The sequence below is a fragment of the Pithys albifrons genome, chromosome 6 (genome assembly GCF_047495875.1).
Source record: "Pithys albifrons albifrons isolate INPA30051 chromosome 6, PitAlb_v1, whole genome shotgun sequence".
In the NCBI taxonomy this organism is placed as follows: domain Eukaryota; kingdom Metazoa; phylum Chordata; class Aves; order Passeriformes; family Thamnophilidae; genus Pithys; species Pithys albifrons.
Genome location: NC_092463.1, coordinates 26,581,010 through 26,725,188, shown reverse-complemented (window position 1 = coordinate 26,725,188; position 144,179 = coordinate 26,581,010). Strand labels below are relative to the sequence as shown.

The 144,179-nt window shown below is 40.2% G+C and overlaps 5 protein-coding genes across 10 annotated transcripts in view; all 5 read right to left on the bottom strand.

Moving 5' to 3' along the window:
* Positions 1 to 32,320: 32,320 nt before the first annotated feature.
* Positions 32,321 to 37,898, bottom strand: SPTSSA (serine palmitoyltransferase small subunit A). The gene is made up of 2 exons (XM_071557949.1): positions 37,703 to 37,898; positions 32,321 to 34,557 (listed from the first exon to the last, which is right to left on the bottom strand). The coding sequence occupies exons 1-2, from the start codon at positions 37,803 to 37,805 to the stop codon at positions 34,454 to 34,456; spliced, it is 207 nt and encodes a 68-aa protein (XP_071414050.1). The 5' UTR covers positions 37,806 to 37,898; the 3' UTR covers positions 32,321 to 34,453.
* Positions 37,899 to 39,691: 1,793 nt separating this feature from the next.
* On the bottom strand, positions 39,692 to 45,994 carry EAPP (E2F associated phosphoprotein). Its single transcript, XM_071557948.1, has 6 exons — positions 45,639 to 45,994; positions 44,967 to 45,148; positions 43,589 to 43,687; positions 43,108 to 43,231; positions 42,185 to 42,304; positions 39,692 to 40,695 (listed from the first exon to the last, which is right to left on the bottom strand). The coding sequence occupies exons 1-6, from the start codon at positions 45,710 to 45,712 to the stop codon at positions 40,431 to 40,433; spliced, it is 864 nt and encodes a 287-aa protein (XP_071414049.1). The 5' UTR covers positions 45,713 to 45,994; the 3' UTR covers positions 39,692 to 40,430.
* Positions 45,995 to 46,067: 73 nt separating this feature from the next.
* Positions 46,068 to 76,053, bottom strand: SNX6 (sorting nexin 6). Of its 2 annotated transcripts, none has more exons than XM_071557947.1 (14): positions 75,993 to 76,053; positions 75,791 to 75,838; positions 70,176 to 70,280; positions 68,283 to 68,393; positions 66,658 to 66,779; positions 64,421 to 64,544; positions 62,845 to 62,940; positions 61,462 to 61,567; positions 59,088 to 59,163; positions 57,812 to 57,851; positions 56,543 to 56,629; positions 55,443 to 55,602; positions 54,423 to 54,508; positions 46,068 to 47,892 (listed from the first exon to the last, which is right to left on the bottom strand). In XM_071557947.1, exons 1-14 carry the CDS (start codon positions 75,996 to 75,998, stop codon positions 47,839 to 47,841), a joined length of 1,221 nt encoding a protein of 406 aa, XP_071414048.1. In that variant the 5' UTR covers positions 75,999 to 76,053; the 3' UTR covers positions 46,068 to 47,838. The 2 variants fall into 2 exon arrangements, with proteins under 2 accessions (XP_071414048.1, XP_071414047.1); XM_071557946.1 differs by having other exon boundaries at positions 75,791 to 75,841; positions 75,993 to 76,021.
* Positions 76,054 to 97,311: 21,258 nt separating this feature from the next.
* On the bottom strand, positions 97,312 to 103,001 carry CFL2 (cofilin 2). Its single transcript, XM_071557945.1, has 4 exons — positions 102,874 to 103,001; positions 101,110 to 101,417; positions 100,934 to 101,010; positions 97,312 to 100,846 (listed from the first exon to the last, which is right to left on the bottom strand). Exons 1-4 carry the CDS (start codon positions 102,874 to 102,876, stop codon positions 100,734 to 100,736), a joined length of 501 nt encoding a protein of 166 aa, XP_071414046.1. The 5' UTR covers positions 102,877 to 103,001; the 3' UTR covers positions 97,312 to 100,733.
* An 11,524-nt stretch (positions 103,002 to 114,525) lies between these two features.
* BAZ1A (bromodomain adjacent to zinc finger domain 1A) overlaps positions 114,526 to 144,179 on the bottom strand; it is a 65,688-nt gene continuing 36,034 nt past the window's right edge. For 2 of the 5 annotated variants that reach the window (XM_071557940.1, XM_071557941.1), the window contains exons 10-28: positions 143,720 to 143,815; positions 141,682 to 141,820; positions 141,094 to 141,240; positions 138,673 to 138,768; positions 138,321 to 138,545; positions 137,514 to 137,679; positions 137,128 to 137,241; positions 135,916 to 136,040; positions 133,756 to 134,361; positions 131,059 to 131,222; positions 130,720 to 130,874; positions 128,784 to 128,932; positions 124,117 to 124,197; positions 121,371 to 121,618; positions 121,048 to 121,271; positions 119,341 to 119,810; positions 118,316 to 118,458; positions 116,080 to 116,167; positions 114,526 to 115,545 (exon numbers count right to left, since the gene is read on the bottom strand). In XM_071557940.1, the coding sequence (XP_071414041.1) occupies positions 115,355 to 115,545; positions 116,080 to 116,167; positions 118,316 to 118,458; positions 119,341 to 119,810; positions 121,048 to 121,271; positions 121,371 to 121,618; positions 124,117 to 124,197; positions 128,784 to 128,932; positions 130,720 to 130,874; positions 131,059 to 131,222; positions 133,756 to 134,361; positions 135,916 to 136,040; positions 137,128 to 137,241; positions 137,514 to 137,679; positions 138,321 to 138,545; positions 138,673 to 138,768; positions 141,094 to 141,240; positions 141,682 to 141,820; positions 143,720 to 143,815 (3,627 nt within the window). In that variant the 3' untranslated portion in view covers positions 114,526 to 115,354. The remainder of the gene's footprint in view (positions 115,546 to 116,079; positions 116,168 to 118,315; positions 118,459 to 119,340; positions 119,811 to 121,047; positions 121,272 to 121,370; positions 121,619 to 124,116; positions 124,198 to 128,783; positions 128,933 to 130,719; positions 130,875 to 131,058; positions 131,223 to 133,755; positions 134,362 to 135,915; positions 136,041 to 137,127; positions 137,242 to 137,513; positions 137,680 to 138,320; positions 138,546 to 138,672; positions 138,769 to 141,093; positions 141,241 to 141,681; positions 141,821 to 143,719; positions 143,816 to 144,179) is intronic. The other 3 variants (XM_071557942.1, XM_071557943.1, XM_071557944.1) reach the window with 3 other exon arrangements.

Genomic DNA, 144,179 nt, shown 5'->3' with positions numbered 1-144,179 from the left:
TACACAACAGTAGTCCATGTCTCCAAGTCATTCTTTCAGTGATTATGATGACTTTTTTTTCCCTCTAGGTAACTGAGAAGTTCTTCCTTCCCAGGATAAATTATATTGATCAAAGGACTGCAAAATGATTTACAGCCTGCTGAGCAACACAGCCCTCTGCCTAGGACTGTGCAGCCATTAGATATTGCCTAAAGATTGTGCCAAATGCCTGCTTCTCATATGTAGGTTCAAAAAGGTCTTAGCCCTGAGCTTCCCCCAAGCAGCTGTGGTATTCCCCCATTACTTCTAGGTGGCATTATAAGACATCTCAAATACTCCCATGACTGTAGATTATGGTTTAGATGGCAGCTGCCTACCTTTGCCTTGGCTTACACCTCTTCTCTTTGAATGTCTTCCCCAACTTCTACCTCAGGCATCCTCAGAAGGGGTCAATATCTGCTGCGTTCCCAGCTTCCCTCTCAACAGGGACTGAATTTGGTTCTAACCCAGGTCTGGAATCCCTGAGAAGCCAAGGGGACCAAGTCTTCCATGAGACTCCACTGAGGTACTCACATGTGGCTTTGGCCAAAGTCTCACCAAACTCCTCCCTTAATAGTTTCTTGACCCTAGATCACTTTCAGCCATCCAAGAACTTGTCTTTTTTTTTACCTCCTGCTGCTTTGCTGTAGGCTGGACACTCCCCATAGGAGGAAAATCGAAAGCAGAAAATGAGTAGAGGTGCTGCCATAGAGCTTGTGAGTTTCTCGGCATCAGGGAAGCAATGCCACGGGAATAGTCAAAGCACAGCCAGCAGCTGCCTGCGGACAGGGAGCAGAAACCAAAATGAGGGAAGGAAAGATGTAAATGTGGTGCAGAGCTTTTAGAAACACCCAGTCCTGTGAAAATCCCTGATAAGGCATCCTTTGAGTTCAGTGGAACTATAATTTCACTCCAATTGCCACTCTGGCACATGCATGCAAAAGATACTGCACTCCCTTCCTCTCCAGTGAAATCTCACCTATTATAACTACTCTGAAGTACTGCTCTATTAACCCTCCTGTGAGTGCTGTGCCTTATTTTGATCTCTGTTCTTTGCATGAAGAATACAGTACAGTAGAAATAAAGTCTGTGTAAAATCTAAGGTATTACAATAAAAGCAGAGCACACCTTAGGCATAAGAACCTGTTCTTAGCTGATGCAAACTAACAGGAACCAGGTAAACTTCAAGTGGTTTCCCCACAATCCTCCAACTCTCTTTTTCAGTCGCGTGAAGATATCAGAAAGGCTGATGAAATCTGATAATAGAATAAATCTATCTTTAAAAGAGGCTGAGTTCTGAGATCATCCCCATTTCATTTGGAAATCCCATGTGTTATTTCTGAACCTGCAGACACCATTATGTTTTTTTAATTTAATTAACTTCCAATAAAGCTGCTTATACTGGAAACAATAAAATTCTTTCTACCATGTCGCTCTTGCTTCTTTAAAACACATACAAAACATACAGAAGCCTCAAGAAAGCTCCAGGCACTCTAAGAAAAGAAATAACCAAAGACCACCAAATATTTAATTTTCTGTGCCGGAAATTAGAAACAGGTGTAATTAAAATAACACTTTTTAAATTAAGTGACCTCTCTTGACCAACCATCTGTGAATAATTCAGATTTTTTTTCCCATTATTACTGCAAAATTAAAACTAGGGCATATAAATGACAAGATACTCTTTAACTATCTTTAAGCACCAGCAATATATATTTTCCACCAGTTAAAATCCTTAATGATACCAAAAACCTCTCAAGCATAACTCCCCCAATTCATTTGCCTGAAACCATCAATATTTTATCATGCATTTGCAGTTGGCTTTAATTTAACAGTCCAGGTTACTAATCAAACAAAACACCCAAGTCATTAAAAGTTAGCGTGCCATTTAGAAAGTGCATTTCACGTTTATTAAAATATCTTTCATGGAGCCATTAGAAGGCTAAAGTTTTAATTACAATCAGATATTTAGTTCTACTTCAGTTATGCTTTTGGCACTCTCTTGCAACTGCCTTGATTAATCTTCCAGACAGAGCTCATCCATTACCTCCTGAAATTATTTTCCTCTTAACTTCTTCATAATTCATCTTTTTTTCTTCCCCCTTCCAAACATGTAAAATGCATTAAAAAGGTGTGCACAATACCTGCCTGAAAGATAAGTCATTAGAAAGATTCCATTTCAAATGTAATTTATTCTCAAAAGTACCAAATAGCCATAATTCAAACAGATGTATTGAAATTGAAATGTAGGTTTTCTTGTCTCTGTTGTCATTTTAACTATTTTCCTACAAATGAGAGACTAATCTGTGCTGCTCTTTCTCCTGTCTCAGGTTTTGAAATAACAGTTCAGCTGAATTTTGTCTGGGTAATTCTGAGGGTACCTCAAGCTAACACACCAACTCCATCACAGAAAATTTCCCATCTTTTTCCTCCTCTTTATTTTAATGGTCATATTGCAATACATTTTACCAAACTTCTCTGCTGAGATCATTTCAATGGCTCTTTTCCATCCATTTTAACTAACATTCTGTGAAACCTCGGTCATCAGTAATGAGAACATACTCTCACATTGACTGATGTTTTAGTGCTAAACAAACACCTACACTACATTTTGCAAAGATTGACCCTAAAATGAGGTAAGATTTCAAGAAAGACTGAAGAAGAAAATTTGGAGGCATGAATCTGGCTCAGAAATCCCTTGCATCTCCAGCTGAGCTTTCACATTTCCTCCAGATCTGGAGTAAAGACAGATTCAAGCCCTCTAAATTCTGCATTTGGGACCTGTATCTCATTCTGCCTGCTTGTTTGCTGGAGTTATAGACAGGTTTGGAATACACATAAAACCTTGAAGAACCCCAAATGGACAGCTGAAGATGAGGCTTCTCATCCACAGGTAACATACCACATTCTTAGGCACATTGGATATTTCAGCCTCTTCTTCAAGGCTCAACCATCTCCTCAGATTGAATGAGATCAGAAAATTGTCTTCTCTGTCTCCATCATGCATCATCATCCTTTTATTTTATCCATAACTCCAGTAAGTCTATTGAAATATAGACTGGAGAAATCCTGCCAGACCTCAGACAGCCTTTCCTCCCCCACAGCTGCCCACTTCTTACTTTCAGGTGTCTCCTGGAGATCAGTCTGCCCCATGCCCCATCTCCACAGCCAGACCAGGAGTCAGCCAACAGTGAGAGGTCCAGCCATGCTCCCAGCAAAAGGCTCACAACAGCACCAGTAAGACCTTCATCTGCCCCTCCTCCTTCATCAGCTGGATCCAGGGCCGCATCCACCTGCATGAGGAAAGCCTCTATGCTCATGTTGGTCTGAGCCAAACACGAGTCAACATCTCTCCTACAACAGTATCTCACTACAACACCGAAGCCTGATGTTTCAAACCAGTAGAAATCACATGGCAGGAGGCAGGCAACAGAAGGGTTCCAAATAAAAGCCTTAACCCTCATTGAGGCGGTCATCAGAATTGGCTCCAAGCAGGCTCAGGAACAGAACTGCAGAAGTATTTCAAGACAAATCTAAAGCAAAATGAAAGACGCTTGAAAAGTCTCTTTACAAAACCCTGCCTGTATTGTCTTCTGTGGTGGAGAATATTGATTTCTTGCCTTTGAATCTATCCAATCCATTTTTTTAATTGAAAAATACAGCAAATTGCTTTAAACAGATCTCTTTAAAGCAGGTACAAAGTGGTTTTTCATCATATGCTTAAACAACATTTGAAAAAGTAAGTTACAAAATTAGAGCATGTAAGGAGTAGGGGGAGAGAGATGGGGAATTACAGGAACAGGTTACAGAGATATATGGGATATTGTGGTTACCAGTAACCCCAAGCCTCTGATGCATGTCACACACGCCATGTGGACCAAGGAAACACAGGAACAGCAGCGCCATTTGTAAAAGAAAGGGAAACAAGCAGATTGGGCTGAACAATGTCCAGGTTTGGAACAGACCCTGCACGGACAAAATTTCATGTTCAGGATTAGAAAAAGGTCTTTTACTGTACCCACGTTTCATTGTGGGATGTTGTTCTTGTGGAGAGAGCAAGAGGCTGAAAGCGCTGGAGTTTTCTGAAGCGAAGCCCAGTGCCATAGCCCCATCTAGTGCCAGCTATGGAAAGCACAGAGGAGACACACATTGCCCAAGCGGCCCCGAGAGCTGTGCTCTCTTAAGCCAGACACTGCTGAAGAGTGAGCCTTTAGACCGTTTTAAACATGGGAGTTCACGACAGCCAGATGGGCCAAGGAAAATTCTGGCTGAGGAAGTGGAGAATGGGGCTGCAGCGAGAGGAACGAAAGAAAATGTAGGGCTCTTTATAGCTCCTTACAAAAGTGAAGGGTAGAAGTTTTTGTTCTGACATTGGTGACACTGTATGAAACTTGTCTCACAAAAAGGACTTGTATCACTGAGCACTGTAGACATTCCATTTTTTAAAGGAAAACTTTTTTTTTCCTTTAATTTTTCAAAGATGGAGCTCTGATCATCTTGGAAGTTTGGGACCTTGTCATTGTATAAATTGGTTGTTAATTTCCAGCAGAACACTGAGCAATAATAAAACAAAATTATGTGTAAGATCCTCTCCACATAGGACATTAAAGAAAAGTTCTGCAGGTGGAATAATTTAAGAGAAGGCAGGGACATGCCCTCACCAGTACATGTCCTGAAATCCTGCCCTCATTGGACTACATTGAGTGTTACTGCTGATTCAATGGGACTATGATTTCTTTCAATCCTTCTACATCTCATCATGGCAAGTGCCAGATGCCAATGTAAGTTACCTGAAGCTTCCATCATATGTACTGCACTTTACTAAATTCACAGGTGTGCCAAATAATGCAATCTACTAGAGCTATAGGCAGCGTTAGAGAACAGAACATGAGAAGAAAATTGGCTGTCTTTCATACAGGGCTTCAGTATTGACAGACCTTGGGCCCCACAATAGTAAAAAAAATACCATTAATTAATCAATGTTAATTTAAAAAACAACCTCAAATATAATAATAACCAGCAACCAGGAAAAATGCAAGTTGCTCTTTTTCCATAGGTGAGATAAATTAACAGGAGTGAAAAGCATCAGTTCTCTTTACTGCTTATCTTTGGTGTCAAGAGTAAAGAAATATAACACAAAAACAAGGGAAAAATGTAATGTGGAACTAATGCAAAATTTACCCCTTATCATCTGATTATTGTCCTTACATGATATTTCAATTTCTCTAATCTTTAATCTTCTTGTATGTAGATTGAAAGACCTTCAGGGCAAGACTCTTTCTACATATCTGTGTAGCATCTAACACAGTGAAAACCTGATCCTCCCTCTGGACTGCAGAAATTATACAAGTGATAAGGATCTCCCAGCTTGACTAGCCAAAGAATTTAGGCAATACATTACTTAGTTTTTCAGCACTCCTGGCTACTTTGCTAGCTTGCAGAATGGAGAGCCCTAAATCAGGTGCCCAGGTTCTGCTGACCTGGGCAGGAGCAATTGCAGCATGGATGATGGACCAGTGCTACCATACAACCAGGAATATGTTAGTCAGGCACTGGATGATCTTGAAGGTATCTTCCAATTCTGATTCTGTGAAGCCTAAAACGTGACCCTGCAGATCTCCTCACCTCCCTGGCAAATCTGCAGCTACTTTCGGTGTTGGACAACAGACTCCACAGAGCCGTGAGCATGAATGTTACTCCAATACATGCGTGATCACAGATTTGCCCTGTGGTTTATGTTGGGTCAAAGAGTTCTGTCACTAAATGTCGAATTGTGTCTAAAAAGGAGGTGCTGAGACTAGGTGGTGCCCAAGTGGAGTAGTGCTGTTCCACAGCCCTGCAACCTCTGCCTTGTTCAGGGCACAGACCAGCAAGTGGGTGTCTTGAGGGGGGAAATGCAAAAGAGAATTGCATGGGTTAAACCAGAGAGACCCTCCATAAGAAGCACTCCTCCTCTCTGGTCTGGATGCCCAGCCTTCAACTGTTCCGAGTTAAGGAGCTTAACCAAGCCCTTTCTTGGGTCCATGGCCACTATTCTCACCTACCACAGGAGAGATTTTGGTACAGCTTGCCTCACATCCCTTGAGAATTCAAACTGATGCCTCACATCACAGGTGTGCGGCGTATAGGGCAAGGATGGTGTAGATACCACCAAATTGAAGCTGTTCTATTTTTCAAGGAATACTTAAATATTCCTTGGAGCACAAGAAGGAAGGAAACTCCAGCTATATCCTTAAAGCTTCAACTCAAGAGAGAGGAACAAATCCTTCTTCTAATGAATACTTAGATATTTGATTGTAGGGGTTCACTAATCTAAATTGTTTTTTTTAAAGCCAGCTACAAGATCTTAAAAGCCTTTCTGAATATTGTTTCCTCCCATAAGTAAAAAGCTACTGACATGAAAATGTTGGTAGCCATCAAAAGGATAGATGAGCTGAGGAAATACAGACACAAGATCTCCACAAAATAATTAGTCTTCTCAAACAGTTTATGTTCCAGGAAAATTCCAGAAATTGATTAGAAAATTATTAAATACTCAGTTGGTGCAAGATGTTCTCCACATGCATTGTAGAGACAGAGTTTAAGCCATGTTCAAACCAGACATAGGAGCACAGCTTTCTTTTTAAGTTTCTAGAATATCTTGCACTTCTTTGAGGGCACCATATTGCCGCTGCTGTGTCTTATGAGTATAGCTGCATATCACTTTCATGCAGGAATTGAAATTTGTTTTTTTCATCCATTCGTATGTGGTTGCAAGAAGACATCCAATAGAGCAGAGCACTGTAATGAAAAAGTAATAATTAAAAAAAACCAACAAAACTGGCAACAATGCAGTGAGGTGATTTCTGCTACTCGGTCAGTTACAAAAACTGTAGAAGACAGAAAGGTGTGAACATCACCTGTGGAGGACTCCTACCTACTGTGTTCCCATCAGTTCTACAGTGGAGAATGAAACCCTGCAAGCCCACAGCAAGTAAGTTGGCAAAAGAAAAAGTGGACTCCAGATTAAGAAGGTATCAGCCAAATAAATCAATGCACAGCTCCAGTGTTCCTGACTGCCTAGTAGTCCTTCATGACAGCTACACAAACTCATTCCAGTAGGGCAGGACAACTCATTACTCAGGACAGGCTTTTACACTAGCATCATAATTTAAATATAGTGCAATGATCTTACTAGATTTGCAATAAAAGGTTTGGATACATGTCTTAACTGCTTCCATCTTATAGCAAGAATCAATCATTGCTTCTAAAACCCAGGTAACCCACAGAAAGGAAGGTATCACCGGACACTGAAAACTCCACAAGATAGGGATCAAGGCAGCACATTGCTGTGACAAACCCCATTTCAGCTGCACATGAGGAAGATAAATGCTTTCCCACATCGTATTTTTTTGATTCCACAAAGATCTCTCAGAACCAGTTCATGCTGAACAGTTACTTAAATACCTCAGGAGCATTTGCAGCATTCAGGCTAAACATAGCAAAAATGTATGTTTGAAGAAGCAGAGCAACAGTTACCAGCAGGTGGTCCAGCAAATTGGATAATTTAAACTCAGGAACCATCTACTCCAGACTGACAGCTCTCGTTCCTTGGTGCTTCTGAGCAGTGGGGAACACCAGCTGAAGGACTCTGTTGAACTGAGACAGTGCAAGATGTTGACTAAATGTCAAAAAAGATGTTATTTTAGAGGTCACAGTCCACTTCAGAAACTCCCAAGGAAGCTACACCAGTAACAAAGATAATGAAATTGAAAAAAAATTGGATTTTCCTTGAAGAGCAGTCAGTAAGAGGTTGTGCAGAAGAGCTGACGGCAGAAAGGAATTCACAGCGAAAGATGGTCAGGAATACTAAGGCTGGTAGGAAGGCAAAGCATAAGGAAACAGCATGATAACATTAAATTAGTCTGGAAGGTGCTTGGACTTTTTAAAAGAAAGAAAATATAAACTGAAGTATATGGACATACCAGCAACAACATTTTAACTGGATTATAAATCATTACTCATAGTTTGCTAATGTCAAGAAACAAAACTAGTAATAGTACTAGACTGGATAATCAAAGTCAATAGTTAGTTAAGGTAATATTAATTATATTTGACTGATGAGAAGGGGCGGGAGAGTGAATAGCTGGCAGAGGGAAAATGTAAAATTTGATGCCTGCTAAATGAAGCATGATGAGTAATGGTTTTTCCTGTCAAAACCTCTGCTAGATTCCCCGCGAGCTGCGAGCGGATATTCAGGAACACGTGTCTGGTTTTAACCAGTGGTCTGATCCACCTCCTAATAAAAGCGAGAAAAATTATGATAACTGATGCAAAAAATAGGAGCTGAAAAAGACCAAGATAATGTCCTACAGCCACAAGCTGAAATTCTGTCTAATTTTACAAAACATACATCGAAAGCAAGTTAAAAACAATCCAGGGTGGATACCTATTATCTTGCATGAACAGACAGCAGTTGTTGACAGGAGTTAATAGCATTTCCTATGGAACCGGGCATAATCTGTTTTTTGTTGAAACCTATTTCTTTTCATGTATTTATTAACAATAAGTAGAATTTCTGACAAGATACTCTCTAAACAAAGCATTAAAAGTGGGTCTCAGCTAAATGAAATAATACAACAGAAATATAAGACATTCAGATCTTAGGATAAGGTTAGTCAGAGAGTTAATATCACTGTTTTGTGTTTATCTTACTTGCTACATCTTTCCAGAAATTGCTCAGCTGTTAGCCTGCTCTATTTATGTAAGCAGTTGTTCTGTTGCAATGTGCATGAGGCGGAATTGCACTTTTTTGTGGAGGAAAGCAGTAAAAATTACATCTGTTTGGTGCAGTCTGATATAGTCTAAAACTGCTCTCAGTTCTTGTTTAATTGTAGAGAATCAGGACATTTCCTTTTATCATTATAATAAAACGAAATTGTGGTAGAGCAACTAATAAGTAATTATTCTCTTTAGTTTTCTTGTTATGCAGAAGACAATACTGTCCAATTATTGGGACAAGAGCCCCAGGGATTGTGCACATAGACACCTACTCCACACAACAAACCAATAAAGATGCTGAAAGTCATATGCACAATAGATATGCACAATAAAAGAAACAATGCCTGAGATTCATTCCCTCTAAACTACCTTTCAGATATTTTTTTCTGTATTGTTTCTGAAGCAAGCTGATGCTAGATGTTTAACAGCAAGCTGCAGAAATAATTTAGGCACAAAACAAGCAAGTATGTCCTGGGGAAGGGACTGCTGAGTGACCAGAGCCACAGTTCCATCAAGGTCCCACTGAATTCAATGGAGAAAGCACTGAGCAGAAAGGGCTGGGTAGTAATAATTGTGTAGGGAAGCTAGGTGGTTTCCACATCCAAACTTCTTAAAAAAAGGTCAAAAAGGGTCTTAGCCAGTCACTCCATTGCATAGTTTCTTGTATCTTGTCCAAAGCATCTATTACTGGCCACATTGAAGGACTGTGAAACAAACAGAGGCAGTCATTGCATGACTGCTGTGTGCCAGGCACACGAAAGGAAGATCAGTTTTGAAAGATACAGAATTAAGACTCCCAGCCCAGTAAATCATGGGACTGGAAATGAGAGCACATCACCAGAGTTCAGGCCTAAATTCAATCTTGCCCCAAATTTAGAAGGACTAAAAACCCAAGTACTAATTTAGGTCCATCTTTGGCTGGAGTTAAGATTAACTCACAAACTCAAGGGTCTGCAAAGCCTCTTTATGAACCATTCTAGTGACAAGTGTACATTGCCACTGAGATCAGTGAGGAGGCCTGAAGACCTTACAAAGCCCTTCCAACCCTTGCAGGCAAGACACACAAGTAGAGGTCAGGCTGGAAGGCAGAAGGGACTTAAGGGCATAGCAGGACTTAAATCCAGCATCCACCTGTAATGTAAAATTGAAGGTGCCACCAATCATATGTAAGTACTAAATAACTGATGCCAGGGAACCTTAAGTTTGACAGCTTACCCTTTACTGTCTTTGCAGCTCTGTAGGCATCCACATCTTTCTAGTTCAAGAGCTCTGCTACACTACTGGAGTACTCAGGGCATTGCCTCTGCCAGGTTCTTCTCACTGCAGAGGGGGCTCCAAGCTGCCTCTGCAAGGGTTTTGTGACCACAGCTCCCTTCTCAGACACAAACATGTCTTTGTGACACACACCTACAGCCACAAGCACTATCTAAACACTTGATCTTCTCCCTCCCTCAGACACAGCCTCATAGCACCTACAGAGATGCTCCAGCATTTACCCCACTACTAGGAAAAGCAGCACCAGCGGTTTGCAGGTGACCTATACTGGAAGAGGTGGCCGATGGAGCTCTAGCCTGGGTGTGTGCCAGAGGAGGAGTCTGGCTTTCTGTGCAGTGCTTGACCCACAGAACAGGCAGAAGCATGCATGAGCCTCAAGCACTCGTGCAGGCTGCTGCTCAGACCACAATGTCATGCATCATTCAGAGAGAAGACACTACATGCTATTACAGCCTTCAACACAACATGATGAGAAAAGTACAACATGATGAGGAAAGTACATACTTATTACATAGGTAGTAATTAATTCGAGGATTTGATATCCCCTTTAATTGAGGTTTTTGTGTTGTGACAGTATTTTTGTTTAATTGTAGTGCTCGTGAAAGTAAAAATACTGGCTCTGGAGTGACAAAAAAGAACTCCACTTAAATGTGTAAGCAGATTCCTACAAATACTTCTTCAGCCCAGCCTGAAATACCCCTGCTGATCCTATGCAAAACCTGCCAGTTTCCACAACTGCCTGCTGTTGATGTGACCTTTCAAAGATGTCAAGTTGAAGTGAATTACAGAAGAGCTCAGTATGCCTCAAATAGGCACTGGGATGAAAGTACAGTTGTGTGTGTTGTTCAGGAAAGAGGAAAGCACTATTATGTATGTGCCTGGCTGGAAACCAGCCCTTCATTTCACTCTAACAACAGAGTCTCCCATTCTGTGCTGTTCTGCAAGGAGTGGACATTGGTTGGTTTAATAACATGATTGTAAGCAACAAATAAACCAAGAGAACTTTCATTCCTTTTTGATTTTGCCCTCTCCCCCAGCCTGGCATTTATGAGATTTGTTGTTTCCCCCTCTATCACTTTAAATTGATTTTAGCAATATGCCTCTTATACAAAGAGTTGCTGAGGCTGATGGAGACCCTTTGCAGGTCATCTAGTCCACCCCCTGCTCTTCTGCAGATTTCTGATCTCTGTATTACAATCACACAAAAGCAGAACATGGGCAGAAGGTATTCATCCATGTACTTTTCAAAGGACTCAAAAGCCTTCTAGCCTACTAATTTATCCATACATCATACTCTTTTATTTTTTCCACCAGATTAAAAAAAGCTGTCCTCATATGGCACCATGAGAAACAAGGAATGGGCCGTTGCAGCAAATTCCCATAAACAGTGGGGTTTGCCCCTCGACAGTGAACATGCAGAGGCAAATGAAGCCTTTGTAAATCCAGGTATCAGCACAGTCTCTTGTCAATGGCAAAGCTATTGAGAAGGTCATACTTCCATTAGGTGTCATCTGCCAGAAACTTCAACAATTTAAGTAACTTTACCTGTATATGGAAATACACCATTTGTAGCTCCAACTCTTTCCCCTGAGAGGTGTTTTGATAGAGACTGTAAAAACAGTCCCCATGAAAGAGATGTCCTTTACCTGTGCTCACACAGGCATGGGCTGAGGCTCTCCTTGTGAAGGTTCCTGGTGAGGTGAAGCCAGGGCAATGCTTATCTGTGAAATTTTGGAAAGAACTGATGGAGTTTGTTTGTTTTCAAGCCAAGCAAATAATTTTGTAGCATTGAGCTTATATGCAAACACTATATACCAGCCTGAGGTAAAGACAGAAAAGTAGGTGGACAACATCAGTACAAATTTTGTCTGAAAATGGGGCTCATGCAGATTGACTGAGGTCAGGCTGTGATGCTTCCCACTTGCTCACAGCAGAGGGCTGTGTTGGGCTGAACAGAGCACAGAATGACAGCCAGAAAACTTATTCAGTTGCATTAAAAACACAAGTCTTAAGTAGAAGCAAATCCCCAGGTCATTCGCTGTAGGATGGGGAAGAATCAGGAAGAACCAGTATAACCTCCCTCCTCAGAACACTGGAGAACCTGCCACAACCTCTGCTCCAGCCCAGTAACTTGCAGTACAATGTGAACTTTGGGCCATGCAACCCATCCTCACCTGAAATAAGCTTACTTCTCATAATTTCAATTCCAAACATTAATTTGTTACGCACATTTATTCCAGGAGTAAGTGGCTCCTTTGTTGCCATTGTATAAAATGATTGTTCATTCTTTGCCAGAGAAGCACATGGTTCTGCTCACTGCATTACAAAAGGGATATGTCACACTGGGAGTATTTCTGGGACAAATGTTATGGATTATTAGAAACACAGGAAGTATACAGCAAGTGCAAGGAAATGGAGCTATTATCTAAGAAAGGAGATGAGTGCTGGAATTTATCCTTTAAAACACCAAAGATACTGTGTATAAGATAGGATGCAAAATATTTTATTTCAGTGATATAAGGTGGGATATCCTGAGATACACAGTACTCACTGTTGCAATAACATGCCAGGAGTGCTACCCTCATAGCATTAAAACCACAGATATTTGCAATGGAGCTTGTTTCATAAGCAGAGAAGCCTAGAAGGCTGTAATAAGTAGAAGCCTAAGGTCAGATCAAATACTTTTACTTTCAGGGAAGGAGGGGGAAATAAAGAACTGCAGGATCTGAACTACAGAAAAATAGCATTAGATGACTGCAATGACCACTCAGCCTAAGCAAATTCCTATCACCAGTGCTGTTTAACCATAACAGGTTCAGTTATGCTGTAACAACAAAAAGTGGTCCGTGTCAACACAAGGAAGAGCTCTGTTTCACCTCTCGTGTGACTACGCATCTAAGACCAACCTCCTGACTAAGAGTGCTCATGCAAGAACAAGCTCTTCTTCTCCTGGCATATCTTTGGAAGGATGAGTTGTTCTCATTTTGCTCACTGTGATGTGTCAATACTCTGGAGAAATGACAAGTATTGCAGTCTAGACAAATCTATTGGCAGGCATTTGCCTCTCATGTATTTTTGAGAAGTAATAGTTTTGGTGTCTCCTGGAGTTTTATCAAGGGAGCTCTTTCCTATCAATAACATGAGACAGAACATCAGCAGAGTCTTTATGGCACTTACTGTTGAGCAGGCTTGGTACCCCATTGCTATTTTCATTGTTTGAGTCACCACAGCACCAAGGTACTTCTCACAGGAACAATTTGTATAAGAAGTATTTTGAGGAGAAAAAGATTCACTCTCAGAGTGATTGCACATCAGGCAACTCAGCCTGTTTTCAAAGAAATTACAAGAATCTCCTCATCAGGGTAAGTGGCAAGACACACTGGCCATGAGTCAGAGCTCATCCTCCATTTTAAAAGGTCTGAATCCTTATGAACTGTCAGTGAGACTGAGACAGAAGCACGATGATGCTTGAAATACTGGAATTAAGCATTTCCACCATCATTGACATGGGTCTGTCCTGCAGCACTATTTCAGGTGACTGAATTAGCACCTGGACCAGCAAGGAGACAATTTATATAAATAGGAAAGAGCAGAACTGTCAGAAACTTGGCATCTCACCTAGGCAATATATTTCAAATCTCAGGTGTTACATGAGATAAATCCATTTAAAGGTTGCGGCTTAGTGGCTCCCTTTTAGTTTTCCAGTACATCCAGTACAACCTAGAGACAGGAATTAGTCTGAATATAAACAATCTTATCAAAATAAAAATTAGGCAGTGAGCACCATGTGAGAAATTGCCAAGAAGGTTATACATATTTTTCAACCACCTTGAAAAAACGGTGAGTCTCATTCAAGAGGTACAAATCAACAACCAAAGATAAATTCAGGAAAATGCTGCTTGTTTTTCAGACAAAACTGTTCCGTTCATGTCTAATAAACTCAGTGATGTACTAATGCAAACAACTAATCCCTCTGTCACATAGTTTGCAGTTTTTAATCATTTGCAGCTAAATTCATTGTTACTTTACAATAAAGCTTAATTGGTTGCAGACTATTGCATTGTATTTTATACACCTGGCTTTGTTGCAATTTCAATTAACATTGCTGACATTGTAACCCATTATTGTTATTATGCTGACAAGGTACAACTCTGCAGATGTTGCCTATCTGCCTCCAGAATATAAGCTTCATGACACAGAATCATAGGATCATCATTACTGAGCTACACTGTCCCTCAATATTAAGTTCAGAGAGCAGTAAACATCTAAAATCATGGGCCAGTGAAAAGTCAACCTCCTCTTTGCAGATAAGAGCTAACTGCGTATGGTGAATGCTGGGAGCACCACCATCAGGCCACCTGCATCTAACCCTAATCCATCCCTGGGCACTGCAGGATGCACCTACAAGAGGAAGCACTGCCCAGGCACAGCACTACCCATATCTGCTTCCCTTCTCCATGTCCATCACAAAATCCAAGAGGAGGTCCCAGTGGAATCACTAAGGTTATTCACTAATAACTGTAAATTTAACATATGCACATTCCCCTAAGCAGCAGGAGAGACTGGACAGAGATCTCAGGAGTTAACCTGCACTGGTAATCTCTCAGGTTAGACAAGCATCAGTCTAACTCATAAAAGCTGCTCATGATGATGCTGCTGACCTGCACAGTTGGACCTGCACTTGGGTGGGACATTAGCAAAGCAATGTCCAGCATAATACTTTCAGTGGATCTCAGATTTTGCTACCCCAGCATTGCCTTGACTCTTTTGTTCCTTTGTCTATTCATCAAAACAAACACCTTATTGACTTAAAAACCCACAAAGAAATGAGGGTTGTCTTCCCCTTACACCAGACTAACTGGTTTTGACCATCAGTAAGCTGATCTTTACACTGTGTGAAGAAATAAGGGGACTGCACCAGCCAGTCTGCTCAAAGTTCACCTCATCGCCGAAAGTGCCCACCACAGGGTGGAAAAGTAGCACATACCGGTCCCATCTGCAATAAATAACGTGGATGTATTGCCCAAGAGCAGCTGAAACACTTAAGATCAAACAGTCAGGTAAAATACCTTCCAGATTAGACATAAATCCACAGTGCAATTAGAGGTGTGGTAGGAGCACACTCAAGCCAGACCTGCACTGCTGGAGTGAGCTCAGGGAAAAGAAAGAGAACAGACACAGCACAGCCTTACCTGGGTGCTGCCATCACCATACTAGGCATACCAGCTAGGACAGCAAAAGCTGAACCTACAAGAGACCTCCCACATGGAACAGGATGTGTCTCAGCTGTACAAGTCATTTGCTCTTTGTATTTTAAAGAGGAGCACTGTTGGTGGCCAGCAAATGCATCTGACACAGTAAAACCAAACACTTCTGCCAAGTTTCGCAATGGAGCTAAGATTTATATGGTCTTTTGAAAACTACAAAAGCAAGTATTTGTTCCTTTCCCACACCAAACACTCCTGATAAAAATAGTCATTAACCTGGTGGTACAAGCCTTCCCTGACAATGAGGGGAAACCTCTACTAATATCCAAAAGCTCTGGGCTGTGGTAGGCAGTAAGTACTAATCAGGAGTAATTTTATGGCAGACCAAGCCAGAACAACATATGGACTCTGGCTCACCAGCAGAGCTCCTAGATAATCCGTAACTAGCACTCCACACTTCTTTCCCAACCAAAATATTTACAGCTACTGTATGAAAACAACTTCAGCAAATAAATAGAAGGTAAGTATAAATCTAGACACTGAGAAAGCTAAAAGAGTCCTGGGTAAGCAGATATCTATAGGATATGCTAAAAATCCGACCAAATAAAATCAGAACAGTAGGGTAATAAATATGGAGAGGATATTATCCATAACCTGAAGTATGAATGTCCTTGCCTCAATAGCCTTAAAACAAGGAAAAGGAGAACCAACTAAAGACTCAGGAAATGGGATGAACCAGGAAATAGACTTTCAGGACAATCAAAATATCATTAAAGTAAAAACAAAACAACAACCCAAAAAAACCCTGCATGATTTCAAGACTGAAAGGACTTTTCACCCCTCCTTTGTCTTTTTTTTTTTAATAAAGAATGTGCTTAACCTCATTTTGTTTATTAAGGATTTTCACTGTGTACAGAGCCTGCACTTGGGTGTGCCTTGTTTGGCACTGATTTGCAATATAAACAAATTCCAGCTGTGATGCATGAAAAGCCTGGGAGCAGCAGAGAGCTTAATGTCTCTAATTATTGTCTCTTTGGACCTAAAATGAGGCCTTGGAGACTCCAGACAAACTTTGGCATGTAATAGATTTCAAAGAGGAATTAGAAACTGGATAAATAAGAGTTTGTCACTGCTGTGCTCTAGATATATTTGCAAAATGGAGATGGTGATGAGATCAGAGTATTTTCCTTTGTGCCCAGCCATAGCCATCCTCATGTCTCCCTTTTACTGCATGGCAGGTCAAGAGGAGAGAGATGTGAAATACCATGTTTAACGTACCTTCAGATCTATCCTTTAAGCACTGCATCTATGGCCAGACTTGAAATATAAATCACTGTATGGGTTCGTGCCTCTCTAACATAGATTTTTCAATGCAGATACTCTTTTCCAACCAAAAATGACTGAAAGTCAGCTGTAAGTGGGGATAAACAAGACTGGGTTTATCAAAGCTTTTACTAAAACCACAAGCCATAAAATAATCATAACCTTTCTGCTCTCTGTGCATCACAGGAAGAAAACACACAGGGAGTATGCTCCTGCAACTGCTCAAAAGCTGAGTGCACTTGTGGGCACAAGCCATCCCCACTCAGCCTGACCATCCTCAGAGCACAGAGCTTCACCTGGCTCCATATTCTCCTGCTGAGGTTTCACTGGCTGCGATAAAAGCACAATTAAAGACAGTGTACAAACACCATATGCCTGAACTCATAGGCCAGAAGCCAAGATATTTACTCTTCACCTTGGTATTCCTCCTTACCAGGCAATGTTATGAACTTCCATGCTGTTGTATCATTACTTAGGCTCTCATTAGTGCCTAGTTGCCCAGGCTAGACCACAAATACTTAGCTCCTTAATAAAAAGACACCTAACTCGTCTGTTCTGTTATGCAGCACACCTCCCACCCTTCACAAGTCTCAGGAAAAAAGGCCACCAGTTTGGAGCTGCAGTGCTGGCACAGACACCAATCATCCCACTCTTTCCAGCCAGCTCCAGCCAACAAAACAGGAGCTGAGGCTGGCTAGGGACAGCAAGGTGGTGGTGGTGGCTAACTAAGAATTAAGGTCCTATAAAAAAAGGATTGTTTCAGTTTCTTGTGCATAAGAAGAGACCTAAGACATCTAGAATGTGGCAGTAAATGTGAGTATGATAAGATATATCATAGAAATAGTATGCTTACAGAGTACAAAAATTAATTACAGTAAAAAACAGAAAGAAAAGAGACACAGATCCTGGGATAAGTCAATATAGAACAGAAAGTCAGTTCCCTCTGTTCACAAAGCAAATCATAATACTGTGGACATTCATAAACCCTCTAGCACAAACTGCCCAGCACAGGACTGACTCTCAGCACCCAGCTAACTGATTTCCTCGGCTGCCCATTTTCCAGCCAGGTCAGGGCCTTCAGAAGGAGCTTCTAGCAAACAGGAGTCAGAAACGCCTTGTGGAAGGATTAATCTCCCTTCAGAAACACTTCATGAACAGGAACTTTCTTTAATCCAGTTTCCTGTTGCCTTCAGGCACAGATGATCATTGCAATTATCAATCTAGTTGCTCATAATGAAAACATTAATTAATAATCAAAATTTTGAAACGGTGATTTCTAGTGTTACTGTCGCAATTATGAGCTTCCGCTGAGGAAGACGTAAGCATTCAGTACCACACAATCCCCTCTTTCAGGTTATCACCAGTTTTTCAATATTGTATCATATAAAACGGCCCATACTTAAAGTCAGGATTGAATCATCCTATCATCCTACCAAAAGAAGGGAAAATCAAGATGTATAGATGTTTACCAACAACAACTACTCACCAACTATAATTCTGAAAATTTTGCTTCTGTCTTGAAGGCGTCAGGAACATGCATTTCTGTTTTTAAGAAATTCTTGGGGTTTTATAGGCTAGTAAAAAAAAAAGCTAAGAAGTCCATATGAAAGATATGTTATCACAAAGTATCAAAAGTTTAATCCATCATTTAGCCTTTGCTTATTTGAGGAAAGTTTTGAATACTTCTCAGCTCAAAGTCCTACTTTAACCACAGCTGGAACCAGATAATAATAGCAGAATGAAAAAAAATATATGACACTAACTTGATCGAATTACCCAATTTTTGGCCCGTGTTTATGCCAAAAGAGAATGTGTTTAGCACTGCTATAGGTCTGCAGGAATTTAAAATCTGATCTCTCTCCTTCTCAGTTATCTCTGGTTACCTTCCACTTCATCAGTTGTTGCTACTCTCTATGCTAAAACTAGTGGAAATCAATCTGCAGAAGATGAGCAGTGGGAAACTTTGGCCCTAATTTTCTCTCTGGTCTCACCCATCATGTTTGCGTGAGATCATGTTCATTGAGAGATTGCAAATGGTATCATAAAGCCTATGGAAGTAAGTCCTACTTGAACATCTCATGAGGGAAGGCAAAAAGCCTTTTCTATCCAACTCCCTAAGCACACTCTAAAGCGCAATTTAAATTGTGAGAAGATTTTTAGGCAGTTTGCCAGAGATATGCTTGTTATTAAGTACAGCAAATGGACTTTGATCAGAAAACATATTCTAATTTTATTCTTCACTCAAGTTCAATGTACCTAACTGCTCTAAATATGAAGAAAAGCAAAAACATTTCATGAAGCTGCTCTGTGCTGTGACAGACTGAACTATATCCCATACTGTAGTCAGCTCAGGCTATTGGCAGTTCCCAGCCCAGTGCAGAGCTGAACTGTTCAGCCAAGGATTTTGCATCAAAGTTCCGTGTTGATTTGCCCTGAGGATAGAGATCTCCAGCTTCAAAGGGGCACACTTCATCAGCGCTACATTCACTTTACAGAAGCATTTACACTAGGTGCAAGGAAAATACAAGTGTTTATGCTTTGAGAACAGACTTTCACTTATTTTTCACAAACATTCCATCTTCAATGGATTTTGTTGGCTTAAGGTTTGAATTTTAAGTAACAACTTACAGAGGGAGAACAAATAAATACACTGTACTCAGCACACAATACAGCAAGGTAGCATGATCTCTCCAAACAACTCAGACACACTGAGTTGAAATCCAGGCACTTGGCACATCAGTGACACCAATCCCACTGATTTGAATAGGTCTGGGACACCTCAGCATTTTGACCAAGCTAATGACTAATCTAACAGCAAAGTTACCTAATCCCTGCTCTATCTGAAGACAACTACGAAACTGAGCACCAAAAGAAACAAGAGGCTCAAGACAACCAGAGGCCTGTCCTCTACTTGCATCTTGTTGTTGTGCCATCACCATTAAGTTATGGGACTGACAGAGGCCCAAAGTACAGGGCCCCACCACAGCACAGCTGAGCCTGCAGCCAAGGCACCACACCTGCCACACCTGCATACCAAGCAGGGAGACAAATGTGCCAAGGGGAAGCAATGGGCTCCATCCTTTCTCAGAAGCACCCAAAGTGATAGGCTGTACCCCTACTGGCTTCAGCAAAGTTTCAAAACAAGCCAGGACACATTTTCCTCAGAAAGAATATAAACAAAATCTAATGAAAAAGAAGTGTCACAAAATTATTGTTTGCTGATATGATCTGTATATCCTACACTACTGTTTCTCTGTCCCTACTAAGTTTGCTGTAAGTCACCAAGAGGGAGATTTTTACCAGTGAGCATCAGAAAAATCACTCCAGGTCTCTGGAATTTGTTGGCTTTTCAAGTTCTGATGACGATCTGACAATTTTCCCACCCTCAGTATGCAAAGCTCTGCTTTCCCCTTCAGAGACCAGCCCTATCAACATTCTGTGCCCCTCATCTCTCTTCAGCTTCATGACCTCTGTCATGTAGCCTTGGATAGATATGCTTGCATTAAGTAACTGCCTCATTATCTCATGTTGAGATTAGTGCTAGAGAGAATGTGCTTCAGGATTTCTCACCAGCACTCACCTCTCACCTGCTTCCCCCACTGCAGCCAGACCACCTTTATATTCCTGCCACCACTTTGCATCTTCAGTTTTCCTCTGCTCCACAAAGAACACATCCAGCCTCTGAAGATCTCAGACTTGGCTCACCCACTGGCTTCCCCAGCTCAAGTTAATATTGCACATTTCTTAATGGCTGCCAGAAGGACAACATTTGGGGGGGGTGGGTTGTATGTTCGTTTTCTCTTCTCAAACATACTTCATAGTTACTGAAATGTCCATTTTGAAAAGTGCTGGCTTAATTCAGGGGTCCTTTCATTCTTTCTTTCATGACTGCCATGTTGCATCTCCCATTTAAAGGAAAGTGAAGTGGCACAGGAAGCATCATACCTCTGAAGATCTCCCTTTCTGTAACAATGCAGGCAGTTTAGCAGCTCTGGATGCAATTTGCAAAATTTTTTAAAGTTACATTATTTTTCTTCAGAATTGAATACAAGGTGTTTGCTAAGATGCTTAAGCAGCATCTCATGGTGGGGAAAAGGATGCTAGTCAATATTTCACACCTCAGTGGCTGCAGTGCTGAGAGCCAGAAATGATCAAGCTTTGTAATTGATTAGGTCACATGATGTAGTTGCTACATATTCAGCAGTCCTGCAACACACATCCTCTCCTTATAACAGATATGCATCTCTTCCCCATTTAGCACTCCTCCCATCATCTGGTATGGACCAACATTGCTTGCAAGAGCTTTACATGGGTCCACAGGAGCATGGAATGGACTGCATGGCATTTAGAGAGAGGTACTGGTCCATAGCCCATATGGGTTGCTCTATCACATATACATGAACAAGCAGTTTCTTCTGCAAGGACAGGTAAGGTAAAAAGAAAAGTTTCTGTCTTTTATTTTGAGACTGCTGTGAGGCCTGGACCACATCAGGTGTCAAATCTGCCCCATGTTGACAGTTGCAACTGAAGAGGAAAAGAGACGTGAATATGTCATAGCAAGGACTGATGAAGGGGACATGGACAAGGCTTCCCATTAACACCCTTTACTCAGCAATGTCACACAGAATGCAGCAGCAGCAGGGAACTACCACCCCAGGCTGCTTTTGGGAGGGAAGCACAGCAAGACATAGCCCTGTGGATGGTGATAACAAGAATTCTTTCTGGCACAGAAGGTACAGCAACATGAGGAAGTCTTGCTAGATTTGGTACTAAATGTAAGGAGGGATCAGCTCCGAAAGCAAAGGTGACAGCAACCAAGAAATGATAGACTGAGTGATCCTTTGGAAAACTGAGTAAAAGCAATTAAGAATATTACCTTCAATACAAGGTAAATTGACAAAAAAAAATACCTGTTATGAACCCTTATCCTGTATTAAGGAAAAGAAAAAAATTAAAGGAGGAATTAGGTTGCTAGTTCCTTGAAGAAATTACACAAAAGCTCTTTATGGACCTTAGATAAAAACAGGGAAGTATCCAGAAAAAATCTAGGTCTAACTAATGAGTGTAAAAGAATAGCAAGAGTGCCCAGGGACAAAATCAGCAATGGCAAGACTGAGATGCAAGCAAGGAACATTAACACAAATACTTCAGCAGCCAGAACAACAGGAATTCAGAAAAGAAGAAAAATATAAAAAAATGGATCAAGTCCACAACATTTAATGTCAAAAACAAAAACAAACCTGCAAACAAATAAACAAATCATTGAATAAATCATACCTTCTTGTAAACCCACAAAAGGCACCAAAGCAGATGAATGGCAGGTAACAAAGCATAGCAAACCAAAATAATTTCCTTCCACAACAGACTAACAGGCCTTGTGGGCAGGGAAGAACAACTCAATGTCAAAATTGAATTTTAGTAAAGGCCTTTGACGTTACCCAATATGACAATCTTATAAGCAAGCTGCAGAAGCAAACATTAGATCAAACCACTATAGGATGGCTGCAAAGTCATCAGACACTATTCCTAACGGGCAATTATCCATGGTACCCTCTCAAAAAAGGAAGATGCATTGAGGTGGGTATTTCATGGCTATGTTCACCACTTCCAGCCTCATTCAGTGCTTTCACTAATAATTTGGACAACTGAATAAACAACCTTATAAAATCTGCACATGAAAAGTAGGGAGAACTGCAATTATACTGGATGGCAGACAGAATTCAAAATTAACAAAATGAAAAGCAGTCAGGAAAAGAACAAAGGAGGCAAACCAAGAAGGAACTTATGTCAAGCACTGCATTTTCATAATAACATCCAAATTAATGAATTTAGGGCAGGAAATGGCTGGCAAGATAACCACTCTTAAGAGGATGGGAAGGCAACAGATACTAAGCAAAAGCCAAGTCAACATAACACCACTGTGAAAAGGGAAACATCAGACAGGGATGTATGAAAAGGATTATTTTATGTGTCTTTCAGGATACAATTTTTCTACTGTAGTTGGCACTGATAAGGCCTCAGAAGAAGTAACATTCAGTTTCAGAAAATACTTGAGGCAATTTGTTAATTCCCTGCCTTGTCGAAGTGGGGAGGGAGGGAGGGAGGGAGGGAGGGAGCAGATCGGGGGGTGCGAGAGGGACTGGGGTGTGTCAGGGTCTGAGGGTACACAGGGATCTGGCTCCCGGGGTTGCTGGGGGATCTCTGGGATGTGTTTGGGGGTCCCTGGGGTGTGTGCGGGGGTCCTGGGGTGTCTATGAGGGTCCCTGGAGTGAAGTGGAGAGTCCCTTGAGCCTGAGCAGGGTCTCTGAGGTGTGTTTGGGGGTCCCTAGGCCCAGCGGGTGGTCCCTGGGGATGTGTTTGGGGGTGTATATATAGTTTTATATAATTTATAGGTTTTACTATTTTTTTATTCTTATTCTTGTTTTATTTTTAATTTGGTTTTATTGCATTTTTATGCTATAGTTTAGATATAAAATTAAAATTATACAAAAGTATATAAAGCTATTATTTTCTTATGTCTGAGTGGGACGTGGTTCAGCACAGCGGGTGTGGCCTGTCAATACTGGGGGCAGGTGGGCATGGGCCCGTGCAGTGGGCATGGAATGTATAGATACCTGGATTGGGAGCTGGGGGTGCTGGGGAGATACTGGAGTCTCAGGGCCTTTTATAAATATATACACACATATATATGGCTTATATATATATATGTATATTGTTGCAAAGGAACAATCACTCATCTTTGCACATGGCCAACAGGACACGTATTAATAGGCTTAGATGGAAGTAGATTATGGTTAGAAATAAGGAAAATCTTTATAATTGCAAGGGTAGCAGTCCCACCCCACAACAGATTACCCAATTTGTTCCTTTTATTTGTACAAGCATACGATCCATATAGAAAGTATGCTGAAAAGACACGTAAGGCAAGAACAACTGGACCCCATTCTGGTTCCCAAAACTGCTGATCATGAAAATAGACTCCCTTCTCTTCAAAACCATGCACTGGTTTTTGCTGTACTAGCTGCCCCCAAAATTAATCTCTAATTGGAACAGAGCTCTGTAAAAGCACGCAGCTGGGAACAGCTGAAGGATCAGCCACTTGCAGACAGTAAGAGCCATTTCCTCTTCACTAGTGTAAACTCCCTTGCTCACTGACAGCACCCTTACTAAAGGGCAATTCTTGGGGCATTGTCGATTGCTGTTGGCTTTCAGAGAAGGTTGGTTTGACCAGAAACCTTAAACTTACAGCTCATTTAGAAGCACAGCAGTTGTTTGATGATTGTAATCCACTTGACACCTGGCTTGTTATACCAGTACATCGAGCTGGTATGACAAACAGGCTAATTAAATGGAGAGCAGGGACTATTTTCATAAGCTTCACTCACACCCTAGGGGTGAGCTCTTAACTCCTTGAGTGCTGTCATTCAAAACAAGTCACTGTATTTCAGGTTGTTTCCAGGGGAATTGCAGGGATCAGGTCTAGGTTCCCTGACATTATCTATCCCATTCCCAGAGTGAAATCTTCAATTAGGTGTAAAGAAAATCTGAAAGTTAATGTACTTGAGGCCAAACACACAGTGTGGTTGAGGGATACCTAGACTGGCCACATGCTAAGAAGGATGTTACAGTCTCTCTGATACTCTCCTAAATTTATTTGGATGTGAAAACAAGGACTGGAAGCTGGGTTCTCCTGAGGTGAGTGACCACACTACTGCTTTTCAGGTACATAAGTAAAGCTGGCATGAACTTCAGCTAGAAAGGGTAACTACATCTCATACCCATTAAACAGGACATAGTGACAAGAGGAATTCAAGTTACATGGATCCTTGGTTTTGCCAAGATCTCAGAGACCTACAGTCCAAATCGACTCTAGCAAGAGAAGTTCCCTCCCTTTTCAACTACTGCAAAAAAGATACAAAATAAACATTTAGTCTTTGACTGCAGGCACCTCAGTGGCATTTAAGTGCTTTGACCTCTACAAAAAGAAAAAAAAGTTCTTTACAAAGTGCTTTTTTTTCTTCTTGATGAAGATCCAGTGCCTTTTGAACAATTCTAATCAACCATGTATCATTCAGGAATTCATAACATCAACAGCAATTCTATAATAACCAAAAGAAAAGAAAAAATTACTCCATAAATAGAGACTGCAAAAACAGGCTTGTCTTCTCTGGTTTATAGTTTTGAGCCTTTCACGAAAAGAACCAGCTCCCATAAATAAGCTGTTCCACAGGGAACAGCCTCAAACTGAATTAGTGGAAATTAGATTCTTCTTTTTGTTTTCTTCCAGAAACAACAGAAAATTGAGAGGAGATATTTTGATTTCTTAACAGCAGAGTCATTCAAGGCTATGACATGTTAAGTCCCAAGTACTAAAGTTCCCACATGTGAATAAGTATGAATCAATGTTAAAGTCCAGAAGACAATTCAAGACGTATTCCAAGCAAAAAACAACAACAAAGTACAGGGCAAGTCTATGAGACACCTACTCTGAAGACAGAGCTTATGAGACGGTAAATAATTTTGCTCAGCTTGCAGGCTGTTCAGTTTTATGGGAAACATACTTGCAAATTATTGCAGCAGATGCCTCTCTATTCCTTCTCTCATTTCAAGCTCAGAAAATAATGCTTTATGTTCTGTTGATTTTGGTCTTATTAACGATAATGTTTAATTGACTAACAATAGCATTGAGGAAAATACAATGTTGCTGTAAAGATTATCTTGAGACCATGTCACCACTGTCAAATGACCACCTTCTCTGTACTGTCAATCTGTCACCCTGTGCATTTCTAATACTTTGGATTCTGTGTAATTCTCCTAAAACCTACTGCTTCAGTTGCTGTCATGATCCATGTAAATTTTTTATCATTCCTTCACCCAACTTCTTCCTTAGCCCTTAAAGAACAACAAAAGCTGGTTCAAAGGTGCTTCCAGAGATCACCTAGTCCAACCTCTCACTGAAAGCAGGACTAAGTCAGCATTAGTTCCAATTCGGTTAGTGATAGCTTTGTCCGGAGGAGTCTTGAAAATCTTCAAGGACAGAGGTTTCATAACCACCCCAGGAAATGTTTTCCTAACTCCCAACCATCTTTATAGCCTCTTCTCAATACTTTCTCACCATCCTTCTGGAACCAATTTGCCCAAAACCAGACACAGTATTGCAGCAGCTGCCTCAGCAGAGGATGAGGATAATAATTTCCCTCAATTTGGGGCCACATTCTCCCACTGTAGCCTCGCATGTAGGCTGCCATATTGATGTTGTGAACTCACAGTTGGCTCATGTTCAGCACACATCATTAATTCCCCGGATCTCTCTCAGCAAAGATTGCTTCTTGCAGCAGGTAAAGACATCCATGACACTGGTATATCATGGGATGTATAAATGTTGGCTTTAAAAGGAATGAATACTACCATCATCTATCAAATTAGAGATTACCAATCAGTGTAGTGTCCATTTACCAGATTGCAGTCACCAGCCAAAGCAGGAACAAAGGACTTGAACTACTCTTGCTATTCACCTGAACAAGCCTTGATTTTTCAAAAGGCACAAGACAATATTTGTGCTTACATGTGCACATGACATTGAGCAGAAGCAGTACTTAAATCCAAGATGTCATGCAGATATCTAGAGGCTGTCGGGCTTCCACCACACAGCACAAAGCAGAGACCAGAGCCAATGTCCCTGTGTGCTCTATTTCAACTTGGTCAGGATTCCTCACAAACACTTGCAATCTTTTCAATGTATGCATGGCTTAATATAACTCTTTGCCCAATGAAATGCAGAGAAGTGGCACAAGTCCTTCTGCAGGGTACTTCTGATCTCAGCATCAGGAACCATCACATTGTGCAGGCAGACCCTGCAGCTGTGTCCTGACCCACAAAGTCTCACATTCGCAGTTGTCACCTTGTTCTCTGGGTACAGAGGAGCCCCTTGATCTCTTTCCAGTGGAGTCCAGCTTTCCATTTGATCAGACACCACGAGTTCAGCAGTCCCTGTTTGTGGTCTAAAACAAACAGACTGTACATTTTATCCACAGTCCCGCTGAGTTGAGCACTACATTTTTGTCCAGCCTAGTGAAACACTCTAAAACAACACAGAAGGGGTTTTGAAAATGTTTTTTAAAACAAGACTAACAACAAAGCATATCCCAGTTCATATAATCACCCACAAATTCAATCCTAGGGTCATTAAATGCCACCGACACCCAAACCAGTCTGATCTCAGAAGCTGAGCAGGGTCAGCCCAGGTTACTACTTGGGAGACCTCCTGGGAATTCCAGGTGCTGTAGGTTCTAGTCCCGAGGACTTCACTGTCACCGTCCAAGCTCGCTCGGCCGCGGCAGATGAACCTCAGGAGTCAAAGGGTGGGTCCAGTTCTGCACATGCTGTGCCTCACCTAAAAAGTCACTGCACAGGCTGGAAGGGCACACCCACGTGGGGAGAGCCCTTCCTAATTCTGTTTGGGAAGCCGAGCCATGATGATGATGATGATGATGAATTTCAGTCCTATCTGCTAATTCTGATTAAAATTCAAAGTAGTACCAAAGCATAAACTTCCCAGGGCCTCAGATGCAGCACTGGAGGCTTTCTCTCAAAAATGTTTGTTTTGAGCTGGTAATAAACCATAAGCAAAATAATAAGCTGTCAATAGTATAGCACATGTAACTAGATACTCAAAGGCAGACCATGATTCTGTAACCATGTGAATATTAGCAAAGTGTTGATCACCTATTATTTTCAACTCTGAAATAGATCAAGGAGCTTGTACAGGATCCTTCACGCTTAGGAAGTCATATCCAAGAACTATCAGTTTGTGGTAATTTTGGCCTTAGTTTTAGCTAGGCCTAGATTAGGCCTTAATTTTAGTAGGCACAGATAGTATTACATCAGTTAGAGGGGACAAGCATCACCTGACTTAAGCAACCAAAAAGATATTTCGTTCCTGACATCAAAGCAAGTAGAAAAACAGGTATAGGAGGTGCCTGGGGCAGTCTCCTTCATGGCTGAGAGGACATGCTATCACCATGCTGGGAGCATTAGGCCTTGCCATCACTTCACAGCTGTTTGGTTTGGGAAGTAAACATTTTTTTACTGTTGTTTTTTCCTCCTCTTTTCGGATGTCTCTTGGGAGGTGTCTTTTGGGGCGTTTTGTGGCTGGGGTGGTGCAATCTGTATTACTGAGTGGGCGACTTGGGATGGAGTTATTGTTGTTTTCTTTTTACATCTGTATATATATATGTGTTGGATTTTGTTTTTAATTTACCTTCTTCTATGTAAATATAAAAAGCCTTGCCATTTTTAGTTTTTCAGGTTTTTTCCCTCCTTCCCTTTCCCTTGGGGCTGCTCTGACTCTGTGTTGGGTACTTGGCATGTTGCCAGCTCAGCAAAAACAGTTAATGACAAAGCAACCAGCTACAACTATAAATTGAAACTTGGGCTTCTTCCTGAAACATCTCATTATCTGGATAACCTCTTTAACAGGTAAAAGAAATACTATGGTTTTTGTTTGGTTGGGGGTTTTTTTGGTGGGATGATAGGAGTGAACAGTTTATTAATTATGTGCTTCATTTCCAAACCTCAAGCAGTAAAGAATAAGAGACACCTACAAAATCAGTCAACTTCTCACCATTAAAACACGCTCAACACAATCCAGGCTAGTGCCAAGATTGATTCTGTATACAGGACACACCCTTCAAGTCTAAGAAAGAGCAACAGAAGACCAACAAAAGAGTCTTCTGTTAACCTATAAAAGCACATTTCAGTCAGAGTGACAGAAAATCACCACCATGATCACCAACACAGAGGGTGGTTGTTCCCTGCATAGATACACTAGCCTATTCCACAATTTTTAATGTTTGGTTTGTAGCTGGAAATGGCACATCCTGTATCCAATTTAGTGATTACTGCTCCATGATTATGTCTGCAACTGGCATGTCCTATATCCAATTTAGTGATTACTGCTCCACAATTATCTGTCTAGCTTGTGACAGGTGTTCAGGCTGCAGGTTTCTCCATTAATTTATTTAATCAAAACTTCTGTTATGTAACACAAGATCTAACAGTAAAACCACCACTACTTCAAACCTTTCACTAAATAAATCACAGTCACATCCTACTGGTGCTGGCAAGTGCCTTTATGACATGAAGGATCTCTAACCCAGGTGAATGGATAGGTCCTACACATTCCAACCACAGTCTAAACATGTGGTACTATCACTCTTAAACTAACTCTTCTGTAATGTAAGGTAGCTCCTAGCTTGGTAACTGCTATATTTACATAAAATATTTACTATCTGTCTAGTAGTTTGGGGGTTTAGCACAGGTCAGATTTGAAAATAAGGCTACACTGTCTATTTAGGGAAATAACTCCTACATTTTTCAAGACATCAGGAAAAAAATATTTCACATAGGTTTAAGTTGCACAAAACCCAGAGGTTTTGTAAAAGAATTTCATCCCTCAGTTCGTCCTGTCACTGTTAAAGACACAATTTTAATTTTCAGTCTCTCTTATTCCGTATCAATATTCCCTTTGATTTCACATTGCGAATCAATTTTAGATTAGAATCATTGTAACTCGTGAAAATTCCTCCAGAATTAAGAATGCCATTAACCAAGGGTCTTCTCCACACAGGAAAGTAGAATCTCTTTAACAGACTCCAAAATGTCAAGGAGTTACATACTGCTGGGGCCATAAACCTCTGCAAGAGCAAAACACAGGGAACTGTTCTAAGTGTAAATCCAGAGTTTCTGTTATTTGGTAGGGCTCTTTCCAAGATTTAAGCATGATTCTGTAAATTCATATTGTAAAATTAACTATTTCATTCACAAACAGATGCAGCTTATAAATCGTACATACACAGTGTCATCTTTTTTCTCTAATAAGCAGTACTACCAACTAAATAAAGTCCAAGACAGTGTCTTAGTGTCCTGGGTTGAGCTGGTAAAACACCAACTGTCCAGGACAGAATGAAAGGGTTCCTCCTCCCCCCAACCAGCCAAGGGAAAAAGAAGAGGGAGAGGGAAAAGAAAAACCCTCGAAACTAGGTATATGCTGAAACTAACTACATGTATTTGTACAGAGAAGAGAATATTAAGAGGAAACTACCATATAACACACACTTACACAAGTTACATATATATAACAAGGAATAAGTCCCAACTCCCCAATTAATACAAAGCTCATTACTCTAAATTCATAAGCACTCTAAAAGACACTCAGCAAGAAAGTATAACAACAAAATATTTCTACTCCCCTGAATGCAAACAAAATGCAAGCACAGGCAACAGGAGCAGGGCCTAGCATAGTAGAGGAGCTGCTAGATGTCTTCCTCTTAGTGCAGCCATGATGGAACTAACCAAGCCACTTCCACACACTGGATTTTACACCCTTTGAGATGATGTAGTATGGTATGGAATACAATATTATTGGCTGGAAGAAGTCAGCTGTTAGCTAGCTCAGCCCAGCTTAAATCAGCTGACAATCCTAGGCCTAGCTGAACTTTAAAACCTAAGTTTAGGCCCACCTGGCCAAACCCATAACACTTAGTTTGTTTTGGGAGTTGATTTTTCTGATTTTTTTGTTTTTAATGAGAAGCCCACTCATGAATAATACATTCTGTTATGCATATGTGTTGGATAGCTCAGAGCACTGCAAGAGGTGCAGCAGCAGCACAGTCTGACTTTCAGCCAAGGCCACCTCCCAGCTTCTGAACATGGTGTTACACATTTAGTGATAAGGTATTGCATAACACAATTCTCCATTTTACTTAACTGCAAGTACTTGTAACATTTGAGACAGACACCAGCTGCCAACGCAAAACTATTGTCAAGAAAAAGCTCAGCTTTACTGAAGAAATTGTATCAGTGTTTGAATCAGGTTTACATCAAGGTCTATTCAACTCTTACCCAGCTAAACTCTCTCAGGGAGAGTGGATATTCATAACTTCTTAGTATTCCATCATGTAATGATAGTTAAGACAGACTGAGGATCTTGTGGTGATGTACTGAAGGTTTCTGCCAAAACCTTCAAGTTCCTGCCAAAATCACACACTGGGGTCTAGATAAGACCTAGAGTTTCATCTTTCCCCATTACAAGGAGAGGAGGGTGGCTCCTGCTCTGGACTACTAAGCCAGATTTCCTTCTTAAACCATCACTACACAAACAAAAGGTAGAAAAGACAGCAGCCATTGTGCTCAGCAACGACTGTTTAGGGCGGACCTGGCAGATCAGAGAAACAACACATGAAATTTTCAGTTTGCTTCTGTCTGTTAAAAAAAAAAAAAAGACAAAAGCACTGCACCAGTATCAGGATAGCATGTATAGCATGTCAACAAGAGGGGAAGAAACTGTTTTCCTACAATAGTAGTTGTAGAAAACATGGGCAAATAAGCAGGTGAAAGGAACTTCTGACAGTACAAACCTTTACTGGAGTCCCAATTCCAGAGCATGCTGCTCTGTATTTTAGAGGATGGCTGCTCTCTTCACAGCACTGTGTACAGCACACTGATACCTTAGTACCCAATCTCTTCAAGTTGTGTCTCCTCGCCTCAATATACCCTTTATTTGTTGTTAGCCAACAGCAGGTACCTTCTTCAGCTTTTATAATGTACACTTCATTACTACACCTGAATGGAACTGGGCAACACTTCACAACATACCAATTGCACCAATTTGCTGTAATGTAATGCCCACCCTATCACACAAGATTCACCTTTACAGCACTGTGCTCCTTTCAGATCTATTTAATATTGATGGATATACAAATGGAATTCTTGCTAAATTTTGTCAAGAAAGTCTCACTTTAGTCTTCTCTAGTGTTTTCCTTCACAGAGTAAAGAAAACAGGAATCTGACAGCCTCTGACTCCAATCTAATTGCTATGCAATAATTTTTACAAGAAATAAGTTATATATATATATAACCAGTGTGTGCGCATATATGTATAGAAAAAGATATAACTGATTCAAACCATATACACACATATCCTGGATCTGTTTTGGGCTCCAGCCTGACTTCCTGCACTACTATGCCCATTTAGGTTACGGCAGCTCCTTCTGCGAAGGTTTTTCATGAGTAATTCTTGTGCTGGAGGCAGCCGAGGAGCCTCTGCAGAGCCGGCCCTGGGAGCCCCCGGGGCGCAGAGCGAGTCACCCTGTGCGGGCAGGCAGCGTGCCCGGCTCTGAGCCTGCCTGCCCCGGGCAGGGCTGGCCCATGGAGCTGCAATCACCAGTCCTGATACGGCAGTTAAGCTTATTCCTAATGACTCCATCTAAATCCTGAGAGCTGTTACTATTAAAAGACTAACATAAAGCCACTTGCAGGTTTCTCAGGTGATTTTTTTTCTTATTTCTCACAATTGGTTTTTTCCAACTTTATCTACATTACTAATGGCTCAATTGTTATCAACATGTTTAAACAAAAGCAGAATTGATCAGCTGCCTCCAAATGGTATTTAAACTGCCTTCAACCTCCAGCTTGCACAGAAAAAGCTCATGGTTCTACCACATTAGATTCCCCAGCTAATATGACAATAAAGCAGCCTGCAGTGGGAAAACAACTTGTTAGTTTTATGATTCCTTCATTATTCAAATGTAATGATTAATTATATCCCTACCAATATCCCTTACTCTAAAAAAGAAAATTTACTCTGCTTCATAATTATCATCATTTGAACTATATCTTCACTAGATCAACCTTAAGAAAAGGACACAGTGCAGAAACTTTCTCTTAGAAATTCAAACTCTAGTAACACATAATATTTTATTTATTAAATTATTCCATTAACAAAGTATCTGGAATCTAAAAAGAACATTCCAGGACTATGACATTCTTGATTTATACTAAAAGAAATTATGAAAAAGACTGTACTCTAATTAGCAAATTGCATTAATGTACGATATCGCTCAAACCAACATAATGCAAATTATTGGAAATTAATGATTACTTTTTTTCTCAAGAAAAAGCAGACAGCTAATAAAAGTCAGTATATCAAAGCCCTTTTACAAACTCCCTAACAATTAAAAATCATGCTTAATATTCCTAATTCCACCACACAAATGGGCTTTTTCTCCATCACACAAATAACACATCTAATGCTGAGAAAGGGGCTATCAATCATGGTAGTAGTTTGCAAAGAAACATCACAGAATCAATTTAATCCATGGAGAGCTCAGATTTATGCTGTTACTTAAAAAACAGTACGTTAACTTATCGTTAACTTCATATATGATTAAAATGCTCACATACAACTCTGGATACACTTAAATAAAACCACAAAAAAGCACCACAAACAATAACAAAGTCACCCCAAAAACCAACGCAAGTTTTGATAGCCAGCTATTAATAACCAAAAGCACTAATTTAGAGGGAGACTCCTATCAACTTCAGTAAAGCTCAGGTGCACCTAGTAAGTTTAAGGCTGTTTATATCTTCCAAAACAACAGGATTTTTAATCAAATAAACATGAAGTTTTGAAATACAGAGGGAAAAAACACTCTTTTCTCATAAGAAAAATGTTGAGAAAATTAAATAAACCTAAAAGGCAGTATTTCGATAGACACTGTACATCTATAATTTCTGATTCCAACAGAAGTTGCATAACAGATGTAACAGTACATATTACTACTGGGCCATTAAAATCACAGTTCTTTGGTCAAGTACCACTGTTCAGCTTTTGGAAAGTTCTCAGAAAAGCAAACAGTATTCAGAAACATACTAACTTCTCCAAGAAAGTTTTGCATCAAAGCTTTGCTTTTAAACTTTTATTTTTTAAACAACAGCAAAAAAATTGTCCACTTAGGAAAGTTGTGACCATCTTACATTTTAGAATACAAAACTGAAAAAAAATCCCTATTAAAAAAACCAGGACTTCAGCCAAGTATTCAGCTACTTATTGCTGTAGTTGTAACTCAAGTCCATTGAAACCCCTATGTTTTGGTCGTTTGTAGCGAAAACACGTTTGGAACAGTAGCAGCAATAGAAAACCCCTTTAAAACCTAGACATAGTAACACTGGAGTGAAAATTGGCAGAAACCATAAACATTGGAACATAAGAAAGCTTCCTGTAAAATTACAATTGAACTGGTAGCTAGAAAAGCAGGGTTGATTTAAAATGCTATCCCAAAGCCTTATGTGGGCCTATCCCAGTAAAGAAAAGTCCACTTCCTCCCACCAGATAAAGCCCAAAACTACAGCACTACTTCAAATATAATGAATGCAGTCTTCACTCCACTTCAATGCCTCATCTCCCCCAACCTCCTTCAACAGGTAGAATACAGAAAACTGAAAGAATTGCTAATTCCAAATGTAGGTGATATGCACAAATATACTGTTGAACAAAGTTTGGACAGCAAACAGTACACCTGAGTTCAGTCATACTAACAGAATTTGTAAATAGCATTAGACGAATATATCTATGTCTCTAATATGAATCTAGATGTATTTTCTTACAAAACGCATTAATAGAAATATCCAGGCAAATACATACCATACAATAGCAAAAGCTTTAAGCCCCATTTAATAAGATGACTTTCAGATTAAAAATAGAAGGCAATTAAGATTTACTCAAAATTACAAATAAGAAAAGCTTTCACAGTGCAATATTGAAACTATCACAAAGTTAAGAAAATACTGATATCAAAGTACAATCACAATGTTAAAGTAGACAAAACTACTATACAAGGGCTTGTAAAACTAAAAGGAATGAACACAACATAGGGGACATCTCACATCTGCTCTATATATCTCGTTCCCTAGTCTTCAGAGTCATAATTGTGTCTTTTGGACATTGGTAGAAATCTTGTCAAAACTAAAAGGTTCATTCTTCTTTGTAGACCAGATTTCAAAGCCCAGTTACTTCTTGAAGCACTTCTTCATCACTGCACAATTTCGAAGTAGTGCAATATTGCCATGATGTGCTGAGGCATGAACACATAGCCTGTGTACAGTGCCATTCCAACAATGGAAACTAGCATGGAATCTGAATTACAGTTGAGGAAAAAAGCATTAGAAATGAAAAGTGCACGAGACATCACAAATTGTAGCACTGAAACTTTACCGATTACCTCTTATAACATTATGGTTTTAAATTAGACAAGGTCAACTGTATTCAGCAATTACAGCTACAGGAAGAACCTACTGAAGGCCAGCAACCAGAACACCAGTGGAAACAATTAGCTGAACTGCAAAGGATGCCCTGCAAGTCACCTGTTGCCTTGTCACACACACAAGACAGGTGAGACCATGGGAAGTGTGATGGAGAACAGAAAATGGGCACTGAGAAAACACACGTTTTTACATGCATCTTCCTAGGTGTTGAGCAACTCCTGCAGAAGCCAACCCCACTCAGTGAAGCAGAAAAAAGTCAACCATCACAAAAATCCAAACCAAAACCAAACCAAAATAATATGAGCAGCTGTACTGAATAAGAATACTATTGTTCTTACTTGTGGATGACCTCATTTTTAAGGAGACAGCATCAGACACTGATTTCAACTTCTTGGAATAGAATTACCTAAGAAATTCAATTTACGATGCACAAAACACATCTGGTGTGAAAGTTGTACTGTTAGCATAATACTCAGGAAACCTCACATCCATTTCAAGCTGCAGATGTCCTATAGGCTCTAAGTCACTGCAATATTTGATTTGTCTCTCCATCTGCATGTCATGCTCCAAATTTTTGCTCCTAGGCAAGAGGCTTAATTTATGTATTGTTTGACAGCACTTAGGAAAAATAAACTGCAGGGGAAGTGCAAAGTATGAGTAAGATTGGGACACGCACCTTTCTGTTTCACTCACAAAGCCTCAGAGTATCAGCACAGCCTCGAGTGGTGTACTTAAATAAACATACACTCATTAGTACTTTACTATAGCAGATCACACTGCAAAACAAACTTCATCTGAAGCTATCAGCTAAAAAAATCTTAAGATGACCACTTTATTAGCTGAACACCTAACAGGGAACTTTTGTAAAACTTATATAGAGAAGTGAGATAATAGCTTATAAAATATATGTACAACTGGACTTTCGTCAAGCTCTAGGGCTCTTGAAGCTTCATCTAAAGAAACTGTGGCATTAGATTACTGAAACATTGTCTAATTGAAAACATAAGGTTTCAGAAATTCAGAAGTACTGGAAATTAATAAAAATCTGTTGACTTCATTCAACTACCTGCAGAGATTCAGTAAACTTAGACTGAAACACTATAAAACACAATGGAGATTAACAAGCATGATAACAGCAGACAGCAGTACTCGGTTTCCGCAGGTGAAACCGAGGAGCTGTGCACGCTCTGCATCTTCTAATCAGCACAGCACAAGCGTAACAAACGTTCTGTGACTGTCCCACGGCAGAGCAGAGGAACTAGCTGTGCTTATTAGAGCATAGTAGCTGCTTTGTGTATTTATAGTCCCAGAAGACTATACAGTAAGAGATACTAAAATGAAGGTCAACACATAAATCCCCATTTCCATATCAGCGCTCTCCTCTGATGCTGGGGCACAGCAGCAGCATGACACGCAGCACAGCCACACACCATTAGCTCCCAAGGCCGCTGTGTGTGTGCTGCACCCACACAGCACCTGCAGACACAGCCCACCTACGGGCAAAATGTTTGATTTGAGGACAAAAAACATCTTCTCTGATCTGAGATCACAGGCGATACTTGTGCAACTCATTACATTTGCAAGCTATGCAGCACTTACAGTATAAGCATTTTATGAAAGCAAACATTCACACACTTTCATTTACTTAAATATTTTGCACAGGTTAAAAAGGAAAAAAATACTCATTATTAATATAATTGCAGGGAAAACAAACATTAAGTTTCCTCAGTGATACAGACGTGGCATAGAGGAGGAAAGTATGTTAGCAAGAAACACATTTTGAAGGTAAGAACCACTACCTATAGAACTGTGCATGGTTAAGTCTATAAAAACTTATTACTTCTCTTTTCTAGTAATCTCCATTTATACTGACTTCATACAGGAAAAAAGAAGTCTGATCACACCACTGTAACTTGGGCAAGTACTTTTACATCAAAAATGCGAGTTTCTTTACAAAACTGAGCAGTATGTCAGTAAAAGCACCTTCTTGCTACAACTTACACCCTTCTCTTTGTTAATGTTTTGATTAATTTCTCTCTTTGCCTCTCAGCATTAACTGGAGGTGGTTCATGGTCATTCATACTGAGATACAATTTTAAGATCAAAAGAGCCACACTTCAGAGAAAATACTTGTGATGTCATAACAATACTTGAGAAAATATACTGCTGCTATGAAAGGGCTGGGTAAAGAAGAAAACCTGTCAATAGTGTAAATAATCTTTACACAGATGCCTTTACATAAGCATCTATCAAGTTCTTCCACCTGAAAAGAGGCAGGCAAACTCATCAGCTCGAGGATTAAATACCTATGTAATAAAAGCCATGTGACAAAGCACCATGAAGACCTAGGATTACGAGGTTATGCAGTGTGCACATTTACTTTTTTCTAGGCAAAAATACAAAAAAGAACATTAAAGACACCCATCCCAAACAGAAGGTGAAGGGATTTCCGTATAAATGGCAGAACCGCTGTAACTCCAGAAATATAAACTTGTGCTGAAGGAGAAACGGACTAGATTTCCAGACGCCCGAACAACAGGATGCGAAACGGCGGAATGCGCATTATTCCCAGCTCGGGCAGCATGTTAGTTTGGGAGGGTGAGGAGCTGAGCCCCTGCCTGCGAGGAGGGGACAAGCCCCGGGCGCGGGCGGACGTTGCCGCTCCTCTGCCCACCGCGGGCTCCGGCCGCGCTCGGCGCCTCAGGCCGCGGGCCCCCTGCACGGCCCGGCCCGGCGCCGCTGCCCTCCCGCCCCGGCCCGACTCTCCTCCGCCCCAGCGAGCCCCGGCGGCGGCAGCGCCCTCAGCATGACCACGGCCCAGGCGCTGCCCCTGTACCGCGCCCGACGGGGAGGGGCGGCAGGGCCGGTGGGGCCGCCACACCCGCCCCGCGGCCTCGGGGCAGCGCCGGAGCTGCTGCCGGGCAGAGCTCGGCAGGGACGGGGGCAGCCCCGGGCGCCGCACACACACACCGCCCCACACACCCCCGCCCCGCCAAGCCCGGTCGCCAGAAGGATACTGAAGACGGTGCGCTCCCAGGGCTCCAGCATGTAGAGCGCGGTGACCAGCAGGTACTGGTAGTACAGCCACGACATCTGCTTCAGCGCCGACACCAGCGCCATGGCGCTCCCGCCCGGCAGCGCCGCCGCGCCGGGCCCAGGCCAAGCGCAGTCGGGGAACTGCAGCCGGGCCGGGCCCGCCCTTCCCTGGGCCCGCCCCCCCGCCCCCGGGCCCGCCCCGTCGCCCCCCCCGGAACGCGGCGCTCCCGGCGCTCCCTCAGCCCGGCCGGGCGGTGGCACCTCCGGGGCACCCACTGAACACCGACATCGCGCCCGAGCTCATTTCATTACACCCCGGACCTCGTGGCCTGCCGGCCCGAGGCACACCGCGGGCATGGTGCTGCAGCCTGCTTTCTCGTCCTATTTATATTTAATCTGGCAATCACGGAAAACCCGAAGCCTCTGCTCGGCTACGTGCACCGGGAGGCACGTTAAAAATTGCCTCTACAAGCCTTCAGCTGCGTTGTCAGAGGGTAAAGCCCACCCAAACGACGTGAGTCAGGTGAAGGCCACCTTAAGATCGGCCAACTCTAACGAGATTAATCCATATGAATAGAAAAAGAGGTGACCGTTTACTGTGACTCACTTTGCACTCCGGCACTTTGAGCCAGAAAGCAAAGGGTGTGGGACACCCCTGCCCTGACTGCTAATTGGCCTAAGAGAAAAAGAAATTCCCAGAGACTGTTGTGGGACTGTGTGATTGTAAAGGCCCCTGGCAGTTTATACGGGCACTCCAGTTGAAAGCTGGAAAGGGATGTCCACCAGGCACCTTAACCAAGCAGAGCATGCATTTGGAAGCACCAGGTCCAGGTCAGCAGCCATGACCTCACTTTCCAGGCAGGCACACAGCAGGTTAGAACTGGAACTGACCCACTATTCTCAATCTGCTTAGTAAATGAATTTGTGATTATGTCACTGAGCAGTGTCATTCTGTTCTTGCAGCTACCCCACCCCTACCCTCACCTGTGCTATTTGTACAATGAAAAACAAGGAAATACAACCACAGGAGGATGCACATATGAGTTATTTATATAACTGTAAAATACAACAGGACCAGGAGATAACTATGAAAAAGAAAAGCCAGCTGGCAAACAGAGCTTGACTGTACTATTTCATGTGGCAGTAACCTGAGGAGGGATTTAATTCACCCCAAAGACATTTAGACATACTTTATCTATGCAGATTTATTGAAACACAAGTAGAAATGAGAGCACTTGTACAGTTAATACCCTCACACAACTGCCTACAGGAGCTCTTGCCCCTACTGTTGCTTGTTGCAATTGCTGCTGGAGTCCTGTGCTGATGTTGCTGCTTGAAAACAGTGGTAATCATGAAATGTGCCTTTCTGTATGTCTGAAGTTCAAGGACAAGTGGGGTATTCAGTGCAAGTAAAGCATTCAAAGTTCCAAGAGCATTATCAACGTGGAGCAAACAAATCCCAGTCCTGTCTGCTCCTATGATTCCCAACAAGCTCTGCAATTCAAGTGGTAAGGCAAGCGAAATGCAGCACCAAGAAAGGACCTGGGATGAGAGGAAAAGTAATGTCCAGAGGCATGTAATCTTCAAAATCCCCCACTACATCTGCCCTACTTTATCAACCTGGCCACGCAGTTGTGCTTCACTTACTTTCTCTCTCCCTCTCCTATCATCACCATATATGATGACATATATATAATATCATATTATCATATAATATTTTGGTTCAGTTATTAAATCGTTCTTATCTCAACACGAGGCTTACCTTTTTTTTTTGCAAATGCTCCTCCCCACTGCGGGAGGGTGTGGGAGTGAGCAAGCAGTTGCTTGGCTTAGTTGCCAGCTGGGGTTGGACCACAACACAAACCTACCTGTGTGTAAATCTGCCCAGAACTCCAGCCTAAGGACATCCAACATCCTGACTGAGAGTTGTTTATCCCATGCCATAAACATGACCAATAAAGCTGTGGAGAGCCAATTACTATACAGTATTTATTCCATGTTGTTACAGTAAAATCAAAAGTGAGCAATTCAGTTCCATAGAAAAACCCTGTGAGACTGAACTATCAGCCAGAGGCAGCAAGGAGCTCAGCTGCTGTTGGCTGATAGGGAGGAGGTTACTCCCCAAGAATTCACATAGTAGGAATTCACAGGACTCTGCAGGGACACGAAAACAGCCAGGATGAAATAATATAAACATGGGACTTGTGAGAGATAGGCTTTAACCAATTGAAGTATCTGGCGTGGTGGTGTGTTAACTCTTTTAGCCAATAAGCTGCAGTCCTAACCCTATATAAACTGTGTGGTTGGTGTAATAAATGGTCTTCACTATAAACTTCATAAGCTTGTTGGTGAAGTCCAGTTCCTCCGCCGTTTATAAATTGTTTACTGTAATTCCACAGAGCAGTTCTAACACATACTGAGATAATGGATAGTATATTTACAGGGAATTGTAATAATATACAGACCTTACATGGTATTTACAACATTTTAAATACCCAATGATGCAATCGCCTAACAGTGGAAAAGAATATTGCTCTCAAATGCACACAATTAACTGTATTTCTGTCAAAGAAGTCCCACCATTATAAAGTTCTCTGATGAAAATTTACATTTACAAATCCATATTTTAAAAAGGCTAACATGCCTGCAGTTCTGACACTTCCCACACTCTTAAAACAGTGAGGTATTTTTTTCCACTGCATTTGCACATTAGGAGTGGCTGGCTAGAACATTGAAGAAGTGAAAAACTTCGTCTTTATCCATTACTGCCACTTCAGTTTCACATTCAGTACATAATACTGGATGATATACTTCCTCCTCTTCTTGATTTGATTGTAGAGAGCTAGTTTCTTCACTGTGCTTCATTTTCTTGCTTTTTCTCTTTACCTTCTTTTTGTATTTCAGTATTTCCTCTTTGTTAACAACGCAGTTCATCACAAACATTGCTCTGTACTGTGTTTTGTAAGATTCATGTCTGTAGAGAAGGAGAGAAAATGGAAGTCATACCATTTATACAACTCTGCTTCCAAGAAATCTGTTACCATCTCTGAAAATGAGATTAAAAATATGAAGTCCTATGCTAAAGGGCTGAAAGCCAAGTGAAATATGAAGTTTTATAAACAGAAGTCACAACTACAAAAATAAGAAAATCACAGAATTGCAGTCATCTGTTACATTTTTAGGCATTAAAAAAATGCTGGCTGTTGCTGAAATAACCACCCTGGAGCACAATGGTATTGGCACTGCAGAATTATGCATTGCTACATATAGCCAGTGACAGGCAAAGATCAGAAGTGCAAATGACTCAGCTGGTGGCAGTGACATCCTAAAATGTCTTGCAAGCCTGAAACTCCTTATTTATAAATACCAAGCATTAACACATCCCACTGGAAAAGGCATGTCTATAGTAAAACATAAAATGTATTTTCAGCTGTCATCAGTCTTAACAATTGTATACATGGAGTATGTAGCGAAATTAAGGGCTTTTGTTCAATTTAACACGATGTCCCTTGGCTGCAGTTTTACAGCAGCCTAGACCAATGTAACAGTGGCTGCAGAAGTCCAATCTTGACTTCTGCTAGCTTTACTGCTTGTATAATGCTGTGCTGAGCTATTTCAGTTGAATAAACTCAGGAAAGACCCATCTGGCAATAAAACTGGAGAGTTTTCTGTCAACTTAGCAAACTGAAATACCTCTGTATAGAACAGGGTCAAGCAGTACCAGCACCAGCAAAGCAAAGACAGGGAAAAACAATACCCAGTACACTGAGATGACTTCAGACTGCTGTGGAGTTTCACCCTCAATCAATAAAAATAGTCAATAAATGACATGTAGTTTATTCCTCATTTCACAAAATTTCTTTCTCCTTTTACTCCCAGTTCAAGAGTCCTCTCCCTAGTACAGGTTAGCAGCACTAACTAGATCTGCAATGCAGTCAGATACTGGAAAGCAGCACACACACTGTGGATTCTCAACTAAATACCTTCCTGGTACTTTTAAATGTAACTACACTCAAACCCAAAATTGCTAAGACTCAAACCAAGTAAGAATACACTGCCCTGAATATGCTTAATCCTTCTTTAACAAGGCACTTTACACAAAAATAACCTGGAATAGTTGTACGCCTCTAAACATCAAGCCAAAAAAAAATACAACTATATATCTAAAAAACTCAATCTGCCTGAACTACTTGTTTAGTCTCCAAGATTATTATTTTTTTGAAACATTTATCTTCTCCACTGTGGTAAAGTTCTACATCTCCATGTTGCAGGTTAAACTGATCATCATTCTTACAAACCAGCATCCAACGCTAAACCTGACTCACACCTACCTGCCTTCTCTTTATTTGCACCCCCTTGCAAGACAGAATTGATAAAATCAATTGATCAAACTGAATACACCAAAAAATACCACTGACTGAAAAAAGACATTACAGAAGGATCCCCTATTGCTTCCTAGTTACCTCTGGCAGTCCAGGCATAATGTTGTCATGCAAGCAGGGCAATTCAAAACAGCATCGCTGTTTGGGACAGCTGCAGGTTTTGCCTGCTGCTGCTGTGGTGCTCTTCTCTGGTTACGGTACCTGTCAACCCAAGAAACAAGGAAGGAGAGACAACAAGTGAATTACATGCCCTTACCCTTGGTCATATCAATTCAACTGGCAAACCTTTTTTATATTAACAATACACAAATTAATATTTGGCTCCTTCTGGACACCTTTTTCAAGAACGTAAATAAATAAGGCACACACCAGTATCTTTTCATTTACTTTGTACAGAGAATTTTCATTGGGTGAGACAAATACATCTGCCATGACAATTTGTACCTAATAACCCTCTGCTCTGATAAGGGAGGTATCTCAAGTGCAATCTCTGCAGGCAACATCCATTAATATTATCTTATTCAACAGATATACATTGAGAATTTTATTCAGCTGCAACAAAAACCCCTCAGTAAAGCAGCCAACCGTGTGCTGTTCCTGTTTTATCTGAACATTTTGTGGCTTGCTAAATCCACAGTTTTCCATAACTAGAAATACAGTATTTAGAAGGAACAGATATTAATTAACAATCAAATTATCTTGCAACTTTTCATTCACAGCATGGTTCTTCAGATGAGATTTACAGACAAAACTGGCTGACAGAAATCAGAAACAGTGATTTTAAAAATTCCAAGTTTTGTGTAGTTCTGAAGACTAAACTTTCATTCTGTACAGATAAAACATCTCACAGGCTTTTAAGTTTCATATGCTATAAGTTATAAATAAAAAACTGTTTCACTATATGGACTTGACAGCACTGGCTTTTTCTCTACATTCACCATTTTCATTTAGAATTCTCAGTTGATTTTAAACATCCTACACTTAAAGTATTTATAGTCTCTTACCCTCTTCTCTGTGAGTCTACCCACTCTTGGTCCCTACTGTCTTCTTCTGGGTCATACAGCAGTTCATCATTGGAAGGAATCCGACGCTGTTGATGTTTCCTGTTTTTCTGGACATCCCGCGTATCTGGAAAGATTTGTGCAAATGTATTGCATCCATCAAGCATATCATGATTCTCTACTTAAAGTATCAAAATATCAAGTTTTCAATTTTCCTTTTCCTTCCTTGCAATAAATCTAAACTGAAACTTAAGGGTCTAGCTTTTCTCTCCTCAAAATGCATGACCTCAAAGCATCAACACACCTCACATAACATTAGGATACATCATAGAAGTTGTAGGAACTACACTATGATGATACAGGCTGGTAATTCCTCCCAAAAGGCTGTCTTGCAGAACAGCCTCTCGAACCTGCAGAAGGATTCTGGAGGATCTGAAAGTGAGCAGTGCCGTAAAGATGCCCTCCTCTCTCCTCTGTCATTTACCTATTTTATCTTCATCCTCTGAATCAGAATCAAAGTAAATATCATCATAGTATTTTGAAGTGGTGGCAGGTCCAGTCTGCCCAGTACTTGAGGAAGTACCTGTGGGTGAAATGAGAGAAGTGGTAGAAACCTCCCAACAAAATGACAGTAAATACACAGCCCAGAAGAAACATTCCCTTTCAAGTTACTCTACCCAGAGTGCTCTGTTTTATCTGGGCGTGTTAAGTAATAGCTGTCCCAAATTATTCCCACATCCTGATTATTCACATCACTTGTGTTACTTAATTCACAGTTGTTATCTCTGAGCAAAGCTGCTCCCTCTCTCTGCAATGAACCTCAGGAAGGTTGAAAGGAAAATTTCTTCCAAGGTACACTCTCTTTGGGCACAGAGGGCACCACATCAAATACGTCTGTCTCTGCCCTATGCAATACACACAAGACACACCACAGATCTTTATTCGTGTGAAAGAAATACGGGTGAAGCACATTGTTTCACAAACTTTGATTACAATAAAATTCACTAAAAAGTCTCCCAAAATTTCAGGGCCACAGAAGTTCAAAACAGACCTAGATGAACTGCCAAACACATGCATCACAGCCAGTCTGAACCAAAATTCCTATTCAGTGCTGTATGGATGTGGCAGTGTAAATATTGCGACATATTCTTAACTGCACAACCAAAACCAAAAGAACAGATTTGGCCACTAATATAGATAAAATAATAAACCTGTTGAATGCAGAGTGAAGTCCCTAGACTGAAGTGAATACTACACTGACTCACCAGGACATCAAGAACACTTCACTTGGTGTTCTGCAATAAATAAAAAGAACACATGCTACTTAAATGCCAAAGCACCCATCTCTTGCATCCATAGTGTACAAATTCCAAAACACAGGTATCTTCCATACAGGTTTACAATTAGGAGTAGGTAAAGGAGGAAGCAATATTTTTTCTGACTTTGTCCCCTGACCAATTCATATACCATATGCTATTGCTTTCTTCAAGAAAGGATTCCAACACTTGATAGCCACCCAGACCCACTAGACAAGAGTTCAACCTGCTCAACAGACTTTTAAACACATGTGAAAGAACTTAAAAAATATTGAAAAAAGGGGCCTGATCCAACAAACAAAAATAACATTAAAGCAGGTTATCAGAAGTTCCAAAACTGAATTCATAAAAACAAATTAAACAACGCATTCACTGAAATAGCACCCTGGGACCATTTCTGCAGGCACAATCAGCCATTTTAGGATTTTTCGTTTGGCTTCATAAATAAAACTCAACTATCACTGCACACACAGCCACGAGAACACTACATTAACTTCACACCATTTAACTCATGACTTCATATGCAAGCAGGTAAGTGTGATTTACCCATTTCTGGTGATTTCCATTTGCCTTCCATAGTTTTCATGGTGGTATTCAGTTCTGCTTCCATCTCCTTTTGGAACTCATCGTCACTGGAAGACTCGCTCTCCCCAGTCAGGCACTCCCGTATCAGCTTCCGCTTCTGGTCAGGAGTGCCGTGCAGGAGCACATCCACCTCATCTTCTGAGCTACACACACAGCAGCGGCACACAACCAATTATTACAACCAGCTTAAAACACGGACGTAATAAGTTGGAGATCGAACATCTGAATTATGTGGGTGCACTAGGAAGCCCTTATTCATATCCTTATGGGAAACATACTTATTAAAACACTTTATTAGCTTGATAACATTAAAACTGTAGTTTAAAAGCAAAGGAGCTCCAGCCGACGTGAGCAGCTGTCCGCAGGGCTCTGCCGCTCCCGCTCCGCGCCGGGGCTGTAACACACCGGCACTGCTACGGTCACACCGGCACACGCCGCTGCCAGGGACGGGAAGAGCCGCGGCTGACGCGGGGCCGATGCTGCTGCACCCGCGGGCGGCCAAGGGCCAGGAAGGAGCCCCGGCGCGGGGGCCTCCCCTCACCCCCGGGCCTGGAGACACCGGCGCGAGCGGGGCCCGCCGACCCGAGCCCACCCCGTCGCCCGCAGCTCCAGACGCCCCGCGCTCGTCCGCACCTGGTTAGCGCTCCCTCCTCGTCGCTGGGCTCCTCCACCACGTACGGATCGTCCTCCTCCCGCAGGCGGCTCATGGCGCTGCCGCAGCCAGGCCCGACCCGGCCCCTTCCGGCGGCCCCGCGGCTTCCGGCGCCGAGCCCCGCCCGCGCCTGTCCCGGCCCGGCCTGCCCCGGCCCGGTCCGTCCGGGAGCCGCACCCTCGGCACGGCCTCGGCACGACTCGGCTCGGCCCGGCCTGGCACAGCATGGCCCGGCCGGAGAGCGGCGGCCCCGCCCTGGCACGGCCCCGGCGGCTCTCGGGCAGCGCCGTGGAGACAACGCGAATCTTTTCCCTGTGCTCCTTGGAGTTGCCACTCCTCGGGTCACGTTTTAAGCACGTTGCTCCGGATTTTCCGAGCCAGGATTAGCGTTTTAAGAGACACACCCAATACCAAGAGGATTGAAAAAAATTTAATGAGCTAGTAACACTGAACAGCGAGAAGACTAATCTAAAAACTGTTCCCACATCCTACTTAAAATATTTACAATTCTGTTAACTGTATATACATTGTCATCTTTGTCCCTTATAGTCTATTTATAGATGAGTTCCTTAGGAATTATACCTGTTGTATTTGGAAGATGAACAGCACAGTACTGGTGGTGTAGGCATTGCTGGGAATACTCTGTACTAGGTGAGTTGCCAAGAGCCATTGGGCACTGGCCATCGAAGCCTGAGGTGATGCATACAAGAATCAATGCACAATGCAAATTTCTCTGCAGTGTTCTGATGTGCAAGGCAGCAGGGTAAGGATACTACACTGTGCAACTCACCCTATTTGAAAAAAAAAAAAACCACACCAAAAAACCCACAGCAACAAATTTCACACCTCTGTGTGACAGTATTGGACATCTGTAATCAGAGGCATTGACTTACACTGATCTGCACTTCCAAACATACCATTCACCCAAAATTCTGCTGCTCCACTGAAGGTCTACAAACCCAAATAAAGCAGCAATCCCCACTGTGAAGAGCAATTCACCAAGTGAAGCCTAATTCTACTACCTCCTGAAATTACACAACAGAACAGCACCTCTTGGAAAAGATTTGTGGTTCAAGGAAGAGACACAAATCAATAAACTATTAAAACTGCATTCATAATTCTAAGTCCAGTTAACAGAGTGAGACCCTTCTCACACATTCCTTCATAGGGGATAGCTTTACGTTTTTATCTGAAGCAAAACTCTGGGGGCAGTATTACCATTCAGAGATATTTTATGGACTTCATGAACTCTCTTTCACTACTTTATTTCCCCTTTCTGGAAAGAAATCCCCAAGAAGTTCTCTGCAAAGCATTTCTGCCAAAGAAATTGCAGAGTCAGCCACCAAGCTCAAAACCATTTAAGTGCACGGGGTAGGAAAGTCACAGACAGAGAAAACCTGAGAATGCAAGTGAAAAAGTACCGGGTGAGTAGTGTCAGACCAATCCAATACTTAGTCAATGGTTTTCACATGATGAGCAAAGGAAAAAAAAGCTAATTTACTAGAAAATATTAAGCTTACAGATTATACAATGTCTGCATAATTTTAGAAAAATCATTGATTTCATGGTTTATTTTACAATAATTGGATTAGTCTACAAGTTAAGGCAAACATACTAATGCATCTGCTTTTCCTTTTAAATCATAGTTATAAAGGTTACACAAAGTTCTCCAAAATTTCTAAGAAATGTTCACAATTGAAAAAAAGATAAGTTTTTTGATAATCGGTACATGGAAAAAAACTAAGACAGTGTATACAATGTCATTATAGTAACAATATTCAAATATCTAATGGTAATATTTAGGCCATTTGAACAATGGGCTTCAAATGGTGAACTTCAGAAATTACTTACAAAGGTAAATAAGGTTGCAGCCGTATCATAGTATTCATAACATGAATATGATTATATTGGCTATTTTCACAAAACCCGAGCACTTGTTTTCTGAACAATGAAAGCATATAATGATTAAATAAAAATGAATATGTATGTGGAACAAGTATGCTGTTCATATAGTCTGGAGCTACTTTCAGGTTTTTGTTCTAATATTCTTTCAAAAGAAGAAGCTTGCTTATGTGCACTTTGTCAAATATTTTCTCCAGGGAACTGTAAATGCCTATTTAAAGTCATGAAAACAAAATCCAGAGGAGGGCAGCCCTTGTTAGTGGGAGGACGGAGCGTAGCTTATGTGTCACCATTTAACACTGCCAGGCAGCTCTGCAGAAGCTGTAAGTTACCCTGTGAAAATAAAGAAAAACATCACCACATTTCTCTTCTTTCTTTTACGCTTGTGACAGATGTTTTTTAAATAGCAATATCCCCACAAAAGCAGAACAGACAGGTTTTAATCATATGGAAAAATACTTGTGTAAGTAACTTTTATCTTAAAAGAGTTTTTTGAATGTAGGAATATTATGTTTCTTCCTAAAGACCTAGTCTAGTCACTAAAACTATTCACTTCAGAACACTCTCTCAGCAGCAATGAGGTTCACAGTTGCAAAGTTTTAAATTTTTTATATAGCAGTACCATTACTCTGTGACTGGAATACAACTCCTACTGAATTTATCAACAAATATTGAACACTTCATAGCACTCAAAATCTCATCACTTGTAGCAACCATTCAACCTCAGAGCTCTGTTCAAGAACAAGCCTTGGCTGAAAGACAGCAGTCTGATTTACATGCCTAGCCAGGTGATTTAAACATCAAAGCTGAGTTTAGCCATTACAGCTGGAGCTACAGAACTGATTATAAGAACATTAACTCAGCTTAACTCTAAACCAACCTCTCCCCTTCTTTCCAAACACAGTTTTTAATCTTATTTAAAGCATTCTGACTCTACCATGAACTGACTGACTTTCAGGTATCTGAATGAAATTACCTTTGTGAATTGAAGCAAATGTGACTGACAAGCCAGGATTTACTTTGCAAAAAAACCCCCACCAACACAACCCAGTACACATTGTTTTGTGCATTCATTTACGCTTAGATAATTTTAAACTACTAGATATTCATTATGAAATAGCTGGGCTAGATTTGTTCCCAAATCTGAAATCTCTGTGTAAGAAAAAATGTTAGGCTGTTGCCAATATTAAAGAGTAATTTCTATCAAGTTCAGATAAAGTGCAGAAAACAAAGGAGTCTGAATGCCAGGAACATGGAGAAAAATTGCATACTTCTAAAAAACTACTTGGATCCACAAGCAAACATGTAAAAAAACTTCAAACAGACAAACACATGTAAATAGCTGTGATTTGCATGCCCTTCATAAGCAGTTCAAAGAAATATTCAAGAATTTGTAATTCCTTTTTCAGTTAAAAGCATCTCTGGTGACCTATGGTAGATAAGCAGGACACAGCACTCAGCCCAAAATGGTAAGATATCATAATTCTATCCCGCATTAAGGTTCTTATAATCCAGATTAAGCAATTAACTGATCTAAAGCCTTCAAAGCAGAAGATTCCCAGTTATGCCTACTGAATCCTTCTCAGTCTTATCCAGAAGGCAGCAATTTCAGTTACAGCTTCAACAGTTGTCTTTTTACGCCTATATAAGCAGAGGACAGTCACAGACTATTTTTTAGAAGCCTTGTAATTCCAAGATATGAACAAGTTCTCTATAAGAGAGAAACGTGGAGACTTGGCCTATCTTTGTGGTGTACAAGATTCATAAATCTAAGGTCTCTGTTACTGAAAAGCTGATTATTGACTGTAATGAATTAATGAATGAAAAGGAATACTTCAGTCTGAGGTCTTCAGTACTGAGATGGAATACTTCAGGCTGAAGTAACTTGTGAACCGCACACATCACCTGTAACAGAAGTGTGACAGGAGTCCTTTGGCCATGTTCTTACAGCAGTGTGAAGGGTATTTGCAATTTACAGGCAATTATGTAGCACTCTAAATAGACAGTACCAAGACATCTGTGCTGGTTTGGGCTGGAGTAGAGTTCATTTTCTTCCCAGTGGCCAATATGGGGATGTGTTTTGGATGTGTGTAAGAGTCTAAAAACTGACGACTTGTGCAGAAAACAGTGTTGATAATATTGAGATGATGATGTTACTGCCACACAGCTTTTTCTGCTTCTCGTACTGCCATGTGGAAAGGTGGCTGGGGGTGCATGGGAGCTGGGAGGGGACACAGTCAGGACAGCTGACCCCAAGTGATCACAGGACATCACGCTGAGCAGATAAAGGGGGAAAGAAGGAGGAAGAGGGAGGCATTCAGAATGCTGTTTTTTCAAGTATATGTAATGGGACCCTGCTCTCCTGGAGATGGCTGAACATCTACCTGCCTATGGAAATCAGTGAATTAATTCCTTGTTTTGCTTTGCTTGTGTGTGCAGCTTTTGCTTTCCCTATAAAACTGTCTTTATCTGAACTCACAAGTTTTCTCACCTTTACTCTTCTGATTTTTAGTTGCCAGCAGGGGTTAAACCTTGAAAACATCTTTTACACATCAGTCATTTCCAGACTCAGCCAGCCAGAATATGAAAATTTTCCAAATAGGCACATCATTCATTTTCAGTTTATCAAATTCACAAAGTTCACAAGAACTATGTGATTTAAATTATAATAGACCAAGGCCAATAGAGGCTTTGAGCCATTACCCTTTCTGACTGAAATATCTGACACAGTTGACTCATAAGAGCACAGTTCAAGAAACTGCTACATATTCAGAGTCAGAAAAGTGTTTCTTGCCAGCTCAGACTCCTAAGCTGTAGATATTAAAATTACTGGCAGAACCACAGTGACAGAAACATCCTTTTCAGGAAAGAAGGAATTACTGACAAAACATTTCATCAAATCTCTTAGCACTGCATTTTGCTTACTTCCTTCTTCTGTCAGTTCCAAACAGACATCTGTTGCTAGTAACACAAGAAATTCTTTTTTCAAAAAACCCATAGAGACAAGAGCATATACATTAATACTGGTGGGGAAAATATGTTTCTGGGTTTTTATTTGTTTTAATTTGAAGGAAGTTACTATCTTAGTTAAGAATTCATATGCTAAAAGACTCTAAAAGTACAACCAAGACTACAAATGCTCTAAGTATTTGATTATAACCTTAGAAGTTTCATCAGCTATTAAACCTCCCTTCTTAAACATGCAGCCCAACATAGGAACACCTCAAGATCCAACGGTTTGCAATACTGAATAGTACACCAAATACAGCTTTTGCATTAAAATGGCCAAACACTTTGTCAGGTCTATTAGCTCCAGCTGCATGAAGTCATGAAGGAACACAGTGCTAGCAAAACAGAAGCACTACTGAGGGGGATAATCGGTCAGAACAGCAGTACAAAAAGAAACATCAATCTGTTTAGTATAGGTCAGAGACCAAGGAGAATCTAAAGCTGCAGTTTGACAGCTATTCTAGGTAAGTCTGGGGTACATGCTGCTAACAAGAAGGCAGCACTCTTTTATTGCCAGACCCTCCCAGCCAAACCTGTCTGTACAGGTATGCTGTGAAAACAAGACTGGAAGTAAAGCTTAGAAAAACCCAGAGCAACTTTATACTCCTCCTTACTATGCAGCTGCACACATAACTGAGCCAACATACGGAAAAGGAACAGTCATGCATCATCATACTTCCTGGCAGGACTTTGCACTGTCATCAACTTAAAGCAATCTCAACACACAGTCTGATTTTTAGCTTTTTCAGAAATCTTGACATGCAATCTGGAAAGATAAGGATATCTGCAGATCAAAACAAGTATTTTATAGGGAAGTAGTATAAACGTCACTGGGCTGAGAGGATTTACTTACTATTTGTATATAGTGTCCTTGATACTAAAAGTGTATTTCCCTATCACCCTCCAGTCTTCCAGAGCTACACAGCCAGATACAGCTCACAAAATGCGAGCTGTGCTTCAGAACCTTCTCCTGACACTGTGGTGATCTTTCTGACATCTTCAGCAGCGACCTCTGTGTTGGGATTTGTGTTTTTCTTTTCACACAGAGCAAATAACTTTTAACAGTAAGTTGTGCAGGAGCCTTCACTGTGGCTGAATTTCTCTCTAAGACAGCCTGTCGGGTGAGTTCCAGCACCCAGTGCTACATTGTCCTTCACCTACATGTCTTCTGTGCCAGGCAGCACCAAGTTCAGAAGCCACATGGCTGGATGGATCCAGAGACAAACACATCTGCATGGCATCTAGTCTGGAGGCACTCGTTACAGAAAAAGAAAACCCACAACAGAAGATGTCGAGCAAAAGCTTGCAGCAGCGGTATCTGTTTGTCCAAGACCTTGTCCCCACTTCGCATTTTTACTGGAAAAAACACTTTAACCAGGATAACAGGTCATGGTGCAAAGTTTGCAAGTGCTGTGCTCCACACACTGTCGACAAGCAACAGCCATTTTGTTGCTGCCAAAACGTCACTTGCCTGCCTCTAGTAGGTGCAGAAGAAGACAGGGACTGCTACAGCATCAGGCAAGGATTTTGTCCAGAACTTAAAAGCAGGGGCTTTTGATCTGACTTAAGTTACTGCCTACATTAAAAAAGTAGCTTTCTTTTTTGCTTCTACTAGTCCTCTTTTGGCTGTACTGCAAGAGGAATTAGGTGTACAGAGACAGCCCAGCTTAACCCAGCCAAAACCAGGGCTGTCCAGCCTTCCTGAAATGAGCGCACTGCTCGTGATTTACACTGTGTTCATATTCCCCTAACACACATCAGGGTACAGTGCTACCTCAGAAAATAAACAAACAAACAAGCAGACACACAAAAATCCCCAACAACAAAAAACAAAACAAACAAAAACCCCCACCACAACAAGAAGTCTTTTAATATCTTCTTTCTTCCTTTTGTGGATCTAACTCAGAGTCCACTAAACCATTTCATCCTTCCATACTCTGTACAAACTAATAAAAACTATCCATAAGACTATCCTCAAATATGCTGGTTATAGCATCAATAAGAACATTTCCCATTATATATAACACTGGAAAATATGGTCTATTGCACTTATAAATTCTGTAATAATCTAACTCAGAATCCACAGAAAGAAAAACACAGCAACCAGACTGATCCATCTGTAGTAGCTTAGCTTGTTTTAAATATTAAACATTGGCTTGAAAAAAGAGAGCTTTCAAACCTTGTGAGAAATGAAATACCCTTTCAACAGGTCACAATATTTGTTAATATTTCAAGAATAGTCACCCTTAGTCACAATGACCTTTTATGCTATAAAGCTTTAAATACTCAAAATGTCTAGTGAATGTTGTGTTTCATGACAAAGTAGGTGAAAAGGGTCAGCAATAATTCACCTTCAGAAACAGAACTAAAATTCAAAGCTTCTATTACAGCTTTATATACTCCTTGTTAGCAAATTCCTTAAGACAAGGTAAGTCACAGACTATCTGAAGAACTGTCCTAAACACAAGCTGTGGTGACAACAGCTAAAAAACTTCAATCTCTTCCAGGTAAACTGAGGACACCAAGCATGTACCAAGTAAGTTGTAAGCTACAGAAATCAAGCACCTTCCCACTGCCTTCCACAGTTATTAGCTGTCAAAACTCAAGAGAATATTGCTATAAGACTGTAACTTGCATAGTTAATAGAAATTATTCTTTAAGGATACTTTAGATAATTGAGACATTGTTTAAGAATTCTAATCAAGCCATGTGGGGACTTCAGCAAGAGTCAGTTACAAGAGATGGTGAAGAGTCAATGACTGAGGCAGAACAAAAGCACTGTGGATTCATTCTCTTATTAAAGCACAATGTTACAAATCAATAAAAACTATTGCAAGTAAGACTGTTAAGACTATTTAAAGCACAGTTAATCTGAAAAAGAAGCCAAGTGTTCCATAGCTTATTGATTGTTTTACTAGCTAAATATCCCATTCAGCTAAACTTATACCTACAAAGATTTAAAAAAAAGTCTCCCAAACACCCCTTTTCACACTAATTAGTTTTACAAACAAAGGGTGTAGCAGAATGAACAATGACACCATCAACACTACTGGAAAGAGTGTAAAGCAGAAATACACCTCCTAACTAGTCCTTTCAACAGATATGTTCTGAGTTAATTCACAGCTTCATAACCAATGCAGTTTCAAATCTGTGATGAGAATGAGAAATGCCAAAGAGCTGATTTAAAAAGAAAGCTGCCTCCTTTCAGTATAGGACTGTTCAAGTAAGAGACTGTTGTACTTGTCTGTGAAATCAGAGCAGCTAACCTGTTTGAAACAAAAAAATTATTTTCAGATGGATTAAAAGAATCAAATACATTGTGAAATTTAAGGACAGTACAAGGCCCCTGAAGTTTTTTCCTGCAAAAATTTATTTTCCTGAAACAGCTATCTGCAACATTCCACTTTTGTTAAAAAAGGTTCAAAAAGCATAGTAATCATACTGATCTGACTTCAGACAGGCCTTGTGATCTCATGCTTAATAGTTAACCTATCCTATACATCAAGTCCCAACATCTGGGTAACAGAAAAAACCACTTCCTGTTCTGTAGTAAAATAGTGAGATGTGGTTTTAAAAATAGGCAGGTTTTCAAGCTCTGCAGCGATAGAAACATAAAACTGAAGCCCAAATTGTCTTCCAGGAGATGAGTTTTCCAAACGCACCTCAACAATACCAATTTCTCACAGATACTTCACCTGTATTTTTTTGTTTTCTCTATTATTAAATAAAATTCACCTTGCTGGATGATGCTTAAATTCAAACTCCCCTTCCTGAATGTGAAGTACATTTGGTTATAATCAAGCATATAATACTCAAAATCAGTTGAAATCTAGGCCAAAAGAGATCACAATTACCTTAGCGTGCTTTAATTCCAGTTCTGCTAGTTCCACCAGATTTTTTCTGAATGCTGCAACTCTTCTTGTCTTAAAGTCTATCAATTCTATAGAAAAAAAAAGTGGACTCATTAACAATATCCTTGCTAGTGGCCTTAGTTGTTAACAGACTTCCCCTTCAGGATGGAAGGGGTAAAGGGGAAGGTAAGGCAAAAAGAAAAAACTCAAGTTTGATCTCAGTACATGCCAGGCTCAAAAACAGTGCTATGCAGTGGAAGAAAGCAAATCACCACTGCAGTTCCTGACCTCCAGGTAACCTTTTGTGTGTGGACACAAAGCTCTTTTGAAAACAGACTGCAATGTCGGTGCTTTTAACATTTAATTCTCTTATTCCATCTGTACTGTTCTTTCAAGGCTGATATGTGAAAGTCTTTGGGGAATATAATAAGCTACAACTAGAATGAACTACAGTGTGCTTTCTGCATATACCTTCGTGGCTAACGGGATCCCTTATTCTCCACTGCCTCATTTATAGGGATCGTTAACCAGACTGACTGGTTCAAACAACCCTCAAATGATAAAAACTGAAGAATATGTGTTGAACCTTGAGCAAATCTGCCCCAAATGATGAGTCAGATGACTACTGACTCACAAAAGTATTGACATAAAAAAGACAGTAAGTTTCAGTGAAATCTCATTTCCTTGTTCCTCCCTTCTCCAATGTAGTATTGTATCTGTGACAGAATAATGCATAAAACCAAAAGGGGAATTTCAACAACACTTTCAAAGATTTGTCACCATTACTAGTTACCATTTGTTTCCTAGCTTATGCATATGAAAAAAAAGGTTAAATAACTTGCACCTGGACTTCACTGTGCCTAATGGAGCTATGAGGAGACACAGAAAAGTGTAATTTGAAGTTTCTAAAATAAATACTCATTAAAAAAATAATAGCCCTGCTTAGGAAAGAGTATGAAAATGTATTCTCATTAACAGCATAAATTTTAAGTAGTAACATAGGATCAAGGACCACCTAAATACCTTGTTTTGCTGATTCAGAAATTTTCTCAAATTTCTGACAGCATATTTGTTGAGTAGTTTCAGCTTGCAGCACATCTTTGTTTTTTGCTCTTGCTTTATCCAATGCCTTATTAGCATTTTCATAATCCACTAGTGACCTAGATCTTCTATAGAGGAGATCCTATAAAAAAAAACATAGAGGTTGTTTAGTTTCTAAGACTCTACCCAAGACTTTTATTATATACGAATTAATTAAAAACAAATCAAATTAATTTTAGTCCTTCTGGCTGTATTTCCATTCCTACTAAATTGTTTGCATTCACTTAGTTCATCCTGCATGTCAAAGGGATGTCCATACTAGATCAGACCCACAACTTAATACTGTTTGGTCTCCATCTTGTTTGACAGAGGCTCGTAACAGATGGCTTAGATTAAACTCCAAAAAGCCTAAGAAGGCAAATCAAGGGAAATTTCACAGCTTCTTGGATTAGAAACAAACTACATTTAGATTATGTATTTTAAATACACAGAGGGGCCAAGAAACAGCAGTAAATTTTTTGTGCAAGTTATTGCTGTGATCATCTAACTGCAGACATTTTTTGTGAAATGCTTCCTCATTATGTGACGTTATTTCATCATCTTACATCTAACAACAATAAGAATTAAACTTTATGTAGCCACACAATATCAAATTTGGGCCACGTGGTTTTGTATCAGCACTAGTAGATCATATAGAGTTTTAATATTTACAAATTTTAGTATTTACAAGAAGGTAGAATTGCTTGCTGTTACAAGCATCAAACACACTGCAAACACACAAACAATTCACCAACAGCTCTTCCATTGTTTTTCATTATATTACATGATTTGGACTCCACAAGTGACTCACACAGTTCTCCAAACAGTCAGTCCCACAGTCAGCAATTGCATTGTTATTCCTTATATACAAGAGATACAGGTTTTACAGTTAAGGGAAAAATTGTAAGCTAGAGGTGGCAGCATTTTAACCTCTCTTTATTGTGTGTATCTCACAATGATCCCTTATCACCTTCTCACTCTCTTTTTTTTTTTTTTAATGTCAAAGAAACACAATTTCACTGAACAAAAACCCATAAATTCACCTTAGCAGCTTGAGATTCCCTAAGGTAGTACTTCAGAAGATCAGAAAGTTTAAGATCTTCATCAGCAGATACCCGAGCCTCTATTTTCTGGAAAAAAAAAACAAACCAAAACAAACCACCACCACAAACAAAAACACGGTAAGTAAAAGCATCAATTTAAAAACATCCAGACTTTGGGCATTCACTTATATGATACAAATTCAATGTAAAACATACAGTACATGACAAATTGATTTCTTCAAAACTTAAGATCAGGCATTAATGGCAGAAAACCTAAAGATGCAAAATGAGAAGCAGTATGAGAGTTTTGTATGAAAATGTAAGCAATAACCTACTGTGCAAGCAGTAATTGACAATTAGCTATTTTAGACACTGCTTTTTTTTCCCCAAGATCAACTCTATACATATATATCATCTTCTAGAAAAAATGCAGAGAAACAAAACTTGTATTAAGAGTTGCATGAGAAGTTTTATGTTGATGTTGAGATGAAAGGAAAACAGATTTTTAAGGCACCTTTGCAGACTAGTTGTGTAACTGCTTGTACTAAAAATGTCTAAAAAGACCAATAAATTAATTTGCTTGTATTTGAAACAGATATTTCTGTGAACTCAGAAACAGAATCTGCAGGTGCATTTTTAAACCCTGATTTTAAAAAAAGTAATTTCTAAAATACAACATCTTGAGTCAAAGCAAGTACTTCTGTTAATTTTCTTTAAAGTACATATTTACACAGGTACAATTGCCTGTTAGGAAATGTACACGTTTCTCATTTGAAAGTTTTCCTGATAATGGCATCCATCTTCTTGCTACCAAGCCAAACAAATAAGGCAAAAGAGAGAAGATATTTGAAAATCTGTTTAGAAGAATCAGCAATAGTATTTCTGAGTCAAGTTATTGCATAAACAGATCTTGGCTCCAAAAGAAAGCAGCATGACCCCCCTTTTTTTGGATTAAGGACTACATTTCTTCGTTTCTTTTATCTGTAACAAGTTCTGTGATACCCAACAACAATTATGGAATATTTCTATGTATTTTAGAGGAACAGAAGCTTTACTAATGTATTACAGGAAGACTGCCTAGAACTGTTTAGTAAAGACTGAAAGCTCCTAAGGTTCATTTTACAAAATCATTTTACAAAACAGATGAATGAACTCTTATGCTTTCTCACTCTGTACCACACATTGCATAAAAGCTTCATTACAGAAGCACCCATAAAACATCCACCCATTAATGTCAAGTTAACACAACATTCATTTCTTAATACATACCCTTGTTTTGTCAAATAACTCTGACACCTTCAGAAAAAACCTGTACAAAGGAAACAGCTTATATTACAACATTAATTTGAACAGTCTTTCTAGACTTCTTAGAACTCACAATACAGTCTGCATCTGGCAGTAAAGACTGCAAAGGCACTACCTAGAATTGTATTTCACAGAACTCAGAAAATACACTAGTTTTAAATTGCAGAACTTCAGACCTCTGTGAACTGTGCAACCAGGAAAAGGCACAGGACAAACCATAATGGATGGTTTTCAGTAATGAATAATTGCACAGCTCCTCAAGGATTCTTTATGCTTCTGTGAATTTAACCCCAAACACCAGCACCCTGGTAAACAGTCTTACACTATTATCAAGTGTCTTTACTTAAATTTGAATGTGTTTTTCTTCACACAGTAAACATGTGGCCCGTCTTCATCAGAGGAGACAATACAAGGCTCTAACCTAACAGCAGACTAAATTACAGTCAAATTATACTATTGTGACAGAAGACAGATGCAATTTCTGACAGACTGTAACAGACTACAACAAAGATAAATACTATTACCAAAGTACTTGATATGTAAGCTATCACCACATTTGGAAGTATATAACTGTAATTCAAGTAAATTAATAAAAGTAAGTTAACTTTCACATTCATCTCCTTCCTGTGTCACACTGACAGCAACATCACCCTAGTGAACTATGTATCTGTGTTCACAGGCGTTAACACCTTTAAGCTGTTTTACTTTCAGACACACCAAACTTCACCTTCAAGCAAATCGCTAAAAGATTAAAGGACAAACATCTGTGCATAAAGACCCCCTTCTATTATCAAAGTTCTGGAGATCTCTGTAGATTCCTTCATTTTCCTCAATGTGCCAGAACAGCCAAACTATTTTTCAAGATGGTGGTACAGGGAACACTCAAAAAAATCTGTATACTCCAACTGAGACCTGTGCTTGCTGCGCATGTCAAAGCACTTACAACGTTAAAAAAACTGGTCAACAAATTGGGTGTTTTTATTAGCCTATCAGGACTTTTCCATCTCAACTCTGTAATTTTCTAGAAACTGCAGAAACCTGCATTTTTTTCAGACAATTAGTAAAGCAAAATTATTAAGAGCGCCCTGTTACAGAAACGAAATACTAGAGAAAAAACATCTTCATGTGATATAGCTGAAATGATTCTGGTTTTCTCCTAACAAGAGCTACCAATCTCAGCAGGTCACCATTAAGACTGCTACTCAGCAAGTTACCCCACAAGTTATTAACAATATCTTACTTGCATATATCTGTGGAGTCCTGCGTTCCTAGTGCATATAAGGAAGACCCAATTCTATTGTAGTCATCTGCCACATCTAGAAAAACAAACAAGCACTTGTTTTACTATCTTATTCGGCTTCTTTCTGAAATTTTGGAGTTCCTCTCTTTCTTCAAGAGTGTTTTTCTAAAAGAATGTGGTTTAACACAAAAGCAGAAATAAAATTGCAATCACATCACTTATTATAGAACTTCACACAATAAAAATGGTGCTCTCACCAAATTTCACAGCCTGTAATTCATCTACAGTATTTTATACAATTAGAACCTGCTGGATAAATTGATTGTGCAACTTAGTTAGGTTTTATTTTGGTGGAAGATGTACGAAGTCTGAATTTAAATCTGAGTTTAAAGCTATTTGAAAAAAATAATTATCACAGTTTAATGACAACAGAAAGTCTGTGCTTGAGAGCAGTAAATTGACTACAAACACCAAACTACCAAAAATACAGTGTTATATGCACAACACATTTCCTAGCACATGCCTGATTTCCAGGAAACCCTTACCTCATCAACAAGCAGTCACTGGTTAAAATAGCAGTAGTGTTAAAGCATTTTAAACAATTAAATTAGAAGCAGTATTTGTAAGAAGGCTGCATAATTTAATTAGTCAGATACTGGTATATAGTAATCGTAAAAGTCAAATCTCTGCACGCATGACTTTCTTATGGAGCTTTTAGTATAAGCTCAGTGGATGATGAAAATATCCATATCACTGCATATCCAAGCAATGAACAGGAAAATATACTTGCTTGGTTTTTTTGAAGCCTTTAAGCAGACTTTTGTTTCTTTAAATAACACAACCTTGTTTTAACATAATGAGTGCATCAACTTCTACCCAATTCATTACTCCATAAACCACCAGTGCTGTTGGTTACAATGAAGAATATATAACCTCCCATTTCAATATAAAAATAGACTTTCTGCTGGAAATAGCAAGTCAGTGTCTTTGCAAGCCTTGCAGGTCTCTGTCAATTATAAGTTATCCATAAACTACAGATTACTCATTTCCAAAAAAGGCTTCCCAGGTCATTCCTCTAGTCCTCTAGCCAGAATTTCAAAAGGTGCCATTTGTCCCTATTTGCAGTTTGATAAAAGTTGTCAATAAACATTATATGTGATCTGAATCTGAAAACCAGTGAAGCTTTGTCATGAGTTTAATTGATCCTTTCCTGTCAGATCCTCTACAAACACATTTCAAGTTATTTTCCTGGTTCTACAACCAACAGAAATGGCCTTATGTAAATAAATCTTGGCACTTACCTACTATGAATGAAGTACAGTTTTTATTTTAAGAAAGCAAGCAAAACCACCAGAAACCACTTCAGGTGGGAACTGAATGCAGACACAGGGCCCCTTAGTAGTTCATTAAGCCATGACTCACTCTCTCCATGTCCTAACAGAGACACTTAAAGCTACAAGACTCAGCGTTCATACAATAAGTATCTAAAGAACTCAGTAAATTCTTGGTTTAATGCCTCATTCAATATCCACTTTAAAGATCTTATCAATGGAGATTCATAAATGGTTTGTGACCTGCTTTTGTGTGAACTGTATTACTGTAGACAGCAAAGACAGGATCTCTAAATCAAACACAAACTTCAAGAAAGTAGACAGGACCTGGATGATCAATTTAAAATCAAGGGCAACTTAGGTCAATTTTTTCCAAGCTTCTCAAAACACAGTAATCCTAAACCAAACACAATATTCCTAACCCAAAGACTTTTCATTTTCGCAGATAAATGCACTGCATTTGAGAAGACTGTCTAGAGCTTCCATAAATCAGATTAGCCAGGACTCAGCTCAGGAACAGAAATCAACAGCCAAATTGAAAATCTTGTCTCAGTAAAAAAAAAGGAGTCCTGCAAACCAGGATGACCCAAATAGGAGTTTGCTACCAGCAAAGGTAACTTTGCTAGCAAGGTAATGCAATGTCTCATGTGCCAAGAAATCACATTCTGATGAAATCAAAGTCATCCAAGCAAGAACAGCTTCACTAGGTGTAAAATCACGTGGACTGCTGTATTACCCACATCTACACCATAATGACTAAGAATCATACTACAAAAAATATTAGTACATAACATGTACTTCTCTTCAAGCAGACAGCATGAAGAATCAAGGTATCTTCAGTGTCACACCAGGCTGTTCTTACTCCATCTAGCCTAATATAGCAAAGCCTAAACTTTGAAAGTCAGATTTAGACTATCTGAAGGCTACTCTTGGAAAAATAAACTCACTTTTCACATGTAAAAAGAAAACTAAAAATTACTTCTCCTAACGAACAACTAGTACATTCCAACTAGTACTGTTTTCACCCTGGAAAAAAAACTCACTTTTATGTGATCTTGTCATTTTATCAGATTTGATAGATGCATCTTTGACTCGGTTGTGATATTCTACAAGGAATGTTCGTTCATGTTCAAAGAAGTCATCCACATCCTATTAAAAAAAAAAGAGAACAATTAAAACTCCAATATTTCACTTACTTTCTATAGAGCAATTGCAGAGTAAATTGGCAATTTCACTGTTGCTGTGACGGGAAATGCAACCTACTGTCTAAAACATCATTTATGCAAACTGACTTCTCCACTTGTATCATGAGCTGAAGTTCTACAAAGAATTTAATAAGAATTAAGAATTTCTAACAAGCATCTTAAAGGTCTGGATGACTAAACACAAAGGATGTAATTTCACTACTAACTACCAAAGAGTCACCAAAGGGTGACAGAAAAATAGAATACACGTCAAGTAGTTAATAAAAGGACATCTACCTAGAAAAGAGGGAGAGGAGATGAAAGTCACCCAGTTGCACAGATGAGGTGGTTACAGCAGAGATGATATGAACTCCTAGCTCAGAACACTGATCTTAATAACAGACTTTTAATCTGGCAAATGCAGGTAAATTTTAATATTTTCTGTATTACAATTTGAGATAATTGGTTTATATTTAAAGATGCTCAGTACCGTAGAATAGGGTACAACATGGGCTTTGAACAACGTTCTTATGAAAACTGGTGGTTATTTGGACTTTTTATTTTTCACCAAGTCATAAGTAATCCACAGTTATATCCACTTTCCAGCAACTTCAAAACTTAAGATCTTAAAACTAGGAATTTAACTCCTGTATATTGCTAGCAAATGGAAAGTTACCACTAGAAAGAAAGGAGATCAAAAATCATCCTCTGCAGAATTTATGCCTGTTGTAAAATCAACATTGTAGCTTTTGGAAAAGTCCAAATGAAATTGATTTTTTCCTCAGTTACATTCTTGCAACTAGTGGGAAACATTGTATCACCTCTCCTGCTGCTCTTAGCTTTGAAACAGAAAAAAGATTCTACAAGGCTGGTAAATTCATGCTGCTTACTAACTGCTGAACTGAAGCAGTAGTCAAACCTAGTTCTCCTTCCCACTATGTAATATAGCAGGCCAGAACAAAAAAAACCACAAAAAAACCAGATTATCAATTATCTAGGATTAAAAAAAAATATTAATTCCACAAAACGGGAAAGAGCACTGAAACACCTCTTTCACACACACAAGCTCTTGGTTATCTTCCATCTAGGCCACAAATTCTTTCCCATAGTCTGCCACTAACTCTTAAGTTAGATATCACTATAAAAATCACATTTTTGTACCTATGTAAAAATCGGCTTCATTAAAAAAGGCAATAACAATGTCAATACATTTTAAATTTTGATATATGAAGCAATAATCACCTTTACTCCTGAAACAATGACACCATCTGCTGATTTAACCATATTTTTGAAGAAGTCTTCAAGTTTCTCTTTCTTATTTTTCCCACGAACACTCAACTGAAAGACAAATTCAATTATCAAGTTCATTCCTTTTCTGAAGGCAATTATCATCATGTCCAGGCTTCACGAACACAGATTTGGGCAGGGCTTTCCCCATGTGGGTATGCGCAGAACTGGCCCCACCATTTAACTCCTGAGGTTCATCTGCCATGGCCGAGCTAGCTTGGACAGTGACAGTGAAATCCTCAGGACTAGAACCTACAGCCCTCGGTATTCCCAGGAGGTCTCCCATCCAAGTACTAACTGGGGCTGACCCTGCTCGGCTTCCGAGATCTGACGGGATCCAGATGTCAGAGTGGCATGGCCATCGTTGGACGCAATAAAAGCTTTAAAAAAATTAAACAGAACTGCATACTGTAACTTGCTACACCATATACCTAAACCAGTTTTCCTGTTCTCTGCCTAGTTTGATACTCTGCACTAATGGGGACAGGGCCCCATGCATTCAGAATGACAGACTACCTTATTTACTAGATTGTTCTTGATCACCTAAAATACTGTTCCAGGAAGTAAAAAAACATTCTAGAACCTGCAGATAATACCAAATGTACACGGTGTACATTTCATTTATCAATAACACAGTATTTATCATGCACAGAGCTGCTGAGTTAATATAACCACATTTCACTCTTAAGTGTAGAATGACAGATCTTTGACCTCCAGAGGATAGTGCTGATTTCAGCCTCCTCACACTCCTCCTGTCCATCTAAGTTTGCCCATTTAGGTAACTGAGTTCCTGAACCAGAAAGCATTTCTACATCAAGCAGCAAACGAACCTCTGTAACATATTTTGCATTAAGTATGTATGCAGTTGAGCCAGTCTTTGTAATGGTTTCTTTAACATTCGGGGTTGATTCCTGAAAACTAAAAACTGTTTGCAGAGTATCAGGAAGCACTGACTCCAACACCAAAGAGTTAGGAATCCAAAAAGTCCTCTCCATTATCTCAACTCAGCATGTAACATGATAGCCACGCTAGACCAACAGTTAGAAAAAAACTAACCAAATTTTCAGTTACATCACTAATAAAAATGCTTCACTTATCACAAACATTTCATTAGAAATTTTCTCTAGTTTTGTTAGCAACAGAGTTTATACCACAGTTCCAGATCCTAAAAATTATTGTTCTGTCTTTACTCTATCATTCTTCCACACAACAACAAAAAAATTTCAGAGTGGAAAAGTGTAATGTCATGTGAAATCACCCAAAAGCTCATCTTTTTAATCCACAATGTACTGGATTTGCATTAATGTTTTTGATGCTAAGTTTACAACACAGCGTATTTCGTTCCCCAGATGGCAGAAAATTAACTCCTACAGACTAAATGGATTTCTAACTTTTACAATACAAGTATGTCTGGTATGAAGGAACTGATATAATTTGCTCCAGGAGGTAATGCCCTCTTAATCAATTTTCCATCCTACCATAAAAGTACATCTTGATTTCTCTTGCCAGCAATTCAGTTTTCAATACTCACATCCTGATTATACTCCAAGAATACATGGAAATTTAAATCCTTTCTCAAAATAGGATGTGCTGCCACGCGACACAAAAACACTTCATGCATTGCAACTGTCTTCTTGAATATTGCCAAATATTCACTGAAAACAAGAAATAAGACAGACATAAGAATTTCATATGAAGCAATTAAGTTTGACCCAGAGATTAGCTCAGTTGGTTAAAACTTGGTTGCAATAATGCCAAGGTTGTGGGTTCAATCCCCTGTGTGGGCCACTGACTTAAGAGTTGGACTCGATGATCCTTGTGGGTCCCTTCCAACTCAGAATAGTCTGTGATTATATCACAGATAGTCTATTGGATAAATCTAGTGAGCAGCTTTAAGAGATCCTCAGTAAGGGTACAAAGTTATAAGCAGATGTAATAGAGTTTATCACTCAAATATTTGATATAGACATAAATAGTACAATGATAATACTAGTGAGAAATTTGAAGCCTGAACACATTACAGAGAGACTTTTGAAGAAGAGTCAACGAATACACTCTAATTTTTAAGGTTAGCTAACACACACTGGTTTGCTGAAAGTGTTACCTTATTTCATTGTCCTCTCCCCTGCACACGAAGAATCAAGAAACTGAAGTACAGACTACAGTCACCAGGCACTATGTATTGATGTGCAAATTCCTTCCTCCCCATCTCCATCCCCATGCCTACTTGCACCCTCCTTACTTATTTAAAATAAATGTTTTGTTAGCTGTTTAGATAGCCTCTTATTTCAAGTTAGAGCACCTTGCCTTTTTGAGCTGACGCTTACGTTAATACCTTGCTTCATAGTGGTTCTAAAAGTGACATTAAATGGTAGGTACAACCAAAAAAATCACATTTAACCATAACAATCACATAGTTGCCCAGTTCAGCCAACTCAACTTCAAAGCGATTACTCACTTGCGATTTACTTAAGAGGAAGGCATTATTACCAGTACAAGTTTGCTAGAATTCATTCTGCTTTGCAAATTCAATTAATAAGATGTAACTCATTTAAATGAGGAAGGGTTCTTTTCTCCATTCTGAGGTCAAACAGTGAAATTATAATCAACACTTTTCCTTCCACTATGCGCAAGGAGGTTAAGATTTACATACCAGCAAACCAGCAGGGCCAGTGTTGGGAGATGTTTGATCTCAGTGAGAGTAGTAGTCATTCAGTGAAGACAAAAAAGGAGGATGCAGAGGATGGAGGTGGCAGTAGAAGAAACCCAAAGTTTTCTGTGTTATCCAACCCCTAACCAGACCACAAGAGAATCATGATCAGGGCCGCTGGAAAACCAGATTTTTTAAAATCTATAGTGTTGTGATAATTTCCAGTTTTCTGCATATGAAGTGTATATCTACTCTGCTATCAATTATGCTGTACATGTCACTAATACAGAGCTTTTTTTAAGACATTTGCTCACAGCAGCTGAAGTTCGGAGAGAAAGCAGCGGTTCTAAGAGTTCTATGTACTTTTCTTGCCAATTCACAGCTCTTGATAGAAGCAGTCTAGAAGCAGCGTAAATATACACTTGAAAACTGAAACCAATGACAGGAAAAAGATCAAAGAAGAGAATGCATGATAAGGAAAATGGACGAAGCAAGGAGAAACTTCACTGTGTAACTCAATATGGAACAAGAAGCCTCAGAGCAGATATTTCAATATAAATTTAGTTCACCGTTAAGGGAAAACACTATTTTCAGGAAGTATAGTCTCCTTGTGCAAAAAAAAACAAAAAAAAAAGTGTCAAAATATTTTCTAGTAATTTTTGTATTTCTTGGGGAACAGAAGGTTGGCATGTACATTTCACAGCACCAACCACATGCAAAACTCTCTACTTCAATCCCTACATGTATAACCTTAAAGTCTTATTACACTTATAAAATGTGCAACACCTGAACTGAGATAGAGGTTATCTCCTCCTTTTGCAGATGTTCTGTGAAGAAAACAATCTAACTCGTTTCTTTCTTATAAAAGAATATCCAAGAACAAGCTGATTTATTTTTTCTGTTTCAGAAGATCTTCCATGAAATTATTTCTACAATTTTCCTAATGGCACTGATCATGATCACTAAGATGAACCCTGGTTATGTAGCAACTGGATTCTCAAGCCTGTATCTCACAGAGAACCATTACAGTGAAATCAGAAAGGTGGGACAGCAAACAGCTTTAAAAGTTTAGGGATATAAATAAATTAAGATATAAAGAGGTAATCAAGTCTACATACGCCTCCAGTTCTTGTTTCATCTTGGTGAATTCTTCTTTAGTCATCGATCCTTCCCCTTCTCCAAGTTTCTGCAATTTCTCCCTGGAGGCATCAAAGTCAGGCCTGGGCGGTGCCGGTGGAATCTGGAATTGAATCCAATTTTTTTTAATCTCTCATCTGCTCAATCAAACACCACCAATTCAGTACAGGAACAGTAGATTGCCTGCAGCTTTTTAACATGCAGCTCTCTCTTTCATCATTCATTACAGCATTTCTGGATAAAGTCTCTCATTCACGAGTTACACGTGCTGCATTACTATTCCAATTTTGGTTAAGAGTCCTTGAAGATTACTAAGGTATTAACTAATGGCTTCAGTTTAATTACAACAGAAACCAAATAATAACTAGTTTTCCCATGACGATGAATTAAAACTTGAGATCATTATTTTCTAATTAGTTTTGGTTTAGCTTATTTCATATTACACAACTGTTTGCACACCATGCATTTGTAACTCCCCAAAACTTTAAACCAAGAAAACCATTCCCTATTCTTTGCAGACTCTTTCTTGCGGCACTGTTGACATTAAAGATGCATCTGTTGAAATAACAAAGCACACAGTAAACAAGACTCTAGGTTAATCTTACAATACAGTATGTTAACACTGAAAGAGAAACCATCACAGTCAAACTAATCCTGAATTGCTGTCAGGAAAGGGACACTAAACAATGGTAAATTATGCTTTAATTTTAGTTTACTGATATTGGCCCAGTACATTAACAGATTACAAAAAAGAAAAATCCAGCATTTGACAATAACTACCTGAAACTAGTTGTTAACACTCTGAAGGTCTATTCACTTCAGATAGCTTTGCTGACTAAGAAAAGACTAGCTCAAGAAGGGTTTGACACATCACAGATTATACTCATTATAATGTACTCACTAATGAATTTGAAATACCTGTGTCTTCTGAATCAGCAGACACCCCCCAAACACAAAATGAATACTTAACTTTCACACTAAGATGACAAATATTCCTATTTGCAATTAATGCATGAACAGGAGCACCCATTCTTAATATGCAGTATCATAAGGTGACTATTTTGAGACCTCTGGCCCCTGGAGGTTTGAAATAAACTTCAAACCGTAAGTCATTGTGTATTGAGGCTCTGTGGAGTTCTACATGATATTTGGATTGGGTTTTTCCCCTCTGATCTATGGCAAAATGATTCTGATCTCTATAATGAAAACTGGAAAAGTCTAATTACTTTGACATTCCAGCTGAAACAAAGGCAACAGAAAACCCCTAAGTTTTTAAACATCAGCTTGCAAAAACAATAGCATCAAGTTACACAGCTTAACTATCACCCACACTTTTAACACAGTAGCCTAAAATACACTTGGAGACAGATTAAACTACTCATTCCTTAGAAGAGAAAGGGAAGAAAGTATGACAACCACTGCAACTTTCCTCCAAGCTTGCTTCAACCACTGAATTTCTGTAATTGCAGAAGTGTTAGAGAGGTTGATCTGATTTCAGAGGAATGAACACCTGCTGTTTCTACTACTGCACTTAAAAGCAGTCTCAAGTACTTTTGATACAGCCCACAGAAAATGGATTATAAACCAAAAGAACACCTGTACTTACAATATAACCAGCATAGTCCTCGTTTTCAACAAAAGAATCGTGAAGCCAAATAAACTCTTCGTGTTGCCGGACGACAGAAAATTCATTTTGTTTGAAATTTGGTAAGGAACTCTAGAGGGGGAAAAGGAGGTAGAATTATAAGGGGGGCGGGGGTAAGGGGGGAACACAACAAAAAATTCATCACATTTTTCACTACTACATGAGAAACATTTCGAAGGAACAACAGAAATGTCTCTGTAAAAATAACTGAATCATCCAAGTCAAGTTAAAAAGTTCATTATTCAGCAGTAATTACCCTTATCTTAATTACTGCAGTAATCAACTGGAATAGGTGGCCCAAAAAGGTTGTGTGGAGTCTCTGCCCTTAGATATATGCTGAATATCTTTATCCATTTAATCTGTTTAGTATCTTCACTGATGATCTGGATGAGGGGATCGAGTGTATCCTCATCAGTTTGCAGATGACACCAAGCTGGGTGGAGACGTTGACGTGCTGACGGGCAGGAAGGCTCTGCAGAGAGACCTGGACCAGCTGGATCCATGGACTGGGGCCAATTGTATGAGGTTCAACAAGGTAAAGGACTGAGTCCTGCCCTTGGGTCACAAGAGCCCCAGCCAGTGCTACAGCCTGGAAAGCTGTCTGGAGGAAAAGGTCCTGGGGGTGCTGGTCAACAGCTGGCTGAATATAACCCAGCAGTTTGTCCAAACGGCCAAGAAGGCAATGGCATCCTGACCTGTAGCAGAAATAGTGTGACCAGCAGGACTAGGGCAGTGATTGTCGCTCTGTACTTGGCACTGGCGAGGCCACACCTTGAGTGCTGTGTCCAGTTCTGGGCCCCTCATGACAAGACAGACACTGGAGTTACTGGAGTGTGTCCAGAGAAGGGCAATCAAATTGGTGAATTGTCAGGAGCACAACTCCTGTGAAGAGCTGGGGTTGAGAAGCCTGGAGAAAAGGAGGCATGGGGGGGACCATATCACTCTCTGCAACTACTTGGAAGAAGGTTGTAATGAGGTGGGAGTCAGTCTCTTCTCCCAGGTAGCAAGTGATGCAATTAGAGGAAATGGCATCAAGGTGCACTAGGGGAGATTTGGATTGGATATTAGAAAAAATCTCTGCACCACAAGAGTTGTCAAGATTTAGAATGGGCTCCCCAGGAAAGTGGTGGAGTCACCATCCCTGGAGGTATTTAAAAGACACGTAGATATGGTATTTAGGGACATGGTTTAATGGTGGACTCAGCAGTTATGGGTTAATGGTTGGGCTTAATGATCTAGGAGGTCTTTTCCAACCCAAATGATTATACAATTCTGTATTCAAAACCCAAATGGACAAGTCCTGAGTAATGTGCTCTGGTTCACCCTAATTTAATGGTGAGAGTGAGGGAGAAGATGGGATTAATGATCTCCAGAGATTTTATTCAACTAATTATTCTGTCACTCTGCAATCAATAAACATTCAAATCCAAAAAAAAGCAGAGCCATAAACAACAGTAACTAAAAACATTCCCTGAATGTAATGCCATTACAAAATATGTTTTTAGAATCTGAAACCATAATAAAAACGAATCCAATAAAAAAACTATCCTGAAGAATATTCATGTATATTAAAGATTCTACCTGCAAATAGGATCATTAATAAGCATGGGAATGGCATGACAACACATCGTTACAAAAAAATGCACATAACTTTCTTTGAAACAGCTTTTTAACCTGAACTCTTCAGTCATCTATTTCTTAAGCACTGCAGTTACACAGTCTTTTAAACATGACATAATTCAACTTTCTAACTTCCTCTGGATCGTGTTACACTTTGTTTCAATAAACAGTTTAAGCAAACTTTCTTTTTGATATAATTCAGAAAGTGTTGAGCGTACAAACCCAAGTTTTTACCTTTGTATGGACAGTGAATTTCACTTTATCCCTCTCACTGAGTGCATCTGAGATATCCACTTGCAGAGCAGCATCAGTCTGGAGATCTACATTTATTGCTCTAAGCTAAACAAAGAAAAATCTATTTAGTTTAATTTTAAAAAGTTAATTATATTTCCCTTATTCTTCCTTTGAGAGGAACATTGATCCTGCAAGGCCAAAGACAGATTACAAAATCCCTCATTTCCAGCAGAAAAAGAAATTCCAGTGGCACTCCTTATGGCACAAATGACCATACAACTAACAATCTCCTTTACAGTACTCCTTGTTACTGCACTATTTTTATTTCTGTATATTGTTACCTTGCTAGTGATTGAGATGGTCAAAACAAAGTACATTTACAGACAGCAGCAAGTTTTGTAGGTTTTTCTCCTCATTTTTCTCTTCATTCCCCCCACTTCTCTCAACTGACACCCTGCTCCAAGTAAATGTACTTGTGGAGGGAATTATAAAGATATTAACAGTTGGAAATGTATTTTTAAGGAGAAAAGTGGTCCTATATTTCAAAGAAGCAAGAGCTGTTACAGATCTGGTTCACTCACATTTTCTTACACTATTCATCTGTTTAACATTTCTCACAGTATACTGAAAAAGCTTAAAAAGAATATCCTGAACCTTATAGAGCTAAGTCTTCTTGGAAATATTTTTCTGAAAAACCCCAGAACAAAAAACCCAAACCCATGATTATAATCTCTTCAAAATGAACACAACAAATGGCAAAAGTGCAAGAATACACATAATTTTTTCTACAAACCGAACTCTTTCACAAAATAATTCCAAAGTCACATGGAAAAAAAATGAGACAATTGAATACAGAAAAACTGGAATATTACCTGAGCAACACAGTGTTTGGCAGTAACCAGCTTCAACAGTACTTGGTTCAACTACCCTCATCTAGACCCCAGCTGGAAATTCAAGTTCCCTCACCCCTGCACCCTCATTGGTCTAGAAGAATTTGTCCTGTGACAATTTCATCATCACGACCAACAGACATTCAGAATGTTTTTACAAGTATTAAGGCTAACTCTGAAATCTTCTCCAATCACGTTCCCAAAAAACCATTTCGACATCATGCTCATGTGGCATACTTTTTACTGGGACACTGTGTCTTCTTTAAGGCTGCATTTTTTCTACAAATATCCCGTTCTACAGTATAAAAATGTTTGGCCTTACAAAGACATAGACTTCCTCCACACAAAGCTTTTCAGGATTGCATTTTGAAGTCCATACTTAACTACAAAAATGCTTTAAGTATCAACAACACACAGGACAAAGGTTACATGTGACCAGATTTTGAAGGTAATGCTCTGAGGCAGTGGAACAGCTTAAGTAGAGAAGCATCAACTGCCACATCTTGCTTTCCATCAGTTATCTCAATCTTTATCTTAAATGGCAATGGTCAGATTCCACTCTAGTTAACCTCAATGCATGGACAACTCTTGCCTAAGCAGGAGCAACCAGACTAATGTATCTTAGAATTAGCATATAAAAGTAAACCAAAATCATGCAGTCCAGCATATTCTGCCAGGCTTAGCAAAATTGAACAGTTCAATAGCTATTACACAAGCAGTAATAGCTCTTCCTTACAGCAAAGTTGGAAATCATTAAAACAACCACACAGTAACCTATTTACACACGTGATTAAGGCACTGCCTTTTGTCTTGTTTTCCCAAGGTTTAGGGGGTCACTACCTCGTACGAACGCATTACCATCACACAACAGTCCCCTGCAGGTCATTTCTCAGAGGCAGAATCTCCCAGCTCCTACTGAGTTTACAATGTGCTTAACATCTAATCTGGAAAGAAAAATATAATGACATACCAATGTCTCCCTTATGTCACGACACCACATTTTTGGTGTGTAAAAGAGGTTTTTGTGGTTACATTGTCTGGGGTACTGTTTGTTTTTCTCCAGTCCCCCAGAATACATTAACAGACAGAGTAATCTCAGCAAATAATCTGGATTATCTAAATGGTATTTTTGTAGTCCTTCACAAGTCACAAATATTTCTACCAAAATACTTTTTCACCTCCCTTTTTTTTTATAAAGTGATACTACAGAAAATTCAAAGACTCAGTATAACAGCTGACCAAGTCTGCCACCAGAGCATATGCTGTCTCTAGTGCAGCACACCCTGCTCATATGGACTACTCACAACTTTAGATACAAAATTCTTACCTGTGTTGAGACAACCAAGAACTAAACAGGACAATTTCACTAATACCATACTACTGTAAAGGACTATTTAACTTGTACTCAGCTGAGTTTGTAACAGTTTTGAAGAGTTCAATCATATGTTAAATTATGCTGTGTAACTTGACTGCCAACAAGGAACGTTTTCACCTGCAATGGTAGTAATGAAGCATTTATGAAAGGTGTCAAAGACAATCAGGAACTTGAAGGACTTGAAATGTATTCATGTGACACAAAGTTCACATTGCATTACTGGAAATTGAATTCACAGACATCATCATTGCACAAAAAACTTAAGCAAACTCTTCAAGACTACAAAAGAAAACCACCACCAATAGATGGGTTTCTAGTCACAAAGGAGAATTGAAAATGAAAACTAAAAGTTTGCTTATGGATTAAAACTGAAGTGGAAGTACCTTAAAGTATGGAAAAAACAGAGGTAAGATACAGTCCCTTTTCATCTCACCCTCCTCCAAGTCTAATACACACAAATCACACAATCATTTTAGGCTTAGATACATACTCTACATCCATGCTGAACAACTTGCAAAACAAAACCTAATTTGATTTAGCTACTTTACAGTTTCCTATGCTACACCAAGAAAGTTCCTGTTTTATTCAAAGAATCCAGAAAATACCAGAAGCCAAAACTCAGGCTAAGCAAAATTACAGTTCTAAAAGAGACTACAATGCAAGGAGAGATTCAGCATCTAAACTCTTGCTTAAGGATCAACTATCCTTCAAATGATAATGGCAGGAAGCTGATAGAGGCAAGGGAAACAACCAAGCCTTACATTCCTAGGCAATGTCATCCATTAGCAGCAACTTTCATGCTCTAAGCTCTTTCAAAAATGTTAAGAGAAAAAGAACCCTTTCTTCTTCAGCGAGTTCTTTCCGGGCAGATAAATACACAAAGCAAGGGGACAAACAATACCTTCGCTACAAAAGCTTACGGAGTGTCTTCATAGCATTAAGTTTCCAGTAGACCTGTTCTAAGGGATAGCTCATTTCCCCTGAATGAGTAGACAAGTGTTAGCCAAGTCAGCTAAAGTTTATACAGACATAAAATACACAAGATAGTACTAGCAGAGCAACATTATACCACTTTTCAAAGCACTTATTGTTTACATTACAGAGAGCACAAAAATCCCAACAGGAACTGTGTTACTCCAAACGAACTCAACAGCATCTTCCTAAGTGAAATTTAGAAAAGCAATTCCCACAAGTTCATTTAATGCAGAGCATTTACAATAAGCACCTTCTACAGGCCACCCACTGCTACTTCCTCAAAGATGATTTTCAGTGCTCTGTTTTACAGTTCTCCAGAAAAGGCTCCATATGGTTTAACACAACTGAGAATTACAGTTCGATGTCGCATCAGCACAAACTCCAGCCCTCTTTTCATCCCATCACCCCAAGGTTAAACTTAACTCTAGCTGACAAACATGATCCTACAGCATTAAAAGTGCAGTTGTCATAGCAATATCTGAATTCTACAGAGGCAAGAGTACTGATTTTCAAAACTAAAAGCTCAATTAGTCCAACCAGAAGTTACCATCCATGCTTTGAAATAAAGGCTTGACCTACTCGTTTTTAAATTGCAAACAGAGGAAAGCAACACAGCAGAACAGAGAATCACTTTATGAAAAGATGTTTATTTTTACTACTTCTACTAAGAAAAAAATCAAAGATCTCAAAAACTATTTTAAAAAGGATCAAAGCATAGCAAACCCATTCATGAACAGACTGCCATATTGCTTTTGATTAATTTCCTGTATCACAATCAAATCATGCAGATAACAACCTATGTTTCAGCCCCAGGGATTTACACAGCAGTGAAAAAACTAAACCCCCAGAGTGACTGATGATTGAAAAAAGAAGTCTAAAACAATTAAGGAAATGAGAAGGACACTGTTTTGGTTTAATTCCTCAGTGCTGGATGAAGACCGGGGGAGGGAAAAAAAAGAGACTGCACTTGGTCAACTGAGATGATGTAAGTTGTACAACAGTACAAACAAGACTGCTGAGAGATTTCTTAAGACTTTCAAATTACTTTGTGAACTCTGACAACCTGTAGCCTTTAGAAGGAAAACTAATAACCAAACAAACAAGTTACGCATGAGAGCACATCTCCATTGTTATGTTCTACCTGCACCTTCAGATAAAGACAATTTAACTGTGCACACCAAGGTCCGTTCCTAAGTACCAAAATCAGCATATGTAAAATACAATTCCACAATTAACAAGCTCTTTGGTCCTTCTTCTGAAGACACTCAAAGGACAACAACAATTTCCACCTTCTTCTTTTTTATCCAGTATTCTTACTAAAGTAGCTGGATAATTAAAGGCAAAAGCTCTACAGCAGGCAGAAATGGCCTGATACAATATTAGAATACCTTTTTTCATTTCTAGTCATAAACTGGAACATAAAATACTGAATTTCTACCATATGCATATAGTCAAAAAATCTTTTGGTACTTAACGTTGTATTTGACACCTGAGTATAGTATGCCTGATAAAAGTTTATATCAATACCGTGTTTCTCAGATTTTTGTATTTTTTAGTAATATACTGTATGCAGTCACTTCAATAACCACAACACCCAAGGCATTTCTAAGCAATCTTGAAGGTGCTTTCCTATCTTGCTCAGAGTCAGTCTTTTTTAGGATAGTAAGTGAGCGGGGTGATAAGCCTAAATGAATTATACTATATTAGCTGATTTGCTGCTTAAGTAAGGCAGGCAAGTTAAAGAAAGATGGATGCAGCAGTCAAAAGAGAAACGAAGGCAAGAAATAGAAGGACAGAGAGAAAGGTTTTCTCTGTAAGAAACGTAACTGTGGCATCCTGTCCCAATAACAGTTCTTTTCAATAAAGAGTTTATTACGGAGCATGTGCCTGCAATGTAAATGTCCCATTGTTATCTATGGGAAGCCTCTAGGGCCTGAAGGGAGAAGAGAGGGCAGAGTTGCATCCCGCGGCCCTGGCTCAGGGCTGGGGATGGAACTTGGTGCTCCCCAGGGCGGGTCAGCCTGGGCAGGACCGGCCTGGCCGGGCGTGTGCGGCGGGAGGGGCCGCACGGAGGGAACATCGATCCCCACGCACACACACAACCCCCTCCCGAGCTTCTCCAACGACAGCATGAAAGAACTGTCCTTCCAAAACTTGTGTGACAGAACAACGAGCACCGCAAGGCTGCACACACGCACAAGCCGCCGAATCCGGTGGGAGGCTGTGTCCGGCGCGATCCCTGCGGGCGGACAGGCGGCCCGGACCCCCGTCCGGCGTCCGCCTCCGTACCGACACCCACGCGGCGGCTCGGCCGGCAGCGCCGACCCTGCCCTGCCCTGCCCTCCCCGCCCAGCCCCGGGCGCCGCGGCACTTACACCTCGGTCCTCCTCCGAGAGGAAATCTGGGCCGTCGTCCGAGCCTTCCTGCTTGGGGAAGAGACGGAGGCGGTGACGCGGGCGGGGGGCGCCGAGGGGCACGCCGGCGGCGGGGAGGGTGTGGGGAGACAAAGCGCACAGGTTAGTCACGGCCCGCGCCGCCCGCCCGCCCCGGCCCGGCCCCGCGGCCGCCTGGACCCACCATCATGGCTGCTCGCGGCGCTCTGCGCCCGCCGGAGCCGCGGCCGGGCGGGGCTGCGGCGCGCGGGGCGGCGCGGGGCGGGGCGGTGGCGCCTCTCGCGAGGGAGCGGCCGCGAAGATGAGGGGAGGGCCCCGGGCACGGCGACGAAGGGCGGCGGAGGGGAGCGCAGGGGGCCGGGTACGGGCACGGCGGCGGAGGGGAACGCAGTGGGGTCGGCCCTGGGCACGGCGCGGCCGCGGAGGTACCGCCTCGCTTTTCTTCTGCGCTGCCGGACCTTGGGCTGGGGCCAGCGAGCCCCACGCGGTGCGGAGGGCGCAGGGCGTGCGGGAGCAGCTTTGTTCCCTGGGCCGCACGGCGGGCAGAGCTGCTGCTGCGGGGCCCGAGTTCCCCTCGCAGCCGAGGGGCCCCCGCACTGCTCCCCGGCCCTCGGGTGAGAGGTGGGCTGGGCAGCGCCCACCCCTCACACTCCACACGTTGGTACCGGTATGTGTGTGTGAAACTGTGCTATGGCACAGCACGAGAAATCAAGTGGTTTATACTCTGGGTTTGATTTACAGGCAGTTACGTGACCAAGATTGACAACTGCCTACTTCAGACTTTGGAATGGAGCGTTTATATGTCCCTGTGTCTAACGGTGGTGGAAAAGGTCGGCATTCACAGACTAAACCGAATGTAAGTGGAGGACATGGAGTCCATGCCTAAGACTGCATTTTCGTGTGAATCGGAGCTGGAACGGCCAGGAAACAATCTCAGGGTGGAGCTTCACGATCAGCCTAATCCAATCTCAGCACTGCCGAGCGATGCGGGCAGATGGACATCAGTAACTCCAACGGGCTTTCAGGCAAGACAGTGAAGGGCACCAGTCCACCTGCAGATTATTCCTGCAATAAATTCATGGTTTCCATCCTAGTTGGTTCCACAGCCAAGCCCATAGTTAGTCACACAAACAGTGGGACAGCACCACTGCTTACCACAATAGCACCACGGATTCCGATGGAATTAAGCCGATCAGGAAACTACACTTTGAGAAATAGTGCCTATGTAGCCTCAAGATAAGTGGAGATAAAGCTCTCTGAGCCCTGTGTTGCTTAGAAGTGTGCTTTGGAATTCAGAAATTGTCTCTTAGAAATGATTCTTAGTATGGCTGTGGAAACAGGTATTTGAATTTACATTTTGAAAATAATTATAAAACCTGTTCTTAAAACAATTTTCACATATGCAGTCTATTTCTGTCTCGATAATTACTGAAAGTACTTAGGTTTAGGGAGGGAAGTTGAAAAACTTCTCAAAAAAAAGTGCATGAAGAATAGTTCCTCACTGTCTTAGTTCAGACGACAACTAACATATTTATATGGATCAGAGAAAGGCTTCCCCAAAAAAATCATCACAGCTTTGAAATTTAGGAGTTTTAGTCAGAAAAATGCATGTGAACGAAGGATAACAGTTCTTAACTACAAATATATATATATGTATATATAAAACCAAAACTAGGACAAAACAAACAACTACCCTGTACCCCCAATGGAAAAAAAAAGGAACAAACCCCTTTAAATGAAACAATTTTTTGTCTGTTCCCTTTTGGTGCAAATACATTTACAGACAGCAGGGGTCGCTGCCGCGCCTCGGCTGGCAGCGAAGTGACTCAGTTTGTCTGGTAAGACAAAGACAAAAGGTGATCCATGAATCACTGACTTCTCTGAATGACTCACGTGGAGGGATGGAGGCCACAGAAGAGAATGGGCTGGAACCCTCTGGCAGACAATGCAGAGTCTTCTCTTTTGTTTTCTGATCAGGGACGAGAGACTAGGGACGGGCTGGCGGTGGTGCTGCTCACTCCTCTGCAGGCAGAAAGCTGGCTCAGGAAAAGGGAACTGTAGCAAGGATCCAGGACCATGGCCATGGCTCTCCTCTGTCTCTCCCTCCAACAAGCAGCACAGACCACCAGAGCTGAGCTGGGCTCGGGGGTGGCCAAAACCAGGCAACTTGGCTCCCTCCAAACACCTTCACAAGTCCCATGAACGGTGGGGTTTTTCACTCACCACTGCTGGCTAAGAAGAAAGCGATGTCCTCTCCTCTCAAGCAAATGGTCCATTATTAGCACTTGATCAGAAAATGATATAGAGGGTGTAGAATACACAGTTTTGGTTATAAAAATATATGGTTATATATTTGGTATATATATGGTGATAAACTGGTCCCAGCTGCTGTAATTAGGGCACTGATAAACTGGATGGATGGCCCAAAGGTGGATGCAGGACCTTGAGGCCAAAAGAAAGGAAAATCTTGGTGCTTTCATATAACTTATCTAGAATTTTTTCATTTACAACATTTAACTTTTGCTCCAGGACACACTTTGAGTCATTTAGCTACCCATTTGGGGTCTAATTTTAGCTCCTTTTCCCCCTCATTTTTTCTATTCAGATACCATGTTTTCTCTAGTCTTATTTTCAGCTACTAAACTCTTGAAACAAGGATCAGCGTTATCCTGAGTCTACAGAGCCATAAGTAGAAAGAGGAACTGAGTTTGTGCCAGTGAAGGGAACGCTGCTGAACTATTGTAACCCACAGGTCTTCTGCTTTTCTAAAAACATCCACCTGCAAAGACCCATTATGTCAGTAGATGGCGCTATGTGGACATTTTTGGAATTCGTTTGGCCAAGCATTAACAACCAATAACATTTCCTTTGTGTTTGACTTGATATCCCTGAAAAACTAGAAGCCACATAATTTAAGAAATATTTGGCTTTTATCAGAGAATCACTGTAGCGATCTAAAGGCTTTCCACTCCATGGCATCATGTCATATAGTACTACCTGTACTTTATGTCTCATCATGGAGTGATTCAATAGACGCAAGCATTTAATATGTACCAGAGCAGTGGCTCTGATATTTTATTAGCTGATATGTATTTTCTTAAAAGTGTGAGGAACTATTCTTCATGCACGTTTTTCTTTTTGAGAAGTTTTTCAACTTCCCTGTCTAAACCTAATTACTTTCAGTTTCCTTCAAACAACCTCATGTATTGTTCATGTGAAGCTTAAATACAGTGTCTTGCAGACAAACTGTGGTCATCAGGACCAGCTTTCCTGTATCTCAGTGACAGATTGTTTCTTCCTTTTTTTGTGTGTCTTTTAGATGAAAATACTTTATTTCCTTACATACTTCATTTAAATATTTTCTACTGCTGCTAACTGAAACAATATTAAGGATCATTACATTTACCATGTTTTGCTCTGTAAATCTAGAACCTTTAAGTGTAATGTTTTCAGAAGAATGAATGAGAAAAAAGCTTCAAAACCTTTTAATAAAACCTGTCTAAAAAGCTGTTAGCAATACAGCCTTTTTATCTGTTATGGAGATAGATCACTTTACAGCAAATGATGACTATCAAACTGATCATATTTATTTAGAAACACAAAGAGGATGTGAGCTGTACGCTTAAAAGAACAGAGGGGGGAAAATATATATTATTATAGAAAAGAGAGAGAAACATAACTTAGTTCAATATGCGCCTAGTAACTTCTAGATACTCTGAAGAACAGTAATTTCCATTAGAAAAGAAAAAAAATCTGTTTCTCAGTGTGGAATAGACTTCTGTGAATTCCAAAGCGTAATGGGGCCATATGCAAATAATAAGGATGTGTGGATTTCTATTCAGACTGCAGGGACCCTGAAAGGGGTCACTCTGAAGTTTTAAAAATCCTGGCCTCCTTGTGCCAGATGCTGACTATATGTATGCATATATATTGTAATGCAGTTCATCACACTTCTTCCCTAGGAAAGAATCAAATTCATTCTTTTTAAAATGCATTTACATGGCATTACAGACACTGTCTTTGTTCACCATGAATGACTTAATGTCCATATACAGCCAGACTGATGCAGAAAGTAGAACTATCTAAAGCCTCGTTTTTCAGCAATGCCATGAACTACTGCCAAGAAGCTGTAAGGGAAAGAATATAATATACAGGGCACACATGTAAAATTCACTTATTCTGAGCTCTGAAGCTTTTGAAAGTTTTTTTCTTCTTTGGATTGCATACAGTTATGAACCTAATCATCATATTTCTATGACAGATTTTAGGCATCACTGTTCTCCACAAATTCTTCTTTACAAAAGGATGCAAAAGGAAATGCATTTCCTATAGTTCCTATAGGATTGTTGAGGAAAGAGTCTATGAAGAAGTTGTCTCCTTCCCTGGTTCACAGGCATGCATAGAAATGTTTATAAATAAGTGACCTAGTTACAGCAGCTGGGACCAGCTTATCATAGTGTGGGTGTAACCAAAACTGTGTATTCTACACCCTCTGAGTCATTTCTGATGAAATGTTAATAATGGATCGTTTGCAGCAGCTGCCCAGGGAACACCTGCATGCTACAAGCTGGGTTAAAGAACCCTGTGAGAGAGGAGGGTATTCCTGTCTTCACACCAGTGACTCAGCTGTGATAACTCGCCCCTGCGGACACATTAGCACTTTCACACCCAGCCTGAGTGCTCATGTCTGCTAATGGGCCATCAAAGACTCCAAAAATATGCCATGACTCACAGAGTTAAATCACCCATTGTGAAACTCCTCACCGTGGGGAAGGTACTGAGCATTCCCACCTGAACCTGAGCATATGTAATCTTGGAGTCTGGGGACTTCTGGTACCACTTGTCAGATCCAGAGGAGGACCAGAACCTCAACAGGACTGCAACTGCCACTCTCAACCAGATTGCAACCATCATCCTCACCAACAGGTTTTCCTTTCCTTTTACTTTACACTCAGGGGGACCACAGGGAGCTCAGCACAGGAGCTAATGAACACCATTCGGTTCATGTCCCAGGGCGCCAGGTTATACATCTGTTCTTTTGTGGGTTCAAACTAGGGGGTTTTTGTATCATTTTATTTATTGCAATCTTTTTAGTAAATTGTAACTCTGACTTGTAATCTCTTTTGAGTTGATTTAATTTCTCCTGCCAATTTACCTTTAAACTACCACAGTAAGTCACAGATTGATCAGCACTTCAACTGCCTACCCTGGATTTAAATCAATTGAACTCATCTCTTTTCCTAAACTTCAGTCCTATCTTCTTCATAAACTATCTGAAACATGGAATGCTTCAGAGAATATTCTGATAGAATCCTTTTTTATAATTCTTTCCAATTCTTAATATGTCTTTTTTAAGAGAAAGATACAATTTCCTGCTTCACCTTTGCTCCAAACTAAGGATTTTACTTGCATCAAATACTGCCATGAAGTTCTTTATTGTAACATAATTCACTATTATATACATAGTATATGTATAATCTATATACATTTTTTGCTATAAAATATATATATTATAACAGAAAAAGAAAAACCATTTTGGTGACATCATAGCTGAAACCAGAGAGATTCTTTTCCCATGTTGCTTCTCAGGTTTTTAATTTTAATGCTGCCTGGTTTAATCTGTGGTTGTGGAGGGTGATAGGAATGCTTTGGGATATCAGCCACACAGTAGTCTTAATTCCATCAATCACTAACTACATTGGTAATAGCATTATGACAGACTTCTCCAAAACAATTTTATTACTCTTTTCACATCAGATATTGACAAGTCTGGGGTAAAAATACCAGAAGACCATTGACAGTAGTGCTTTCATCACTGATGATTCTTGTCAGGGCTAGGGAATAGTGAAATAGAAAAAATTCTCAGTATAAATAAGGTCTTGTTGATGAAAGTGTGACCAAGGATAAAATGCAGATTTGCTAACACTGACCTCATACACATCATTCCTCAAAGGCCAGCTCTGCTCCAGCAGGGCAGCACCAGGCAAGGAACACAAAGCAGCTCTTGTCATGTCTTGTCACTGGTAAAATAATGGGTATCAGGAAGGACTGCACAGTGCTGCTTATTTTGTCAGAACAGACTGAATGACACTTTCAGCCTAATTCAGTAGATACCTATTGTTGGGGACTATTAGTCATTATTCTTTGTCTTTTGTTCACTGCTATCTTATTTCTTTTTCTCCTAGTACCTTTTTTCTTTTCAATTATTTTCCCTTCTTTTAAATATTTAGCATTTTTCCTTCCTAATATCACATTTTCCTTCCAATTTGTCTCTTCCTTTTTTTTTTGTTGGACCTCCCATTCCATGCCCCAGTTTCTTTTGGTCTTGACTGAGGCCAACTGTCTGTTCTTTGCAGCTCACTGCAATATGACTACTCTCCACTGACTCCCAGACCTTTAGGTCCTCTCTGTACTGTAATCAGTCCCATCTCGTTCCATTTTTGTGTCTTCTTACTCTCAGTCTAAGATTCAGTCTTCTGTTCTCCCATTCTGCTCCTCACTGCCTTCTTGGTTCCTTGAATTTCACTGTTGCCCTCTTTCATGACTGGTATATAACCACAGCCTTCTGAGTTCTCCTCTGGAAACCTCCTAGCACCTCCTAAGACTGCCAATAGTAGTAGAGCATCACTTGCAGCTTGAGAGAATGTGATGACCACTAACATGCTCTGCTGGAGGCAACATTCAACAGAATTGCCTTCCTACCCACATCAGGCAAACCATACCAACCAGCATCCTAAAGACTTTCTGGCAAAAGTGGTTTTATTCAAAATAATCAAAGATAAGTCAAGAAAAAAACCCAAACACTTTATTTCTGACATTTGTTTACTGAAGAAAAAGGTGAGTTTAACGGATGCCATCAATCAGCTGAGGTATTTCTTAAAGGCCAGGAGCAGCTCTTCAAACATGATGGCTGACTCAAAACCAAGCTGCTTCTATCTCCAGGTAAATATGTTGTGACATTTATATTACAGCACAGCTACATGGGAGCAGCCTAAGACACATTCTATGTTTCATTTACAATCTCAATGCCTGCTTGCTCAGAGGTCCAGCCAAAAAAAAAATCCATGCTGCATCTAAATGTGTTCCTTTCTAAGTAGTATCTTCAGAGGCAGAGGTGTTAGGACTGGCTTGATAGATAGTCAGAAATAAAAAAATCAGGCCAAGCATATCATCTCCTTGGTTCTGTTTTCCTGGCTTAACACCTATAGAGATGCAGGTGTTTGTAAATTTTAAATTTTGTTGGAGAGCCTGTTGCAATAAGAGGCATGGTTTAAACTGGAGCCACAGAAAGCCCTTACTGTTAGGCTTCGCTGCAGTTTTACATCCAGCTGTTTACTTTTGAGTTACCATCTCCTGAGGCAGCTTGACTTGACTGATGGTGCTCACTGCAAACAGCCAAGATGTGCAGGTTGGTCATAACAGCTGTACTGAATAACTGAGTCCCACAGTGGGACTGCCAGTAATTGAGCTGCAGCCCATGCTTCCAGACAGGCCAGTTCTGCCTGGTTCACCACACCATCTCTCTGGATCTGGAGATGCTGAACGTGAAACAACCTCAGGGTGCAGTTTGGATTAAAGCTCATTGTCATCACTGAACTCCAGTTGGCAACTAAGTACCACACAGCTACCACTCACTACCCACTCCCCACCCCAGTGGGATCAGGAGGAAAATAGGAAAAAGGTAAAACCACAGAGCTGAGATAAGAGCTGTTTAATAATAGAAATAAAGTAAAATATCATAATTGTAATAAAAAAGAGTATAATAAAAAGAGAGAAATAAAACTCAAAGGAAAAAAAAAAAAGTGATGCACAATCTAGTTGCTTACCGCCTACTGACCAATGTTCAATCTCTCCCTGAACAGCACTTGGTGCCCTTCCAGGTAACTCAACCAGTTTATATACTAGGCATGACATTCTATGGTATGGAACATTCCTCTGGCCATTTCAGTCAGTTGCCCTGGCCACACTCCCTCCCAGCTTTTTGTGCTCACTGACAGAGCATGAAACACTGAAAAGTCCTTGACTTAGGGTAAGCACCACTTAGCAACTTCTAAAACATCAGTGTGTTATCAGTATTATTCTCATACTGAATCCAAAACACAGCACTGCATGAGCTACTAGGAAGAAGACTAACTCTATCCCAGCTGAAACCAGGACATCCATGAAAGGTTATGGTGCTGCTGAAGGGGAAGTCATGTCTCTCCCTGACATGTCCCTACCCTCTCTGCTGTCCCAGTGCTCCCTTGGTGCAGCCCCGGGAGCATAGAGATGAGGGAGCTGACGCAATTTCCCTGCTTTTCCTGCAGGATCGGTTTCCAGGAAGCTCATTTGAGCCAGCATGATGGGAACATAGGGAAAGTATAACGGTAGCACACTGCTTTTCAGCAGCAGTGCAGTTTTAGACTGGCTCAGACCAATAAGGAAACCTTTTGTAGCATTACTAATGGATTATTTCAACCTGCACTTCAGGTACATTACAATAAAGCACCCTGCTGTGAAAATCCAGTGGGCATATCAGGAAAAAATCACGATTCCTGCTGTGATGTTTCAGAGTAGGGCAGTGGTTTTCACTGATGGACAAGAATGTGCCATCAGGCAAACACACTGTGCCCACTTCAGCACAAATTCAGCTGGGATAGCTTGCATGACACGGGAGGTCTGCACAAAGCATGCATGGCTTTGTGCACTTGCCCATCAGCCTCTAGCCAGTACAACTTTATTGTCCAGGCCAGGCTATAATCTAAAATTAAAGTTAATAAAATAACATTTGGGTCTTCGTTAGCCCTTTATTGAGTTGCAATAGCCCCGCAGTCAAGGCAAAGATAATATGATACTCTGAGATATTCTATATTTGTAGGCAGAAATCAGAACTGTAATTCTGTATTTAAACACAAACAAGCTTGTGTTGCTATGTGGGGAACTGAAGTGTTTAGTATTTGAGACAGTGACCTGTATTGCATGTGGTCAGAAAGAGAGATACTTGTAATGTTCCTGAACAGGTCCAGGACCAGCTCTTCAGAGAAGACCTGAGCACCTGGGACAGGATCGGGTCTTCAGAGAAAAACCAAGCAGCATTACAGGTGCATTTTGTCTCAGCTGGTCAACGTGTGGTGGAGGGAAGGAAGGAAAGCACTGACAGTTTAGACTTTCTTTTGTTATTTTTCCACATTCATGCCATTTGAGTTATAGAGTTTTGCATCTGAGTGGGTGGACCTGATGGTGAACAGGTGAGACAGCCTCAACCAAGAATTCCACACATGGCCAAAGGCAATGCTTGGCCACATGAGTGGCTCTGCAAACAGAAGCTGAACCAGCCTAGGAAATGCTTTCAGTCCATCCACTGGGATGAAGGTCTGTCTTTGCTGAGGTACAAAAACAAATCCAGAACAGTTTGGGTTTGGGAAGGTCAGCTGCATTAGCCTAACTACTATGTTCAGATCTGTCCACAATTATCACAGCAACATGTAGGGCCAAATCTTGCTGCTGTATCAGCAAGACACCAAAAATTCTTCTATCAGGGCAACGCTGAACTCCATGCAAAAAGCAGGAAGTTCAGTATCCTGTTCACTGCTGCTGAGTTCTCAGGCCCCCACGTTACTCTTCTGTCCAGTGGTAGATGCTGTACAAGTGCACAAAGCAATACATAACAGGGAGCTCTGCCTGAGGCATCCTCATCTATGCCAGGAAAAAAAAAGGGAATAAATTCAGACCCTCCTTTGGAATATGTTCTTTGCACTTTATGTACTAGGACTGTTAAAGACAGCTTTGGCACTGAAAGCGTAAGGACCTGCAGAATGGAGCTACGAAAGAAACATAGACCCTTAATCTCTCTCCTGTAATTATTTCAGGAATATTACCCACATGCACAAGACAGTAATGCCCCTCCTTCCACTCAACTATTCTGCTAGTGCAAATCAATGTTTTTTCATTAAAGTCAATGAAGCTTTGCTGATTACATGAAGTAAAAATCATTATGTACAATGTATTTGCTCTAGTCATTTGATGATACTCTGCCATGGGAAATCTTTTACCTCTACTTCTTTTATAAAGCACAAAGGACCCATACACTCTGAGGTGATTATATTTTGTTCTAGTCCCACCTTCTCAAAAAAATATCCTTTTGTTATCTCTCATTTGAGGGGGCAGCTATGACTAAGCGGCTGAACAAAACTTTGATTTACCAAACCTGCAATGCAGCTTCTTTCCCAGCATTTAAGGCAATGCTATTCTTGGAATTCGCACTTTGAAATTACCACATGGAGAGAATCGGTGCTTAGGAGAAAGGTAAACACCAGTGACACCCCAATTGCAAATGCACCAAATCACAGTTGTAGGTTAAATTTTGTCTTTCACTACTCACAGAAAAAGAGTTTCTTTGCTGTATTTCTTATTTTACATCTCCATATAATCATCCAACTATAGCACTGAAGACTGAGGAGTTCCAGTCATATGTCTTGGCAGTGAATCCTCCCTCCTCTCTGGGCTGATCTTTCTGAACTCTGGACTTCATGTAATCCTGTGTCCCAGGCATACAGTCACAAAATCAGCTTTGAGCCACCAACAGCTCCAACTTTTGCTTAATCATAACTACTGTCTTAGTTTGAGGGAAACCAAAATGTTTACCAAAACCAGAGGAGAGGATTCCTCCTCAATAACCACATCACCCCTTATTAAATTTTAAAGAAAAAAAGGAACTTTAATTAGAAAATGGATATAAGAAGGATAACTGTTCTTAACTACTATATATATCTACCTAGATATAGATACAACTATAAACAGACCAGAGCAAACTACTCCTCCAACACCAAAAAGAACAACGCCCAAAAACTGTAGGTTCCTCCTGGTGCAGTTATATTTATGGACAGTGTCAGTGTCACACCTTGGCTGGCTGCGAGGTGAATTCTCAGTCTTTTCCCAGTGAGGCAGAGACAGGGGGTGTACAACTCACATGGTGCAGGATGGAGTCTTTTTCATGGGGGAAGAGCAGACTCTCTCTCTCTCTCTCCCCTTGTCCTTTGTTCAAAAAGAAGGAAAAACTGGGAGTTGAGAAGTGGTGGTAATTCCCAGAAATCTTGCAGTTGAGGTTGGTCCCCAGGAAGAAAAGGTTTGCGGTGTGTTCCGAAGCAGCTGTGACTCACTTCTCTCTGAAGCTCAGGGTGCCCAGGCATGGAGGGCCAGGAGCAGAGCCAGCAGGATCTCTCACCAGCTTAGCAAAGCAGTGGCTCTCTCCCAGCAGCTGCCCAAAATGAAGTGAAGCCAGCACACAAGAAAAGCCTCTCCCCCTCCCAGGTGCATTGAGTCTGTTTTCTCACCTCTGCCCCACCATTCAGTTGGCATCTGGGGTCATCAGCCACTCCTTTGTTCTCAGTCCAACACTTCAACTCCCAAAACCTTTGTGTTGGTAGGGTGAGAAAAATTCTCTGAAGGACTGCTCCCAACACCACCTTCCTTTGTTTGAACCTTTAACAACTACTTTATCTTAGCATGTACATTAATTTCTGCTCCATAAAACACCTCAGTGTCCTGCAGTGGTACAATACTGAATCAAATCTGCAAACACGACAGAACTGAGTTACACCAAGTTGGTATGTGTTTGACAAGTTTATGGGAAAGGACAGCAAAAACTGTCATACTGGTGATTCATTTGGTGACACTCTTCCCTCTCCAATGACTGGACCAATGCCCTAAGGTACATGGGTTTCTAATGTCCACATGAATCATAAAAAAGTTTGGGCTGCTTTTGAGGTCTGATTGTGTGTGTGATGTGCAATCTTTGTGATGTGCTAAATCAAATAACAAGAGCAAGTAAAGTTCAATCAGTTTCAGTAAGGCTTTTTGTTAAACCTACACGTTTTCAGCTTAAGTCCCATCCTGACATTCTACCAGTTCTTCTAACTCCCACTTCTTTGGGTCAGCGGCAGTTCACATCTGGTTCTGAATCTAAACCACATCAATGCTGAAATTTTTATTTTAAGGAAGTGCAACATCACAGCTGAGTCTGATTGATTCATATTGGGCAACAAGACTATCATGTAGAGTCTGCAGTGAGATAACAGCTCCATAACTGGAAATTGGCTAAATGACATTTATGGAATTTGTGAATGCCACCTACAATAACATTTATTTCTCTGTTTTCATATTTTCCCTTTTTGTACATTTCTGAGACTTTCAATAATTAATACAATATTTGAAAATAATTTGTTTTAATTCTTAGCATTTTAATTTTGAATGAAGTACCAAATATTTGAGGCTTAATTTATTAACAGTAAAAGTGAGATACCAGTCTCTTAATAATAATTTTTAGATATAATCAAGAAAGGGAATAAATGAATGAGGCAGCTGCCAAAGCATAGATCTCTGAGCAGAATAATGATCAGGATTTTATGACACATTGGAAAGGGAAACATAATAAAAGATAAAGAGGGGTTGGAAGTGGGGTAAAAGAACCCACTTACCAAAGATAAGTTATTTTAGACTTGTTTGATACATTCATGTGACAAAGTTACTGCAGGTTCTTTACAGAGAGAGACACTAAACCTAATCTTGCTGTACTCCAGAATGTATTTTGTATAACACTAATTAAGATGAAAATCAAGACTAACATATGAACTGTAAAGCATATAAGAAACTGACTGAAGAGGAGTCTTCTATCAGGAGAAAGGGGAATTATTAATGGAGTTTCCTAGATTCACTCTGGGAACAATCTTATTTAATTTTCTCATTAATGACCTTGGCACAAAAAGTAAGAAGTAAATGAGCAAGTGAAATCTGCAGAGAACACAAAACTGGAAGGTACTACTGATGCAGAAGAGGACTGGAGTATCACATAGGAAGACATTCATGACCTTGAGGACTGCAGCACCAGAAAATAGGATGGAATTTTGTAGTGAATAATCCAAATTGATGATATTAGGGACAAAAAGAAATTTCTGTAAGAGCAGAGGAGAAGAAGGAATCAGATGTATCAGTCACATGATATAATCAGACTTCTGCAGAAAAAGACATAGGATCCAGCAATTCTGAGAAAGCAATGCATTAGTATCTTCATAACCTGTAATGATAAGGCCTGGTCAAGTGTGTGCAGAAAAGAGAGATTCAAACCAGACCAAGTACCCAGAAGTGCTGCTAGGACAGTGAAGGGAATGAAGAAAGCTCTCTTACTGGAAACATCTTGGTGTGAACATATAAAAGAAGAGAGTGTAAGATCAGGGGATAAAAAAAAAGGGAAAGAGAAGGCTATTTAAAGTTAAGAACAATACAAGTACAAAATAAAATGCCCAAGAATAGATTTAGCCTAGCATTAAAAGAAGACTTATCAACACAAGATTCTGGAACATCCTCTCCATCATAGCAGTAGAAAAAAACCACCTAATTTTAAGTTGCACTTGTTAAATTTGGGGACAAAAAAGGGGCGAGGCCATATGGCTTGATAACAGACAATAGCCAGTTGTTGGAATGGAAGTCCCATTGGGTGGCATCATTCCCTGTCAGCCAGATTTGCAGAGAAAAATTTTATGCAAACTTTGACATGCAGAGCATGGAGTCCTGACCTGTACCACACCCACTTACTGCAGGGTTGGAGCACCGCAATCAGACTTGCAGTCATTTTGGGTGCTGTGGAACATCATACATATATCTGAAATATGCATAACACTGGTAAAATATTTAGTTTTATCTACTGTTCACCCAGAGAATTTCGCTGCTGCCATTAGCATCACACCATATTGTTCTAATAATTGCAGACACTAATGAACTTGTAATAAGCATTTCTAACTTCTGCTGATTTTAATGGAGCTACCCTTCGTTATGCCTGGATTACATCAATCCTGACAAAAAAACCCAAACCAGCTTCATATATACTTAGCACATACACACAGTGATTGAATTCCAAACACACATCAGGTAAGCTATTTTTTTAATTATTTTTGTTTTCTATCGAGTCTATAGTAAACTTATAATTTACTTTTGCTCTTAAAACACCACTAGATACAATTCACCTGGAATGTTAACAGAAAACTGAAGCTGAGCAAACAAAGTTTTTCTCACTAATTAAATGAAAAAGCAAAACTCAAACTTTCTAGAAGTGCTGGCCCTTAGATATTCAAAGTTCAGTGACTGTGCTGTACATGAAGCATGTTTGCCTACACTCTTCGGAATACTATGGCAGGATTCCCAGTCTCTGAAAGGTTGTAGTCAGGACTTCAGACTCTGAGGAATTCGATTAATTCTTATCACAGATCCTCATGGGGGAGGGGTGGTCAGAACACTGTTAAAAGGAGTGAAGGGAAGAAGTAAGAGCTGGAGTCAGGCATGCACATCTGATGTAGTGTAACTCCAGATTTCACATAAGTTAAACACTATAATCCTTGACAAGTCTTGTGTGCCATGGTCAGCAACTGAGATTTGAGGGACCAAATTTCACCACTGCTGTACAGCAGTCAGAGTACTGAAGAATACACAGTTTAAAGTATGTGCATTAACAAGAAGCTGAGATGCAAGTGATCATTGGCCTTTCTAGATTTTTGCCTGAGGTTTGCCAGCAAAGTCACATATGACTATGTCAGAATCAATCACTACCTACCAGAGACCCAAACATCCTCTGCTTCTGATCTTTGCTAAATACACTGTGAGTGTACACATCCGCTGTGTAATATATGGACAGAGAATGTCTAATTCTTCCTGGAAGAGCTGAACTTACTCTACCAGATGCATGTAATACAATAGCCCAGCGTCACCTGGAAATGCAGTGAGCAACATGCAGGGGCATGTTGGGTTTCATGAATCATAAAATTGTTTAGGTTGGAAAACACCTTTAGAATCATTGAGTCCAGCCATCCACCCATCTCTGCCAAGTCCACCACTAAACCATATCCCCAAGTGCCACATCTACACGTCTTTCAAATACCTCCAGGGATGGTGACTCCACCCCTTCCCTGGGCAGCCAATTCCAAAGCTTGACAACTTTCTTGGTGAAGAAATTTTTCATAATATCCAATCTAAACATCCCCTCATCCAACCTGAGGCCATTTCCTCTCATTCTCTCACTTATTACCTGGGAGAAGAAAGCAACCCCCACCTCATTACAACTTCCTTTCAGGGAGTTGTAGAGAGTGATGAGGTCCCGACTGTGCCTTCTCTTCTCCAGGGTAAACAACTGGAGCTCCCTCAGCTGCTCCTCATAAGACTTGTGCTCCTGATTCTTCCCCAGCTTCATTGCCTTTCTCTGGACATGCTCCAATACCTTAATGAACACGAAGTGTAGCTTTTCCACAGACATCCTGCATACCAGATGCTGATCAAGGCAATTTTCAGAAACATCTGAAATATTTCAAGCATAGTGCCTCCCTAAACAAGAAAAAAAAATTCCAATACGAGTGAGAAGTGTAGATTCCTAAATTCACTGCCTGGTCAGGCAGGTATAAGCACCAGTAGAGAGAGGGGGGAGCATTCAGCCCAACTTCTGCAGGAATCCCCCTCTCATCCCACATGTGCTGTTAGATTGCCTTCACTATGTTGTCGAACAGCACCCTCAGATGGCCCTATTTCATATATCTCCTCATCAGACATTGGGGTTTTTTATTATTAAGATCAGGAAAAAGAAATTAATCCTCACTGCAATGCTGTCAGTTTCTAGGGCTTCTGACTGCAGGGAAAAGCTCAAGGAGATGAATAAGCATAATGCAAGGTTTCAGGAAAGGAAGAAGATGAAAACTCTTAAAAATGCTATATTAATATAACCTCTGATTATAGAAAAGATTACTTCAAAATTTTTGAACCTTTTCTTCTTTTTTAAATATGTAAGGTTGTGATATGGCTTTATTCCTTGTAGCAGTTTTCTATACATTTTATAATACTGATATTTTCTTGATTTTACTATGAAGCACTGCATTTGACAATGAACCCATGAGCTGTGCAATTAACTTTCAGGCTTCTATGTTGATACACAGTTTATTTCACACCATTTCTACAGCTTCAGTTTTCCATATACCATAAGTTCATGCATCCATAGCATCTCCCCATGCTGTAAGTGCTTAACCACTTCTGTGGAAATCAGCTGAAATCAGATGCTTTAATGATTGCAAAAAAAAGGACAGTTCAGGCTTCTGGCACTGAGGAGAGCAGGAAATAACCCAAATACGACAATTCTGCATCTAAATTGTGGAGTCTGTATTTCTGAGTTAAATCCTGTGGACAGAATGGAACTCTTCAAACATCTTGAGAGATTATTTCAAACTGTTTGCCACTTTGGTAAACTGTAGCCAAGTTTACTCCTTGGATAATTTCTTCATAAGTTTCATATTTTTAACAAGAGAAACCAGTAAATGGACCAAAAGTGGGGTTTGTTCTTTTTTCTCGTTTGCTCTATGTTTATGACAAAGACTAAAGTCAAAGGCAGGCGAAAGGCTTGGGTTTGTCATTGACCTCCTTAAGAAAACAAAGACACAGCAGGACACTTACACCTGTTCAAAGGTAACTAAATGTCACTGTCTATGAAAATGACAAATTCTGATCTGAGAATATTTTTTATTCCATTTGCATACAGCATGACTTGTAACTTCACTACCATTAAATGCATTTTATGTCAGTGATGACAGATACTACAGCACCACAACACCCTTTCTGTTCACTCTTTGACTCTGTGCCCAACAGATAGAAAAGCAAGCCTTATAACATTATAGGAATTCTCTGAAAAAGATTAAGTGAAATGGTTGCTTCCATAACCTTTACTTTAATTTTCAGCCCCATAAAAGATGTATTTCTTCAGACATACATTTACACTAATTGGGAATCATCTTTTAAGAGACACAACACATGTGAAAACATTGAAACAGTGATCACATGTAGAAATATTCTATATTTATCTGGAGAGCTCCAAATTTATAACAATAGAAAATTATCTCAGACTAATATCACAAAGTAGCTAGAATATTTAACTCTCTCAAATGCTGGAGTGAGGTTGATGAGATGGTCTATGATTATTTCAGGATTCAGCACTACAATAATAATCTCATTTCCATTGAGTGCTCCTAAATACTCTCAGCAAACCCATTTGTCCCTTTTCCTTAAAAGTGATCCCATCTCTGTAGAAAGAAATAGCTCCACAAAACTGGGTCAAGGAAACAGTTTCCTCTTTCCTACAGAAATTGTATATGTTATATACATAATACCTCCTTCCTTTGATAACCATTTAATCCAGTTCACATTAGATTGAAACACAATGCAGGGTGGGGAAAGTGAGAACACCAAAACCGAGTCACCAACAAAAAAAGAAAAAACATCTTAATGGGCAATTTAAGGAATAAAAAATAAAGTGTTAGCAGAGAAAAATACAAGCTTTGAAAAGTTACCATTACTCCCCCAAAATATGCCCTTTGGGAATTACAAGTTTTTATCTCAGAGCTCAAAAATATGTGCATGTTCATATTAATACTGTAAAATGTGACTTACAAAAATCCTATGTTCTTGTCTGTTAACCACTGAATGTGATTCAAACACTATTTTAAGAAGAAACTGAGAGGATTTGTATTTGCACAAAATGTAAGATGCTGATGCAAAGAGAAATAACACTTCTCATCTTCCCACAGTTTGCTGTTACAGCAGAAAGACTGGTTATTAACACCATTGCTAAAAAAAAAGAGGAGGTAAAATCTTACCCTCACTATTTTCCATAGAAAACAGCTGTTAAATTAATGTAAGATTCTGAATTATTAACAGTGTTAAATATATTTTTATGGGTCATTATTACTTTTTACACAGGATAACTGCAGAGCCATGTGCTTCTTGAAACTGATGTGCACAAAGGTATTAGTGGAAGTATCTCAACTTTATAATTCAGTATTAGAGCAACCACAGTCCTAGTATTTCCAAAGGTGTCTTCAGCTGTCAGACATTCTGACTTCTGAAGCAGGGTAGAGCAGGAAAGAAAGAGAAATTCTAGAGTAGACATGCCCTCCTGATGTTATGGAGGTGTTGCAGGGACACAGCTGGAATGCCAGATACTCAGACTTTCTTTACCACAGCCCTTTTCTGGAGTTTTCTAAGACACATGCACAACTCATTTGACAAGATCGTGTTTTGTAGCTGCTAAAACAGGTACAATAACTGAAAACAGTCATGATACCTGCATGAAATTGCAGTGTTGTATTTTGGCCTTATGCAGCACAGGGAGATGAGGAGCATTCTGGTAATCAGAAAAAAGTAAAATTCATAGCTGAGATGCTTGACTGTATTACCCTAAGAAAAAGCTGTAATTGCAATCTGTCCATTCTATTCAGAATGAAATAGAAAGTGAAATACTTTAAACATTGATATCACAGTGACCTCAGCATCTTTCAGGAGAGGAAATTTATCTAGCTATGCAAGAAAGCAAAGCAAACTACTCTGATGTGAATGCTGCAACATTTCTTCAACCCCATCACAAAGACGTTGAGTCAGGTGTCGAGTCAGGGGCTCCCTAGAAGATCACTAGCTTTTAAGAGTTGTCATCCTCCTTGCAAAACTGAGACCAGGCTATAGAAATAAAATTGATTTATAATATTAATAATGACAACTACTTTTAAATGTTGTTCATGCTGTGTTGTGAGAATTACATTGGCAATGCTAAACTCCAGGCAGTTAAAATTGTAATGGAGTTGAAGTGATTAAATTAAAATAATAATGAGGTCAAATCAACTGCCAGATTAATCAAAAGGTTATATACCTAACTATAGCTTGTCCTGAACATATTTTCAGCCATTGCACCTGTTGAACTAAATCGATAAGACTGGCTAGAATCAAAGCCAGGTGTTTTTGTCAGAACAGGTAAAAAAAGAAAACAACCAAAAACCAAAAGTAGTATCGCAGCCAGCTTGTGAAGTGTTTATCTGAGCAAAATTGAGGCTTTTTTTCTGTTTGCACAGATTTTCTGTGTTGGGCTGTTGCACACAAACCTCAATGAACTGACCTTGTCATCAGAATAACCCAATAGTCAGAGATGGCACGCAGGGCCAAATGTGTTCCGTGGCCATGCAGACTAATGCCATGCATTTGTTTCCTATGGGTGTTCTACAAGATGCCTTTCTACTTTAGTCACACAGAATAAATATTGTTTAGGAATTCTGGTTACTTGGAAGGAGAGTTCTGGGAACTGATTTTGAAGGCATGGATGCAGAGAAATAATGCAGCACTACAAAAGGAATTCATCAAAGCAGACGAATAAAAGCCCTCAGGTGACAGACTGCATCAGTACATTCAGTGAAGAGCTAAAATTATGCTACTGCTCCCTAAAAGAATGTATGCAGGCAGTGAATTCTGTGGACTAGGAAGTGTTTCATATTTTAAGTCATGCTTAAATAACAGGGCTAAGATTCAAAAATATGACCATGACTTATATTTGTCACTTGCAGTCAGCTAATTAAGAACTACACCCATGCATTCTCACTCGACATGTAATAGCTTAATTATTGTATCCAGTGTAAATCAAACTCTACACATTTTTAAAGGATTGTTCAAATGCAGCTTAGGTGCATATCTCCACATGATATTGGTAACTGAGCCCCCCCATTGTAGCAGGGCTTCACCTTTGTACAAGTAAATCACATTTCATTGACACAGAGCTGTGTTTTCACATTTCATTGCATGGAAAGCATTGAGACAGCTGTGACTGTGCAATCAGTATGTTCAGGCAGAGCGAAAGATAACGTAAGCTCAGTCTTTACAGCTGCAAGCTCCTGCTGAAATTAAAAGGAAACAAATCCTCTGCTGTAACCCCTTCCCCCGCACAAGATGTACAGGTCTCCATGGAAAACTGCTGCTTCTAAACCTTCCTCTGCTTTTCTGCACCTTGTTTGGAACACGCACATTCCATTTTCTGTTGAAACAGCCAAAATGGACGAAAAGCTTAGCTCTTGCATTAGCCTTAATAGAAGGTCACAGATGAAAGCAGTGCTGCCACTAAGAGGAGGCAGACACAAATAAGGCTCTCTAAACTGGTTCTCAAAATCACATCTCTTTTTTCAAGCCAATGTATACCCTGCAGCTGTGCTCAGCACAGGCTAACTGATGCTTTTAACTTCCTGCATAATAGAAAGGCTTTCGAGGAGCATAATATTACAGCAGTCAGTTTTTCTATATCAAACCCCTACAATCACAAACAAGAGAGGGGAAAAACACACACTAAAAGGTACAAGTGGAGATTGTCTGTAAAGCTTTACAGAAGATGGCGGGCAGATGGTAGGGATTTGCAGTGACACAGCTGTTTTTAAAAATAAAGAGGTGGAAGAGGAGAGGCATGATTACAGCTACACATACATTCCCGAGCCTGGTCACACAAGAATAAAAATAATAAAAATTAAGCTAGCAGCAGGAAATATAAGTTTATGTATTATTATTTTTAATCTGAATTGACATTTACAAACTTTTAAAAATAATCTGCAACACCTTCAAGTTTGTTTTCCAATCACTAATTTTCTAAGTAACTATGAAGCAAAAGTGGCAACAGAAACATCAATATCTCTTCAAGGATATATTAAAAAGACAATCACAGAATCTTAGGAATGTCAAAATTACTTTGTGCCTCCAGTTAGCACTTTTTTTTTCTGTAAGCTTTAAAATATAAAAAGACTATTCTATATAATCATAAATCAATTCTCTGTTTGAATTTCCTAGGAAAACAGGATTTAATTTTTACTGTAGTATTTCTTTTTCTGATGTCAATAATAAAAGCACAGACAGGCAACGCAAGGAAGAGTAAGATGTATAGGAGTTACTGTAGATTTAACAGCATGGAAGGTGAGGCAGGGAAATGTCCAAATTCAACAGAGTATCAAGCACTGGATATAAATTTAGTAAGAATAGAATAGAATAGAATAGTTTTTTAACAAAGCAGTAATTTGTATTAAAAAACTTCAGAATTACACCATTCTTTTTTAATACGTCCCCCATAGCCACATAGAAAGCTTCTGTTAAGTAAACACTAAAGAGATTGATAATGTACATATAAAAGTCTGCCTTCTATAGAGAATCCAATAAAGCTGTTTCTAGACAACTTTGTTTACAAAATTAACTCTCTTCCAGATAATCTGTTCCTAGATCTAATAAATTTTACATTAACAAGAGAGATACCACTGATGCCAAAAGGATAATCTTTTGATCATTCTTCATGGAGGCACCTTTTTCACACTTTCTTCCCAGTAATAACACATGACTTGCCAGTGTTAACATACCTTTTTTGCTACCTTTTTTTTAAAAAGCCATCTAATTTTTTGGACATGTGAGCCAGGATCCAACCAAAGAAAAAGGACCAACCCACCACAACCTTCTTTATACCCATCTCCAGAGCCACTAGCACTGACTTTTGCTGCATCTGGGTATTGAACTGAATGGGTGGCAGGTGAAAACCATTAGAAAAATACAGGTATCCCACCCCCTCTCCTTTCAGTGCCTAGGCCACTCCCAATCCAAAGACAACAGCAAAGAGATTACTGTAGGTGCTGCCTAGCACACAAGCAAACTCAACAACTGAAGACATTTAAATTAACTTTATTTATACCAGGTTTTCAAAATCAGAAATATTTCAACGAAATTCAATACTCATAGACAGGTGCTACATTGATGATCTTTGATCCACCATTAGTGCCGTGTTTTCACTCTACAATCATTAACTCGCCACCACAAACTAAGAGGAACTTACAGAAGTTTATAAAAAATAGGCAGACATGAAAATTTGGTTTATACTGGAATTGGCATAAAAGAGTAAAGCTTATTATCAAATTGTGGCAATTGCTGTATTACATCATTCGAGGGAATGGTACAGCAGGAAAACACTCTTCCACTTAGAGAAACACTTTGGGTTTTAACTGAACATACTCAAAATCCACTTCATGATGTGACTGGGAGCAATTCTTATGCTCAAGTCCTGATAAATTTAAGCTTTGCATTACTAAAATCGCCACAAGCATCTCACCTACACACTCTAGTCCTGGACTGATTTCCCTTTTTGGAGAAATCAAATCCATATGTCTATACCTCTTCCAGGATTTACCAAATCAAACAAAACAACTGCTGGCTTTTAAGTATTTTTTAGAAGAAAAATGCCATTTCAGCATGAGCTACTCTCATGAAAATTTTATGTAACATTTCTTTATCAATAAAATAACTGAAGCCAAGATACTCAAAAGTCACGTCTACATGGAGACACAAAGATATTCAACTTGATTTTCCTCCACTTCTCAATCACAATGAGGCCCTCACCATTTTGCATAATGACAGAAAACAACAGCTGACAATCCATTTTGGAACAGATGCCAGCTGTCTCTCATTTGTTTTATAATTCAAACAGTAACAGTTCTGTAGCACTTTATTGTTTTTTTGTTTGGTTTTTTGGTTTTTTGTTATTTTTCTTTTTAAAAGCCAAGCCATCTGAATTGGACCTCCTATCAGTTAGTCAGTCATTTCAAGAACAAACCGAAGGCAGGCTGATCCTTTTGGATCCAAAACTTTAATTTGGTAGGAATCTTACATAAATACAGTTTGTGCTTCAATTTTATAGCTACTTGGACTGAGTGAATATACACCTAAGCTAGTTAAAAAAAAGTAACCTTTAATATTCAACTGACAAGCCGCAGATGTTTTTCCAAACTGTTTGCAGCAGAGACAAACAATAAACTTAAACACAGTACTGCTTAAAAAAAGTTTACTGTCTAAAATGAAAATTCAAATGGTTTATTAAAATTTAAAGTTTTCTGTTTTGGCTTTTTCTAAAGAAACAATTTATTCATTGTGAAAAATCAGTTAAAAGATAATTTCATTTTACTGTACTGAACTCAAGTCAAACATAAAGCACGAAGCTCTTTACATTAAATTGGGCTTTGCACACAACATGAACGATCAGAAATAGACTATTTTTAGGAATAAAAAGTTAGGGGGTTTTAATCTAGACAACATGCATACCATCAGTTACTTCTCACCCTTAAAAGGTACCTGAAAGGAGAGTTTTGTAAAACAAAACCAAGACTCATTAATACACTTAGTAAGTCAGTGGTCATCATGCCTTTTTAGTTAAATTCTAGTAAAGTTTAGTCTACATAGAACAGCTAACACAATGAAGTGTGCAAGTCATAGGGATAGCCAGAAGCCTGAAACAGAGTCTTAAAGTTCTACAGGACAAGAGAGCCTAAACAGAGCACCACTAGGTTATTTAAATTATTTTAAAAAACCCCAAAATTTGGATTATCATCTACTTCCTTGTTGAAAAAGGGTTATGGACTGAACATGAAGGGCCCATATTTAAAAGCTCCACAGTTCTACTCTACCAACTTTTTAAAATAAGGTAATGGTGAAGAGCATTCTGTCCAGCAGCATGTACAGCTCAGCTGCCAGCGGCCGCCTAACAGCCCTCCTTTATGCATACCAGGAGAATCATGTCCAGTTTTGCCATTTGTGGATAACGATGACAAGATACAAAAGCATGTGTTTGCCATAAATAGCTCTGGCTAACGGAGGATTGCTCACACAGAGCAGATCAAATTCTCTATAAGGAGAGCATTATTTGGCTCCCAGCCAAAACACGTCCCCAGTGCAATCCTCAGTAGTGGCAAACACTTTCCAGTTCTATTTACATAGAAGCTAACAAGTAGAACAGTTCATTTAGGCTATTTCTTGTACCAAGTCGGTCTTAACTGCAACACTCAAGAAACACAATTTCCTGGCTTCAGATTCTGCATGTAACTGTCCTTACACATCATCTTACGGAAAAGATGTTGAGCTCGTGCAAGGTTTTTCTCTGGCATGTAGAACTTTAAGAACATTCAGGTATGAAACACACTGCATGGTTAATTACTTCATATTTTTACATTTCTGACATAAGTGTTTCATGGAAATAATGGTCTCTAGTAGTGGTAGCTTCTTTACTTTAACAGTAAACTAGGAGCAGGTCCTTTTTCGAACGGTCAGAACAGAGCCACAAAGTATTGTAAAGCAGTGCCTAAATCAGTATTAAAAACTTGCATTATTTGAGATTAATGACTGTTTACCTTTACAATACTTTCCACAGAAGTTACTTGAAATATGCTTAAACACTTAAAACTGTATTTTCCAATGAAAACAAGGCAACGTTCTGTAATAAGCCACAAGTTTTATTGCAACGTGGCCAGTTTTTGATCTCAAAAAACAATGTTCCATTTAAGGCTCTTTTTAATACAGAAATTGCCACCGTGACTGATGTTTTACAAAATTTTAGTGTTTCAAGACTCACATGGTAAACAGATAACTCCTACTCCTGTTCAGTAGTGTACATTCAATGGAAAACAAAAGGCATCATAACAGCTACTTCATTTATAAAGATATGCATGTAACAGGAATGAAACTGAGGTACTACAGTAATCTGATGACACAGTTACAGCAACTTAATTGGCATTCCTCTGGGGGGGGGTGGGTCAAACATATTACAAAAAAGTGCTTTAAATGCATAGTGTTGTGTGCTGCCATGTCACAAAAATAGGCTTGTCAAGGCAGGTGAGGTGTATGAATGCACAAGAGCCTCATGGAACTGCAATCAAGTGCAACTGTAAGTAATACTGTATAGAGTCTACCATCCGACCAGTGGACAATACTTTCAAGGCATTCAATTAGCTTACCCTTTGCTGTCTGCTAGACTATTTACATTAACTATCACATTCATTGTACATGTTGCAAGGAATGCCTGCAACGTCAGTTTTGGCTAAGATATGACGTGAAAGCATTCCTTGGATCCTACACTGAACTACCAGGATTAAACAGTCTAATGGCAATCACTGGTAGACTGCTTAACAATGACATCTCCTTCAGGGCGGTAGGGAAGGGACTTATTTTTTGAGGAGGGAAGGGGATGGGGAGACTAATGCTATTCCAATTGAACGAGCTGCAGAAATGGAAGCTCTTTAGATCCAGATGGCACTTGTCTGTCTTTTTATAAGGGTTTTCCTTCAAGTGAAACTACCACGTTGCCTCCCAATTTCTCTCCAAGTGTTGAACGGTCCTTAATATCATCCAAACCATTTACTTGCCACTCATGTTTAATACCTGAAAGACAGACAACAATGTACTTGTGAGAACCTCAACAACTAAATGACATTATAATTAATGAGCAAAATGTTTTTAGGTCAGTACCTGTAAATTTCTTTTTAATGGCATCTTTAGAGCTTGCGTAGATCATCTTGCTTTTTAAAGGTGCACTTTCAGGAGCCCTTTAAAGAAAGAAGAAAAGTACAACAAAACAGTTATTCAGTCATCCAGTGGTAGCTCTGTATTATTCAATTTTAACAGCAAGCTTTGCTTTTACACACCAGAATATAAATACCAGATCTTCTTTCTTAGATTCCTTTGTCTCGTATGTGGCATCATACAAAGCATATCGGCAATCATTCAAAGGTAGCAACTTCACAAAGGCTGTATAGGGGTCCTCCACAGTATCTCCAATGTCACCAACCAGTATTTGCTTTGCCTCCTCTACAATTATTTGTTTTTTGTCATCACTTAAGCAGAAGAGGACAGCTTTCTTTCTTTTTTTAATCTCTTCTGGGGTTGAAGATTTCCTTACTTTCATGTCATTGAAAACCTTTATGACTTCATCATTCACTGTTACTCCAGAAGCCTGCAAAATAAGATCAAAAGAATAATTCTAACAGCAAAAATTAACACTCACCATGAAAGATGATAGCCCACAATGCTGATAAAGAAGTCTGCCTGCCCGCGTAAGAATAAAAATACTATACTCAACTTGAACACACTATGAATTTAGGAATATTTACGTGACTGGAGCAGAACATTAAAAGGTGGTATAAATTTGGCAGTTTCTTGCTGCAGATCTCAGCATCTTCAGCTGTGACTCTGGATAGCAGTTTCATACAACCAGGCACACAACTGTACCACTCAAGCAGTTTTTCCTTACCTTATCATGCATTTGCCTTATCTGGGAGGGGGAAGAGAGAGTGGGGGATGGGGGGTAGGAACTGAACATATGAGAAGTTTTTAATTTTGGGTTGGGAGGGGGGTGTGGATTTGTTGGGTCTGGGGTTTTTTTTAGTGGAACAAACACTACAGCAGTAGCTCACAACCAGCACTGTCATGACTCTCATGCTGTTGGATGAGGTAAGGCTCCACAAGCAACAGAAATGTTTTCTGCATTGTGTCAGCTTCAACACCACGCCTTAAGAACTCCTGAATTTTACTTCATAGTGCTGCGGGGGTATTGTTTGACTGTTCTTCCTTCATACAAAAAAATTGTTATAATTTTACAATCGTTACAATTGTACACCTCCCTGTAAGGCTCGCAAGCCGTTCAAAACACGAGCCTAAAGCAGGAAGAAAAAAAAAAAACACGGAAAGGACAAACGGGGAGCTCAGGGCAAAAGGGAAATAATTCAGCAAACCCCACTGCGAGTGAGCGAGCGAGCTCAGCCCATCTGCAGCGCCCTTGCTCTCGGTCCAACAATTACATCTGCGAGGCGGGCGCTGCCAGCGCGGCTGCCGGGGCGGGAGGCAGGTGCGCGGCTCGCAGCGACCAGCGGGCTTTGTCCCCGGGGCGCCGCCTGCCCCTCTCTCTGCCCGCTTTGTTCGCGGGGCCCGCCCTCGCCGGCGGGGCACGGACGAGCGTCCCCCCGCCCCAACCACGACCACGGCCACGGCCCTGGCCCCGCCGCCCCGACCCCGGCGCTCCGCTCAGCCGCCCCTCGGGTCCGGGCACGGTGCGGCCGCCACGGCGGCTCCCCGGGCGGGGTGCGGGACCCGCCCCCGGGGCCGCCGCCCCTCACTGCGCCGCGGGGCACCCGCACACCCGGGCGGTGCCGCAGGGAGCGCTGCGCTTCCCGCCCGGCCCAGCCCGGCCCCGCCGCGGCCCGGCCGCCGCCCGCCGCTGCCCCGCGGCCGCTCCCGCCGCCCCTTCCCCCGCACCCGGCTAAAATTAGACTAAAATGGCCGCCGGAGGCCGCGGGGCCGAGCCGGGCCTTCTCCGCTGCGCTCCACTCCGCGCTGTGCGGCCCCGCCGAGCCGCTCCCGCCGCCCTCCCTCCCGCCCGGCCGCGCCGCCCTGCCCCGCCGCCCTGCCCTTACCATGGCGCCGGGTCCCGGGGCGGCGGCGGCTGCCTGCGGAGCGGGGCTGCTGCACGCAGAGAGCGCTGCGCTGCGCTGGGGGCGAGGCGGGCGGGGACTCGGCCGGGCGGGGGATGAGCCGCGGCGGCCGGGGAGGGCCGGTCACATGGGCCGCGCCGCCACCACGTGCTGCCGCCCGGCCGCGCTAGGCCAACCCCTCGGGGCAGGGCCGGCCCGGGTCGAGCTGGGCCCGCAGCCCGTGGGACCCGGGCGCTCTCCCGGCGCGGGCCGCACCGCGGGTACTCCGGGCTGGGCCCCGCAGCCCCGGCCTGCCCCGGCGGGCTGGCTACCGCGGGGCGATGCGGCCCCGCCGCCGGGCGCGGAGCAGCTGCAGCCGGTGGTCGTGTCAGGCCGCGGCTCGATGGCGGCACCGCGGCTGCTCCGGGCCGGCCCCAGCCGCCCGCCCGGCCCCGCACCGCCCGCCCGGCCCTGCGCCCCGGGACAAGATGCTTTCTGCCGCTCTACAGGCTCGGGTCTGGCGTCACCCCCTGCTCACGGGTCGTGGCCGGGGGCTGTCGGGGGCCCCAGAGCCGGTGCCGGGTCCCCCCTCGGGACGGAGCTGCGGCTGCCCCTGCAGAGCCAGGGAAGGGCCCGGCGCTCTGGGAAGAGCTACTCAGGCAGTGGGGCTGGACACGGCACGCAGGGCGGAAGGTGCAGCATTAAAAGATGGGAAGACGACTTGGAGGAAAGCAAGGGCAACACTCCCGACGGTGTATCCCTTGTCCCTGCTGAGCCAGACAGCGCCTTAAGCACAGGAGAACAAACACGGAGCATTTCAGCCCTAGTCCATGCAAGAGGACAAGGGGATTGTCAGTCCGGTGCAGTTCTCTGCTGCCTGAACTGGTGTGTCTGAAAACCAGAAGATCCTAAACATTCGGGACCTCTAAAAGCTGTACCTGTGACCCCCCAGCCTTGTGTTTTTGCCAGTGAGTTGTCTCTCCCCAAAACAACGCTTGAATTGCTACTAGTACTATGATGGAAACCAGCAAGCTAGTGTTTGTCAGCATGCATGTGTTGATACATACATATATACTTATATATTCATGCTGCATTGCGTGAGGGGTGTTTGATTTCTCCACTCCTTTCTCACTACTGTATGTTACCCATGTTGAATAGATAAGCCACTGTGCTTCTAATATCCTTTTTGAGTTACATCTTGCCCTCTCTGAATGTAAAATTCAACACTCAATTGTGTTCGACATTCAAAATTTGGTCTACCAGCCTTGAAATCACTGATCTGGAGCTCTATTTACCCCTCAGCTCCTCACAGTCACACACTCAGGGCTCCCTGCTGCCACTGAGCTGAAAACGGCCAGTCTGTGAGACTCAAGTGGCTGATGGCCACTCATTTTCTCTTACTGCCTGTTCAAGTGACAGCAATGTGGGACTCAGCAAGGAGTACCTTTATTGTATATTTGCATTTAAAGAGTCAACTATTATCCAATTCAGTTTTCAAATACAATATATGCTGCCTTTTTATCAAACAAGTGACTAGTTAGGAAAGTTGAACATTGTTATTGGAATTAATAGCTGAAATCCTAAACTAGGGTAAACTGTCCAGACAAAGTTTTATGGTTGGCTTAAACCACCGTAAGTCCGCGGGAATGTCTTGACAGCCCCGTTCCTGGCCATCTGCTACTCTTGTGCAATCTCATGGAATGAGGTGGTCTTAAGTGGTTTCAGATCCTCATCGTCAGGATGGCTTAATGCGTATGCTAAAACAGCCTTGATGGCACTGCAGCATGTCATGGCAGGCTGTGTGTGACACATGTCCTTCTCAGTATCCCAGAGAGAGGTCCTTGCAGCCTTACACAACGTCGGGAGGCAAATGACAGCATGGAGCTACTTCACCTTGGCAAGCAGTTGTAGCTATGCATGTGTGCAGTACATGCGCCAGTGCCAGTGACCACAGACACTGCCATGGGCTCAGCAAGAGCATGGAACTGGTGTGTGTGCCCTTGCAGTGCACCCTCAGCCACCCACGTGGGGCCTCTGTGCTGCACTCCCAGGCTCGTAAAACAAAGGTGAGGAGTTACCAGCTCCAGAGTTGTACAGCTAGGTAGGTACTCCAGGGATGACAAGTGCAAAACTGTGCATGACTCACCCTCTGTCTTTAACACCATGGAAACTGAATATTGAATCACAAGTGCTTGCTGCTCTCTTCACCTCACAAGGTGCATACCTGAGGCATGCAGGCACTAAGTGTGGCTACTGCTGCACATCACTGACTGGTACTTGACAGTCATCAGAGTATAGAAGCACCATGGGCTGAAGAAGGAGTATTTTATGACTTTATAGAAATCTCTGAGAAAGAAAGGAGTTTATCAGAATCAGAGCGTTTCTCAGGGGTGAAAGGTCAACAGACAGTGGCATTTCATTTTCAAGGAAATTAATTTTGGACTCCTCGTGACTGCAGCAACCAGAGAAGGAACTTGTGATAGAGCCCAGTGGTGACTTTGGAGGCCAAAGAAATGGCCAGTATCCAGACAAAAATAATAATGACCAAGCAAATCTTATTGCTGGAGCAGACTCAGACAAAGCTAGTTCCCCACTTTGGCATCTTGCTACATTCAGGAAGCATCCCATTTCACTACCCTTGTGCCAGAAGACACGCATCCCACCAGGCACCACCGAAATAGCCCAATGATTCAGAGAGCCCAGCAGTAGGAGCAGCACTAAAAGCTTTGTGAATGATAACTTCTGTGGAGCACTTGCCTCTAAGGAAGCCCTCCAAGCCTCCCCTCACCCTCTGTGGATGGAAGAAATGACTCACCATGAAGGAGAAGGCACTGCTTGTTTGGATTCAACGCCTGGATGCTCATTAGTGAGAAATTATTATAATGGACTAAGTTGTCTTATGCATTGAAGCTCTCTGATATCACAGTCCTTTCCTTTAGGATGCTGTGCATCCTCTTTGCTTGTCTGTCAGCTTCACTGAACTCAACGTTACCGTTTCAGACTCATTTCCTATAGAAGCGAAGCCTCTGCTTGGCCTCCTTGAGCATCCCCTCCCTCACTTCGGGTTAGTCCTTGTGTCTGTGACTTTTTAACTTGTTAGTTTATCTGAGTTAAATCTGACAGATGAATAGAGGTCACAAAAGTAATTAAGATCCTTAATGAAGTAATTAAGTTTTATAAAATAATTCATTTGAGATAGAAGAAAGTGGAGCTGTATGTTCTACCCGCCTGTTGGTTGGTAAAGACCTCAAGCTCCTATGCTATAGCCAAATAATCTTCAGGACCACAGAGGGAAAGCAGAGAAAACTTGCATAGATGTACACTGAAATAAAAGAAGATCTTAACACCATTCCATTAAAAAAAATTAACCTGCCAAGAAAGAGAAATCCATAGGAAACTTCGCCTTTGCTCTCCTGTGTACTCCTGGAAAATGTCCAGTTTCCCTTCAACAATTTCATATTTTCAGTGGAACTGCAAAAACTGCCAGATAAAAATCTAACTTCTTTTAATGTAAGACACTGTTAGAGAAAACCTCGGTGAAAGGCAAACACTGAGTTTTCTGTCTTTCCTTACACTGCAGCTACATTCCTTTAAAAAAGTTACACTGTAAATATATTTGACTCTTAAGTGGTGGATCCTGGCACGATTTTGCTGCAAGTTAGCAAGATTTGCAGTGCCTTCCTGTGAGCAAACTCCAGAAGCCTGCAGCCAGAGGCAACATGGGTGTTCTGGTGTGGGGCACGGATCGCCAGCAAGCCCTGCTGTCGGACCAGGAGGCAGATTTCCACTAAGGGAAAGTCCAGGTTCCACCGTCTCTCCTCCGCGGGTCACTTCTGCTGGCTCAAGCAGCCTCATCCTCCTGTGTGATCCCAAACTCCGTCTGGGGCTCCGAGCTGTCATTCAGCTGCTTGCTGTCTCGGGCAGGGCCGAGGATGCTCCCCAGCACCCGTGCCAGCACATTCCCGTGACTGAGCCACGGCCCCGCCGCGCCCGCAGCCCCGGCGTGGGACGCCTGCCTGCCTTCCCCGCCTCCCCAGCCGCCACCCAGAGCTCCTGGCGGCTTCCCCTCCGACCCTGGCTCTGCAGCGCGGGGATGCTCTGCGAGAGCTGGACGGTGCTTTCCTCCAGGCGCGATGCCGGCTGGAGCGCTGGGATACTTAGCCGGGTTAAGCAGTCCCTTTCTCTGCCAAGTGGAGGAGCTTTCCAGCCCGTGCAGGGATGTGACTGAAAAAAGGCCCTTTTAACCCCACACCCGCCCTTGCAAAGCTCCTCTCCCGTCCGCGTTCCCTGGACGCGTTGGCTTTGTGGCCGTGTGCCAGAAGCGCAGGCAGCAGACTGTAGGAAGCAGCAGCAGCGTAAGCCCAGTATGGCCAGCGTGGATGCTCGAGGAGCAGCAGCCACATGTTTTTCGGGTCAGGGTGGAATTCCCCCTTTCCCGCCGTGATTCCCAGTGCTGTGCTGGTCACTCACACATGCCAGTGAATCATAACGCCGGGCAGCCACAGGCCTGTCTTTGATCAAGGGACAAAAAAGAGAGATTTAACTAAAATGTTATGTCTCGTAATGAGATCATTTTAGGGGTGGTATTTAAACATAGCAAAAAAGGAAATAAAGTTCCTCCTGTGAAAGAAACATGGAAACTAACGGCAGGAAAATGGCTAAACAGAACAAAAAATTCCCTGGAAGTTTAGAATACAGGGAAATTTCACTCAACCTTATTAAAAAAACAGAACATAAAAATTGCCTGTACATCGTTAGCACATATTCAACTTTCCCAAAGGTTTACACATTTGTAGCACCAGAAAAAGTAACTACTATTTACCCTTGCTAGCCTTTGTAATTTCTATATGCCCTACAAAATGTGTTTTTCCCCTGAGCGGTTTCTTCCCAAGTCTCTTCTTCCTACCTGTTGTTCACAGCTGAGATAAATTTACAGCATAACAGCAGGTAAGGAAGGATTTGTAAGACCATCCAGTGACTATATCGATTATTCAATTTAATAATTTTTTTCAGGCAACTTTCTTTTCCATGATAAAGACAGTTTGGGGTTTGTTTGGGGGGGTTGTTTTTTTCTTTTTTTTTTTTTTTCACTTGTAGCATTTTTATTCCAAGGTCCCAAAGCTCTTTTTTACCATTATCAATGGAGTGTCCTTGCCTGATGATGAGTATTATTTATCCTGTTTGATGGTTTGCCTGGGATCACCCAGGAAGGCTGTGGTGAGCTGAGGTGCAGAACAGGGACGCTTGTATCCCCATCCCTTCCTTAAATCCCAGATCATCCCTCTTCCTAAGGAAGAAAATATAGGTCAGGCAGAACAATTATTTTCTAGAAACCTCTCTTTCAAGCAAACAGCAAAGTCAGGCTTTCCTTCTCAACAAACATCCTCTGACAGCACTAGGTTCAGCAGTTTGATGTTGGGTATTTTCTCCAACTATCAGAGAGACACATACATTTAGAACCCTGGCTATATGGCAGACATGGATGCAATGTGGTAGATCCTATCTAAAGAGAGGAAATGTAATAGCAGCATCATTTTCTGGGAGCACGTTGGTTGCTGTATGTCCAAGAATAATGTTTATTACAGTGAAATGGCAAGAAGAGAGCTAAAGTGACTTTTAAAAAACCAGGCATACCTGGCTGACCTCTCTGCTGTGTAAGAGGTTTAGGGGAAGAGTTTTGGAAGAAGAGGCTGTAGCAATGAACAAGATACAGATTTTATTATTTAATTATTCTAGTAAAATAAAAGTCCATAAATGTTCTTCAAGCAGCTAAAAAGCAATTCTGTAAGTTTCTAATGTATCAGTCACCTGGAAAAACCTTTTGGATAATCCTTTTGTGTTCTTGTTTCATACAACTGCCTTTTCCTATAAAAGGAGCTAATGGCAGTCACCTAAAAGTGAAAATCTCTCACTCACTAGGAGCATGCTAATTGTGAAACCAGTATGAAGAAAAACTGAAATGTTTTCTGATACTGCCAGCTTATTTTCAGCTGAAGCACACTGGTTTTAGTTTGAAATATGTTACTTTATTCTTGCTGTGAGTGCAGCAGAGGAGCTGCTGCCCAGAGGAGGACAATGCATGGGAAGTCACGCCTGGGAGCTTGTATTACAGCCCACAGCATCCGCTCACAGCTGCAGATGAATCCAACAGCCTCCTAACTCCTTCCTGGCAGTATTCAAGGACACACATGGGTAACACAGAGGAGATGCTGCTAACAGTTTTGCTGATTTCTGTCAGGAATTTCTAGCAGAGCTGTAGAACTGGGATGCCTAAGGTTATCAGGGCTGCTAATCAATGTGATGGTCCCAGGAGGTGCTTCTTCAATAGCAATTTCATCCCTCGCTAACCTCTTCAAGTTTATGGCAAAAATCACTGCCTTTACCACCAGAAGAAGTTAAAGTTGTCTGTTACTACAGTGGGTGTTCAGCACTGTCGTACTCCTCACTCAAGCCCTGTGTCTCTAACTGCTGCAGGGTCCTTTTGCTATGCACATGCATCAACAGTACTCAGCAATTTTTACACTTTCTTCCATGTCTTAGAAATTGAGTGATAGTCCTTTTGCTGAGAGTCTACAACTTAGTCCCCGCAAGCTCTGGAAGTCACATTCTGCTGCCTCTTATGCTAGAATTTCAATAGACTTGCCACAGAACAGAAGCAGAAATTTTTGTTTCTTTTTAAAATAAGACTGGAGATATGGTCTGTTTCCTACTCTGTGTTGTGGCTTAACAGTTGGTTCTTCATTTGCTCACACTATGATACTTAGTATCTAAATGTAACAGATCTTACACAAAGGAGTAAGGACAACAGTAGTGTTACCAAAGTTCACACCTACAACTCTCCTAACAGGGTTTTCATCTTGTTTAGGTGTCTGAAAACTTGTTGAGCCACAGAGCAGCGACTTCTTTCAGCAGAGGAGCAGTACATCTGGAAAGGGTAATTTCTTAACAGCTTCAGCCTGGTTTGCAGGAGGATTGATTGCCAAAAGTTTGGATGTGGTTAGACATCTCAGTAGATGACACAATTTAAACTGGCACACTGCCAGGAAAAGGTGGCAATGATTTCCAAAAGTTCTTTCCCTTCAGAGTAGATGCATTTAGACCTTCAAGATGCTGTAGCTGGCTGGCCCATGAGGAGCATAATGATGCAACTTTGTTCTGCTCTTTTTCACAGAAAAGCCTCCCAAAAACAGGCCCCCTAAGGCAGCCGGAGGTCCTGGTGGGACAAGAAATCCTTGTTTTTCTGTGCCTGGGCAAGTGCAGAGCAGCACTGGACACAGACTGCACACAGATTTCAGGCACTAATCCCAAGTCTTGCAGCCTTGGCCTGATTCTGCTACTAACCTTCATCACTCCATGCCTGTCTTCCTGCTGGGGTTACGTCATCGCATTGGAATAAGCTCCTTGGAAAATGGACTGTTTCTAATCATGATCAGCACTTCTATGACACTGCAAGTCTGATTTAAGGAGACATCTTTGCAATACAAAAAATAATCACCAGCAAATGATCAAATCCTCTCCAGGACATAAGAGGAAGCCAAGAAAAAGATTAATTCATATAGCCTGTTAGACTGGAAGTTACAAAGGCCAGACAAAAAAGAAGATCAAACTCTTTTGGTTCTGGAGTTTTAATACTCTTACAAAATTGCCCCAGACAGACCTTGGACTCAGTTTGCAGCATTGGATCTGAATGGAAGGAAAATGCACAGACTAAACCTATTTGAGCATTGCAAAACCCCTTCACAGAGTTTGCTGCTTAAAAAGTTTATAGTGCTTTCTAAAATACTAAGATTTTCTTTTTCAGATAATGGTCTAAAAATAAAACATTAGCTAAGCCTAACATGCTAAATACACGAGTTGAGATCACTTTCTGATGGTTGAGAATGGGCTTTAGGATGACTGAGGCACAGGAATATTTATAACCATCCCTGGATCGTGCGACCTGTCGGTCAGTGGAGAAGTGTCCTCTGGTGACAAGCTTACAAGCAATGCCAGGACTGCAGAGCCCAGCATGTGACTGATGCTGGGATCTACACAGGAATGCTCACGAAAGGCAACTATGAAGCCTTGATCCCGCAGACAAATCCCCACACTGCCCAGAGTCAAATACAGAACTGCCATCCAAAACCCAAACATTTTAGCATCCTGGCTCCTATTTCTGCCATTCTGAACACAGGATTCACAGCGGCCCCAGCACTGCCTGTCTCTCCAAAATTCTTTCCTCTCCAAGCTAATTTCATCTATAAGGCACTCAAAGGAGAAAAATTGGAAAGCACATAGATTATAAGAGACATTTTTACAGGACTGTTAATCTATAAACTATCTATATAAAGTCTAAATAACTTGGTAAGCTAAGACTAGCAAACTGACAAGGCTCAAGTTAGACTGTGTGTTATCCTAGCAGAGCAGGGCAATCCTTGTAGAGTATTCCTTCTAACTTTGTTACAAGGGAAATTATGGCACAAGCATGCCATTTTCAGTCCCTTCACAAGGCATGGTTAAACCAAGCAGTACACAGCACCAGTATAACTCTAGGACATGATGCTGTGACATGATGCTAGTGCAGCAGCGCTGTTAGTCAAATAAAGACCCTTTCTTTTGTGGTTCTTTGAAACCAATCTAAGAAAAGCAAGGCAAACAACAGCAGAGAAGAAAGAAGTGAAAGCTGATCTTCCATGGCCAGTGGCCAGCACTTTGGAGAGTATGCTGTCATTTAGCATCCTTGTAGGAAACTTGGCCCAATCAAACATTTCTATCATCAAAAGCAAGTGACCTGAACAGCTGGATAAACGCTATGAGCAAGCAGGGAGGTGCAGGCGGAGTGCCAGAGCTTGCTGCCTTCTCCCCCTTCTGGTAAAGGCTGTGGGACCTCGCATGAGCCGAGCATCTCTAGCCTGGCTGGCTGCTGGCTGTACCCAGTCTCTCACAGGAGAGCAGCTGACACAGCCCTGTCTTGGGGACCCAGAAAACATTTTTCCTCCTTCTTTCATACCTAAAAAAAGTTAAATATGGAGTTGCACCTAAAAAAGTAATTTAAATACTTTCAGTGATTTTCCAGAAAAAAAAAGCACTACAAATCCAGGAAACAGATGGGAAACAAAGTGATCGCTTTACTTACCTGCCTTTATAATTCTTTTGATTTACAGGACAAGTAATTTTACTTTTTTCATCAGACTTAATCCAAACATCATCTTCAAATCTCAGTGCCCCCAAATGGAAAGATTTCTTTTTGGTGGTAACTAGAGAATCTCTGAGGGGTTTTTGTACAGGCTTGATACTGAACAAATAGACAAACAAGCACTTAAGTCAAAGTTTTAATAGAGCACTGTCTAAAGAAGCACCAAATTAGGGGCAGTAGGTTGCTGATGAAGGGCAGGAGGAAGAATATATCACTTGGTAACAGGCTGAGAAATCTCAGACTATCTCCTTGCAGCAAGCTGGGTAAAGCACCAGGAGCCTCTCTGCAGAACTAGACTGAGAAGTCACTTGTGAAGATCAAGGCAGCAGTTTCTCAGTGCAGGGAAAAGATCTCCTGGAGTTCCAGCCAAATGTCATACAGAAAACTATCTCCAATCCTCTGGACACTGGCAATTTTTTTAGAATGAGAAGGCTATTGCAGGGTGGAAACAGTCCTTGGTGTCTCAAGAAGTGTTAGCTGGAATCAGTTACGACAGTGATGAACAGTAGGTAACATGACCAATGTTAGATATTACTTATCTAAATGCAGATAAAACTTGGAAGAGACAAGGTCGCTGCACAGTAAGAGTTAATTCAGTGGTTTCGTTAGTGATTCAAAAATCATAAACCAGAAGTGTAATCTCCTAAATCCTAAAGTACTAGATTACCAGCACAGCAGCAACATGATGTGGGGTGGGATTCTGGTGTGGTGTCCCCAGAGACCTGCTCCCGCTCATGTCCATAGAAGAATCTTCACTGCTGGACTGTGACAGTTGCAGGGATGGCTGGTTGTGGGGCAGCTGGTTTCTGCAGTGAGTGGAGTGGGGCTGCTTGGGGTCTGACACTGCCTCACTATAACTATACATGTAAGGTCACCTGTTTTTCAGCTGCTTCTTACTGGTTTCTAATGTCTGTATTTGCTATGATTCCTCCAAGGTTGTCTTTCTTTATTGTTAATACTAACATTTAAGTGTTTTCTCCTGCAATACTTTAAACCTCAGCCTCTGCAAAAGAGCCATGCAGCACTGGGTGCAGGGGCAGTGGCCCCAGCCCAAGTGCCTCACAAAGAAGAGTGCTGGCTCACATCTGTCACATGGGCTGCCAGACTAAAGCAACACAAGCCTTCCAGCATTGTTAAAGGCTCCCAGAAGTTAAACTTCCAGCAGGTAAATCTGACACTGGATAGGCCAATCAAGGTGGTCACCTCTCTCCTAAGACAGGTGAAGGGACTTGGCACAACAACTTCACTACACTGGTGCTGCTAGCTGATACCTAAACATGAACAGCAAGTATCAGCTTGACTGCAACCACCACAGAAGGCTACAGCCAGCATTTGAAGATGCCTTCTTCTGACCTCATCCTCCTTGGGTAGGAAGAGCTGCTTCCAATAGCAGCAGTCACTTTAAGAATTGGTCTTCTGCATCTTTGGCGGTCTGTGGTGGCCAGAAGGTGAGCAAGTTATCTTTGAGGAAATAATGAGATTTCCTGGAAGAGAGAGTCCTTTGGGTTGGAGCCCAGAGAAACTGATCCCATGGTTATTGAAGAGTTATGTTCAAAAAGCATGAGAAGAAATTGCCTAGGGTAGTTACTCAGCAATTCCTAGCCCTGACATGAATGAAAGGGGCAGAATTTGCACAACAGGAAAACTAGCTGGTGGAGCAGTATCTGGATACATGCCAGAGCTAAGAACTATTGGAGCTACCAAGAAGAAAAAGACTTTCACTGTTGCATCTTGTTAAATTGCTGCTTGGAGGGCAGATGCTGAACTTGGAGCTCAAGGAAGCCTGATGCCTGTTTTCCTGAAGATTCTGGTACAGCCTGATTAATTTGAATCCAAGAGGAAGCTGTTGACCCTATCCATTTCAACACCTTTGTGAAAAATTTTGCTTGAAGCTCCTGAGACATACTGCACAGCCGTTACCCTGGTGGTAACACAGGCTGGGATCAGTTCAGATGTTAGAGCTTTGACAAAAGGTAGCACAAACACAGGGAGAAAAGGTGCTGCAGCAGCAAGCCTCATGTTTTCCCTTTTCTTAGTCCTCACTCCTACCTCCAAACTTCTGGTCCATACTTTTTTCTGTGTGGCATACCTCCAGGTGGGCAGGACTGGTTTAAAGCTATTGACTCAAACTGAGGTTAATAAATTTAAATTAATAAATATTGAAAGTAAAACAACCAAGGATACTAAGGATAGTTTAAAGCAGCTGCTGGTCAGCTAAACAAATCTGTAGGTCTTACACTTTTAAAGATCCAAATTAAAGACCTATACAACTTACACTTCTTACGTTACTCCTTACATACCAATGGACATTTGCATCCCTCAGGGACCAGGTATCACAGTGGCTGCAGCTGCCAAAAATGCTGGCTGGGGTACTCAGGTCAGAACCAGATTCTGCTGTGTTCTCTCCAGCAACTTGTCCTCGTAAGGCAATGGGGAAGGTGGTGTAACAGTACAACTCAAAATGACATGCAAGCTCAAAATACTTTGAAAAAATGTGTCATTTTATTTGTACACTTCCAAAGTTTATGTAGAAACTTAGAATACAGTCCTGTAAATTCACTCATTGCTAGAAGAACTGCCAGGGACACAAGAAGGTATTTATTGATTGATCATCAAGTTAGAGGGGAATAAACAAACAAAAAAGAACCCCAGAAAAAAATTTAAAAGTTATGGAACAATTTCTTTTTTTTGTTGTTTTTAATCCCCGAGTACAAATTTTATAAATACAAAACAAATTCACAAATTACTTTGAATACTAAATAAATATCTACTCAATAAACTCAGACTGAATACCTCCAGCCAGCACTGGTACAGTACTTAAAAGATATGCAGTTGTACTCATTCATGCGTAGTGTTGAGAAGATATGCTCAAACAAGTTTTAAGAACACACAGTTTCTTCAAATGTGCTACAGCAGAAGATTTTCTCTGAGTTGATAAAGCCCTCAATACCACAGCTCCTACAAAATCTAGAGGATGAAACAAGGTTATTTTGTGCAGGAAAAAACAAAGTACTTCCAGAAGATATTTGGACACATGAATGTAATAAAAATGTACAAAACCTCTGTAAACCAGTACTGTATCCAGTACATCTATCAAAATTATTAGACACTGAATAAAACTGTAGCAAAGGTAATCTTTCCTACGTTCTCCTGAGTGCTTAATATTACAATGAGAATATAGTGCAGGCCACACTTCAAGGTGGTTAAACAGTTGTTATTGCTTTAAACAGACATGACGACTGCGTAATTTAACAATTCATTTTAATGAACATAATAAATTCCCTCAAAAAATCCTTTGGAAGGCAGAGGTTAGATTCGTGACTTCTTTGCCACGGGAGCAGTGTGGTCCACATTACCAGATGTAACTGGAAGTCCAAGCTTTTGAGCCTGAATGTGGAAGAAAGCTTGAAGTCTAGTTCCAGCTTTTGCTTCACTTGTATTACGAGGGTTATATTCAAAGCAGTTCGAAAACATCAGCTCGATGTCTTCAATGAATTCAGCTAGCAAATAAAAACAAAGAAGTTAATTTAGCACATCTCAAGTCATCAGAGAGCAGTATATAAAGCCATATGACACCACTGAATTAGTACAGTGATCTTATACAGAACTGCAACACAAAAATGTCCTTACATGTGCGTCCAGTTTCTATCATTGTATTGATGCAGTGCCGTATAAACATTCTTAAATTCTCTGATTATCAATACAGGAAATACAAATCAAACAGGAACCTTTTCTAAATATTTCACCCGTGTCACTCACTGACATCAAAGGCTTGAGAAATTACCAGTAGTTTCACAGCTGCTCTTTTCTTATCTATCTTTACATCATGTATTTTGGATGTAAAAGAACTATGTTCAACAGATCTTAAAAAAGTATTAGTAACTGCTCTTTAAAAAAAACCCACACCAAAACACACCACGAAACCCCAAACCGAACACAATTTCAGATTTCTATTTGTCTGACACACTATTTTAGGACAAGAATTTAAAGTGATAGAACATGGTTCAATACCCCTTTCAATAAATAATACTTACACGCTAACTTATATTCACATTTATTCACTTTTTCACGGATTATATTTAAGGCAATAGGTTTTTTGATGATATCATAGTAGTCTGGTACCTAAAAAAAAATACAACAGAAAGGTTCACAGACAAAGAAATGGAAACTTAAAACTTTACCTATGTAAAAAGTTAATCAAATTATGTATTAGCAGAGAGCATGTTTTGCCTTTAAATAAATAGAGTCCCAGGCAAACACCTTCATTTCCTGAACTAAATACTAGGTTTCAGGTATTGCTTTTCCATTTTCGTATCATTAAAGTAGCAGACCACAACAACTATTAGACAGCAATTCAATGAATAAATCTAATCCTAAATACTCTGTGAGCAACTCTAAGAAAATTGCATGGCCTGATAAGCATTATGGTGTTCCAGCTATTCCCATCTGTCAAGCACAAGAATTATTTCCATGACTGTAAAATTTTCATTTTCCTGTAATATATTACAATACTGAAAGCTCTTTAAATCATGTGTAATGACAAATTTGACTCCATTACTATTAACTGTTTTGAAGAAATGGAATCGTTAAGCTTCATTTACTTGTGTTAAAAGTAATGAACATTTCCACAGCAAGCAGGATGCTATACACAAATATCAGAGATAAAGAGCTAGTAAGAGCAACATTTATATGATAAAGAGTGAGGGGAGGAAAAGGACTGCCTAACCTTTAAGTGCACTGGCTATTTGAAAATTTTGAATTCCAGTAAGTACTAAGCTTAGTGTGACTGTCTCACTCACAAAGAAGGGAAAGGGAGTAAAAGAAAAAGGTATCTGGTCCAAATGTGACTTTTTCCTCCCCCCAAGGAAACATATACATATGCACTGTCATGTATGTTTTAAAACCAAGTTTTTGGTTAATGGCCTGTGATTTTACTTTATATCAAGTGCAACCTGTAAATGAACCTAGAGAAAGAATTAGTAGAGAAACAGAATTCAATTGACATATACTTCATTCCTTTCCCTTTACGAGTGCTGTTTATGTAACTACTAAAAAGAAAGGTAATTTTCTCTTTCTGGCTTGCTGTGCACTGACCATTCAATGTATTCTTTACACTGTCCAAAAAGCAGCAAAAAGCTTAAACTAAAATTTCTACCATGATGAAGAAAATTTGGGTCACTCAGGTAGGGATTTTACTTCTAAACTATACAGACTATCCCTTATGATTGATTCAGGGAAACTGGAATGCACTGAATTCTAGCAGTTTCATTTCAGGACAGAAATTAAATGGAATTCTCCACCTTTTCATGCATTCACCTATATTCTTGCCCTTTCCAGCAAAATTCCAGTACTCTAGTAGGCAGACATTAATCTGTGTTTCATTCAAAATTTCCTTCCTCCTCCTCCTCCATGCTTACATCTTTCATACATGTCTGTACATCATTCTCTTTGTCCTGATAGATCAATCCTTACAACTACTTAGGGACTCGATGATCCTTGTGGGTCACTCCCAACTCAGAATATTCTGTGATTCTGAATTCAGAGATTCAAGACTTCATTTAACAGCTATCACTCTTAATTTTCATGGAGCACTTAAGCACCAGCGTCTGGGTCCTGCAAGAATGTCTGTGCAGAGTTGCCCCAGAGGGCTTGGGGAGGACAGGCACTTTGAAGGGTCAGATAGTCCCAGCAGTACCTTACAACTGACAAACCAGTGCAGTCTGCAGAAAAACAGCTTTGGAAACTGTTATTGTAGGAAAAACCTCTAGAGTAGTACTTCCTTTGGGTACCCACTTTACCATCCAGTACTTTAGAATTTAAACAAGAGGGAAATTAAGAATGAAGCTATAAAATCATCTTTTAACTGAAATGTAGTTAACAATCAGAGTGAAACTGTTTGTATCTTGTATTATATTGCAGGTCTACTCTCAGAATATGTTGCATAAATCAAAGATTAATTCAACTAATTAAGAACCATAAGCTTACCTATAGTAGTCCCGCCCTGTACTTGTTTGGTTGGGTTTTTTCAAACCAAAGCATTTCACATTTTTAAATGCCTGACAGAAAGCATATTTAAAATTTTGCCAATAGCATGTCAATCATAAAAGATATTTCTGGCATCAAATATCTAAGCTGAAATGAAAGAGTTCTCCTGAGTCCTACTGCTTGGCTCTATCCCCCTGTTTAGGCAATGCTATAAAAAGCCAAGTTTTACTGGCAGCAAACAGGATTCTCAGCCATTATTATTCCCTCTATAGTTCTTTCAGTTACCTGGATTTTGGAAACCAGTTTCATGAAAGGCCAGCTGTCATCATGTCGTACCAGTTCCACTATGAGTTGTTCAAAAGCTGAGAGTTCATGGACTCCCCCTTGACGTCCTGAACTTCTCCTGTTCAGTATCTGAGGAGGTGATTCTGGGAAAAAAACAAACCAACACTCCATCATTAAGGCCTGACAAGTAAAATAAAAAAAAATTTAAAAAAAAGTGAAACACCATTCACTGATTTCCATCTTAAAACAATTTGTTAAACACTTGAGAAGCCCTATTAAAATAAAACAGAGTAAACTGCCTACTCCTAACTTTTACTTTCACAAAACCTCTATTCAGAGTGGTTTTATCTGCTTTCAGCAGGGTGGTTAGAGGATAAGCTCAGAAATTCCCAGTGATGAAGGACAGAAATCACACAGAATACAAGGCTGCCACACTGGAGTGCAAGTCTTTCACACTCTTCAGTCTCACACTGGGTCCTCTTTGTTTTTAAAAGGTTATTGTATCTTTCCGAGTACTTCCCTACCATCCAAGTATTAGCTTTAACAAACAAGGACACTATTAGCCCTATAGTAGAGAAACAACATTTTTCTTTTGGTAGCAGTTTCTTGTTGTGCATGTGTATATTCACAATTTAACTAACTTTGCCTATATCTGTGTTCTTCATTGTTCAACTCTTAAAAAAAACCAAAAGCCTAAAGGTTGTAAGTAAACACTTGATTTGCATGGGTTAAGGCATAAATATCACTTTCACATTTTCTATCCACATATTAACAGTCTCTTCATACTGTGTGCAAATACAGAATTTCAAATATGGACATGATAAATCTCCTTGGCAAATTACGTATTTGCTCTTTAGATGACTGAAAACTTTTAAGGTTCATTTTTGTCACTGCAGAAGAAACTGCCTCGTTGAAAGGCAAAACTGCCTTCAAGCACCACTTCTAGTCCCCTTGTTCTACACCACATAAGTATGTTAGCAAGGAACAGAATGTGGGTTTCCTTGTGATAAACACATTTTTCTAACCTGTGGATTGTCGTTTCCTGCCTCTTCTCTTGGGTTCAGTAACAGGAAGAGAAAGTTTTGAAGCAGAAACTGGATACTTCCTAAGCCTTTCACTGGGGTCTGCAGTATTGACAATTCTAAATCCAAGGGAGTTGGAGGAGTTGTTTTCCAGTGTGTTATCAGCACTTTTTCTTCCTCGTCGTCTTCTTCGAGGACTGAGTAACTCCACAAATACATCTGCTTGTAGTGAGCTTTGGCTCTGACGAGTGGTCCGGCTATTAAGTCTTAAAGTAGGCTTTGTGACTGCTGAAGAGCCTGGTTTTATGTTTCTTAAACCCCTTCTGGTAACTTTTGATGAAGATTCAATCTGCTGACTCCGAGAAGCGTATCTTGCCTGACGCTGACTGTTCTGACTTGAAAATGGATTGTTGAGTTTGGCTGCTCTCATTTTCAATGGAAACTTGACTTGGGATCTTCCTTGCTTTGATGGACTACAAAAAATGAACAGTTATGTTTATTTATCCCAATATTCCATTCATTCCTTTTCTGTCAGTTTTCTAATTCAGCATATAAAACCCCCAACCATTCAAGGTTGAACTGATAAAGCAGCTGGCTTTCAACCTGATGCAGTCAGTCATTCAATTACCTTTACCTTAAATACTGCCCTGGGGTCTCTTAATTAAATATGTGGAGCACAGATTTTAAGGAAATACTCAAAATACTGATCCACTGTGCAGATTATGCAATAAGAATATATTAATTGGAGCACCAGCTATCAATTTCTTTAAATCACTTATTTCTCACTGTCACTACCGTAACACTGTAACAACTCTAACTACTAGGATTTCTGAATATTATTATCAGCCACATAAATAAACTCCAGTTGTAAAACATGAAATGTAAGAGTTACGCTCTAGGTTCTAGACTCTAGACTCTTCTTCCTTTGCAAAAGAGAAAGAATATCTCAGAGATAAACCTATTTCTCAAGGAGATGTATGTCCTCTCCAACTACTGAATCTCAGCTGTCAGAGCTGCAAATAACCTTGCTTCAGTCAATTCAAAAGACTGTACCAAAAAGAAGAAAAATACTCTGAGATCAGAAAATTTTCCTTCAACTTTTATGTCATTGGCATGTGTATCAAATCAAATTTTTACTGAAATTATCACTGGACTATTTAGTTTATTGTGTGGAATTTTGAGGGTTTGTTGGGGTATTTCTTTGTTTGTTTGTTTTTGTTGAGTTTGGTCTGGTTTGTTTGTTATGCTTTCTTAAACAGCTCCAGCATTAGTCCTCAAGCCCTCCCAATGTCATATGGCCTCTGACAGATGATCTTGTCTTCCCTAATGTTCTAATACTGTATGCATCTAGTCCTCTAAAATTCAAAACTGGACAAAAACAACTCCAGGTTTGCGCCAGAAAATCTTTACTGTTTGAAACTCTCCCTATATTCAAACAGTAGCTCTACAGAACTGCAACTCTGATGGCCATCTCTCACCCACACATCCCAAGTTTGAATTTTTATGCTGAAAAGCGAGCCTAAGTTCACTGGCCCTAACTTTTGGTAATATTAAATCTTCCAGTAAGAGCCAAATTCATAATAAGCTGCCAGTTAAAAAAAAAACCAAACCAAACAACTTACTCAGATTGGACTTTCAAGATACATGCTTATGGGAAAAATTACTCCACCTAATAACCAAGATATTTTCATTTAACAGACATCTATTTACCTTATCTCTTCCTCCTCTTGAGATTCATCCTCCTCATCTTGCTCTTCTTCATAATGCTCTTCCTCACTTTGTCCCATCTCATCATAGTTTGCCTCTTCTTCCCCTTCTAGCTGTTCATCAGCCTCTTCATCACTTTCCACAGAAGGCCTCTGTCTGGAGGAGAGGCGTCTAGAGCGCTGTTTTGGTCGGCACTCTGGACAAAACCAATCTCCTTCAGGAATGACCTAGAAACAGAAGCAGGGATGGGAGAAATTAGAATTAGTAAGTTATAAAAGTTAGTCAAGTTCTGTGTGAAAAGGAATTACTTCTTTGTCCTCAGATACCTTCAGCTTGGGCCTGATGCAGTAGGTGTGGTAGCCTCGATCGCAGCCATCACACAGCACCATGCTTTCCGCATCGCCTTTCTTCCGACACACCTTACAGCGAGCATTGAGGATGGACTTGGACCAGATGACACTTCGATCCAGCGTAGACAGATGAAGGAAGACTTGGGACAAGCTGGTAGAAGAAAGAAGCGACTCTCTCCAGCGATCCAGAACTGTTTTATAGGATCGTCCACCATCACTGGCTTCTTCCATTAAAAAAGGGGATTAAAAAAAAAAGAAAAACAACAAACCAGAATTATCAAACTTCTTTTTCAAAGATCCAGGTTATTCTAGACTACAAGGTATGACTCTGACAGTCAAACAGACAGCAGTAGTAAACTGGGATACTACTACAACCTTTATCTTATCTCTTCAAGACTTGAGTATTTTCTCCTTTGTTTCCAAGCTGCTGAAGCCTGTAAGATTTTACTCTTCAAAACCTATTCAATTAGAACTTGCAAATGCTGGTCATGAATAAGACTTTAAAGTCTTACTCAAATGTCAACCTGGAAACCTAACAATTTGATTTATAAGGTATAACCAAAATCTACTTAAGATTATGAAAAAATAATCACGTCCAATTTACTTTCACTTGTATATACACTTTGAAATCCCAAAATATTGACATTTAAACGAAGTACCTGAAACTTCACTGGCAAAAACCAGCTTAAAGAGCACTTCTCACCCACAAGTGCTCGGTATAGTCTAACAGAGAGCCTTTCAGCCCTCTGTTCACACCTCAGTGCCTCCATTCCTGCCCTGCCTTCACAGGAACGTGCACATCTGTGTGGTTAACCAGATTGGTGACTGGGTCTGGTTGAAATATAACTGTTTCCTCAATACTTTTTATTCAATGTAGCACATAGGAATCTGTGGTACACATTAAGTGTCAAACCAAGTAAGACATGGGATCCTAATTAAGTTAGAAATAAATGGGGAGGACACAGGTATAAGAAATTAGACTGTACTTCCAAACAGGTTTGGTATGCAACCCAGGCCACAGAAGCAGCCAGACACACACACAGAACAGCAAGGGGGGCAGTATCAAACTGGAGTGAGCACCTGGGAACTACAGAAGCAAAAGGGCTGTTCAAGGACCTAAGGGAAATACCCTGCACTGCTGCTGCTGAGCCGAAAGTGAATTTCTTTATTAATGCTGAAAGCTATTTCTTGCATTTTAGAGTAAGAAGGTTTGAGGACAGGAAGAAACAACACAGCAGTGCTTTTAATTATGGAAATGTCTGCAGACTTCCCTTCTAAAAGTGACAGTCCAGTTACTATTGTGTGATCTCAAGCTGATTAATGATGCTCTCCAGTATATAATGCCTCCCTGCCTGCTACACTAGTCACCGTGGGCACAGGAATGGCCTGTGATGCACCTGTCTGCCAAATTATTTATTTTCAAGAATCAGAAGAGAAGACATTTAATAACAAAAACAACAAAAGAAAAAGAATTAGACTAATTACTCTCCTGGCAAGGCCCTTCTGCCTTCTCATCAACTGTCTGCCAGGATTTGTCTAATCTTGCATACATTTGCATTAGGAGCAAACAGCACAAGAGAAATGATGGGAGAAAGCAGAGGATAAACAGGCAACAAAGCTTCACAATAAAATACAGCCACTCCTGAATTGCAAATATAAACCTGTATTTCCTAGCATTTCCTAATACTTTGTCTTTATGTTTTCCTATATCAAGTTCAGTTTTCTGAGGACAGTGGACAAGGTCCTTTTCACAGCACTGCAGTATATCTCAATGTGTTTGTTTAAAATTTGGTTAAGAAAATTAAACCTGCTTAAAACAGATTTCTACTGTACTTCTGGTAAAGACACTACCTTAAGCACATATATAGTTTGGCAAATATTTCTTTTGCTGACAATGGCAGCTTCAGCATTATTGCTTTTATTTGGAGGTTATTTTTAGCCTGGATTGGTTCACCAATATAGTTCATCACACAAGACAACAAATATGCTGCAACTGCAGGTTTGCAGTGCAAGTAGTGATGGAAATTAGTGACCACAACCAGCCCCAGCATGTCTTGCAGCTGAAAGAAACATGCCAAACAACACCCGCTGTTTCAGATCCCAATTTGTAAAGTAAGAATAACATTTCTTTCTTCCATCCATCATCTTTCTCATTTATATTGTTAACATGGAGGGAGAAACGGCCTCTTCCTTTGTGTTTTGGCAGTTCTACCCTGCGCAGTGGGACACCCCTCTGTCAACTAAGTCCTCCAAGCCTTGCTACAATGCAAATGAAGTTGCTTGACAGATCTATGCACTCATCTATCAATAGCTAATTGAGTTCAGGGAAGGGTTTTCCATTTTACTATTTCTAGAAAGGATATGCAGTTGCACAATGCTGCAAAGTTTTAAAAAAATTGAGACATTAAAAGGAAGGGGGAAAAAAAACAAAACAGGATTACGTGAACATGCAGATTTCTGTCCCAAAGTGATAAAAAGAAAATACAGTTCATTATTTCTAGTTGCAGAAGCCTTTTATTTTACATCCCCCCCCCCTTTTTTTTAATCTTTGAGCTGTATTTGTTTCAGTACCCATGGTTAAACCTTTGGCTTCAATACCATAATTCCTTCAATGTTAAGAACTGGCTACAAAATTAAGTAAAAAAAACAACAAAAAAGAAAACCTGATAAAATATTCAATTCTTTCTAATTCTTAGTAATGCAAGTAACATTTAAAATTTACCATCTCTCTGACTAGTCTTGTCTTTCACTCTCTTCCTCCTTTCATACCCACAGTGGTTCCTTTCATCATCTTCTGAATTACCTAACATTAAATTCATAGGGTTATTTCAAGTACCTTTTTGAAGCATGGCAGATAATTTTTAATTAATTTTTATATTCCATACCTGTGTAGTCTAAAAACATCACTAAAACAGTGGTTCCAAACATGTGCACACAGAAAAGTGAAGGGTAAGAGAGTAATGTGCAGAGAAGAATTGCACATCCTAGGATTAACTGTGACTCCCACTATGAACAGAAGGCTTGAACTGAAAACTCTGAAGCCCACCCTGCCTTACCTTTCTGTCCATCTCCGGTACAAACAGCTAGAGGAGCTGATACAACCACAGGTTTCTTTCTCACTCAGCAAACAACTTATCTGGTCTGTGTTACTATGAACCTCCTCAATTCTCAAAAAATGTAACCAGTTTATGGACACAGTGCTCAAGGACCAAGAGAACCAGCTTATCTGTTCATGTGAAACAATGTACTTTGTATATTTTTGTGGAGGAGTGTTCTTGAGTGTTCAAATGATTAAATAACGTTCCAGGAAGGAAGAGCCAAGTAAACCTCACTGGCTCCAATTACAAGGTACCTTCACTGCCTTCTCTAAAGAGTAGACAAAAATTCTTCATCATAAAAAAGGCCACTTCCACCTTTGCTGCCTCTGCACATGAAACTCCATAGGCAAGTAATAAAAGCATGAGAACAAAGTATGCATATATACTAATCCCATCCCAATTCAAAGGAAACAACTTTGAGAGTAGACAAAACAAAGATAATAAAAATCTAGAAAGAAAGGAATGGAATAAAGACAAGCAAAAACAAGCAAAAAACTTGTTTGGGTTTTTTATTGTCCCACAAGAAGTAGGTGGCACAAGTTAAAGAGGAGGTAAACAATTCCCTGTATCAGTCACAAAGGTGCTCCCATGAACTAGAATTCAGACTTTGGTATGAAAATCTGAAGGATGCTTACTGACCCAAGTCCTGCACTTGTGCAGAAGGCAGGGTTTTTTTTGGCAGTGTTTTTTTGGCAGGGATGCCTCAGTGAACTCCAGGGCAACCAAATCACTTCATCATTTTATACCTCAACTTTCACATCTCTGTAATAGGAATGAGGAGACCTACTTCTGCACTGCAAAGTATTTTGAAATGTAAAGAAAAGTAAGCTTGTATCAAAAAAGAAGCAAACCCCACAATAAAAACTGTTCATATTTCTTCCTTCTCAAATGTAATTTTATCTGAGAAGCAGCATTTCAGAGTTTCCTTCAAACAGCTATAAAAAAAAAAAGCTTTTTTACACCTTAACTAAGAAATTTTTGCAGGAAAACAATGTACTGCAACTGCAGTACAACCCCCTCTCTTTTTGTGCTTCTACCCAAGCATTACCTTAGCCTTGGGAAGAAAATTCGAATTTGCATAGCTAATGTTAAATGAAAAGATTTCTAAAAGACAGATCATAATTAAGAAATGCATACAATTCAAATCATGTTACATTTAATCACCAGACAACAGAATATTAGCAGCCTTCTAACAGCTCTGTGAGGCCAAGGGGGCCATTTCTGGGGTATCCAGATCTCTTTTTGCATCACTATCTTCTGTGTCAGTCTTTTCTTGCTCTTCCACTTGAACATTTGGTATGCACCTCAACTCTAAACTTATCAGAATCACCAGCAAGGCTCTTGGCAGCCTGATAGAGCCTCAAACAAAAACGGAGCAGAGAGGAACAGCTGGTCCTTTTATTGCTGTGCCGGGTCCCTTTGTCTGCTCTGCACCCTGGAGGCCACCGAGATAAACCTGCCAGTGACTGCACGGAATTTCACTGTGCTGGCTTGAGGCACAAATGAAAACTGAAAATTGTTAAATGTGGCTCCATTCCCTAATAGAAACAGAGCAGAGTGAAGGGGGGGTAGAGAGGGCAAAGAAACTTCACAACTGGAATAATGACAAAGCACATTCAGTTTGGCTTAAAGCAGAAAAACAGGGTCACTCTTTTTAACAAAAGTGCTCCCCTGTACTGCTACCAAAACAGAACTCAGCATTTGCTTGACTTCCAGTGTTTTTACTTCAGTGGTAACTAAATCAGCCTAAAAATTTGGGATTATCAGGTTTAACATTAGAAACAGATATGCAAGGCATTTCATCTAGGAGGTGGTTCCCTTAAATAGTTAGAAGAACTATTTAAAAAGAAACTCCTGTTTCACTGGCTATAAACTTAGACCTACTTTTTATTATCAGAATACTGTTGAGCACTTTCTAAAGGGGACAGCGAAAAAGTGCATCACAGCTCTGAGCACAAGGCAGTCCCAAACAAGAAGCAATGCCCACTTTTCCTTAGGAGGTTTAGTAACACTACAAACATTTCCTTGTCAAGCTAAGTAGAGAACTTTTCCTTGCCTGTTACACATATGCAATCTTGCCTTCATTCAGACTCGCAGCCCATTACGCAACAGAAAACATGAGACATTTGGCCCCAAAGGCAAAGCAAGGAAGAGGGAACCTGACACTGTCGCTTAATGGTTGGGGCAGTGAGCCAGAGCAGAGGACACCTGGATCCTTCCTGCTCCTCACTAATGTAGGTTATTCCACACATTATAGTAATCTTAGAACATTAGCATTTTTCAGAGCAGAAGAGATGCATGGGCACAATATGGTAAATGAGCATCAGAGATTTAAGACGTGCAAATCATGTACAGTTGCTTTCCCTATATTATAGTTTCTTTGTCACCCCATGTGAAGAACCTATAAAAGAACAGGATTCCAAATTAAAAAAGAAATCCCACCATCATTGAAAAGATCAGGCAAAAATATGAACCATCATTTGATTATGGCAGAATTGGAACCACTGAAAAAAACCCCAGAAGGACTGCTAAAAAAACTTTCCATCCAACATTTCAGGGACATTTTTCTTCTTCCAGTCCTTTTCCTCTATTTCAGGATGCATGATCAATGGCCATAACCTGCTAATAACCATGTTTTTCCCCATTAGCGAATGGTAAACATAGAACTGTCAGCAAGATGCTGCTGGCAAATTTGGAAGCCAGTTTAGAAATGAAGGCATATAATGCACAATCTATTTACAACCTATATAAGAAGAGCAAGAAGGACAAGTGCTAGATGTGCTGTCAATTTAACTGTAGCACAAGTTGCAAATAGTCATGCAGTAGGAAATAAGCCGTATCATGCCTGGCTTGGGAAGTGCAGGCATATTTGAGTTGACCAAACACAGCTGCCAATTTAAACTTATTCCCATGCTCTCCTCTTTCATCTCCATCATTTGTTGCACTTGCCTCTTCTAAAGGTCATCACACCAGTAACAAAAGCTTGTGGAAGGGAACCCGTCCATGCCCACACGTCAGTCTCTGGCACAAGTCTAGCTCAAACTCATCTTCAGTGGCAACTGATACCCAGACAGCAGATTCCACACAGGAGCAGCCAAGATTCACAAACAGCTTCAGGTCAACTGTGCCACAGGGCACTAACATCTAGTGTTAATACACTAAAACCTGCATTTTCCCCTTAAACTACTACAGCAAAATCTGCCAGAGAATAAAGCGTTTGTACACAATGATTCAGAGGAGAGTATCATCTAATAGCGTGTGTGGCAGTTGTTGCTCTGGAAGATCCTGGTATGTGCTGTGCTGGTAACTCACACTGCGCTCTCACAGGCAAGAAGTAAAGCAGCCTGGCAGGCACAGAGCACAGCTCATCCCCAGGATGGCCCTGGGAAGGATGAACCACCTTTACACACTTCTCCAAGACAAAACTCCAGCTCTGAATTGCAAAGCAATCCTAAGGAACCCACACCTGAGGGATCACTGGAAAACAAAACTACTTCATGCACTTTGGATCTTCTCTCTCACCCCTAGAGCACCATCAGAGGCAGTCAAGGAAGGAATGTATGTCAAAGTCAAGCTATAATCCTGCTTTGGTTTAAATTTTTTTTGCAACCTTTTAATTTCCAAATTTTACAGCACAAACGCAAAACCTGAGAATCTGAAAGTCTGCAATGTAAATCTTTCCTGCATTTTACTGAACAAGGTGATCCAGATAAACCAGGATAATATTGCTTTCACAGAAACAGTATAAAAAGCAACATGCATTTTTACAACCTAAAAAACACTCAGAAGAAACTCACTGTAGAGCTACATGATATATTGGCCTCAACAGTAAATCTAAATTACAGTATTGCCCCAGAAAGATTATTCATTTCTGCCTAAGGGTACAACTTGTCTCCCAGTGCATCATTATAGTCATATAGGGCCACACAAACAAGGTCACTGAAACAATCCATGTTAAATAAGCATATATTTAAAAGTAAAATTTGCTGTTAATGAATATATATATATAATTCAGGACATGTAGAATAGTAAGAAAAATAGTAGTATTTCCTCGTGATCTATTGCCTTGTAAACTAACAATCTTTTTTAAATTTTACTTTGGAACACACCAATAGGTTAATTATTTGTTCTTTTTCCCAACAAGTCCCTCTAAAGCATCCAGTCTTACAAAAGAAGCAAGTGGGTTTGAGATGGGGTCTTTCTGCAGCGTTGGGATAGGTGGGGTTTGTTTGTTTGTTACAAAATCTTACACAAGATCAGAGACATCGCAGTTTCAATTCTGAGAGCTTACCAAGAGGTGCTTTGAGAAACCTGCGCTCAATTCCTTGTTCTATCTGGAGCAGAGCAGATGCCAAGTGGTGGACCACATTACTGACTGGCTGAGGAGTACTTGTGCTTGTTGATGCAGCACTTGCAGCTTCAGTTTTTAACCCAATGAGTCTAGAATAGAAACATATGAAATTATCTTTGAATACTTTGAATTTAACACCAGATTCTTATTTTAACTTTATTTACATGCATGGATTATGAACATGAACAGATACTGCACAGGTATCATTAGTAATCTTAGTTCTTATGTTTGCCTAATTAGCTCAGTTAATCTAGATAAATCATCTTTAGGTAACAGTTATATAAATTTCAAAAAAAATGTGGATGACAGATTTCAATACAATTATTCAGATTTTTGAAAGATTTGATGCAACATGGATCAGCGAGTTTATGAGAGATTTCTGTGAAGAGTATATATATTTTGCAGTCACACACATTTTGAGAGCCTGAAAGCAAACAGAAAGAAAGCTGCAGAGTTATTTACATTTCACTAGTCAAACTCTGAGGTCTTAATGAGATGTCACTTGCTCTGAGGTGGATAAAAAGCCCAGCATCAAAAGAAATGTCACATGATTTCAGAATCTCACAGTCTTTTTTAATATGCAAGACTATTAGAGCAGACTTTATTCAGAAAGTCTGATGGAGTCATTACCAAATGGAGAAAGAAAATGAAGCAACAAACTCCTGCAGTTGCACTGAGAGCTGGCAATGGAGCAAGTGCCCAGCGTAGAGTGGGGACAGATAAATTTTAGCTTCTTCATTAAAAGAGTGGTTGTGGTTTTCAGGAACCAAACATCTGTAAGTAGTGTCATTAATATAAAGGATGACCCTATCCATTTTGCATGCAACTAGAGGACTCTGATTCAAAGCACAGTTTTATATGAAAATAAGAATTCAGGAAGCTGAAATAAAAAGGAAAAAAACTTGGAGAACTTTAAATTCCTAACATTCAAGAGTCCACTCAGAATTTTTATTGAAGTGGCAGAAAACCTCACAGAATACATAAGCAAACAGTATACTGGTAGAGTAATTGTCTTCAATGAATCTTTTTTCCTGAAGTATTTCAAATTCATATCCTATCAAGACATGTAATTTTATATGTTTTAAGTAAATTAGACCTCTGAGAAGTATGTAACTTCTGATAATTTAGAAATCTGCACCATTTCCATAGTTTCTGAGTTAGATTTATAACAAAAACTTATACGAGTTTCACATCTATTTCATATCTTTGTTATAAAAGCCAAACAAAACCCCATAAAACACTTTTGCAGCTGCAACACTATATGATTTGAGACTTCCCTTCTCTTACTATGTTTCAGTTTGCTCTACAGAAGTATTAGCATTCATGAAGTCGTAAAGTTATATCTCCATTTTGCTGCAGTGCTAAAAGCTAATCCAGATCACGGCCTGTTGCCTTGATGGATCTTCCTGTGGCTCATGAAGAGGAATACTGGTCAGTTCAACCAGCAATTTGTTACTATTACCATTTTTCCTTTTCAACACTCCTACTCTTTCCACAAATTTGAATAACGTTTTGTTTTGTTGTTTTTTTCTTATGGAAAATAAAGTATCAATTGCTATATTAATTTTTCTCTGCATTTTAAATTATTTTAAAATGAATCCACATGTTCCTTCTTTGATAATTAACCTTCACTTTGCGTGGTGCAATATCTGAATACTCAAAGTAGTAAGAATTGGTGCCTTAATCTGGTATGGGAATAGAACAGCGTCATTTAGAGACCATAAACCAATGCAATAACACCATGTTCTACAACTCAAATCTTAAAAAACACCATTTCAAAGAAATTGAAACAACTTGAAGATACAAAAAAAAACCCAAAAAACCCAGAGCACTGCTACAAAAGTCAAAGAGCCATTATTTAAACTATAGCTCTTACCTGTCTTTCACAATAAACTTATCTTGATCATCAGTTTCCATTTCTTCAGATTCTTCATTCACAGTTTTAATAATACCATTTTCTTTATTTTCATCATTCAGAAACTCATACCGCCCATGTTCTAAGGCTGTTCTCCAACCCTGTCTGTCTGTGACCTGAAGCAAACATACAAATTTGAGGTTTCTAAAGAATCAAAGGCCACAAACTTTTAGTGCCAATTACTGTCTACATTTAATTTAATTATGCCTTCAGTAAAACCACAGCATTCAAGAGTTCTCATTTAAGTTACAGACTCAATGGCACCACTGTGTTCCTGGACACTCTGCAATTCACAAATACCTTAATAGCCCCCAACGTTCCTTGGTAGATCCTGTCTTCAATGTCCAAAAGAAAGTCTCTAAGTCTCAGTTCAAGCTGCTTCTCTGCAGATAGGTGAGAGCCATCGTGGGCATTCTGAATCCTTCCCCGTCCTGAAGGAGGTCTGATGTCACTTAGAGGTTTATCTGCAAGAACAGCAAGTAATTCGGTGTTGGTGGAGCTTGTTCCTTAAAGCAGCCATTGGGGAAGGGCACAAAAGTAGCACAGGGCAGGACAAACTACACACAGGTTCCAAATTCCCCTCCTGTATCAATGGCTGCCAATACACACATTTGTATGCCAGTTAAGGCATCCAACCATACCAAGCAGAGAATTCCTTTGAGGGATGAGCTACAGATTGGCATCCACTCATCTCAACACAAAGAATGAGAAATCATTGTTAATTTAGAAGGGGTTCTTTTGCCTTAAAATGTTTTCTAAAGTAGCAGATAAGTAACAACTCTGCTATAAGTGCATGGAGAAAAAAAGGTCACATTTCTAGTATTTGATGGCTCTTACATTACAAGATAACCCTTCACTTTTCTTTCCTGCGTGGATCTTTATCACAGATACATTTAAAACAAGCATGTGCAACTGAAAATCACAAAACATATCAGAACAAATATAATCCCTTTTAAAATCTTAACTTTAAAACAAAGCAAACAGATAAGATGATATGGGGACAGACCAAACTGACTCTGTCGTGTAATTAAAGGCAGGGGAAAAAAAGGAACAAGACAGCATGATAATGTATGAGAACAAGGGAAGAGCTGATGATGGGATGTCAAGTAAAAGCGTCTTTGTAAGAGAACCCAAAGTTCATGTAAAAGCTCAGAAGCCATAGGAAAGAGCTGAGAGTTTGCTCAACTCCTAAAGAGGTGCTTGCAAATCTGCATAGTTGGTGAACATTTCTGTTAACAGGATTTACCTTAAAACCCTGTAGTGTAGCGATGAGAAGATACATGCAAGAACTTTAAGGTATTTAATGAAAAAAGAAGTTATAAAGCTGTTGTTAAGAAAGCAGAGGATGAATTTCAAAGGTGCTCTCAGTTACTGAAACAATTCCCTGTAACTGAAAATACTCTCAAAATGCAGACTAGCAACTCTGATGCCTGGATGTGGGAAGTGTCCTTTTTAGTTTAAAAGTAGAGAAGAAATGCAATGTTTTTGCTTTGAGCAAAGCTGAAAAAACAGCAACTGCTTTACAAATAAATTCTGAGAAAAAGTTAATGGATACTGGAATTAAATTAAGTAATAGCATGCATCAATTTTATTTCCATACTCTGTTGAGTGGGAACTGGAAATGGCAGAAGGGCAGTCTACAGTGCAAGAGAATTAGGAAGTTGTTTTCACTTGTCCTGCCAGTGAGTGAAGGCAATAGGGCAGTAGCTGGAGTCCACAGCAGAAAAACTCCCAACAAAGTGCAGCTACACATGGCCACTTAGCCCTGCTTATCGCACAGGCAGCACTGGCACTGGGCCACTGCACTTGAATTTTCTTCATCTCTGTTAAAGTGAAGTTCAAAGCTGCCTTTTTTTTTATATAATCAATGTCATTCTACAATCCAGCACTGAAAGAGATAAAAAATCTATGACTGTGAACATGAGATTGCTTCAGGGCAAAAAGCAACACACAAGATAGAGGTAAAGGTGCAGCAATTAGGAAAATAGACACCAACTCAAATGTATCAGAAGACAGAGATTTGCTCAACAAAACCTAACAAACATAGACATAAGGCCTCCAAATAAAGCTTAATTACTACACAGATTCTGTCTTGTGCTAGCTTCCACCAAAAGAAATGGTAGATCAGTTATAAATTTAGCAGTATGTGATGTGCTCACACCATGTCCTAGCATACTCACTCCAAGAAAACAGAATTTGTCTCTGCTGTAAATCTCCCTTGCCCCAACACAGAAAACCTGAAATCCTCACAGTAATTTGTCATAATTGAAAACAAAATGCAATTAAACACTACCCTAGGAAGTTTCAATTTGGTAACATACTCTCCCCAGCAACACACCCAAAGCAATCCAGCTGCAAGCTTGTATATAGAGAACTTTGGCAGTTTGGAGCTAACACACTGCCAATAAATGGCAAAATACTGGGCTAGTAGAAAAGGGAAAAAACTCTAAATCCTAGGTCTAGGATGGTTATTCAGTACACTCTTACATTTAGAAACCCTTAAAAACATCTGCTATACTCTTGTTTCCTCCTGTACTGAGCATCTGCCAAAGGAAGAAAAGGGGGGGGAAAAAACGGAAAAGTGTAACATCACAGAATTCCACTGCACTGATGTTAATCCACATAACAACCAACATAGCTACACTATATTTTAGGGCATATTAATTTTTACTCTCTAGTTAATTTTTTCCCAAAGCTCAAATTACTTCCTAAAGATGATTGTTTAAAAGCCAATCCCAGTTTGCTAAGCAGTAACATAACAGAAAAATTATTGCCTGGTTTTTTTTAAACATGAAACAGCAGAAGTCCCATAAAGGCCTGTCAAGAAGGCAAAAAAAAAAAAAAGGAAGGAAAAAACCAAACGTGTTTTCCATCAAGTGAAACAAAGCTTAATTCTTATTTCTAAAAAAATACAATTAAATCAGAATTAGGTTTCTAGAATATCATATAGAAGTTGTACCTGTGGAAGCAAATTAACACCAAGAACCTTTCATTTACCTGGAATATGGAATTTTTCCACAGGAAAACTGCTTAGTTGCTCATATATTCTAGTTTTCTCTTGTAAAAGAGTTTCTTTTAAGGCACTCTCCCTATGCCCTCGGGAATTGAGAGCCTCTAGAAGTTGGTCCAGTTGTTCCCGAGAACTGTAAAAGCACCACCGGTTTGGTTTATATACTGGCCTTGGCACCTCTGCAACACTGGTGTGTGAATCTTGGTCAATATTGGAGGTAGATTCAGAGGATTTCAAAGACTCTCCAGTTTTACTGAATACCTGAGGTTCATTTGTGCAAGACTGTCCACTATTCTGAAAGGAAGAGGTTCGAGGCAACAACATGTCTTCTGTGAGACCAGAATAGTCCTCCTCTATAAACAATCCAGGAACAGAAGGGAAAATCCAGTAGCGACGGTACAGACGGTCACGACCCAATGGGGTGATATTTGTGCAGGCTGTTGCATTCTGAATCTTTTCTAACAGTTCCTTCTCTTTCTTTTGTTGCTCCTGTTTTAACGCTTCTTCATCTTCAGCAGTAAGAGATTCACTTTTTTCACAAGTGGTCTCTTCTTGTCTTGTAAATTCTTTATATCCATTTTGCCCTCTCCTTCCTAAAGTTAACAGAAGAAGTATGGTAGCAAATAACTTTAATATTTTTTTTAAATGCTCAAGTAAAGGGTTTGTTTTAGATCTGTCCCTTTCCAATTATCTAAATTTACACTTTCAAAGACCTTAAAGCTCAGTCAAGAGACAAAACTAGAGTTTAACTCAAGTGATTAACTACCCTGACCTTGATGAAGGGGTAGCCATTTTGAAAATACTTTTACTTTCCAGAAACTAGACAAAGTCTCATTTACTGACACTTATTTTTAATACCAAAAAAGAAGAACCAAATATTTAAGAACTCAAAAGCATGCTATAGAAACATCTTATAAAGTAAAATTCTAGCAATTTCATTAATGAATACAAACTATGACTCAGAATTAATTTATCATACTCAAAATGATCAACTTAAACTCCCCAGAATGTCTCAAGCAACATTAGAATCCCCATGTAAGAGTTTCTATGGCAAATTCAGGTATCTTACCTTATCACTTTTTCTTTTTAAAGATATATGTACTACTATTTTCCCCTCCTCAACTGATACCAGCTGAAAGTATTTCTGTTCATATCTTAGTTTACCAAAGTATTAGGTTCTGGTAGTCATCTAGAAAAGTATGTCTCCTCATTGATGCAAGCAACCTGAAAGATGCTGTCAACACTCAATATCTACCAGTGTCCAGTGTGACCCTCAGTTCCCCAATTGTAGGAATGAAACAATAACACTTGTTTGTCATCCAGTCACAATGCCTCACACATGCGTATTTGAGAAAACTGAAATTTTCTTTAGGATCTCATTTTTTTGCCATCATAAAAGCTGTAGTATATATGCAAATTGGTATTACTGAATGACTTCATTTCCTCCCAGGAACAGTTAGGAACTGCACAAGTTTGCAAATGAAGTCCACAATGATCCAAGACTCTCACTGGCACTGACACTGCCACAAAGCCTTCCCAGCAGAAAGGCACAGGTGAGCTAGCTGCCCAAAGCCATCAACAGTTCATCCTCCTGTGGTGACATCTGTGTTTAGTTATGAATAGCAGGCTGTGCCATTTGCTGCACTGCAGCTCCTACTAGCACACTGCTGAGAAAATGAAATCTGGCAGCAAGTCTGGCTGTATTCTTGTATAGAAGGTCAGCATGCTGCTTCATTAACAAAGGCAAACTAAACCCAAATGCTCAACTTACTTTTTTTTTTTAAATACTTGTTTTTGTAGCTTACTAAATAAAAAAAAATCAAAACCACACCATCCCTATTAGATAGGACTCCTACAACTCCCTCTTCGAGGACACTACTTACAACTGTAATGATTTGTTAGGCAACAGCCTGTGATTTTTTAGACAACAGAGGAATCCAGCCAACTGACAAGTACTACATCAGGTTGGCTCAATGTACTTAGTAGCCCATTATGATCATGTTTGGGTGTGGGTTTTTTCCTCTTCTTTTCCTTGAAAATATTACAGGAAAGATGGATACCTTTACTATAAAACACAAGAACTTCCCAGATGCATAATGCATGCATGTATGTATACAGGTACACAAACAAATGCATCATAGCATTACCTCTTCGTCGTTTTTTGTTTGGTCCCAGCTCTTCCTCATCCTCTGTTACCGTGTCCATGTCTTGCTCTTTACGTTCAATCTCTTTGCTCTCTGTACTCGTATCGAGCTCTTCCCGTTCCTCCTCCCTGACCAAGTAAAATAAACCAAAGGTGACCAACCAACCACACATTATAAGCTGAATGAAAATATATACACAAAAAAATACGGCATCTTTGACACAAACAGGATTTTTCTCTCCCAAGTACTTAAGCTAGTAAAATGTCTATAATGCTTTTAAAAACTAAACTAAAAGTCACAGAATATATTAAAACCCAGAAGAAACCCACGGAAGTGTAAATGGGAAGTTCCATATTAAAGACTAAAGCATGCTCTTTGGTATCCACATTTTCATTTGAAAAGTATTATTGTAATCAGATCCTTCCAGGCAACATCCTAGTGTAGTTCTATTGTCACAGATTTTCCTCATGTCTAAAAAAGTTTCCTCCTCAAAATGTATATGATTTTGTAAAATGCTTAATTAACATTTTTGCCTCACCTAACAAATATAGTTAAAAACCTACAGAACCACAGGTAATTATTATAGGGTAACATTTATTTTATTATTTTTTCTCAATTATAATTTCCAAAACATAGCACAAATCTATCTTTGGCCCATGCTCACCTTTTACAAGCAGATTTATTTAACTAACTACCTTCCTCAAGCAGGCAAATATGTAGTATTGTATATCCACTTTGGGTTTTTCCTGGAATCATAAACAGCTGTATGTGCCTGAATCTTACCACCTGGAACCACACAGTTTTATTAACAGAACAAAAAAATCTTGGTTTTATGGAAATCACTTCACATAACACAGCATTTTTTAAAAAAATGCTAATAAATTGTTATGTGAGGTCAGTATTTTCTAGCTCACATCAGATCAATTCCTCAAATTAGCAAATGAATTATAATGGTTTGTATGAAGATATTCATAGAGATGAAATCAATGCAAGACAAAGCAATGCAAAAAATAAATTAGATTTTGCATGTTTCTCTTGTCACCCATAAACCAATTCTAGAACACTAGGAAGAAAAATAAAATCAATATTAGGGACTATATACTTAAAATACACCTTTGCATATGATAAAGTCAACAAAACCCATATAGGTCAGTTCTGGCCACGTAACTAAAAAGTGCTCTACCATATGTATCACAGTAATACTATGAATCATACCCAACAGATATCTCTACAGCAGGAATTCTTTGCTCCTCTTCCTTCAGCTTTTCTTGTTTCTCTTTCATTTTTAACTCTTGTTCTTTTAACCTTTCTTCTCTTTTCTTACGTATTCTAATAGTAGGAAAGAAATAGAAAACCAGTTGCAATTAATCTACATCTGATCTGTCCATGTCTTTTTTCTTTTATACTAAAACATCGTCCAAAAATAGCATTAAGTGTGAAAAAGCACAACATTTAGCATGGCAAACTTTCACCACTGTCTACAGTCTCAAGAAACCAGTATAAAACAGAAATGTTACTATTTTTTTCCATATGCCTTCTGCAACCAAGGAATGAATGTCACTTTTAGAAACAAAATTCAGCTTTCCATATCCGAGTTTTACCTTGCTGCTGCTGCCTCTCGCTCTTTGCGATGCTGTTCTGCCTTCAGTTCTCGGAACTCCTGTTTCGCTGTTCGTAGCACGTCAACAGAGTCCTCAATGAAATCTCGAGTGGAGACCAGAGTCAGAAGTTTCCCACAGAGAGCATGAAGGATCTTCATCTTTTCTCCTAACCAAAATTCAGACAAATGTTTGTATTTCATTATATAATTGATTATAAGCCTTATTCTTACACACTCCAGACTGGATTTGTTCTCAGTCAAGAACAAGTGTCAGTCAAACATTTGTTGTATACCAACTGCACTTGCAAAGAGAAATTTCCTGAAATATCTGCTTGGCTCAGAGATGCAAGCCTTTATTTTTCATTTATTAACTTTTACCATCAAAAGTAGTACAATGCAATATCATCTACGAAACAAAGATAAAGGAAGAGTAGACAGTGTTTTTTTCTCCGTTTCCAAATAATGAACTAAAGACCCAAACCAGAACAACAACAAAAAGCAGAGGCTGAATCAAACACCCTGATGCTTCTCCCAGAGAGATCCCCTCCTGCAGGTAATACTAACATTTTCTAAATGGGATTAAAAAAAAAGCTACCCAGAAGTAATGAGACTGCCTAGTTGTGCAATCTCTGCTTGTGGGGGCTGAAGCATAGGAGGGGGTTTTGGTCTAGAAGACCTAGAGGTCCTTTCTAACCTAAATTATTCTATGATACAGCAAATTTTGACCATTGTTGGTCTGAAGCCAGTTACAAAACTGATCGCTTAATGAGTTGTATAATAATCTCTAATATGCATAGTCTTTTATTACCTGGCAACAAATCATATACTGAGGTACTTGAAAGCTTCTTCAAGAGACCAGGATTACTTAATCTCAGCTCCATGCAAGCATCATCAGTAGTATCAAACCCTCCTCGCTTCTGGTAACGGTATTTTGCATTGGCTGATGTTACATCAGCACCTGAGGCTAGAATGTGAAGTCTGAGAATCTCAGAAAGAGTGCAGCTATCAAGATCCAAGTTTTTCAAATTGCAGCCTACAGTTGAGAAGAATGAACAGTTATTTTATACAGACATTTAAAGGTAAACAAATATTAAAAAGTGCTTTAAAATACAGAGCAAAATAAAAACAGTAACAAAACAAGAAGTGAAACCCACACATACCCTGATGTAACTGGGGCCATGCAGCTGCCAAAGTTGCAACTGCAGACAGTGCAGATTTTGTGGGGTCTGCATCTTCATCCAAAGCCTCTGTTAAATCTTTAAGGAAATAAACACTTTATTCTAGTGCAAATTAAAACTTGTACTGTGGAGGGGAGGAAAGGAAGGCGTGTTTTAAAAGTTGCAGGCAAAGCAAAAAGAGGGCCAATATTTACAAAAGCATCAATATATTCAAAACTCAATTCAACATCCAAACAAAAATTTACATATCTTTAAATGCAACTAAAAAATCCAGTTAAAAGCTAAGGACATGCATCACATGCTACATCTAGGGAGAACAGCATACAACCTGTTAGAGCAACCACAACACACAAAACATGCAGAATGGCAACATAAAAGGCAGCAAAAACAAACCCATAAACACACTTGAAAGCACAAACAAGTAACAATACAAGAAACACCTGTATATCCTTTCTTCAAATGAACTGTTATTTCCTATCATAGGTTTGTTTTTAGGAATCACAATGCAAACCAATCAAAAATTTTGATACTATCACCATTCACCACCTACTTTCTATCTGTAACTCAGATACAGCCTGTTCTGCACAATTACTAACTCATTATAAATAAGCCATATTTCACCACAACAAGCACCTGCACACAAGCAAACTGACCAGGAAAGCAGGGAAGTGAAAGGGAGACACAGCAAATTACTCTTTCTTAAACAAAAGTTTCCTCAGCACCTACAGGTATTTCTCCAGAGGGTTGACAGAATTCTTACAGCACCATATGCTGCTTCAACAATTTCACTTTATTCAAATCCAAATCATTAAGCAGTTAAAGTCACCAGGTCAATATAGAGCCATAAATCCAAACTAAGACTACTTAAAATGCAAATCCACAACAGTCTTATATGATGATCTATGCTGCTTGAAAACTGTCATCCAGACATCACAAAATTAACCTCTGCACTTCCCCTCTCACTAACTATGTAGCACAGTTTGCGAGAATGCTGGGCACCCCAAACCCAACATCCATGGTGTTCTTTACTGCAGAAACACTGCCTGCACAGAATTTAACTAAGCACACATGCTGACTACTACTAGTTTGGTTGGCCAGACTCACAAATCCAAGAATATGTAATTCTTTCACGGGAAAGAAGGTATATAACCAAGAGTGACAAGAAACAAAAATTCCAAGGCACACAGAGCATAACAGAGGAAGTGCCTTACCCATAGCTCTGCTAAACTACAAAAAACCAGCACAGTCAAATTAAAATATGAAAGTTATATTTTTTCTGATCTGTCCTATGAATAATAAAGAATCTAATCAACTGTTCTGTGATACCTGATCATTAAATCCTTGCTTGTATTGCCAAAGCAATGCTCTCAGTAGTCAAAAAATACAGTTTAATTGCTAAATTCAACAGTAATTAAAATAGTCTAAATTTCTTAACACAGTATCAAATCTGTAACTTATTCAATTAACAAGAGTAGCCTCTATTGCTGAAGATAGTGCCCATGCTTTATGTAGTTTATAGATTGGACATAAATCTTATGCATGAAAATACAGTTTTCAAGGGAGGAATTAAAAGAACCTTCCTGTACCTCACACGTCTGTGTTGTGAGGGCACCACAGAATTCACTTGCCCTCATATGGGGAGTGCTCTTATGTTCTTATCTACCTGTAATGAACTAAAGAGACTAGCAGGAAGTGTCAAAGCTTCTCCTTTAACTAGCTGCAAATTTGGCAGTCCATAAACACGAAGGATGTATAAATTTGTAACAAAGTCTGCTCCTCTTCTGACCAGTGGACAGGTATACCAAATACCTCTGCAAATGAGGGCAACTCAGCCTTAGAGCAAATACCAAAAGGCAGAGTGACTATGAGGCCCTTTACTGAAAAAAGGGATGTGGTGTCGCTAGGAGCCATGGATATACACTTCCATTCTTGAAGGACAATGAATACTGAATTCTCCATTGTAGTTGTGCTGGGGAGTTTGAGTTTTTAATCTAGTTAAGCCCAGATTTATTTTTTTGTAGATACAGATAAAGACCTTTGAGAAGACTTAGAAAAATTACTTGTTCCTTGACCCTCAGGAGAAACATCTAACAGTGCTGAAGGAAGAGGAGGAAGGTCGATATGCTTCCTGCACCTCCAAAACATAAGCAGTACTGTTAAAAGCTTATTATGCTTTGCTGGATGCAATTGTAGTAACAGTGAACTTCTTTTTTCTCCATTCCCCTCAGCCCCTGAACTCCATGCCCAGTTTAAAGCTTTCATTTCAGATAAAAGAGAAAAAACAAGCTCATTTACATACAATATCCATGCACAATAAGACACGGTTAAACAAAGGAATGCCATAAATCATGCAGCTTAAGGTTAATTTCAGTACCATTTCAGCAGTAAAATTAAGGGTCTGACCTTTGGTCTCAGCATCAGCTATTTGATCTTTGGCCACTTCCTCTTCCTCTTCGGCCATTGCCTGAAAGATGGCAGTCAGGAAGAAAAACAGCAATTCACACAGTGGGCCTTCAGTGTCATTTCCTACAAGAGCTTCCTCTAAAACCTCTGTGAATAAAGTTTAAGAAGTGTCACTTTTGCCGCAAAGTTGGAAAACAATTATGTACTGAAGAATGAAAACATTTTTTTTCTTTTAGGTACAATAATCAAGTTACATTTCTGTAATTTACTGCATATATTCCTGAGGTGATGGTGTCAGAAAGAGTGCTGGCAAAACAGCATTATTTCAATATATGACTGAAAAAATAAAAGTACAAGAAGGTATTTTAGTAAGTAGAGCAATAATTTGCACATTGAAATTAATTTTGATTTTACAAACACTGCGAAGTTGCCTGTGAAGAGAAAACTGGATTGGTATGCATGTGTAAGCACTGACGTATTAAAGCCACACAGAAAATTTTGTAGCAGTGCTACTTGGGTGCACTTAGGACGTTTGGTAAAAGGGACACCACAAAACTTGGGCTCCTTCCCACATAAACGACAACTTGCCTAAAGTTACTCCTTCTGGAAATTCATCTTGAAGATCAAAAAGTTCCCCAAAAGCATGTAAAAACTCCAAAACCATCAGAGCATCACCAAAGATCTCAGGAGGAAGTCTCGTCTTTACTGGCATTGGAATGGGAAGTTCCTGCAATCCAAATGGGACAACTTAGTATCTTACTTGGTTTCTGAAGACTACACAAGTGATTAAAACCAAAGTTTGTTATTCTAAGGGTTGTATCTGTTGCTTTTCTTAACATTTTATTGAAAAGAGTCCCACAAGGCACAGATCAGTTATCACAGTAACGTCTGTGGCAGTACTAACTTTAGAAACCAGAGAGCATACCATTTGAAGTTCATGAAGTTTGTATCTTTAATAAAGGAAGTCAAACACACTACAAATTAAGAACATTGGTTGTTAAAATTTTTCCTTTAAACCTGTAATATTTCTCAAGAGTTTTGAATTTCAGTATGCTGTCTAGACAAGCAAAAATAGACCTACTCTTAAAAGTTACTCATGATTGCTTGTGAAAACAAGCAAACAAAATCCCAACACATTAACATGAAACACATCCTTCTAATACTAGGACATGCAAGATCATGTACTGATGACTGCATGTTCTGGTGTTGGGTTGTTTGCATTGGTAAGGCACTTACAGTGGGAGCTGATGTAACCATGTAACAAGACCACTTAACAGAGACACCACTTCCAAATCACAGATGACAGTTCTAACACTGTTTGACTCTGAAATTACTATCTTGATGTAACTCCTCAAGATTTGTCTCCTCAATGTTTCTTAGCAGACAAGTTGAACAACTCCCAGAATGACAGCTCCTTCTCACAAATGTGGTAGTCCACAAACATGAAGAATGCCAAATACTTGTCTGTTACTTGTCTGTTACTGTCCACAAGAACATAGTAAGATATTTCATAAATTTCCAGAGAAGAGGTTTTTTTGAAAAACAGGCCTCACCTAAACTCATGTTTATTTACATTCTTATCCCAAAAGATGCTCATTAACAAATATATTGCTAGAGTTTAAATCAAAAGAGCAAGAAGCTTATGCCCTCTATACCCTCTGCAGTCAAAAATTTGGTTTCTTCATTACTCAAATCTTTAAGTAACTCAGGTTTGTTCTAGGTGAGCTCATCTTGTGTATTTAACAGAAAAATCAAGCACAGTCAATACCCTCCACTGTAATGTCAGCAGTTTAAACATACATTAGCTCCACGTTGTCAGAGACTGAAATGGTTAATGATTTATGCATTCTAAGAGACTTCGCAGGCTTTTGCCTTTTGCATTATACCACTGATGGGCCCATCCCTCCCTTCAGTGATAAAGGTGTGCAGCCTGAAGAGGCAAGAAGAGCCGTTGCCCTGCCCTCTGGCGAATATGGGGGTTCACAGCTCGGCTGGCGACACTGCTTCAGGGAAAACAACCCCCTGCCTCGGGGGAGGTGCAAAAGGCATGCTGAGGGTATAAAAATGGACTGGTAACTTTGGGAACTTGGGTTCTGTTCTTCGCCCCCGCTGCCTGCAGGACTGCTGAGATGCAACGCTGGATCCCTAGGGCGGTGACTATGGAACCTTTCCATTCTCACCTTCTCTCATCTCTTCTTTTTCCTTGCTGTTCTGGACTCTTCTCCTGTCTTTCTTTCCCCTATGCATCTTGTCCCCCCCCCCCCCCCACTAAGGTTATTTTCTGTCACACTATACGGAATGGTTAAATAAACACCGGTTATATAGTGTCGTTTCACTACAATCCACTCCAAAGGGAATAATTAATAACAATCTAAGTTACCCCTGTCCCCTTCCCAGGAGCGGGTCATGACACACGTGTAGACTGAGTACAGCCTGCAAAACTTTCCTCAAGGCTGAAAATGCAGATGATCCATTAGCATTGCCACTGGCAAGTATGTACTACATGACTGCAGGTGATTCACAGCCCCTGGCATTCCAGTCAGATCGAGATCTGCCTCTGCATTAGGGCATCTGGCCTGGGGTCCTTGCAAAGTATGAGATTGAGTTATTCCTAATTCAATCATACCTTTAGATCATCACACTCCATATCTTCTCTAGGTTTACTCCACTGTTTCAAGTATTCCACATATTTTCTTTTTTCCTCGCGCAGCTTCTCTCTTTCCTGAAAAAATGTCACAATTGTCAGATGGCCCTACTGCAGTTTGTAAAACTGCACCACTTACAATTCAATCAGACGGAAAAGTAAAGCATCATATTTCATTAGAATGCAGTAATCTATGAATTTTTATTTTGTATAAAATGATACTGGCAAAATGTTTTAATATGGTGATACTTTCTTGAATCAGTTGTTGCCTTTGTTGGGGGGGGGGGTTGTTTTGGTTTTAATGGTAGTGGCTGAGGAAAAAAATTCTAAAAATTAGAATATTTATGAAAGTTGCTTCAAAAAAGACCATTAAAATAGAGTGGATGTGGCTGTGGTAAAATACAGTAGAAATTTATATCATTTCTTCATACTCAAGGTGAGA

Coding starts and splice junctions, on each gene's coding strand:
- SPTSSA (XM_071557949.1), bottom strand. CDS start 37,805: ATGGCGCTGGTGTCGGCGCTGAAGCAGATGTCGTGGCTGTACTACCAG. Junction 34,558..37,702: donor CTGGGAGCGCACCGTCTTCA/GTATCCTTCTGG, acceptor ACTGTAATTCAG/ATTCCATGCTAGTTTCCATT.
- EAPP (XM_071557948.1), bottom strand. CDS start 45,712: ATGAGCCGCCTGCGGGAGGAGGACGATCCGTACGTGGTGGAGGAGCCC. Junction 45,149..45,638: donor GAGGAGGGAGCGCTAACCAG/GTGCGGACGAGC, acceptor CTGTGTGTGTAG/CTCAGAAGATGAGGTGGATG. Junction 42,305..43,107: donor GTAGACTCACAGAGAAGAGG/GTAAGAGACTAT, acceptor TTGGGTTGACAG/GTACCGTAACCAGAGAAGAG.
- SNX6 (XM_071557946.1), bottom strand. Junction 70,281..75,790: donor TCTCGGAGGAGGACCGAGGT/GTAAGTGCCGCG, acceptor TTCTTTGTTTAG/CTTAGAGCAATAAATGTAGA. Junction 59,164..61,461: donor AATGACAAGATCACATAAAA/GTGAGTTTTTTT, acceptor TTGTTTTTCTAG/ATGTGGCAGATGACTACAAT.
- CFL2 (XM_071557945.1), bottom strand. Junction 101,011..101,109: donor GATCTGGTATTTATATTCTG/GTGTGTAAAAGC, acceptor CTTTCTTTAAAG/GGCTCCTGAAAGTGCACCTT. Junction 100,847..100,933: donor CATTAAAAAGAAATTTACAG/GTACTGACCTAA, acceptor TCTGTCTTTCAG/GTATTAAACATGAGTGGCAA.